General features: G+C 39.7%; 3 protein-coding genes across 13 annotated transcripts; 2 read left to right on the forward strand and 1 right to left on the reverse strand.

Moving 5' to 3' along the window:
* The first annotated feature begins 12,028 nt into the window (after nucleotides 1-12,028).
* Nucleotides 12,029-46,641, forward strand: smim15.L (small integral membrane protein 15 L homeolog). Of its 4 annotated transcripts, none has more exons than XM_018265861.2 (3): nucleotides 12,029-12,201; nucleotides 14,187-14,265; nucleotides 46,259-46,641. In XM_018265861.2, the coding sequence occupies exons 1-3, from the start codon at nucleotides 12,044-12,046 to the stop codon at nucleotides 46,331-46,333; spliced, it is 312 nt and encodes a 103-aa protein (XP_018121350.1). In that variant the 5' UTR covers nucleotides 12,029-12,043; the 3' UTR covers nucleotides 46,334-46,641. The 4 variants fall into 4 exon arrangements, with proteins under 4 accessions (XP_018121350.1, XP_018121359.1, XP_041425158.1 ...); XM_018265870.2 differs by lacking the exon at nucleotides 46,259-46,641 and adding an exon at nucleotides 25,168-25,447; XM_041569224.1 differs by lacking the exon at nucleotides 46,259-46,641 and adding an exon at nucleotides 23,118-23,705.
* ndufaf2.L (NADH:ubiquinone oxidoreductase complex assembly factor 2 L homeolog) lies at nucleotides 24,799-82,359 on the reverse strand. Of its 3 annotated transcripts, XM_041582125.1 has the most exons (5): nucleotides 82,173-82,354; nucleotides 48,254-48,343; nucleotides 41,254-41,294; nucleotides 28,183-28,467; nucleotides 24,799-24,814 (listed from the first exon to the last, which is right to left on the reverse strand). In XM_041582125.1, exons 1-4 carry the CDS (start codon nucleotides 82,285-82,287, stop codon nucleotides 28,213-28,215), a joined length of 501 nt encoding a protein of 166 aa, XP_041438059.1. In that variant the 5' UTR covers nucleotides 82,288-82,354; the 3' UTR covers nucleotides 24,799-24,814; nucleotides 28,183-28,212.
* A 91-nt stretch (nucleotides 82,360-82,450) lies between these two features.
* Nucleotides 82,451-117,480, forward strand: hps5.L (Hermansky-Pudlak syndrome 5 L homeolog). 6 transcript variants are annotated; one of them, XM_018265895.2, is made up of 24 exons: nucleotides 88,909-89,581; nucleotides 90,943-91,094; nucleotides 93,053-93,209; nucleotides 93,289-93,399; nucleotides 94,920-94,984; nucleotides 95,664-95,856; nucleotides 96,616-96,749; nucleotides 96,882-97,097; nucleotides 97,902-97,973; nucleotides 98,541-98,629; nucleotides 99,488-99,666; nucleotides 101,894-102,052; nucleotides 102,572-102,719; nucleotides 103,919-104,042; nucleotides 105,971-106,120; nucleotides 106,366-106,437; nucleotides 107,667-108,181; nucleotides 109,644-109,764; nucleotides 111,184-111,339; nucleotides 112,056-112,175; nucleotides 112,414-112,527; nucleotides 112,850-112,956; nucleotides 113,252-113,558; nucleotides 116,544-117,480. In XM_018265895.2, the coding sequence occupies exons 3-24, from the start codon at nucleotides 93,102-93,104 to the stop codon at nucleotides 116,602-116,604; spliced, it is 3,321 nt and encodes a 1,106-aa protein (XP_018121384.1). In that variant the 5' UTR covers nucleotides 88,909-89,581; nucleotides 90,943-91,094; nucleotides 93,053-93,101; the 3' UTR covers nucleotides 116,605-117,480. The 6 variants fall into 6 exon arrangements, with proteins under 6 accessions (XP_041425154.1, XP_018121384.1, XP_041425142.1 ...); XM_041569208.1 differs by having other exon boundaries at nucleotides 93,056-93,209; XM_041569220.1 differs by lacking the exons at nucleotides 88,909-89,581; nucleotides 90,943-91,094 and adding an exon at nucleotides 82,451-82,673.
* Nucleotides 117,481-139,306: the final 21,826 nt, after the last annotated feature.

The following is a 139,306-nucleotide window of genomic DNA, read 5'->3' on the forward strand; positions in this document are numbered from 1 at the left end:
CTTGGTTTAGCCCTGAAGGACGGGGCTAAATATTTTGGAATACATCTCATACCTGGTTATCTCAACAATTTTAATTTGGCTCATTTACATATTCAATAGAATTTTCATACTTAGGTCTGTCTTTAATAACTCTACAGTTCCTGTCTCCAGTTAGTATCCACCTAGTGCCTGTGTATATGCTAAATAGAATGCAGAGTGTCAGTTAGTACATGGCCCATGGCCCATAGTGTAGTTTTTAATACTGGTTTACAAAAAAAAAAAAAAACATAGCTACATACTATTATAAATAACCTAGAAAAGAATTACCTCCCCTGAAAAGCTTATGGCTGGGTCTGGACAGAAAATTGAAGCAAAGCCCAGATTTTATCCTAAGCACCGTAACGCTATCCAATGGGGGGGGGGTTCAACTTTAAATTAACTTTTACTATTTATAGAATGACCAATGTTAAGTAACTTTTCAATTGGTCTTCATTGTTTATTTTTTTATAGTTTTTTTTTAAATTATTTCCCTTCTTCTTCTTCTTACTCTTTCCAGATATCATTATTACAAAAACAAATGCCCTGTAAGGCTACAAATGTATTGTTATTGCTACTTTTTATTATTCATCTTTCTATTCAGGCCTCTCCTATTCATATTCCAGTCTCTTATTCAAATCAATGCATGGTTGCTAGGGTAATTTGGATATTAGCAACCAGATCGCTGAAATGGAGAGCTGCTGAATAAAAATAATAATAAATAACTCACAAACCACAAATAATAAAAAATGAAAACCAATTGCAAATTGTCTCAGAATATCACTCTCTACCTACATCATACTGAAAGTTAACTCAAAGGCGAACAAACCCTTTAATTATATAAATATACATATATCTATATATATATATATATATCTATATATATATCTATATATCTATATATATATATATATATATATATATATATATATATATATAGATATATATATATATATATATAGATATATATATATAGATATATATATAGATATATATATAGATATATATAGTATATAACGATCTGGTGAGTATCCGCACTCCATGGCCAAATATCCTTTTAGGAATTGGGGTGCACAGTTACAACTTGTATACACACGAATCTTCAAACTGGTACACCCTTGTAAAATCTTTGCCTTTTTATTAGTAATGCAACGTTTCGGACCTTTAGAACTTTCCTCAAGGATATATATATATATATATATATATATATATATATATATATATATATATACTTAGCTTTCTACCAGTTTAGGCTCCATTTTATAGTGATACACCAAAACCAGTCCAGAGCTTAGAGTGGGCACCCTGCTCAGAGCCATTTACTTCATGCCCACCCACTATCTATCCAGTATTCATCAGTGACATAGTACTAAAGCCTCCGCTAAGTGGGAGAATTGTGGGGTTTGGATAAATCAAGTGCCTCCACCCAGGGCTTAAAGGGTAAGTAAACCTTTAAAATAAGTGGATGTAAAATTGACGAGGGGGTTATTCTAAGCACTTTTGCAATGTACATTCATTATTTATTTATTATTAATTCCAAGATATTAAGGGATACATGTGCTGTTAATATGAATGCATTTTGTTACAACAGCACAACCTGCTGGTCAGTTTCCCACCAGTCTGACCACCAAGTAGTCAAGGAAGTTGTCAGGAGAAAGAAAGAGGCTGCTCTGATGTTCTTCTGCTTAGGAAAACAATTAGAAACCTTTCTCAAATCTTTCCTAAGCAGAAGAACATCAGAGCAGCCTCTTTCTTTCTCCTGACAACTTCCTTGACTACTTGGTGGTCAGACTGGTGGGAAACTGACCAGCAGGTGGCACTGTTGTAACAAAATTCATTCATATTAACAGTACATGTATCCCTTAATATCTTGGAATTAATAATAAATAAATAATGAATGTACATTGCAAAAGTGCTTAGAATAGCCCCCTCGTCAATTTTACATCCACTTATTTTAAAGGTTTACTTACCCTTTAAAGCAAATATTGGTGGACATATAACTCCCTCACTGCAGTGCAAGCAGCAGCCATGTTTTTGGTGGCTCCAGATTTAAAGTCACAGGGTTATGCAGTTAGGGAAAGGGCAAATAACACTTCCCTACAACTGCATAAAGCATTGTATAGTGTTCAGGTTGTACTATGCAGAGTAATGTATAACCCCACTAAAATTACCAAGGAACTACATAGCCATGTGTATCAATGCCCTCTTTAACTTTGAATGTTTACGGTGTAGAGCACTATTCCATTCTCTGTCGGATATTTTAATAAGCCCTTTCATATGGAGGAAAACCCACAAGAAATGTGAACTGTGCCTCTTACGTTAGAAAAAAAAATGCAAACATCTGTTAAAGCAGCACATGCAACATCAGTAATAGCGTCTGCCCTTTATTTGATGCATTCCAACTCGCCAGACAAATGGCAAGCTCAGCAGGAGTTAGAGCTGTCTCCTGCCCAGTTTGTCAGCAGTTAATTATTCCTCCCAGTACACCTCTGGTTGGTCCTGTCATTTAGACTGGCTGGGTAATTATACCACAGCTTCAGCATATATGGAGCAGCAAGGAAGATGTATAAGTATAATTAAGGATGCCAGGAGGTGTGGTACATGATAAGTGAATGCAGAATGGGAAACAGGGGGCTGAAGGCCAAGTCTTTTTTTTTTGTAAATTAGCAAGAAGTGTTACTTGGAAGCATACATTATTTGAAATACATTTTATTCTACTTTTTTTTATATTTAAATACTAATACAAGTTACCTCTGGAACCTGCAACTCTGCTTTTTACTATGTTGATCAGAGAAAAGAAGGTATAAGGAGACATTGCTTCATTACACATATATACAGGTATGGGACCTGTTATCCAGAATGCCCGGGACCTGGGATTTTCTGGATAACAGATTATTCTGTAATTTGAATCTTCATGCCTTATGTGTTAGAAAATCATGTAAACATTGAATAAACCCAATTGGCTGATTTTGCTTCCAATAAGGATTAATTATATCTTAGTTGGGATCAAGTACAAGCTACTGTTTTATTATTACAGAGAAATAGGAAATTGTTTTGAAAAATTTTGATTATTTGGATAAAATGGAGCCTATGGGAGATGGCCTTTCCTTAACCTGAATCCTTGGTGAAAGATTCGAACGAATACCGATCCGAATCCTAATTTGCATATGTAAATTAGGGGCAGGAAAGGAAAAAGTGGAAAAAATTATTTTGTGATAAAAAGTCACGTGATTTCTCTAACCACCCCTAATTTACATATGCAAATTAGGATTCGGATTTGGTTCGGCCAGGCACAAGGATTTGGCCGAATCCTGTTGAAAAAGGCTGAATCCTGGATTCGGTGCATCCCTAGTTAATGAACACCAGTTATGGGGAGATTCAAGGTGCTTAAAGGAAAACTATACCCCCAGAACAAATACTTAATCAAAAGATAGTTTATATCAAATTAAGTGACCTATTAAAGAAATCTTACCATGCTAGTATATACACACATATATATATATATATATATATATATATATATATATATATATATATATATATCAGTAAATATTGCTCTTTGACATATTTTCCCTTGAGCCGCTTTTTGTGATGTCTGTGTGCTGCCTCCTGATAACCGAGCTGTCCGTGTCAAAACTGGACAGATGGCAACCCTAGTGCTGCCTCAGACATCACATGACCAGAAATACTGCAGCTCTAACTGCAACAGGAAGAAGTGTGGAAGCAAAAGACACAACTCTTTCCATTCATTGGCTCATGTGACAAGTATTTGTGCCCTTGGTTTGCTTGTGTGCACCAAGAATCGTGCCATCCTAGGGGGCGGCCCTTAGTACTTAAAATGGCAATTTTCTATTTAGGATTACCTAGGGTTGCCACCTGTCTGGTAATGACCCAGACAGCTGGGTTTTTGGAAGGGCTGCCCAGGTCAAAACTGCCTGCCCAGTTAGGAAAACCGGGCATGATTATCTGAGATTAATGTGCCAATCGGCCAATCGCCCAGCTCTGACGATTATGGCCCTCCCCTAGAACATCAACGGCCCACCCCTAGAGATGGATGAATAAATTCGCCTGGCACGAATTCACGCAGAATACATTAAAAAATCTCCTGCAAAAATTCGCCGGCGTCGATTTTACGTTTTTTCGTGAAAACATTAGAATCGCTCGGTTTTGTCTTGAAAATGTTCCAATTGCTCGATTTTTTCAGTGAAAACGTTGGAATTGCTCAATTTTTTTTAGTGAAAACTTTGAATTGCTCGATTTTTCTGTTAAAACGTTTGAATTGCTCGATTTTTTCGTGAAACCGTTTGTATTCGTGAAAACGTTTGAATTTCAAGATTTTTTCACGAACTTTCCGATTTCACAATTTTTCGCGAATGTTTCACCGCTTCGCAAATTGTACTGGAAATTCGCAAATTTTTCAGCAAAGCGAAACTGGAGAAATTCGCCCATCACTACCCACCACGTCATCATCCCGCCCCTCCACGTCATCGGCCCGCCCCCATCCTGAGTTAACGGCAGCAAAAGGTGGCAACCCTAGGATTACCCAATGGCACATGCTGCTAGAAAAGTATATTATTATGAAAATGGTTTATTTAGATGAAGCAGGATTTTAAGCACTATATATTATATTTATAGAGGCCTATATTGTTTGGGGTATAGTTTTCCTTTAACTGCTGTTATAGATATTCCTGCATAGTTTGTCAAGATATGGTTATATATCATTTCAGCCACCACTTCTCTCTCATTTGGCAATTATGAAAGTCTTTTTTTTCCATGGTCTAGAACAGCGCAACAGCTGTGATCTGTGTACAGTGCAGCCAAAATCATTTCTGTTTGAAATAAAATTGCATCTCTACTTAAATACCCGCCGTTTAAATAAAACTCTATAATACATACTTTAACAGGAAAAAAGTGATTCAGTGGTGGTGCAGAAGTGGTTATACGATATAATTAATTGTAATTGGAGGCAATCCCATTGGGTTTATTTCATGTTTAAATTGTTTTTAGTAGACTTCAAGTATGGAGATCCAAATTATGGAACAGACCCATTATTCAAAAAACCCCAGGTACCAAGCATTCTGGATAGTAGGTCCCAAAACTGTAATATTGTATTACAATATTTATGAGGTCAAGTAAAATATTTTGCCTCAAATTATAGCTTGGGTCACTGACTCTTAGAGCAAAAACCAGCTCTGATTCCTGATCCACAACCATTGCTGCACCTAAAACAAAATGGTAAGTTAACTTTTAGTATATGATAAAATGGGTTATTCTAAACTTTTTAACTGGACTTCATTTTTCCTTTTTTTTTTATAGATTTTTAATTATTTGCCTTCTTGTGACTCTTGGCAGCTTTCAAATGCTCTTTAAGGCTACACATTTAGGGGCACATTTACTTAGGGTCGAATATCGAGGGTTAATTAACCCTCGATATTCAACTGTCGAAGTTAAATCCTTCGACTTCGAATATCGAAGGATTTACCGCAATTTGTTTGATCAAACGATCGAAGGAAAAATCGTTTGATCGAACCATTAAATCGTTTAATCCATCGATCGAACAATTTTCCTTTGATCAGAAATTTGTTAGAAAGGCTATGGGGACCTTCCCCATAGGCTAACATTGATGTTCAGTAGGTTTTAGTTGGCGAAGTAGGGGGTCTAAGTTTTTTTTAAAGAGACAGTACTTTCACTATCGAATGGTTGAATAGTCAAACGATTTTTAGTTAGAATCGTTCGGTTCGAAGTCGTAGTCGAAGGTCGAAGTAGCCAATTCGATGGTCGAAGCAGCCAAAAAAAACGTTCAAAGTATTTTTTCTTCTATTCATTCACTCGAGCTAAGTAAATGTGCCACTTATTGTTATTGCTACTTTTTACTACTAATCTTTCTATTTATGCCTCTCCTATTCATATCCAGTCTCATTCAAATCAATGCATGATTGCTAGGGGAATTTGGACATGAACAACTAAATTGCTTAAAGTGAACAACCCCTTTAAAGTCACTACTATTATATACCTGCTTATATCTTATACGATACATACAGCAGTATATACATTTGGGGGGTTATTTATTAAAGGTCAAATTGTAAAATCTTGAAAAATTTAGTTTTTTTTTCACTAGAAAACTCATATTTTTAGAGGAATAAAAACTCAATGTTTTAAAGATTTATTATACCCCGAGGCTGCTAAAAGTCAGAATCTGAAAATACTCCATCTCAAACCTGTCGAGGTCCTGTATAAGTCAATGGCAGAAGTCCCATTTCCAATTTGAAGGTAATAAGGTCTACACTGGGTTTCATACGATAATCTGAAAAATTCGGGCTTTTCTGACGATATCAAGAAAAATGTGAGTGTTTCGGGTGTCAAACTCGATAAATTTGGATTTGTCGTGCTACAATCTGAAAAAGTTGCGCATTTCGAATTGACGCAAGAATTTGTTCTCAATCCGATTTTTTTTTTAGTTAAAATATTAGCAAATACGATAAAATTGTGGATGGGAGTCTGGTTGAGTTTGTTTTTATTAAAACATGAGAAAAAATAGTTTTTTTTATTAAATAAACCCCTCAGTGACCATCACCAGCCTTTGAAAGCCTCGGACTGTGAAATTAGTGTTGTCAGATGCTCTTTTACTGGACAGCAATAACAAGTATGCAAAATGCATCTTCTGTATTTCTTCCAAAATCAATAAAGTTTTCCAAGTATGAAGGTGACTCAAGATCATTGCACTTGATTTTTTAAAATTGTATCTGTTTATTCTCTATGTCTGCATCTGGTTGGACTCAAGGTCACTTAAATGAATTCATATTGGTTGTCTGCAAAGGCTTGCCAAGACAAAGGGCTACAAAGTAGTGTATTCATGGCACTCTGCCCGCAGTTTGTTTCTTTTACCCTTAACATGAACAGTGCTGGGCGTAATTCAAGATTGGCATCCCTTCCACAAGGTCTGGGAGAGGATTTATAAAGCATAAAACCCACTGAAGTGTAAGTAGATAAAAAGTTTTGAATATTTGGAAGTGGTAAGGTGACTTGCCTATTAACGTCTCTTATAATTGTATATGGCTCACTGCCAAGTAAATCTTGCCCCTCTTGCAGTTACTAGAGCAGCTTATAAATTAAATGATGGATTTTTACCATGTTAAAGGAAAACTAAAGTCTAAAATAGAATAAGGCTAGAAATGCTGTATTTTGTATACTAAACATAAACATGTACTTACTGCATCAGAAGCCTAATAAAACAAATGATTTATGTTTTCAAAGTTGGCCACAGGTGGTCACCATCTTGTAACTTTGATAAACATCTTTGCAAGACCAAGACTACGTACATGCTCAGTGTGGTCTGGGCTTCAGTTGGGAGGTTAAGCTTAGGGATTGTCATAAATTATCAAAACAGCACAAGTCAAATAATATCTGCCATAGAAGCCGATACAGCAAGACTGTATAATCAGAATATGCAGACTGTACTGGGTCCTGTGTTGTCATGTGATCTAATGTGGATTTTATATTTTTTGTATTGTTTAATATATACTTTCTTCAACTCTGCAGAACCAGTGGCTGCAGCAAAATAATCCTTCAACGAGAATCCCAGTTTATCTGTTTAAATCTGGCTCCATGATCTTAGTCCCTGCAGCTGGAGTTGGAAACATTAAAGTGGATGTAAAGAAAAATAAAATCCAATACGAATCTTTACACAGTCGCCGACTGCTCTACAGGGAAACAAACAAAGCTGCTTGAGTTCTGGGAAGTAAGGTGGGGGCCTCTCCCTGCTGTTTAAAAGTATGATTGTTTCCCTGCAGAGCAGTTAGGGCCTGTCTGAAATTTCCTATCCACAGCAGTCAGAGCAAGTAAAATGAAGGGAGAATTTCACTGCATACAGTCAGGTTTCTAATAAAAACGGTACACATTTTTTAATTAAAGTATATTGGAGATAGGTTTCTTTTTTATTGAAGAAAATTGAAGAAAGTCCTTTGCCTTTACAACCCTTTAAAGACTACATTAAAGGAGTGGCTCACCTTTATGTTAACTTTCAGTATGTTACAGAAGGTCTAATTCTAGGCAAATTTTCAATTGCCCTTCCTTTTTTCTTTTTTATAGTTTTTGAAACATTTGCCTTCTTCTTCAGCTTTCAAAAGGTTCACTGATCTAAAAACAAATGCTTTGTAGGGCTACAAATGTATTGCTATTTCTACTTTTTATTACACATCTTTCTATTCAGGTCTTTCATATTCATATTTCAGTCTCTTATTCAAATCAATGCATGGTTGATAGGGTAATTTAGAACCTAGCAACCACATTGCTGATATTGCAAAGTAGAGAGCTGCTGAATGAAAAACTAAATCACTGAAAAACCACATATAATAAATGAAAACCAATCGCAAATGGTCTTAGAATATCACTCTCTACTTCATATTAAAAGTTAACTCAGAGGTGAACAAACCCGTTAAGATATTGAGATCCAAACTACTGGGAAAACCCAGTTCCCGAGAATTCTGGATAACAGGGACCTCAATTTTGGGATGGAAGTGGATGTGATTTACTTTACTGACTTTGCAGAATGTTACTGGTTAAATTAAGGAACGTTGGCCTGGAACATAGTATTTGTACCTGGATAGAGAACTGGCTAAAAGATAGACTACAAAGAGTGGTGGTAAAAAATTGGACCAGTGGAGTACCGCAGGGCTCTGTACTAGGTCCCTTGCTTTTCAACTTGTTTATTAATGACCTGGAGGTGGGCATTGAAAGTACTGTTTCTATTTTTGCAGATGATACTAAATTGTGCAGAACTATAGGTTCCATGCAGGATTCTGCCACTTTGCAAAGTGATTTGTCTAAACTGGAAAACTGGGCAGCAAACTGGAAAATGAGGTTCAATGTTGATAAATGCAGGTTATGCACTTTGGCAAAAATAATATGAATGCAAGTTATACACTAAATGGCAGTGTGTTGGGAGTTTTCTTTAAATGAGAAGGATCTTGAGGTTTTTGTAGATAACAAGTTGTCTAATTCTGGGCAGTGTCATTCTGTGGTTACTAAAGCAAATAAAGTTCTGTCTTGCATAAAAAACATAATTATGCCTCTTTATAGGTCCCTGGTAAGGCCTCATCTGGAGTATGCAGTGCAGTTTTGGACTCCAGTCCTTAAGAGGGATATAAATGAGCTGGAGAGAGTGCAGAGACTAAGTGCAACTAAATTGGTTAGAGGGATGGAAGACTTAAATTATGAGGGTAGACTGTCAAGGTTGGGGTTGTTTTCTCTGGAAAAAAGGCGCTTGCGAGGGGACATGATTACACTTTACAAGTACATTAGAGGACATTATTGACAAATGGCAGGGGACCTTTTTACCCATAAAGTGGATCACCGTACCAGAGGCCACCCCTTTAGACTAGAAGAAAAGAACTTTCATTTGAAGCAACGTAGGGGGTTCTTCACAGTCAGGACAGTGAGGTTGTGGAATGCACTGCCGGGTGATGTTGTGATGCTGATTCAGTTAATGCCTTTAAGAATGGCTTTGATGATTTTTTGGACAGACATAATATCAAAGGCTATTGTGATACTAAACTCTATAGTTAGTATAGGTATGGGTATATAGAATATATGTGAAGATATGGAGGGGTATGTGTATGGATGCTGGGTTTTCATTTGGAGGGGTTGAACCCGAGTTAATGTAACTATGTAACAATAGCACTCTCGAAGGATAGGAAGAAAATCTAAAATTCCAACCTGAGTTGATTCAATAAAAAGGCTTAATCATTTTTTATTGTATCCTTTCTTGCCCCAAATGACCATGAATTATTGTGTTCCCGCCCCGCTCTACTTCAACCTCTCTTTATTTACTTCTTCAAAAGGCCATTAAAGTGTCGCAGACCAGTCATTCTTTTTCCAGGAGGACGTATAAATGCTTTTAAGCACCTTTCTCTTCTGTTTCTGATATGAAGCTGCTTCTTCTTAGGGTGATGGCACACTAGGAGATTAGTTGGTCGACAAAAAAATCTGTGCTACAGCGGGCGACTAATCTCCTGAAAATGTTTTTTCCTTGCAATAATATAAATCACTGCCTTGCTTCGGGTTTTTCAAGAAGCCCCAGGTTTCCTCAAGAGGCAAACTTTGGAAAGTGGCTCATATGTTTCCCCACCAGTGATTTACATTATTACTAGTGGGAAACTAGGGATCTTTTGTCAACTGCAGTAGCACAGATTTCTCATGGGCGTGCCAGGGTACTTGCTAGGGCATAGCATTAAGGCCAGACGATGGCGAATTTTGGCCTGCATTGCTCCGCAGGTCGAGAATCCCTATCCTTCACTCCTGCCCTGTCTGCACCTGGAAGCATTGTTTCTGCACGGGTTCCGGCAGATGCTGAAATGCACCCTGTGTCTCTCTATTTTGGTGTTGATGATGTTCTAAAACCAAAAAAGTTATCCCAAAACTCTATATTATATTAAAAAAATATTCTTTTTTCAATACCAATGATTAAGTACCAGGGGGTATGAAACGCGTAAGGGGGAATAGGAATGCCATGTGATCTGTATGCCTATCTTTTTAACATGATTTTTGAATAAAGAACATTATTTTAATATAATATAGAGTTTTGGGATAACTTTTTTGGCTTTGGATATTTATACCCTTTTGAACCTGGGGGCTTTATCCCAATAATCATGGGCCCTTTTCAAGAGGCGCTGTAGAGACTAGCATCCCATTATATATATATATATTTTGATGATGTTCTAGCCAAGTCATACCCGGACAATGGGGATGTGTTTTCCAGTTATATTCTCAGGTATACATGAGTTTCAGCCAAAAGGAACATTTGGCAGATTAAGCCATGAGCTTTACAGCACAATTACAAGTCCATGCTGCCCCTTTGCCATTGACTTGGGAATGAGCAGATTTCATCTCCCTATGTATTTCAAATTGACAGATGTTGTGTTAGTGAAAAAAGTGAATGCCAGCCTTAATCTGGATTGAGATCTTCAAATCCTCTTGATTCTGAAAATAGAAAGACTAAGCTTACTTCTTTCCCCACTAGGTGATCGAATGGTACCAGAATCCCACTGTGCTGAAAAGAGGCAATAAATACATACAGGATGTAAAATGCTGGATCACAGAACAATTCTACTTCTTGCTTACAAAACTAAATAATACAAAAATATAGGGAGATGTTTTGCCAGAATTCCTTATAACTTTCAACCCTCACTAATGGTGTAAGTAAGGGAAGATTGTCAGGAAAGACGATGACACAAAAAATACAGTTGGCAGAATAACTGCAATACTGCAGCACTGATATTGGTTCCTAAATCAGGAATGTTCTGCATATATTAGTTTTAATTACAGGTTTTAATTACATCTCCAGTTGGCAATTTCAGGAATCTTGTAGCTAGGATCCAAATTCCCCTAGCAACCATGCACTGATTTGAATAAGAGACTGGAATATGAATAGGAGAGAGTCAGAATAGAAAGAGGAGTAATAAAAAGTAGCAATAACAATACATTTGTAGGCTCGCTGAGCATTTGTTTTTATGATGGGGTCAGTGACCCCTGTTTGAAAGCTGGAAAGAAAATAATTTTAAAGAACTATAAGAAAATAAATAATGAAGACCAACTGAAAAGTTGTTTAGACTTAGCCAGTCTATGACATACTAAAAGCTAAAGCGACTCCAATAAAAGTGAATGTGATAAAATAGAGAACTGTTTTGGATATATCATATAGATAAGATTTGTGTAGTTCATCTGGGGACACAAAGCCTAGGATGTAGCGCTGTAGCACTGGGCAGTGAAAAAAGCCGCATAGATTTAAACGCACTGCCCCATGAACAGGTGAGCGACGGGTTTTCTGTGGACTCATTGGCACTAAAGGATATTAAGTCCGACCGCCAGCAGGGAGAACCCTCTATGAATAAAACATGAATGGAACGCAAGTGTGGCAACGAAACAGACAATAATAGGCAGGAAAAAGCACGTGACTAAGGTTCCGCCGCTATCTACAGCAATAGCCAATCAAAACGGGCCTCTCTTCTCCTCCAATTAGGAGCTGCGGAATATGGCCAATCAGAAAGCTGCTTTTAGGTTGACACCAGGAAGTGCTTTCCCTGGAGTTTACTTGGCAGGAAATCAGTCGTTGCAGGCTTCTGCCTTCTATTTGCTAAGGAGGAGCAGTTTGGTGTGTCGCTGGGAAGCGTGGCATTCATGTGCCTTGAGGTAAGTGCAGCTTTAAAGGGATTGTTCACCTTCAAACAACTGGTTGGTTTCAGATAAATCACCAGAAATAATCACTTTTTCAATTCACTTTCTATTTTCTGTGTGTGACTGTTTTTCTAGTATTGAAGTGTAAAGCGTCATTTTTCACCTTCTGAAGCAGCTCTGGGAGGAGGGGTCGCCGACCCTGTAAACTGTAATGAATCTCTAAGTTTCATGAAAGGCAGCTGTTAGAATTGATACAATAGTAGAAGTTAATGGAATGGACACCCAGCAGAAGATGTAGCTGAACTATTATTCTGTATCGGCTGGGGGTCCTGAGGCAGAATCCTATACTGTAAACCTTCTTCATCTTCCTTTTAAACTCCCAGCATCTCTCTATGGTCGCAGCAATGTTTATTCGCTGTTCTTACAGCAAAGATCATATACAGTAGAACCCCCATTTAATGTTTTTTCAGGGGACCAGCAAAAATGGTGTAAAATCAGGGAAATGTATTATGTATACTATATGTGATATATAAGTGGGACCACCGAAATGAGGGAAAACGAAATCAGGGGATGTAAAATTGAGGTTTCTCTGTATATGAGAACTATAGCATACATTGGCTGTGAATTTCTGCAGGCTGTGACCGGCAACTGGACACCCTCTATATGATGTTGATGTACAAGTCTAAGCTCCCCCTGATGACCTACAACTGCCGGCAAGATGCTGGGAGTTGTAGTTCAGCTATATGAATGGAGCTGCTGGTTGTTTGCAATTTAAATACAATTGTTATACAGAAGTAGTAATGGAAAGAATGTGAAATTGTTTATTATAAATCTATAACATATGGAAGGTAGGAACCAATAGGGATTCACGTTGAGTCACGTTGAGGCCCAGAAAGCAGAATCCACAGACAGATCTCATCTCATCATCTGGCATTAATATGAGGGCTTTACATCAGCGTTGAGATATTAAAGGGGATGGTTCAAGTTAACTTTTAGTATGTTATAGAATAGCCATTTCTAAGAAACTTTTCAACTGGCCTTCATTATTTATAGTTTTTTAATTATTTGCTCTTCTGACTCTTTCCAACTTTCATATGGGGGTCACTGACCCCATCTAAAAAACAAATGTTCTGTAAGGCTACAAATGTGTTGCTATTACCACTTTTTATTACTTATCCTTCTATTCGGGTCCTCTTCTATTCATATTCCAGGCTCTCATTCATATCGGTGCATGGTTGCTAGCTTAATTTGGACCCTAGCAACCAGATGCCTGAAATTGCTCCTTTAATGCTATTTATTGGCACAGACCAAAGACCCCAAATTTAGAGAAGTCCAGAAACCTTTTGAGACAACAGAAAAATCCATATAGAAGTGTATTAGTGTTGTAATAATATTAAGGAAAACAAATGAATGTGACATTTTGGGCTTTTGCTTTCCCTGTGTGGAAGGGGAGGGAGCAGTTAATATAACCATTTTCTACAAGATGGGCATACTCTATGGGGCAGATTTACCTAGGGTCGAATATCGAGGGTTAATTAATTAATATCGAAATCGAAGGAATAATCGTTCGATTGAACAATTAAATCCTTCGAATCGAACGATATTCCTTCGATCAGAAAATTGTTAGGAAGCCTATGGGGACCTCGGTAGTTTTAGGTGGCGAACTAGGGGGTCGAAGAATTTTTTAAAGAGACAGTACTTCGACTGTCGAATAGTCAAATGATTTTTAGTTCGAAACGTTCGATTTGAAGGTCGAAGGTCGAAGTAGCCCATTCGATGGTCGAAGTAGCCATATTCGACCATTCGAAATTCTAACTATTTTTCCTCTATTCCTTCACTCGAACTAAGTAAATGGGCCCCTTTATGTGGCTAAATGTACTTTATATTATTTTTTATTATTAACTTGTATTTATAAAGCACCAGCATATTCCGCTGTACAATAAATGGGTTATGGGAACCTAAAATAATCACATTAATTCTGTTTACTCCCCTTCTTGCAGCTGTATAAATCAGCATTTGTTGTCAAGCTTACGTCCCCTGCTAAGAAATACTCCAGTCCATCAAAAGCTGACGCACAAGGTAGGTCCATACCCAAACACATGAAGCATTTTTTTAATACCGTCCGTATACATTTGGGGGTAGCAGGGTTACAGTTTTATTTGTTTAGAATTGAAATTAAACTGGATAATTCCAGAGGTTTCTCTCATAGTCGTGCATGGAAGCTGCATGGCAAGTTATATACAAATCCATATTCTTCCCGAAGTCTTTTGGCTGCACTTGATGTAAGGATTCTAAGGACTTCTAAGGTTCTACTACTGGATTGAGTTACAGGTATAGGATCCATTATCCAGAAACATCTGAATCCATTTCCATTATAAGAAAATCATTGAAATTTCTAAATATTAGTTTTTTTTATCTGTACTAATAAAACAATCACTTGTATTTAATCACAACTAAATATATAATTAGTCCATATTGGAGGCAATACTATTTGGTTGAATTAATTGCTTAATTTATTTTTTCTTAGTAGGTATCGGGATCCAAATTACGAAAAGATCCCAGAAACCCCCCCCCCCCAGATCTGGATAACAGGTCCCATACCTGTAATTAAACACCAGTGGTTAAGCCTTTCTGCTTAGCTCCGCTTTCAGCCTTCATTGTTGTCTTTGTACTAAGTTACAGACAGAGCATTGTCATGTATTGTTTTAGTCTACAAGTGCTCAGTTCTGTAATCTTTCTAAAAACAATATAAATGCAGTGGGAGGGGCACTAGTGACCCGCGCCCGCCCACCCGAGCCTGACTTCCGTGTTCCTTTTATAGCCCCACTCATCACAAAAGGGATGGGACGAGTGCGTCTATAAAACTTCAAGGAGCGTGTAAAGTTGGCCCAAACCCGCGGGTATCGGGCCGGCCCGCACATCACTAATGTGAGAGTCAAGTTTCCCTTGACCTGCCCCCTCCCAATAGGGTTTGCCACCTTCTCTGAACAATTTTACCAGCCAGTGGGAGGCGGGAACAAAAGGGGGCTGTCTGTGACGCAACAGGGGGAAAAGCCACGCCAGTGCTGCAAAAGTGGGCGGAGCAACAGACGCGAGGGCCAGAAGCCTAAGAAAAGGTAGGGATGCACCAAATCCACAATTTTGGATTCGGCCGAATACCGAACTGAACCCTAATTTGCAAATTAGGGGTGGGAAGGGGAAACCTTTTTTACTTCCTTGTTTTGTGACAAAAAGTCACGAGATTTCCCTCCCCAACACTAATTTGCATATGCAAATTAAGATTCGGTTTGGCGGGGCAGAAGGATTCAGCCGAATCCTGCTGAAAAAGGCCCGAATCCTGGATTCGGTGCATCCCTAGTTCTAAGCAAATTGGGGGCGGGCCAACTACATTGCTGGTAAATTTGTAATACCGGCCCCCGGCCTTGGCAGTTGTTTTACCGGCTAGGCCGGTAAAATACCGGCCGGGTGGCAACCCTACCTCCCAACCAGAACCTGGTCTGGTCCACTCTGTCTCCTCTATTTATAGACAGGAGCAAGTGTATAAATTTAGGGAATAGAAACCAGCAGTGTGAGGTCATGGGTGGGGAGAGGGGAAGGGAGGACTCAACCCGAACCCATCCAGTACCTGAAGATTTTTTTGTTGTAGCTGGGCTAGCCCACACATCACTAGTGGGCACCCACAGAGGAGGGACAATCCTAACTGTATCAAACAGTCTTTGGACCACCAGTGCAGTTTATGGAGCAGCAGGGGTAGCGCACTGCAATATATAAAAAAAATATTTAAACAATATTTCTGTGAAGCAAGAAGGGAACATTCAGTCCTTGGGAGAGTTTATGACCCCCCTAAAGGTCTAGAGAGATAAGCAAAGCAATGCAGCAAAATGTGCACAAATCTACCACCAAAATGCAGATTTAACATACACATGGTCATTGACCATCACTGTGACCCATGATCATTGCTTATTAACTTGGCCCTGTCTAATGTCATGTGAACAAGTTCATTAGCACTGCTCTGGGTCAGCTCAGTGTATGTAAATATAGATGTGTATGTAGAGACTTCACTCTTCTGTAAACATGCTGCTGTTCCAGCCGTTACTTAATAAATGACTGCTTGTTTGTTGGATAAGCCGGAAACCGTTTACCCTTGGAGTCAGAAACTTTTGGGATTGTCCATGTACTGATTCATGTCTGATAATCCCACATCCCTGTGCCCAGAGCAGTACAGATGTAAGATTACTATTTCTATAGCTGATCACAGCCACTTGGAAATAATTGCATAATAAGCTTCAGGGGGCAGGGACTGATCTAAATCATGAACCATTGCTGTAATGTTCTGTGTAATAAGTTGCTGCTCTAGAAGGAAAGGATTCTGTGTTGATGTGAAACAATCAAACTGCTGGTATAGGACCTATAATCCACAATGTTTGGGACCTTTAAATCTGCACAAAGATTATTTAAACATTAAATAAACCCAAGAGGCTGGTTTTGCCTCCAATAAGGATTCAATACTATATATCTTAGTTTGGATCAAGGATGAGCTTCTGCTGTCTATTGTAACCGAGAAAAGGAAATCCTTTTTAAAAATTAGAATTATTTTGCTTTAAAATGGACTCTATGGGAGATGGCCTTCCTGTTATTTGGAACTTTCTGGATAACGGGTTTCCGGATAATGGGTCCTATACCTGTATAGCATGGGTCCAATTTTCCGTAGCAACAAGGCAGTGGTTTGATTGAGTAACTGAGTCAGATTAATGGGTGCCTGAATAGATGCAGTTGTGTGTGCATAAATTTGTCATACCCCTGGCACAATTTGTATGAAGTGGAGCAGGTTTTAAGAAGATCTTAAACACATTGGGGCTCAATTATAAACATTGGGCGAATTTGCACCTGGGCAGTAACCCATGGCAACCAATCCGATGATAGCTTTCAGTGCTCAACCTGCAGCTGGCTTTAAAAAAAGCTAATCACTGATTGGTTGCTATGGGTTACTGCCCAGGTGCAATTTTGCCCAGTGTTTATAAATAAGCCCCATTGCTTTTATATTTAATGTGACTCAAATTAAACTTGAGGCATGACAGAAGCGCAATAAAGGAAATAATGAAATTGCCCTGTTTAATACTATTGTTTCATACCCTTAGTTCTTAATATTGTATAGCGCCCCCTTGGCATTCATGATGACTTGTAGTCTTTTCTTTTGTGGTAGATGTGAATGAGACTTTTTATTTCTTAAAGGAGAAGGAAAGCTACGGAGGCATATTATTGCCAATAGATTAGCTGCAATAGTGCAAGCTAGAATGCTATATTTATTCTGTAGAATGTTTTACCATACCTGAGTAAAATGCTCTAGAATCTTTGTTTGTTTAGGATAGCAGCTGCAGTATTAGCTTGGTGTGACACCATTTCCTGCTTGAGTCTCTCCCTGCTCACTCATATCTCTGGGCTCAGATTACAGCAGGGAGGTGGAAAAGGGAGGGGGGGGGAAGCAAACTGAGCATGCTCACGCCCGGGGCAAGGAGGTTTAAGCTGAAAACAGGAGTATGATACAGAAGCCCATGTGTACACAATAGAAAGAAAGAAATGCTGTGTTTCTTTTGACCGAGGACTCAGAGCAGCATTACTTTGAGGTAGAGTCCTGCGCGGGTCCATTTTTTGGAACCCGGACCCGCAACCCGCATTCTTACCTGCTTGGACCCGCTATCCGACCCGCAAGTACCTTATCCACGACCCGCAACCCGCTGACCATCAAAAATCAAGAAGTGCTGTCATTTTAAACCATAAGTGACATCATCGGAAGTAGGTGTGATCAGAATAAAAGGCATAAAACAGGACGTGCTGTCATTGTAAACCAGAAGTGACCTCATCGGAAGTAGGCGTTATCAGAAAAAAGAAGACCCGCGGCCCGACCCGCAAAACCGCTGACCCGCGTCTATACCCGCACCCCCAACCCGCAGGGTACCGCAGGTGTTTGTGGGTAACCCGCAGGTACCTGACCCGCTGCATGACTGTACTTTGAGGGTTTACTGGTATATTTAGGTGGACCTTTCTGATAAGTCTTACTTAGTTTTTCCCTTTCCTTCTCCTTTAAACTGTGCCAAGAACAGGCGTCTTTACTAAGTCAGTCATGATGCTTTATCTAGCATGTTGCAGGTTTGAGATTCCCCCACTCCAGAACCTTTTACTTTTTATTCTGCTGCAGCCATTTTTTGGATCATGTTAGAAAGTCCAAGTGCCGCCCTGCTTGCAGCTTCCAATCCCCCCCCCCCCCCGATATTTTCTAATATGCTGCATTTATCTTGCCATCAGTTTTGACTACATTTCTGGTGACGCTGTCACTCACCCACCCCCAAAACATCAGATACATCTCTATGCTTTACAGTCAGGGGAAGCATTTACATAGTGCTATTCTCCCATGGCTACCTTTATATTACAGTAATCACTATAGTCATTATATGGTACTGAGTGTACTGACCTTGTTGTACATCCTAACAGTCACCCCAGAGAAACCTGTCTTTTAGTAGAAGTTGCTCATGGGTTTTCTATTGCACCCTGATCATTTTCCTGACAGTTATGTCTGAAAATCTATCCTGTTCTACCTGACAGAACCCCCTCATTTTCCTCTTCTTAATCAGAGTTTGAACAGCACTGATTGGCATTTTGAAATCGTTCTATATCCTGGATATATATATATATATATATATATATATATATATATATATATATATATATATATATATATATATATATATATATATATATATATATATATATATATATATATATATATATATAATTTTCCCTTATTTATAAAGTTTGAACCACTTATGCTCAAAGATCCTTTGACAAGTTGTTTTGCTTTCTCCATGCTTCAGTAACCAGTAAAGTGCTGCCCTGGATAAAATAAACAAGCTTTTCTCAAGAGAAGAAACTGTTTAAGGTAGAACTACACAGGCGTTTTGACATCCGATACCTTCTGTTCCGTCGCGATGCGAGGAAGCGCAGGCTGAATCTAAGGTAATAGGAATGTTAAGACGTTTTTGCAGAGCGCATCCAACACGACTGTCGGATGAAGACGCAACATGCAGTGTTTGCATCCGACAGTTGTGTTGTGTCTGATACACGGTGCAACAACATCCGATATTCCTATTACTGACTTTAGATTCAGAGCATCCGACGTGACACCTGCGCTTCGTTGCGTCGAAACAGAAGGTAGAGTCCTGCGCAGGTCCATTTTTTGGAACCCGTACCCGCTACCCGACCTGCAAGTACCTTATCCGCATCATGGACCCATGACCCGCTGACCATCAAGAATCAGGAAGTGCTGTCATTGTAAACCGGAAGTGACATCATCGGAAGAGGGCGTGATCAGAAAAAAGGAATACAAATCGCTATTGAGAAGACCCACGGCCGGCAAACCAGCAGAACCCGCTGACCCACGTCTATACCCACACCCGGAACTTCTCCCCGCAACCCACTGGGTACCGCAGGTTTTTGCTGGTACCCGGCCCGCTGCAGGACTCTAACAGGACTCTCCCAGCAGCCTAACAACAGAACAATGCGTAGTACATAGCAGCTATCTGACACCTCTGCTGAAGGATTTGTTTGCATTGCTGTATCTTGGTAGAAAGAGATGTAAGACATGCCCACACATCCTCACCGCAGACAAAATACAAATTCCTGGCACAATAGAGAAATACTATATACTATATACACGGCTCTACACCTGCTCATCCAGCAATGTGGTTTCTGCAATAACCTGCACAAAGTGCCCAACAAGAGGCATTTACACTGGAGAAACTGGACAAAGCCTCAGAAAAAGAACCAATCACCACCGGTTCACAATAAACAATAAAATATTGGACACACCAGTAGGTGAACATTTTAATAGCCCCAACCACAGTCTGATGACAGAAATTTGAAAAAGTCTTCCAAAGGCAATTTCAAAACAGAAAATGAACGCAAAGTGTGGGAATTAAAACTTAAGCAAACCTTCAGGAGTCTGGAGACAGGACTACATTTAGGCCATGGGTTTATGGCAAATTACCAAGACTAGAAACAGATACATTAATTTTTTCTGTGGAGACAACAAACGACTACAGGAATCTGTTATCTACTTCACACCTTGGGTCTAATTTGTGCCTAGTCTGGACTACTTTGCATAACCCAACTCTCTGTAAATCTGTCCCTGCTTGTAATACAAATTATGCTTATGTGTTGTTTCTCCTTTTGTCCCTCACAGTTTTGTTTTTTTTTTTAAAAAAAAAAAAAGCTGTATATATGTCAGTACCAACGTAGCTTCCTTGTAATCAGCTTTGAAGAAGGAACTGCAATGTTCTGAAAGCTTGCAATAAAGGTATCACCTTTACACCAGTTTTGTTATGCTTCATATCAAAAGTTCTTCCCTATAACTTTGCATTGCTAAAGCAGAAAAACCCTGGCTTTTTCCTGCTTGGGTGCTATTCTTGTGTCTACCACAAGGTGGGGCTAGGGAGCATGACCGAGGTCGGGGTATAATACAATGGGAAGAGGCAAAACAATAACTGTCGTAAAGCAGTTCCATCATGAAGTGTTGGCTCCTTCTCAAAGCTCAAGATCAGACACAACACTGCGATGGATGTTTGGTGGGGGGGAAGCGGACCTCACGGATGCGATTGGTAATCCTCCTGCCACTCTCCCCATATAAAAGCACTAATAGGAGGCAGAGAAAGTGCCTGGGGCACAATTGAAACCCCATAGCAACGGCGCGAATTTAACTTCATACCGGTTTTCACACTGAGATGAATTGCAGCATTTGGGGATTTTACAGACTTGACTAAAATATGCAGCCCCCCTTCCCCTGCTTATGGAAAATGATGTATATTGAAAACTCTTCTGATTGGTCTGAGGTCACACGGGGTCAACGTTTTAAAGGGGTTGTTCACATTCCAAACACTTTTTTTTTAGTTGTTTTCAGATTGTTCCCCTTAGAAATAGATTTTTTCAATTACTTTCCATTATTTATTTTTTTTTTTTACTGTTTCTCCAAAATCTAAGATTAAATTTTAATGTCTGTGTCTCCGGTGTTTGAGTCTGGCAGCTCAGTAATTCAGGTGCAGACTCTAAACTGTTACAATTTTGCAACATTTAGTTAATACATTTCTCAGCAGCATCTGTGGGGTATTAGCAACTATTGTATCAATTCTAACAGCTGTCTGTAATGAAACCCAGAGATTCTGCTCAGAAGAACAACAAAATGTATCAATTTAGAACAGTTTACAGGGTCGGCGACCCCCCCTCCCAGAGCTACTTTAGAAGGTGAAAAATGACACTTTACGCTTCAATATTAGAAAAACGGTGAAACGTAAAAAATAGAAATTAATTGGAAAAAGTTATTTTTGGTGATCTATCTAAAACCAACTAGTTGTTTGAAGGTGAACAACCCCTTTAATTATGGCAAATAGAGCCACAGCATGGCAAGTATAATTGCACAAACACTGCCCTTTTATAATATTACCCATCCATAGTGGTCGCTACAGGGTAACAGGGTAACCACACGTGGTGCATTTCCACACAAGCTTCAGCAATAAGCACTGACCTGCAACTCACACACAGTCTGTAATGAGACGGGATCTAACAGACATAAAAGGGGGGCTCAAGCAGCCACTCAATTGAAAGTAATAAGGAATAAATCAGAGCAAAGAAGAGTGCATTATCCCAGAATAGTATTAAAGTAACAGGAACATCAAAAAAATTAAAGTGTTTTAAAGTAATAAATATAATGCAGTGTTGCCCTGCACTGGTAAAACTGATGTGTTTGCTTCAGAAACACTACTATTGTTTATATTAATAAGCTGCTGTGTAGCAATGGGGGCAGCCATTCATAGGAGAAAAGGCTCAGATTACACAGCAGATAGCAGATAAGCTCTGTAGAACATAATGGTGTTATCTGTTATCCACTATTTAACCTGTGCCATATAGACTCTTTTCAATTTCCCTCATTGCTATACAGCAGCTTGTTTATATGAACTATAGTAGTGTTTCTGAAGCAAACACATCAGTTTCACCAGTGCAGGGCAACAATACATGATATTTTCATTACTTTAAAACACTTATTTTTTGGTGTTAACGTTCCTTTAATCCCTTGCATGGGCTCACAATACATTATCCTGCTTGCTCCTTTGCTTCTGTATCTTTATTCCGGTCTCACATGCCAGTGAATGGGTCCAACAGGGAAAGGGGGTGCCCCAGCAGTTACATGCTTTGGGGCCCTGTGCTTATCAGCAGTGATGGTAAATATTGAGTGTAAGGAGCCGGAGACATGCGCAGGAGACACTGCAGCACCATTAAAACAGAATGGCTGCTTCTCATCCATTCACATCCCTTGCTCCTGGGCTTTATGTGTCAGAGGAAGGGGCTCAATTCTGTCTACTGGACTGTACCATGTAAGGATGTGACATGACAAATAAGTCATTAATAAGTCATTAATAAGTCAGTAATGTTTTTTAATAATTTGAGTAAAATTGAGTCTATGGGAGATGACCTTCCCGTAATTTGAAGTGTTCTGGATAACGGCTCGTACCTGTATAACAAAAGCAAAGTCAATAAACCTTCTTCTTCCCGGTGTTTCAGTTGTCGGGGGCACATATGGCCAAGGTAAATAACTCACAGACATACTTTATGATGATAGATCCCCTTTATTGATTGAATTAGGTCCCGAAATTGCTTGTGTAATAGAGGCATGGTTGGAATGTATTCAGCCATCATTAGAGAGAGAGGTTTCTTGGGGTAAATCCATTACCTTTGTGACTCTTGTGCTGGAGATCAAGCCAATCCTGGAGAATACGGCACAGGATTATTCCCTTACATCACACTGTAGCTTTCACCCCATTACTCCCGCTGATTGTTGTACCGTGCTTATTCTTCTTATATTCTTCTTTCTTTTTTCTGCTGAAAAGACTTCCCCGCTTCCCACATCACACGGTGCCATTTCTATGGTAACTGCATGCGAGGCTGGAGGCTGATGGCTCCCCCACAGGCAATGTGAATGGCAAGTAATTAGGCTGATGGCTAGTGGAACACTTCACTTGGACAAAGGCCCCCTAATACCTGAAGCCCAAAGTATCTGATATTAATAATCGCAGCTCACCACTTCCAATTACTCTATAGGTACATTCCAATGTAACCGAGATTTTATTATTATATTTTATTATTATACAGACATAGTGCTGGGTTTGTCGTTCTCCCTTTACACTGGTCCGTTTCAGCCATCTGCCCAAAAAATGACAGAATTATATTTGTGATAATGAGCTACAACAAGCTCTTTGTATTAGTATTATAGTATCACTAAACGCCATTAAATAACACACCTGCCCTGATAAAGCTGCTAAATGGTTATCCTGGCACAGATAATGGCATTGGTTTTAAGGCTGGGCTGAAAATATTCTGTGTTTGAGAAAAACCCCGGTTGGATTCCCAGGTAGAGACATTACTACAGGAGAATGTACAAGGAGATTGAGATATTGTTTGTTTGTGTGTATATATATATATATATATATATGGATATATAAGGGATGCACTGAATCCACTCTTTTGGATTCAGCCAAACCCCCGAATCCTTTGTGAAAGATTCGGCCAAATACCGAATCTCAACCCTAATTTGCATATGCAAATCAGCGAGGGGGAGGGAAAAAGAGAGCCGCGCACTAAAAAATGTTCAACTTCCTTGTTTTGTGATGAAAAGTCGCATGATTTTAAGGATTCGAATCTGAATCCGGCTTATATATAAAGACCATCATAAAAAATTTGATGTTAGTGGTCCACCTTTAAGTCAACTTTTAGTATGTTGTAGAATGGCTAATTCTAAGCAACTTCCATTGATCTTCATGCATTTTTTTTTTTTAATTGTTTTTTAATTATTTGCCGCCTTCTGACACTTTCCAGTTTTCATATAAAAAAAACATGCTCTGTAAGGCTACACATTTAGGGGCCCATTTACTTAGCTCGAGTGAAGGAATAGAATAAAAAAAAAAACTTCGAATGATTTTTTTTGGCTACTTCAACCACATCGAATGGGCTACTACGATCTTCAACTTCGAATCGAACTAAAAATCGTTCGACTATTCGACCATTCGATAGTCGAAGTACTGTCTCTTTAAAAAAAAAAAAAAAAACTTCGACCCCCTAGTTCGCCACCTTAAAGCTACCGAAGTCAATGTTAGCCTATGGGGAAGGTCCCCATAGGCTTTAGAACAATTTTTAGGTCAAAGAAAAATCGTTCGATCGATGGATTAAAATCCTTAGATTCAAAGGATTTAATCGTTCGATCGAACGAATTGCGGTAAATCCTTCGACTTCGATATTTGAAGGATTTCAATGCGGCAGTCGAATTAACCCTCGATATTCGACCCTAAGTAAATCTGCCCCTAATTGTTATTGCTACTTTGTATTACTCATCTTTCTATTAATGGCCTCTCGTGTTCATATTTCAGAAACCATTGCATGGTTGCTAGGGTAATTTGGTCCCTAGCAACCAGATTGCTGAAATTGCAAACAGGTGAGCTGCTGAATAACTAGAAAACCACAAATAATAATAAAACGAAAACCAAATGTAAACTGTCTCAGAATATCACTCTCTACATTATACTAAAAGTTAACTTAAAAGTGAACCGCCTGTTAAATATTGAGCGTATGTGTGGATCCATAAGCTCAGTAAGTGACAGCAGCACAGAGCATGTGCAGTGAATCAGCAGAAAAGAAGATGGGGAGCTACTGGGGCATCTTTGGAGACACAGATCTTTACTGCTAAAGGGCTTTTGGCTGGTGCAGAAAATACACTGGGTTAGTGATAGGAGGTTATTGAGAAGCATAGCTCCCTGGATGTGCAATTAAACATCAGTTCCAGTAATACAATATTCTGCATCAAATGTTCAATACAATTTAACTATAAAAAAAAAACAAAGTCTCCCTGTGCCAAATATGTGAAGAAGTTTGTGTTGTCTTTCCTAGTGATCTCCTGTTGAAGACATGATTGATACACTGAGGGGCTGGGCGCAATACTTGGTGGAATGGGCTGCCAAGGACCCGTATGGTTTTCTTATAACCGTCATCTTGGCCCTCACCCCGCTGTTCCTGGCGAGCGCAGTCCTGTCGTGGAAAATGGCAAAAATGATCGAGGCCAAAGAACGGGAGCAGAAGAAGAAACAGAAACGTCAGGAAAACATCGCTAAGGCCAAGCGGACAAAGAAAGACTGAGAGGGATAATAATAAAGCCTTTTTGTAATGGAAATAAGGACGCTCTTTCTATCCAGCGCTTTTAACACTTGTTTCTTAAATGGATAAAAAAAAAAAAAAAAATACCCGACCAACTAAAAAATCCATGGGGTGCTCTTGATTGTGGGTTAGTTAACTCCTTAACTGCCAAGTTATTTAGCCGCACAAATGCCGAGTTCCACCCATCACCGTTACGAGTTATAGCTACAACAGACTCCTAAGGGCAGAGACACACACGAAGATTCGTGAAGATTATTAGCCCGGCGACAAAACTCCTCTTCTTCGGGGCGACTATTCTCCCCGAACTGCCTCATGCCGGTCAGAATGTTAAATGCCGGCTGGATGGTAATCGATGTGCTTCGTTTTCTGAAGTCGCCCCACAAGGAAATTCGGGCGACTTCAGAAAACGAAGCACTCAGAGTACCATCCCGCCAGCAATTTACATTGTAGCTGGCAGGAGGCATTTCGGGGAGATTAGTTGCCCTGAAGAAGAGGAGATTTGTCGTATGGGACCTGTTATCCAGAATGCTCGGGACCTGGGGCTTTCCAGATAACAGATCTTTCCGTAATTTGGATCTTCATGCCTTAAGTCTACTAGAAAATCATGTAAACATGTAAATAAACCCAATAGGCTGGTTTTGCTTCCAATAAGGATTAATTATATCTTAGTTGGGATCAAGTACAAGCTACTGTTTTATTATTACAGAGAAAAAGGAAATCATTTAAAAAAATTTGATTATAATAGTCTATGGGAGACGGCCTTTCCATAATTTGGAACTTTCTGGATAATAGGTTTCCAGATAACGGAAAGTTGTGTGTCTAGAGTAACCAGTAAAAGCAGCAGTTTGAGTTGTTATTCATTTAATATGCAGTTATTGCTAAAATGTGTCTGATACATGCACGTTCGGCAGGAATATACTAAATATCAGCATTTTTTGATAACTCCAGGTCATGAGAATCAACTGTTATTAAAGTGTGTGTGTTCGCATATAAAATAACATTCCTATTTTTATCTTACGCATTCCTATTGTGAGTTATTTTTTGTTGTACAACAGACCTGCATTTTCTTTTGAAATCCTGTACTATTGGGAGTCTCTTCAGCTTGGTTAAGTGAAGGCCACGCTTGGCTGCCTTGATGCACAGATTTCCAGGCTTTGCTCAGGCCCCACTTTCATGTGCAACGTTTAGTCGTAGTCCACTAGAATTTACACCTTTGTTTCATGGAAATATCTGTTGCATTTCAAGAGGGCAGCGCCATGGCATCAAAGGGATGAAAATCAGGGGGGACCACGGGGTGAGCCACTTCTATACTGCCTGTCCTACTTTAAGAGAACCCCATTTCTCTTTACTAAAGGGATGCACCAAATTAACTTTTTTGGGATTTGCGGCGAATCTTGAACCGAATGCCAACCCTAATTTGTTTATGCTAATTATCATGAGACAGGGAGAAAAAAAAAAATCAGTGTGCAGAAAATTGTGATTTCCTTAAAGGAGAATTCAACCGTATTGCTATTGAAATCAGTGTTTGTCCCTTTTCTATTCTCTGTCCTGGTGGCTCAGACTGTTGATACAATGTAAGACAAGGCAGCTCATTAACAGACCTGTCTCTGCTGGGGAACCAAGACTTTTACAACATTGTTTAAAAAAGTAACAACCAGGAGTTAAGCAAATGTTGCTCTCAATAGCAATTGTTTTTACAAATAACTGAAGCACTGACTTTTTTTTTTTATAAATGTTTATTGGAAAGTGCTTAGAATTATATTTTCTTTATTTTATTCTGCGGTTGACTTGCCCTTTGATATTACCGCAATAAATTGGACTTTTCGTAAAAATGTGATCTGATTTTCCTACTATTTCTGTTATAAATGACTAACAGAGCATTGTTTTGTTTTTACCTGTACTTCCTCTGTATAAACAACCCCCTCCCAGCTAAAGTCTGTGTCAGACTTGGAGATAAAGAGTCACACATTGTATTGAGGGCTTTTCTGTGGATTGGTTAACTTAACCACCTTCTCCTCCTCCCACCATTCAGTAGTGGAAATTTGTGTTTACCCTGTTCGCTGCAAGAAATAATAATAAACCTATATATTTGTTAATTAAAACAACAGGCACAATGTATGTTCAGCACAAGCCCAATTCACTGACACATCCCAGTTAGAGACTTCCCTTCACTCACTAACCTAAGCTCACTGATCCCTCTTGCAGATAGAGGACTGAATACTGGATGAGAAAAGTATTTATCTAAATAAACATGACAGAAAACATTAAGGACAAGATCAACAATAACACATTTTATTTCTCACACACACACACCTAGAAAAGTGTTTTTATGTATTAAAGGGGTGGCTCACCTTTAAGTATGTTATAGAATTCTAAGCAACCTTTCAATTGGCCTTCATGTTTTCATTTTAATCCTTTTTCAATAATTTGCCTTTTTCTTCTGTCTCTTTCCAGCTTTCAAGTGAGGGTCACTGACCCCCATCTAAAAAACAAATGCTCTCTAAGGCAAATGTATCGTTATTGCTTCTTTATATTATCTTTCTATTCAGGCCTCGCCTATTCATATCCCAGTCTCTTATTCAAATCAATGCAGGGTTGCTAGAGTAATTTGGACCCTAGCAACCAGACAGTTGAAATTACAAACTGGAGATCCGCTGAATAAAAAGCTAAATAATAAAAATGAGAACCAAGTGCAAATAGTCTCAGAATATCACTCTCTGCATCATGCTATTATTATTATTATTATTGTTATTTTAAAGGTGAACAACCCCTCTAAATGGATCACTTCTTTTGGTCTGCAGCTGCCGGTGCGGCCCAGGATCCCGGTTGAAAGGTGTTAGCAGTGCTGGATGGCTCCTCCGAGGGCACTTGCTTCCCAAACAGCGTGGCGGAGGCATGTCCTTTAATCTGAGTCTTGCCTGGCTGAGCAACGAGCCCGTCTCTGTGTCCTGCTGCGAGATTTAATGTGTCCCTCTCCAAAGCTTCTTCTGCCTTGGTTTTTATCTCTTCTCTTGATTTTTCATTTTGAAGTATTTCCTGAAAACAATAAGACTCATAAAAATGCAGCCTGACAAAGATTTCCACCCACAAAAACACATATTTATAAACACATTTTCGCTTTACCTTGTTAAAGGAGAGCTAAATCCTACAAATGAATATGGCTACAAATGCTGTATTCTATACACTGTACCAGCAATGAGCTTCAACAGCCCTATAACCGTGATGATGATTCAGGCCTTCAAACTTGTCCACAGGAGCTCACCATCTTTTATCTCTGTTTTCGCCTGTGCTGAGACCGGGCGCCCAAGTTCCAGAAGAGAGTGCGCTGTAGGCGCCTCTACCTGAACCCGCCGGTCAGGGAGTCTGGAGACTAGCAGAGCAGGTTACAAAGGGACTGTGGTTGCCTTGGGCGGGTACAGAAGCCCAAAATATACATGTTTAGCTCTTTCTTTGTTAAAAGAGAAGAAAAGCTACTGAAGCAGTTTATTGCCAATAGATTAGCGACAATAGTGCAAACTATAACACTATATTTATTCTGCAGAATGATTTACTGTACCTGAGTAAACAGCTCTAGAAACTCTCTCTGTTTGTTTAGGATAGCAGCTGCCATATTAACTTGTTGTGACATCACTTCCTGCCTGAGTCTCTCCCTGCTCACTTATAGCTCTGGGCTCAGATTACAGCAGGGAAGGAGCAAACTGAGCATGCTCAAGCCCTGGAGGTTTAAGCTGAAAACAGGAAGTCTGATACAGAAGCCCAAGTGTACACAATAGAAGGAAAGAAATGCTGTGTTTCTTTTGACAGAGGACTCAGAGCAGCATTACTTTGAGGGTTTACTGGTGTATTTATATAGACCTTTCTGATGAGGCTTACTTTGTTTTAGCTTTTCCTCCTTATTTAAGTTTTAGCGTTAAACTCTTTCTCTGTGCAGTTTAGAGAGCATGTGACTTATTGCCTTAGACGTATGGAGAATGCTGAGCAAATGTGTGTAACCAATGTGTCCTGCTCCCCTTCTATAAGGGCCTCTGCAGACAGGACTGGGAAGCACAACAATCTGCCGCCCCTTGTATCTTACGCAGGCAAAATCCTATGTCCGGCCATGGTATCAGTAAGCAAGTGGCTACATGTGTTTAGATGTAATTAGCCAGTGCTCAGAGGGACATTACACTCCCCATAAATCAATGCAGAAAACGATAACGGTGCAGAATAACATAGGGACGCTGCCATGTCTCACGGGTTCTACCAGAAATAAGTGTATACTCTGAACCACTACTAGATTACTGTCAGTTTTCCATTAAACTCCCCTTATTTTGCCAAGCTGAGTGATATTTACTAGTGTTACCATTGCATCCACCCTCCCCATTGGCTGTGCGTTGAAAAAAACAGAACAGCTATAAAGCATTCCTGGGTGTTCCCTAGCAGAGACATACATCTCATCTCCCCCCGCTGATATTTCACAACATCGCTGTATGGTTCAATTAAAGAGAGAAGTAACTGCTGTTCTTGCTGTAATGCTTGCAAATACCATCTCTCTCTCTCTATATATATATATATATATATATATATAGAGATACAGAGAATGATAATATCCAACGTGTCCCTCCAGCTGATTCTCTGACAGCCTTAATGCAGTCATTGTAGTTCAACTTTGGGGTAACCCCATTCCAGCTTTCTAGTTGCTGCAACATTCCCCCTTATGCATGTATCCCTTCTGCCGTGCAGCAGCATTCCAAAACTATTTTTTTTTAAAAAAAAAAATTTGACCTGTTGTCTGGAAACCTGTTATCCAGAAAGCTCCGAACGAAGGAAAGGCCATCACCCATAGACTCCATTTTATCCCAAATAGTCCAGATTTTGTAAAATGATTTCCTTTTTCTCTGTAGTAATAAAACAGTAGCTTGTACTTGATCCCAACTAGGATATAATTAATCCTTATTGGAAGCAAAACCAGCCTATTGGGTTTATTTAATGTTTACATGAATTTCTAGTAGACTTGAATAAATATCCAAATTATGGAAAGATCCCTTATAAGGAAAATCCCAGGTCTCAAGCATTCTGGATAACAGGTTTCATACCTGTAATGCCTTTAGTTGAACTATCATTGCTCCATCTTATTTATGGTCTCCTCAATTTGTTGACCTAATGCACAAGCTCCTTTGTCCCAGAGGGCCCTGTGCCTCATTGCTGCCATGTAGTAATTATCTGTATTAATTACTAATCAGCCTTATATTGTGATATTTCTATTCTATGTGTACTGTATATTGTGAGTGGGTCCCTAAGCTCAGTAAGTGACAGCAGCACAGAGCATGTGCAGTGAATCAGCAGAAAAGAAGATGGGGAGCTACTGGGGCATCTTTGGAGACACAGATCTTTACTGCTAAAGGGCTGTGGTTGATTTAGGCTGGTACAGAAGCCCCAAATACAATGTACAACATTTCTAGCTACTTCTTTAGTTAAGCTTTGGTTCTCCTTTAAGTCTCAAGGTACATTAAAGTGTCAAGAATGAGCTTTCCATCAATGTATTTAGCAATTTCCTTTGCAACACTAGAGCCAGTAGCGTCTGATAATATTTAGGCAGTGCACTATTATATAGAACTGACAATCACGTGGCCTTCTGGGATTTCAAGCGTGAGTTTCTGAGGACCCTGTCTGCCAAACAACACCAGATCTTTCTAAACCTGGCACAGCTGATCCTGATGTCCAAGTAATGAGTTTGGAAAAGCAGCATTTCCTTTGTGTCCCTCCAGCTAAAATCACACACTCGCCAAATCATCAACCCGAGTTTTACTCAAACTCAGCTCCAAAGCAAACACTCTTTCCATCAATTTAATGGTCAACCGGGGTGCAGTTTAGTTTGCTTCTGAATTTCTATGGTTTCCATAAGCAACAAATGTTCAACAAACTCCAATTGCGTGGAACTTACACTTTCTAATAACCCAATCGAAAGAGGCAGATAATAAATCATTAAGGAAACTCAGAATAGTGTAAAATAGCCGTTATATTCATGTATAATACACAAGAGCCATGAATATCCTGGTAATGATATAGTGAATAAAGTACCCCCTCTTGTTAATTATAAGGATATTATAAGTTACGAGGAGTTTCATGACCATATAAAAACACGAGGCGGAAGGCCGAGTGTTTTTATACAGGTCATGGAACTCCGAGGTAACTTCTAATATCTTCATATTTTGCAACAGGGGGACTTTATTTATTATAATACACAAATGTGACAAAAATTACATCACTACTCGATTACTACCGTTTATAAGGATATCAAGCTATTCATGCTTTTTGTGTTTTATATAGTGAATAAAGTACCCCCTATTGTAAAATAATAAGGATATTATAAGTCACATAGGAGTTCCATGACCACTCCGAGGTATCCTCATATTTTCCAACAAGGAGTACTTTATTTCTTAGAATACACAAGTTTTAGTGAGTCATGTGACAAAAATGACATCACTACTCACAGTTTATAACTGATGACATCACTAGTCACCGTTTATAAGGATATCATTTACAATATATTCATGGCTTTTGTGTATTATATCTTTATAAACGATGTTTGCTACAATCAGTTGTAAGTGATTTCGTCTGTATCACATGATTTACTTAAACTTGCATTTATAATATATAATGTACTTGCTATTGTAAAATATGAGGATATTAGGAGTCACCTTGGAGTTCCATGACCTGTATAAAAACACTAAGCTTCTGCTTCATGCCTCCTCAGTGACTTCCAATATCCTTATATTTTACAATAGGGGTCACTTATTCCCTATATAGTTTTATATTCTCCATTGGAAAGCCTTCTATTGGCAGACATATGAACTCATCAGTATTTTTGGAAGTCACCCTGGTTTAATCCTCCCATCACCTGGGTGGAAAAGGGGCGTTTTACAAGTGCAGAGCAACTGTACATTATATTTTAATTACTTTCACACACTTTGGGTTTTTGGCGTTACTGTTCCTTTAATTTGTGTAATATTGAGCAAAGCATTCAGATAATATAATAGAAACTGTAGAATATGCAGAAGACATTAGCCGGATAGTTTTAATTAATTTAATTACAAATAATATTAAATCTGCTTTAGAAGCAAACACAGATAACTTGCTGCGGTCTTTTCATAGAGGGAATGGAATGTATGTGTTGTATTTATCTCTTCAGCCTACTCGATATATAGATTGTACTGGTGGGCTGTTCCATTCTCTAGATAAATGTTGGTGTAGGACTCCCTCTGCTGCTACAAACAACTAGGGGAATATCAGGCTACATATGGAGTTGCTTATAGACGGTGTATTTCAGTACCAGTCAATAAACAGAAGGGGAAAAACAGCCTAGAAAATATCACCTACGGACTGGCCTTAAACGTGACTCTTTTCATATTGTCAGGGTCTCACGAGAAGCATTTGCTGACATACCCGCAGGAAAATGGAGACATATAGCTCGAGTGAAGCAATAGAAGAAAAAATATTTCGAATGGTCGAATATGGCTACTTCGACCATCGAATGGGCTACCATAGGCCCCATAGGCTTCCTAAGCATTTTCTGATCGAAGGAAAATCCTTCGATCGATGGATTAAAATCCTTCGATTCGAAGGATTTAATCGTTCGATCGAACGATTATTCCTTCGATCGTAGGAATGGCGCTAAATCCTTCGACCTCGATATTCGAAGGATTTACATTCGCCAGTCGAATATCGAGGGTTAATTAACCCTCGATATTCGACCCTATGTAAATCTGCCCCATAGTATGCATGTAAACTAGAGGAAACCCTACTTAGCTCATGTGGTTTGTATATAGCTATAAAATAATATTATTTAGATGTTTGGATTAATGGTCAGTATAGCCATTATATATACACCCAGATTAATCGCTAGTCCATTCTTGCAGCAGCTTTCAGTCCTAGGAAAGGAATCTTATTTAAGTCTTCCAATGGACTCACCTGGTCACCTTATATGTCATAATCACTGCTTTTTATTTCACAAAGTATTTTAATAATGGGACCCTAGGAAGCCCGTTATACTGCAGCGTACACTGTTACAAATGCATGATGAACTTTTCCAGGCACTCATTGTTCTACATTTCTTTAGTCTGGTCAATATTTGTAATAGTGCAAATGCTGATTTGTCTGTTCATCGCTTCTTTCCAACCAGTAGATTTGCTACTAGTATTGTCTGTAGTGAGTGGAGCTCATACGCAGTATTTACAGGGGCTGTTCTTCTTCCAACACTTTTTCAGTTTCATTATTTCCAGAGTTAACTAGAAATAAAGACGTTTTTCAATTGCTTTCTATTTGTGACCAGCTTTCTAATATTGAAGTTTAACGTTTCATTTTTCACCTTCTTAAGTCTTCATGCTCTAAATTGGTACATTTAGTTGATACATTATTTCATGCTGAGCAGAATCCCTGAGTTAAAATGGCCATACACGGGCCGATAAAAGCTGTCGACAGACCGAGTCGGCAGCTTATTGGCCCGTGTATGGGGCCCCTCCGACAGGCTTCCCCGATCCAGATCTGGCCGAAAGTTGGTCAGATCTCGATCAAATGGGACTAAAAATCCTGTTGGATCGCGGCCGCATCTGTTCGTTGATGTGGTCCCGCGATCTCACTGCCCGTTACTATTCGTTAGGATCCGATCGTTGGACCCTAGGGCCCACGATTGGATCAGCCCGATATTGCCCACCTCAAGGTGGGCATATCAGGGAGAGATCTGCTCATTTGGCGCATCGCCAAACAAGTGGATCTCTCCATGTATGGCCACCTTTAGAGTCCTGCGCGGAACCAATTTCTAAGACCCAGACCCGACCTGCATATTTACCCACTTTGATCCGCTACACGCCTTATCCACAACCCGCCGACCACTATCAAACAGGAAGTGATAGTGCTGCAAACCAGAAGTGACGTCATCAAAAGTGGGCGGGGACAGAAACAAGTTTTGTAAAACTTTAAAAGGAATAAAATATAGACAGTATTACATAAGATAAGAAATTTAGAAGAGACTCGCAGAGAATATATAAATTTCTTCAAAATATAAATTTCAGGTTATTTTAAATAAATGAGTATTAAAGCCTAAGTAAATAAGTAGGTCAGAAATGTTGTACATTATATTTTGGGTTTCTGTACCAGCCCAAGGCACCCACAGCCCTTTAGCAGTAATCTGTGTCTCCAAAGATGCCCCAGTAGCTCCCCATCTTCTTAATATACGATATATATATGTGAACACTGAGCATGTGCAGTGCCACTAACACTCCTAACAAAATCCAAAATGGGAAACTCCTGTTCAACTCTGAAGGCCTGGATCATTACTGCTATAGAGATACTAAAGCTTTAGGCAGGTTCAATAAGTTGAATATATATGAAATAGGGCATTTATAGCCATATTTTTTAAGGTTTAGTTCACATTTAACACTGCAATAAGACAGTAGTTTGTCTTCCACTGGTACATGATTATATATATATATATATATATATATATATATATATATATATATATATATATATATATATATACATACACACACACACACACATATATATATATATGTATATATATATATACACACATATATATACATATATATATATATATATATATACACACATACACACATATATATATATATATATACATATATACATATATATATATATATATATATATATATATATATATATATACATACATATAGTTTGGATTCACATATTTTTTTCTCTACATGCTCAGCAAAATCAGTATAGTGTATTCTGCATAGTAAAAAATAATTCATAGACTACAATGAACCAGTCCATCCATCTGCCAAATTATCTTGAAAGATGGTAGAACATTTGCTTAGCTAGGCACTGGAGTAACATTGTTTTTACTTAGCAGGCATATATCGCATGCGTTGTTATGGGAATAAATGACTGGTCAATATAAGGTATCTTTAAATTGCTGGTATTTCTAGGCACTAGATGATTGGCTTCACACAGGCAGACCTCCAGCTAATTTGGGTTTGCAGTTTCTAGAGCCCAGAGTTTGACATCCCTGCCTTAAGCACTTTTATACAGCATGCATAATCAGAAATAGATTTATGTTATAGTGGACAGAAGGAAAACACAATGCACTGTGACAAGTAATTATCCCAAATTTCTCTCCATCTTTAGAAGTGACTCTGCATCAGTACAGCTGGGCACAATATCATCTGACACAGACTAGATATTATTTGTACAAGGATACTAATGTGCCAGCAATATTGAACTCGACTGCAGTTTAATTTTTTGGCATTAGCATCAAAGTATCCTGGCATATGCAGGATGAACAGTTGGCTTCTGTTATGTGCTGCACTTTGTTTGATGCAAGGAACTAGATAATACAGTGGATCATTTCCATCCTTAATTACCCTTTTCTTATTATTATGGCTTGATGGGAGCTCAGGAAAGACAGAGTTATTATGAGTGAATATTCTACATGCGTTCTGTACTTGTTTGATGATCACAATTAGCCCGTTCTGCTTTTCAGAAAGGCCAGGGAAACAGAGAAAACATATTAAAAAGTGAGTAGGGAAAATAAAAGCATGTTAACTGAAACCACCAGAAGAGCTGGTAATAAATAATAAGATGGGGGTAAAACTGGTCACATGTGGGAAGATCCTGCAATTGGAACCCAAACAGATCCATTACCAGTTCAGGCAAACAAATCAATGACAATGCCTTCGAATATATCCATTTTGGCTTTCTAGGATTGGAGTCCTACATTAGATTTATTCCGATTTTTGTTGAATGTCTTTGAGGGTGTGGCCAGCTGAAAAGTCCAGTAATGGAATATTACAGACATATTTCCAAAGATTCCAAAGCTACCCTAAACAATATCAGCGGGTATATTGCCCTATAGGAAGCATAAGTCGGCTACATTGGATTGTAAACTTACCATTTAAAGGGGGTGTTCACCTTTAAATTAACTTTTAGTATGATGTAGAAAGTGAGATTCTGAGATCATTTGCAGTTGGTTTTCATTATATATTAATTGTGGTTTTTGAGTTATTTACATTTTTATTCAGCAGCTCTCCACTTTCAGCAACTATGGTTGCTAGGGTGCACATTACCCTAGCAACCATGCATTGATTTGAATAACTGGAATATAAATAGGAGAGGGCCTGAATACATAGAAAGAGTAGTAAAACATTGCAGAGAATGGGCATTATCATTTGAGGCATATAACATGGCTCAGTTGCCCTTACTGTGACAGGGAATAGACTGTTAAAAGACCAGTAAAATCAAAAAATGAAATTGTTTTAAAGTAATAAAAATATAATGCAGTGTTGCCCTGCACTGGTAAAACTGATGTGTTTGTTTCAGAAACACTACTATAGTTCATATAAATAGCAATGGGGGCAGACATTCAAAGTAGAAAAAGGTTTAGGTTACACAGCAGATAAGCTCTGTAGTACATAATGTTATCTGTTATCCATTATTTAACCTGTGCCATATAGCCTTTTTCAATTTCCGCCATTGCTACACAGCAGATTGTTTATATGAACTATAGTAGTGTTTCTGAAGCAAACGCATCAATTTTACCAGTGCAGGGCAACACTACATGATATTTTCATTACTTTAAAACACTTTCAGTTTTTGGTGTTACTGTTGCTTTAAACTGTTTTTTTTTTTTTAATCAGTTTTCATACGTGGAACATTAGAAAGATAACTAGAAAGCATGTAGCTACACTTTTTAAAGTAATTCATTAGAAAATGAATAAAATACAGCTTATAACTATTTATATAATTATGCAGAAGCCAGACAACCATTTTCTAATAGGTGAACCAGCCCAATAAAGATAAGGTTCCATGACCTGTATCAAAGCATTTGCCCTCCAGCCTTAAGGTGGCCGTAGATGTTACAATTGCGATCTTTCCTGGAAAAGAAATTTCCAAAAAAGATTGTTTGTTTCAATACAGAGGTGTAGAGCTGAATTGTCTAATATACAGGTAGAAACGATAGAATTCTACCTGTATCTGACGATTCAGCACTAACAATGGCCGATGTTCTGCTTCACCCGATCAAAATTTTCCGGGCAGCTGATCAATGAGCTGATCGATATCCGAGTCTTCTGCCGATATTAGTCGGCTCGTCTCCCGCCATATACACACCGATTATCGCACATTTCGTACATTATTATCGGTGTGTCTATGGCCACCTTTATGCATTATATGCTCATAAAAATGCTTGTAAACTTATCTTAACATTTCCCAATATGGGGTACATTAAATAGAAAATATACTCCCTTTCTGACAAGAGCTCATTCAGTTGAGCTTATGTAGTAAAGGTACATAGACACTATGTGAAGTTTACACAGACATAAACACAATCTGAACTTTTACACTGACACTTGATTCCACAGATTGAATGGAAACCATGATATTCTGTCTGTTCTCACTGGGACCAGTTCCCCACCCACCTTAGGCTCACAGTGTAATGTAACCCCTCCCTCACCATGTTCCATTGAGAAGTGTTTGTTTCTGGAAGTCCAAGTTCTGCTTTCCAGAGCACCACCCACTATGGAAAGCGAAGGGACTTTGAGTGTCAGAATTATATCACACCTCAATTGGAACCCAACAAATGAGCTCATGTCAAATAGGGAGGCATATTTATTTTTACCAGTTTGGTAATTGCTCATTTATACTTGTAGCACCTTGGTATTCAGTTTGTTATAGACGGAAAGCCTTTTGCAGAGGTTGGCAGTTCGAGCGAATACACACTTTCGGCGACTTGTATAATTTAAGTAATCGTGTTCCTGTGTTTAATTGCTTTCGGAATCGCACTTCAAATTCAGTTGCAGGCTGCAGCTTTTAAACCATTAATATGTATTTTTTTGTGTGCTGTGTGCAGTATGAATCACAAAGGGATTGAGAAATTTTGCAAATTGTCCACATCCTGCATTGAAATGTATCTAGCTCAGCAGCACATAAATATTCTAGCACATGTAAGTGTAAACTCTTACAGCCTTGGGGATCGCAGCTTTTCAACTTAACTCGCCTTTTTACATTTAAAAGGGGGGGAAAAAATCAGCACAATAAGTGCATGACACATTACCATTTTTTAAGAGTACGACTGATCTGGAGCATTTCTTCCAATTATTCTGCAATTTTCCTCCTTTAGGTGGGGATAATAGTTACTTAAACTTTTTCTTCATTATCCTAAGCACATTTTTTTCTTGTGCTTAAAGCAGGTTCTGTCACAACAGTAGTTACGGGGATAATGGGAGACAGCACTGTCACACAAAGAGGATTTCTTTATTTAACATTTCACCTCCTGACGAATTGTGCCGTTTTGCTTATAGAGTTTGTTGTGCAAAAGAAAAGGAACAGGGACAGAGGAGGAAAAAAAACACATTTCTGTTGGAAACCCAAAATCTGCCAAAGGGATTTATACGATTGAAAATAACGGGCGAACGAGAAACGTAATATATCGTATTTAAAAAAAATGAAAAGGCTTTAAAGGGAACCCCGCCCAAAACCACTTTTTTGTATATTTAACGAGAGTGTAAGTTTAAGCCAATATGCATCCAAAGACAAAAAATTTAAAATCACTGGGGGGCGGCCAAATAATTAGACCCCCTCCACACTTAGGCTAATGTCACACTGCACTAAAACACAGCCTGTTAGCGATGCACCGAATCCAGGAATCTGTTCAGAATCGGCCAGAATTCGGCTTTTTTCAGCAGGATTCGGCCGAATCCTTCTGCCTGGCTGAACCAAATTCGAATTTGCATATGTGAATTAGGGACGGGAGGGGTAAGTAAAAAGTTAGGGGCATTTGCCCGGGGTAACACAGGCAGGGGGGAGGAAGGGGAGGGGTCTATGTAGGGATGGGTTTTTAACTTTTGGGTTTGCTGCTCCTTTAAAGGCATGAATGCAGGTGTCAGGAAGCTGTTATGTGGTTACCTTCCCATTATTTTGCTGTAGGGCTGCTGGGGGGAAGGGAGGAGGGTGATATTGCTCCAACTTGCAATACTGCAGTAATGAGTGAGTGAAGTTTATCAGAGCACAAGTCACATGCCTGGCTAGGGTTGCCACCTTGCAAAACATACATATGTGTATAAGCATCAAATGTCGTAAGTGGATCAGCTAGAGTTGCCACCCGGCCGGTATTTTACCGGCCTAGCTGGTAAAACACCTGCCAAGGCCGGGGCCGGTATTGCAAATTTACCGGCAATGCAATTGTCCGTAGTTTGAAATACCCTTTAAAAAAAGCCCCTGGCCTGCCCCCAATTCGAAAATAACTTACCTTTTTTCCAGCGCTGTGCGATGTTGCTCCGCCCCTTTTGTGGCATGCAGTGTAGCTCCGCCCCTTTAGTGGCACCCTGCGTAGCTCCACCCCCTTTTAGCATCACGGACCACCCCCTTTTGGTGCCCGCCCCCCACTGGCCGGTAACATTTTTTAATAAAGGTGGCAACCCTAGGATCAGCTCACCAAATAGAATAGGTGGCCCAGGTGCTCCTGCCCCAGGCCCCCAGCCCAAGGGAGAGGACAAACCACATATAGGAAAACAAAATGTTGGAGCAAGGCACTCAAATAGATCACCCATGGATCAGATAAATTTTAAGTAAAAAAAATAAAATTTTATTTGTATAAACAACTCATGCCTGACGCGCTTCGTGTCCTTAGTCACAAAACGCATCAGGCATGAGTTGTTTATACAAATAAAATGTTATTTTTTACTTAAACTTTATCTGATCCATGGGTGATCTATTTGAGTGCCTTGCTCCAACATTTTGTTTTCCTATATAGGGTTGCCACCTTACCAGCCCATGAAGTGAAGGGTGGGTTATGACACGACCAGAGCTGGGATGCTGGCGGCCAAAGGGGAGGAAGAATTGGGGAAAAAAGTGGTTGAAAGAGGTAATGGGCGGGGGAGTAGAGAGCGGAATTGAGGCGGATAAGAGGCAGGCCGGAGATGGAACAATTACGGTTTGCAAATTTACCGGCAAGTACATAGCCAGTAAACTATCAATACCAGCTCCGGGCCTGGCTGGTATTTTACCGGCTAGGCCAGTGAAAAACCGGCTCGGTGGCAACGCGTCAGGCGTGGAAACGTGTCAGGCATGACTTGGGGACAGATCTGGGATGCTGGCGGCCAAAGGGGAGGAAGAATTGGGGAAAAAAGTGGTTGAAAGAGGTAATGGGCAGGGGAGTAGAGAGCAGAATTGAGGCGGATAAGAGGCAGGCCGGAGATGGAACAATTAAGGTTTGCAAATTTACCGGCAAGTACATAGCCAGTAAACTATCAATACCGACTCTGGGCCTAGCTTGTATTTTACCAGCTAGGCCAGAGAAAAACCGGCTCGGTGGCAACCTTACTTGAGGCAGCTCAGAATCTGGCAGCATGTCTAGCCCCATATCAGATTTCAAAATTAAATATAAAAAAATCAGTTTAGTCTTTTGAAAAAATTTCAATGCACGATGCTGCTGAAGGAGTGCTACTAACTAATGCATTTTATAAAAAACAGGTTTTCTCTTGACAGAATACTTTTAATTAGGTAGGACTAGATACTCAGGAATTAGTGATCAAAATACTAATTGTCAGGATGAGCCAAGAAGCAGAGATTAAATATAGTCTTACTGGTAGAACATGAAAGAAAGAAACAAATAATGAAATGCAAGTTTCCCATTTTGATAAACCACTCTTGATGTACTATCCTGTGATTTCTCTCCTCCTTCCCAGGAAATAACAGTCTTAATTAGAAAATATCACTGGAATGACATCTGAACATTGTTCAGCTTCTAATAAAAGGAATATAATGAAACTGGATATTTGGTATTCACGTTATTCTCCTCACCTCGATTGTCGGAGGATTTTTCCGCTTGCCTCTGATCCAGGCTGCAAGAGAAAAGAAGCCATGATAAGCAGAAAGAAGCCAAAGGAGGAGAGCGAGGGTGGCAGGGAAATGTGCCAAACACAAACACAACTTTTAGAGCTGCGTGCATCTTCAAGCACAAACACAATAATTCTCTGAAGATTTTATAGTTTCCACCTTATACAAATGGTCCATTAATGAATTTTTAACATCTTTAAAAAATGTTTATCCCTGTCTGGGAAATTCCCAGTAGTATCTAAAAACCTTCCCTAATAGCTCCCATTACCTGATTGTTATTTACTAGTGTGCTTTCAGAGACTAACGAACAATATAAATCATATACAAGGAATTAGCCGATCTCCATGCAGAGACTGGAAGCATTCCAATGCTTTGGCTCAGTAGGAACCAGTGCTCATTCTACTGAGCTACAAAAGCAGGGATTCGAAAAGGGATTTATACAGCAGAATGTACAAAAACATTCTAAAGGTACTGGGGCAAAAGCACACAATGTTTTTCAATGACCTACTCCCAACAAAATATATATATATATATATATATATATATATATTTTGTTTGTTATATATATAGTCAGAGAACTCCCCATAGGTTGCTACATTAGGGGCATACAGGTTTGGGACCTGTTATCCAGAATGCTCGGGATCTTGGTTTTTCAGATAAGGGGTCTTATCGTAAATTTGGATCTCCATACCTTAAGGAGGTTATTTATCAACGGTCGAAATTAAAGAGTTTTCTATACTCAAATGAACTCACAACTTTCGAATGGTAAATATTCGAATCAGCGAGTTCAGGGTTAACAACCCAAAAACTCAAAATTAATTGGGTTTGCATCAGGAAAAACCTCAAATCGCTTGAACTGGACGAGTTTTTGGGCAAACCCCTCCAAAAAAACCTCACACATCATGAAGGCTATTAACATCTTTAAATGGTTAAAGGGACCTCTGCCATTGACTCCTACATGACCGTGAAAGGTTTTAGATGGTGTAATTTGGGATTCTAGCTATTTCCAGCTTCGTGGTTATAATAAATCTCGAAAAATCTGTGGGTTTTTGAAAAAAACTGGAATTTTTGTGGAAAACACTGCTCGAACACTAATAAATCTACCCCTACTCTACTAAAATTAATCCCAATTATATTAATTATATCTTAGTTGGGAACAAGTGCAAGGTACTGTTTTATTATTACAGAGAAAAATTGATTAATTATTTTATCAAATTGGAGTCAATGTCAGATGTCCTTCCCATTAATCTGAGCTTTTTGGATAATGGATCCCATACCTGGTACCAAGTTATGTACGGTAAGCTTTAATAAATACAAATGAACAGAATTTAATGGACAACCTCATAAAACACAACTAGAAACAGTCAAAAATTGTTCTGGAAGCCCACTGACTTATTGTTGGTTGAAGTAAAAAATGTTCCAAAATATAGTGTAGTATATTTTGTATATAATCGCCACCCCTCTGTGTGAACACTCTATGATATTCAATAACACGTGAAACCCACTCCTTCATTCAGCAGATCATGGTTACACGTTTTTCTTAATTTCTTAATCCACCACCATGCTTTTGTCCAAATCCCAGTCCGGATTTGATAAAACAAAGCAGAACGGCGCTTTACAATCCTTTCCAGGTTCAATTGCGTATACCTGGTACGCTGTGTTCGGAGTCCAATTACTCAAGCCGGCTTATTTCTTTCCTCACAGAGTGTTTCTTTCCGGGCGCACCCTGGCTGACGTCACTAAGCCCCGCCTGATGCGTTTCGTCACTCTGGAGGTGGCAAATATATACAAAATATACTACACTATATTTTGGAACATTTTTCACTTTTTCTTGTGGTCTTTTCCTGGGCTTCCTTGTGAAGCACTGTTTTACACAGTTTGGATTTGTAAGATTTATACCGGTTAGGGAACGGAATAGAACGGCTACAGGACCGAACTTCTGGAATACTTAAGTTTTCCTTTTTCAGTGTTATTGTTGGTTGAGCTCCATTCCTAACTCTGATGCTCAGATGATATAGAACTGTGGCTTGTTGGGGCAGTACAAGACATGGGTCAAGGGAAGGGGCTCCCTCAGGTGAGGATGGGATTGGTCCCCAAAAGCTTGTGCTTCAACTTCTGCAATAAAATGTGATAAAGGCATTTGGCAGAATAAGTTGGTGTGCTTCTTCCCTACACATAAACCTGGAAGGTATCATTGGCCTGGAAGCTGTCTGGGATATGAATGCACCCTGCAGTGATAAGTAAGTGGTGTGCTGCAAGAAAGAACTGTTGTTAATTACCTAGCAACCAAGCAGCAGTTTGGAAGATAGGATGGAAGGCACAAAGGGCCCGATAAGAGATATTTGCAATAAAAAAATTAGTCTTTCTGGTTTTTGGTTGACAACCAGATCGAATTTTCAGAATGAAAATAGGCAGAACAGGGAGCCTATTACATCATCATTTGTGCCTCCGAAGATACCCCAGTAGCTCCCCATTTTATTTCTGCTGATTCACTGGACAAGCTCTGTGCTGCGGTCACTTACTGAGCTTATACAGTATTAGGACTCATTAGTACTTAAAGGGATACTGTCATGGGAAAAAAACAATTTTTCAAAATGAATCAGTTAATAGTGCTGCTCCAGCAGAATTCTTCACTGAAATCCAGTTCTCAAAAGAGCAAACAGATTTTTTTATATTCAATTTTGAAATCTGACATGGGGCTAGACATTTTGTCAATTTCCCAGCTGCCCATGGTCATGTGACTTGTGCCCGCACTTTAGGAGAGAAATGCTTTCTGGCAGGCTGCTGTTTTTCCTTCTCAATGTAACTGAATGTGTCTCAGTGAGACATGGGTTTTACTATTGAGTGCTGTTAGATCTACCAGTCAGCTGTTATCTTGTGTTAGGGAGCTGCTATCTGGTTACCTTCCCATTGTTCTTTTGTTTGGCTGCTGGGGGGGGGGGAAGGGAGGGGGTGATATCACTCCAACTTGCAGAACAGCAGTAAAGAGTGATTGAAGTTTATCAGAGCACAAGTCACATGACTTGGGGCAGCTGTGAAATTGACATGTCTAGCCCCATGTCAGATTTTAAAATTGAATATAAAAAAATCTGTTTGCTCTTTTGAGAAATGGATTTCAGTGCAGAATTCTGCTGGGTCAGCACTATTAACTGATTAATTTTGAAAAATTTTAGGTTCTATGAAAGACGAATGTTTTCATAATTTCCACAACCCCTGAAATTACAAGTATACCCCCTTGTTCAACCTGAGTTTAATGAACAGAGCATGTGCTGAACATACCTTTTGTCTTTTATTTTAATCAATAAAAAATTTATTGGATTTGATATTTCTTGTGCTAAACAGGGAAACTAAGGGTAAGGGCACACCTGGAGATTCGGAGAGATTTAATCGCCTCTTCTTTGGGGCGACTAATCTCCCCTTGTCTTCCGCCTGCTTCAGAAAAATTCACTAGCGGTTCTTCGATTCGAAGCAGGCGGAAGACAAGGGGAAGCAGTTCGGGAGTCGCCCCAAAGAAGAGGCGATTAGTCGCCGGGTGACTATATCTCCCCGAATCTCCGGGTGTGCCGTTACCCTAAAGCAACTCTATGTTTGGTTCTTGAGTGGTAGTTAATTAGATTACCAGTATACAGCCCCCTCCCTTCACCCACTGTTGCATCTGTAGGCAGGAGGCTTATCTTCACATAGTAATCGAATTACCTGCCTTGCAAGGACCAAACATGGAGTAGCCTCAGTTCTTCGTCATTAAAACAACAGGCATAAAAATAATGTTCAGCACAAGCCCTATTCATTGCACTCATGTTGAACAAAGGGGTATACTGCCCAGAGGACAATGAGCATGTACAGTCACTCAAAACATGGCCTAGACCTAACAAGATCCAAGATGGGGTGCTCCTATTGCAGATTTAAAGGCGTGGTTCACCTGTAAATTAACTTTTAGTATGACGTAGAGAGTAATATACTGAGACAATTTGCAACTGGTTTTCATTTTTTATTCGTGGTTTTTGAGTTATTTCGCTTTTTATTCAGCAGCTCTCCAGTTTGCATTTTTAGCAATCTGGTTCCTAGGGTTCATATTACCCTAGCAACCATGCACTGCTTTGAGAGATTGGAATAGTAATAGGAGAGGACCTAAATAGAAAGATGATTACAAGAAGAGCATTTGTGAAAAGACAGTGACCTCTTTGGGAAAGTTGGAAAGAGTCAGAAGAAGAAGGCAAACAAATCAATAACTAGAAGGGAAAAAAACGAAGACGGATTGAAAAGCTGCTTAGAATTAGCCATTCTATAACATACTAAATGTTACCTTAAAGGTGAACCAGCCCTTTAATGGCACTGAATCGCTTATAGGACTGCTGAACCTCAGGGCTTGGAATGTAAGCACAGTTTATATCATACAACATTTCTAGTCATAGTCTAGGCTTTACTCCAATTTAAGTCTATTTGTGGTGCTGCCTTGTTAGGGCTGTAACCTGCCATACGTAGAAATGCAAATATGCAATGTGCCGTGCCCTGCTATGCTATACAATCATACTTAATTCACGGATAAATTATCATTACTAAATAATGCATATTCTCCCTTCAAGGTAAACCAGAAGCGCACATTCTATTTTCTCATCAGGAAGAGATTTTTTCATTGTGTGAGACAGAAGTTAATTAGTGTCTCTTCTCCCAGTGATATAAGGGAAAGGCTTTATACAATGCTACATGTGCCTAAGATGGGCTTCCGAAGATTACTGGACCTTTCATACCTTTAGACCCCGGGCTCCATTCATCAGTCCTTATTTGCATTTTGATTAGTATGCATGAGATTTCTACTGAACTTTAATACTCCTACCGGCACATAATACACTTTAATGAGCGTAGAAGTGAGCATGCAAATTAAAACTGCCATTAATCACTAAATGTTACAGGAAATAGAAAAGGAATGGATGGGGCAAGGCAGTAAAAGGCACTCTCTAAATCTCCATAGGCACCAGGGATGACGGATATGCTTTCAGGAGCACTGCTAACACAAAGAAGAAGAGGAGGAGGAGGTGGCAAATGAAGTATTCTGTCATAATATACAGTAGGTGACCATTCAGAATGAGAGCTCTGGCGCAATCATTTTCGGAGTGCATCCAAGAGACAGAACATCGGAGGAAAAGATTTGGCAACAGGCAACACAGAGTTTATGGGCAAATCTACATGGAAAGCAATGAAAGTAACTGCGGCTCAGTGAAATTTGCACAATTAAACATTGCGTGTTTTTCTTAGTTGTAATATTGGAGAGCCATCTCAGGTCATTTTGGCTGGTCATGTGCTTTCAGAAAGAGCCAGCACTTTAGGATGGAACTGCTTTCTGACAGGCTGTTGTTTCTCCTACTCAATGTAACTGAATGTGTCACAATGGGACCTGGATTTTACTATTTACTATTGAGTGCTGTTCTTAGATCTACTAGGGAGCGGTTATCTTGTGTCAGGGAGCTGCTGGGGGGGGTTACCTTTACTATTGTTCTGTTGTTAGGCTGCTGGGGGGCAAAGGGAGGGGGGTGATATCACTCCAACTTGCAGTACAGAATGACTGAAGTTTATCAGAGCACAAGTCACACGACTGGGGGCAGCTGGGAAACTGACAATATGTCTAGCCCCATGTCAGATTTCAAAATATAAAAAATCAGTTGGCTCTTTTGAGAGATGGATTTCAGTGCAGAATTCTGCTGGAGCAGCACTATTATTGGATGCGAAAAAAACATGTTTTCCCATGACGGTATCCTTTTATAGGAGTATTCAACCATGTAGAAAAAAAAAGTACCCCCACCCCACATAGACCCCTTTCCCTTCTCCCCCCAGGGAAATGCCCCATACTTTATACTAACCCCTCGTCGCAGATTCTGGCTTCACAACATCCATCCCCCCCCGGGGGGGGCAGTTAGGCTGGGGGGAGGAGGGAGCGGGGTCTACGTGGGGTTGTGGGTATGGGTTTTTTTTTCTACAGGGTTGAATTCTCCTTTAACAAAAACCCCTTCCTTGGCTATCCTAGGTTACAAAACATAGATCATTGAGGCACACAGATTGCACAAGAAGAGAGATATTTTTATCGAGAGAAATTACAATTTACATTTACAAATAACTAGCTTTTTAGCATATACTGTTGCTTATAAGCTACTTAAAGGAACAGTAACACTAAAAAATGAAATTGTTTTAAAGGAACTGTTCAGTGTAAAAATAAAAACTGGGTAAATAGATAGGCTGTGCAAAATAAAAAATGTTTCTAATATAGTTAGTTAGCCAAAAATGTAATGTATAAAGGCTGGAGTAACTGGATGTGTAACATAATAGCCAGAACACTACTTTCTTTTTTGCAGCTCTCAGCTTGGTTTCCACTGATTGGTTACCCTGGTGACCAAAGGTTGCCTCCCATAGACTCCAATTTAACCAAATAATTAAAAAAATGTTAAAAACTATTTCTAATTGGAGCCTATTGTTTTTATTTAATGTTTACATGATTATCTCAGACTTAGAGTACAAAGGTCCAAATTACAGAAGGACCCCTTATCCGGAATACCCCAGGTCCAGAGTATTCTGTATAACAGGTGGGGGTCACTATTGCTCTGTGAGGCTACAATTTTATTGTTATGTTTTATTACTTATGTTTCTATGTAGGCCATCTCCTGTTTGTATTTCTATCTTTCGTTTCAACCATTGCCTGGTTGCTAGGGTAAATAAGACCCAAGCAACCAGATAGCTGCTGAAATACCTGGAGAACTGCTGGACAAAATGTGAAATAACTGAAACTCACAAAAAATAAAAAATGAAGACCAATTGCAAAATGTGCCAGGATCACAATGCCTACATCAGGTTAAAAGTTCATTCAAAGGTGAACAACCCCTTTAAAACTTTATCAGACTTTTTGGCGGTTTATATCCCATTAAAAAATAAACATTGTTCTGTATTTAAGACAAAAAGAAAAAAAGATAATAATTACCCTCCCATTCTGTAGGGATGTGGCCGAGCTGATATTCATGTGTGTTTTTATTCACTGGGTCCACAAATCTTCTTTCTCTAAAAGAGCGACCTTAAAAAAAAAAAAAGAAACGTATGGTATTTAAGTTACTGTGGTTAGGTTAACCATATTTTATATTTTTAGGGGTGTTCTGTAAAGGCATGGGCCACCTACAGCAATGACACATGCTAAATGGCTGCCCATATGGTCTCAATAAATCTGCTACACCCACAAAACTTCCCAGAGCTTGTTGCATGACACAGAGTCATTTCTGGTAAGATACAACTAGATACATAAGGGGCCTGTTTACTAATCCAAAGCCACAGAATGGCTGTGCAATCAATCCCTGTATGTATGTATGTATGTATGTATGTATGTATGTATGTATGCATGTATGTCCAACGCTGTCCATAGACATTCATATATATCCTTATGTCCGACGCACGATTGTTTGTTTCCATGCCGTTGTTGCATTAATAAAAGTTTGATGAAAGATCGGAGTGCTGCTGCAGATGTTTAATTCATGCAAGTAGTTTGTATGTTCTTCAAACCAAGTAATGCAGTAATGAGCAGCGTTATCATTTAAAATATAATTTTATTGGAGTATAGGGAATTTAACGGGGACCAAGCTTATTACTGGCTGGGCACTTGTTGCACTCATATTGCATTAGACATGTTATTTTTTATTAGGGATGCACCGAATCCCCTATTTTGGATTCGGCCGAATCCTCGAATCCTTCATGGAAGATTCGGCCGAATAACGAACCGAATCTGCATATGCAAATATGGGGCAGGAAAGGGAAAAAAATTGGTTTACTTCCTTGTTTTGTGACAAAAAGTCGCGTGAAATCCCGCCCTGCCCACAATTTGCAAATTAGGATTCGGCCGAATCCAAATCCTGCTGAAAAAGGCTGAATCCAGGCCGAATCCCGGACCCAATCTTGAATTCGGTGCATCCCTAATTTTTATATATTTTTTTATAGTAAAACTCAGTGGCCCAGGTGTAGAATTTATATCTTGTAGTTTTTGTGTTATTTACCTTTTTCTTCTGACTCTTTCCAGCTTTCATATGGGGGTCACTGACCCCATCTAAAAAACAAATACTCTGTAAGGCTACCATTTTTTTCTGTTATTGATACTTTTTTTTACTCATCTTTCTATTTAGGCCCTCTCCTATTTATGTTCTTGACTTTTTTTCAAATCAATTCATGGTTGCTAGGGAAGTTTGGACTCTAGCAACCAGATTGCTGAAATTGAATGGAATGGAGGTATGTCTACCATACGTTACCCCTGGAGTTGCCTGTATTTTATAATCTGCTGGGGCAAAGCAAAACCCACAAGCCTGCCCTCACACATCTCTATATATATTTAGAACTCATCCAAAAAATGATTTGGAAGCTAAAATATGCATATTGGTCTGTGAAGTTGAGGATGTTCATCCGAGTGTAATTTCCGTAACCCTTCCAGTGCTGGAGGGAGAAGCAGGCCCGACGTGTTCAAAGGGGAACGCATTTGAAAAAGAACAAAATGGCTCCACTGTGTAATATTTACAATGAAAATTGCATAGTGAATTAGCATGGCTTTGAACTAGAAAGAGCAAGCGAGGCCCTAAAGGACTGAATATTCTCAGATGGATTAGAGAGAAACAAACTTCTTTGTCAGCAAAGGTCACTTGAAGGAAACTGCAAGATCAAAGTCGAGCAGAGACTTCACAGTGCGTCTACTCGGGAGTTAAAGCCACAGGCATGAAACCTCGGCCAGTACAACACATATATTTAGTCACTGGCAACCACTTCATTAAAGGCATAGCTATCTTCAAAATGAACAAAGTATATTTATAGGGCTTTAAATACCATGCATGAAGAGGAGTGACTCAGCTCTGGGAGATGTCTGATACTGCTCTTATTTAAGAATAAAACCTTTTTTTTCTGGAGTGGATGAATGCAAAAAGCTTTTTATCGCCTTTTCTTTGTCTGGAGTCAACTGCTGCATACGGAGAGCCAGTCACCTGACCTGAAACCGCCCAATAAACTGCCAATTAACAGCTTCACTTTACAGTGCACACCACCCATCTCTAAACAATTCCAGCTATAAGCCAACCAGACTGATTTTTCTTAAAGAAGAACTAAAACTTAAAGGGGACCTTTTCAAAAATGAAAAGTTAATATTAGATTCAGCAAACTGAAATAAGGAACTTTCTAAGTACAATCAATTAAAAATTCTGTACCGTTTGGATTAAAACAAGTAGCATAATTCGTTCTATACCAAATTTTGGGTTGCAAACTGAATTTTGCAATATAAATTCTGGTCCCCTGAGAAAAAAGTTTAAGAAATCCCACCGTATGTAATGTCCTTCAGTGTATCAATTTTTAGTTGTGAGTGTTTTTATTTCTATGTGCCCCATAGAGATGTATATCCTGGTATGGGATCCGTTATCCAGAAACACATTAGCCAGAAAGCTCCAAATTAGAAAGGCTGGCTCCCATAGACTCAATTATAATCAAATAATCCAGACTATTAAAATGGATTTCCTTTTTCTCTGTAATAATAAAACAGTTCCTTATTGGAAGCAGAAACAGCCTATTGGTTTTTATTTAATTTTTACATGATTTTCTAGTAGTATGAAAATCCAAATTATGGAAAAGATCCATTATCCGGAAATTCTGGTTGCATACCTGTACTATATACACAACACTAGTCTAAGTTAAGATGAAAAATGTATACTGAACTGGAAGCTACTGTTGAGAAAATTAGATTATGTAAATAAAATCTCGGCCGTGTAAATATCCTTGGGACAGGTATGGGATACAGTATCCAGAAAGCTCCGAATTACGGGAAGGCCATCTCCCATAGAGTTAATTTTAAGCAAATAATTTGAAAAAAGGATTCCCTTTTCTCTGTAACGATAAAACAGTACCTTGTACTTGATGGTACATGGATGAATCCATAGTAATGGCAAAACAATCTTATTGGGTTTATTTAATGATTGGATTCTTTTTAGCAGACTTGAGATAAAAAGGTGAAAAGTCAAGTTTAGAATAAAAAAGCACTCTACTGTGGGCTTACACTGGCCTGGGGCCAAAAAGAAGGATATAGAAGATTTCCATATAGTAATTGCCATATAAAATTGCAGAAATACTTGTTGCCAGTGTAATGTGAACCATAAACTTTACATTACAGGTATGGCATCTGCTATTTGGAAACCCGTTATCCAGAACACTCCAAACTAAAAAAAAAAATGCAGTCTCCCATAGACCATTTTATCCAAATAATCCACATTTTACAAAATGATTTCCTTTTTCTCTGTAATAATGAAACAGTACCTTGTACTTGATCCCAACTAAGATATAATTAATCCTTGGAATCAAAAGCAGCCTATTGCGTGACGATTCAAACTATGGAAAGATCCATCATCTGAAAAAATCCCAGGTGCTGAGCTTTCTGGTAACAAGTCCCATACCTGTACCAGTTTTATAAGATTTTTATTCTTCTATAAGCCCATACCAGGTGTTTGCTCCATCAGTGCATTTCTGCTCATGCCATTAAAGTGAATGCCAACCTCCTGCACCATTGCATGGGGTATTTAAAGGAAAACTATACCCCCAAACAATGTAGGTCACTATAAAAAGATATTGCATAAAACAGCTCATATGTAAAATCCTGCTTCATGTAAATAAACCATTTTCATAATAATATATGTTTCTAGTAGTATGTGCCATTGGGTAATCATAAATAGAAAATTGCTATTTTAAAAAATAAGGGCCGTACCCTGGGATCGTATGATTCACGGTGCACACAAACATACCAACAAACTATAATTCTTAGGTCACATGAGCCAATTAACAGACAGAGTTGTGTCTTTTGCTTCTACACTTCTTCCTGTTACAGTTAGAGCTGCAGTATTTCTGGTCAGGTGATCTCTGAGGCAGCACACAGACCATCATGAAATGGTGGTTCAAGGCAAGAGATGTAAAAGGGACAATATTTACTTAAATATATATACCAGTTTGGTAATATTCTTTAATATGCCACTTCATTTGATATAAACTGTTGCTTAAAGGGCATGTAAAGTCTAAAATAGAATAAGGCTAGAAATGCTGTATTTTGTATGCTAAATATAAACATGAACTTACTGCACCACAAGCCTAATCAAACAAATAATTTATGCTTTCAAAGTTGGCTACAGGGGGTCACCATCTTCTAACTTTGTTAAACATCTTTGCAAGACTAAGACTGTGCACATGCTCAGTGTGGTCTGGGCTGCTTAGGGATCGTCATAAACAAAGCTGCTTGAGTTCTGCATGGCTGGGAAGTAAGGGGGGGCTCCCCCTGCTGTTCATAAGTATGATTGTTTCCCTGCTCAGCAGTTAGGGACCATCTGACAATTCCTATCCACAGCAGTAAATGAATGGAGAATTTCACTGCATACAGTCAGGTTTCTTATAAAAACGGTACACGTTTTTTAATTAAAGTATATTGGAGATAGGTTTCTTTTTCATTAAAGAAAGTAAAAATGGGATTTTATTTTTTTGCCTTTACATGCCCTTTAAGTATTCATTTTGGGGGTATAGTTTTCCTTTAAGTCTAGGACAGGAAGCCTGAGCACTGGGCATGTCTCCTCCACAACAGCTGATGATATCAATAAGATCTCTCATTCTATTTCATCTGCATGCAACTTGGTAACATGGGCTCCTTTCATGATATCTATCGGCAGATATAAAGGGGTGGTTCACCTTTCCCTTATCTATTTTATTTATTATAGTTTTCTAAATTATTTGCATTCTTCTTCTGACCCTTTGCAGCTTTCAAATGGGGGTCACTGACCCCATCTAAAAACAAAGGCTCTGTAAGGCTTCAAATGTATTGTTACATTTTATTACTTATCTTTGTATTCAGACCCTCTCCTCAATCATTGTACGGTTACTAGGGTAATTTGGACCCTAGCAACCAGATTGGATTGCTGAAACTGCAGCTGCTGAATAAAAAGCTAAATAACTCAAAAACCACAAATAATAAAAATGATTCACTCTCTACATCATACTAAAATTAATTTAAAGGCGAGCAACCACTTTAATGGAAATAAGCATGCACGGTATGCTCCCCATAGTACTCCAGTTAGTTTCAGAGCAAATGTTTCATTATATTTCTGCAATGGATAGCCGGGAGGACATTATTTTGCCGTACTTTGCACAATACCCAGTGTACCACCAGGCCAGTAATCTGATATTTCTTTGATTTATAATGTTTAAGAGGCAGCAGATGGCACTGTTCCTAGGAGCCTATTATTGTATATGAAGATCTTCATACATTAGAAACAATGGCACAGCAATCACCGTTGCTCTATTTTGAGTCGATTTGGAGAGATTAGTGAACAGATTTGCTGCAGACTCTCTGGACACATAAAATGAGAAAGTTTGGAGAAGAAATGTTTGTGTTCTTCCCTTCCCTGGTGAGCAATTACAAGAATCTTTATTTCATTAGAGAGGAAATTTACTAGAAAATGACTTCACGGAAAAGTCAAGTCTGTATTTTGGGGTATTCTGAGTTCTTGCGGTTGCAGCTATAAAGCAGATTATCCGTTCTCTCTCCAGAGCATTTGCTATTTTAGAGGCCAATAATAAGTCTGTTTAGCAAAAACATGAAATCTAGGAGAGCCTCATGGAGTCCAGTGTATCAGTACCAAGGTACAAAAGCGCTACCTCATGGTAAGGGAATGGCAACTCCTTCCCAGCAATACATTTAAAGAAAAAAATGTCAACTTTAGGTTAATATTGTTAACATTCTATTGATAGCAACATATGTACATCTAGTGTATTGCAATAATCATAGGGGTTGGTGGGAGTTTAGAGGCACATTTATCTAGGGTCGAGTTTTTTTTAAACTGCCCTAAAGTCCCATAAATTCGACTAGTCGAAACTTATTAATAAAATCCAATTTGTAAAACTCGAACCGGTTCGATTTGAATTATAAAAACTCGATTTGAATTTAAAAAACTCGATTACAGTTTTTTCTCCATAAAAAACTCGAATGTCAGGAAGGCTGAAAACATCACCAAATTGATCCCTGGACCTCTCCCACTGACTTATACAGTAATTCAGGAGGTTTTAGGTGGCAAATAGTCACATTTAAGTTCTTAAAGGGCCAGAGTACGATAAATCTCGAAATTCGAACTCTAATCGAGTTTGGATAAATCATAATTCAAATGTATGGAGTTTTAAAAAAAAAAAAAATTCGAATTTTGACTTCAACCCTAAATAAATCTGCCCCTTAAAGGAGAACTAAACCCTAATAATAATAAATATGGCTAAAAATGCCTTATTTTATATACTGAACTTATTGCACCAGCCTAAAGTTTCAGCTTGTCAATAGCAGCAATGATCCAGGACTTCAAACTTGTCACAGGGGGTCACCATCTTGGAAAGTGTCTGTGACACTCACATGCTCAGTGGGCTCTGAGCAGCTGTTGAGAAGCTAAGCTTAGGGGTCGTCACAAATTATCAAGCAGAAAATTAGATTGGCCTGTAATAGAAGCTGATGCTACAGGGCTGATTATTAAATTCTGATGCGAATTGCACTGGTTTCTGTGCTGCCATGTAGTAATTATCTGTATGAATTATATTGTGACATTTCTATTCTATGTGTACTGTATATTGTGAGTGGGTCCCTAAGATCAGTAAGTGACAGCAGCACAGAGCATGTGCAGTGAATCAGCAGAAAAGAAGATGGGGAGCTACTGGGGAATCTTTGGAGACACAGATCTTTGCTGCTAAAGGACTGTGGCTGCCTTGGGCTGGTACAGAAGCACAAAACATAATGTACAACATTTCTAGCGACTTCTTTAGTTAAGCTTTAGTTCTCCTTTAAAGTACCACAGCTACGGGCAGTAATATAAATGACTGTTAGGGGTGCTGGAGAGTTTACCTACTGAGACAAGCAATATGGCAGCCCCCATAGCACATCGTAAGTCAGAGATTTTTAGCCTGGGATCAGGAGCCAAAATAGGCTGCTATGCTTTTTACAGTGGGTCTCCATGATCCCCAACAAGGTACATACATGGTTCAAAGACACTTTTTTTGCTCGTAAAACTGCTTTGCAACTTAATTTGGCTTGTCCAAGAAAAGTACCCACATACATGAATATCTGTGTCATGGAAATAAGATGCAATATTTTTAGTTTCCTATTGAGCCCTCATGAACATGCAAACTTGCTCTACTTGGGTCCGTCCCATTCAAGCAGAAAGAAAATTCACTGCTAATATGTCTGAAAGTCAGTACTGTAACTATAAAAGACAAGAGAGCCCCATCAGAGCCCCAGCAGCTTAAAAAAGTTTTATTGAAAAATATTACATCTTATTGGGTTGCATAAAAAATAAAAAAAAAGCCTTAGACTTCTCATGCCCCTTCTGGGGCTCATGATTAAGTGCCCAGAAGGGGCATGAAACGCGTCAGTTTTTTTTTTTGCAAGATGTAATATTGTTTACAATACAAAAATTGTATGTAATACTTTTTCCGGTTTGTGCCAGCCTTTATTCTATTTTGCATTATCGTGCGAAAGTCTGTACTGCCTGGATTTTCATGCAACTCTGGAATGATCAGTTCTGTATCTACATGTGACTTCATAGCTATGAAACACGTGATCCAAAGAGTCACCAGACTCCAGTGTTATAATACTCTTATGAATGAAAGAGAGGTAGAAAAGGCCAGGGGGGAAATTTACTAACCTACGAAAATTCGCCACAACAACGCTAATTTACTAAAATGCGAAGTTGCGTCCAGGGTACCGAATGCTGGCGAATTTTCCACTAGTGTTACTTCGCAATCAAAGCGAAGATGCGCTAGCGTTCAATTATGCCTAGCGAAACTTTGGGTAATTTGCATACGGCGGGAAATTATAAAGTTGAATGGACGTACATGTTTCAGCAAATACATTACATTACACAAGTCCAGGGAACCTTAATAAATAAAATAGAGTTGTTATAATGCCCTACACATGAGCCCACTGTATATTTTATGTTCCATATGTTAGAAAATGTATGGGGGAACCCGGTTACCCAAAAAATGTTTTTAAGACTTTTGCAGCCTGTCACTCTTAAAAAAGGAAAAGACACCAGCGCTTTTTGGGACTTAGAAACTTTTTCCACTAAAAATATGATGTAAGTAACAGAAGAATGAGGAAGATCTATGCACTCCAATGCACTTCCCCTGGTCTGAGCTGGTGAAAGAGGTAACGTTCAGTAAAATCCGCATCTTAGTGAATTTGCGGAGTTACGTCCATTCTCCAGAGCGAAAATTCGCCTGGCGATAAAGTGCGAATGAGTGCTAGCATCTGTCTCTTTCGCTAGCGAAGTTACACCTGTGCCCGTTCGTAAATCTGCGAAGTGCCTAAAAACTGCAACGCTGGCGAATCGTCCCTTCACCCTTTAGTAAATTTGACCCCAGGTGTTGAGGGAATATCCGAGCAAACAAAAATAAACTGGATTTATTTTGCAAAATTGGTTTCAAATGCTAAACCTTGTACATTGTTTTCAGGCTAAGACTTTTTTTCTGTGATAATGTCTCTTTTCATTACTCATCTTTTTATTCAGGTCTCTCCTATTCATTTTCCAGTCTCTTATTCAAATCAATGCATGGTTGCTAGGGGAATTTGGACCCTAGTTACCAGATTGCTTAATATGCACATTGAAGAGCTGCTGAATGAAAAGCTAAATAACTCAAAAACCTCAAATAATAAAAAATAAAAACCAATTGCAAATTGTCTCAGAATATCACTCTCCACATCATATTAAAAGTTAACTCAAAGGTGAACAACCCCTTTAAGTGACAGGGTTCAGTTGCTTCTGACCTGTGGTACATAATTTAATCTGATTTTGCCTGAGGCAACAACTGGATGTTAGCTCCATGGGAAATAACATTGCCGTATTTTGGAAGTCTCTACATAACAGGGTTTTTCCAATTAAAGTTACCATAGCCAAATACTTAGGGTTTATAGTGAGGTCCAATCGCTGCATATGTCAGTGTTACAGAAGCCAAAGCCAACTGAACTGGGTTCCATTAGGAGAGGACAGGCTTGAATATGAGACGTATACTTCCGTTCTTTTTTCCTGGTAATATATATTACATTAAATAATTAACCAGTACTGCAGAGGCCAAAAATACATTGCTCTGCAGCACAAGAACTAAAATCATTAATTAAATGTATGCCAAAAGCTTTCAGTATCGGAGCCTCACCTTAGCAAACCTTTCCGATTCCAACACAATCATCCTTAAAGAACCCGAATACAGAATACGTATGCGTTTATCAGTATAGAAAGACTAATTCTAGTGAATGAATATCTCCCTTGCTTAAAATAAAAAGCTTTATACATCAGAGAATTCAGCCTTATCAACTTGAAAATGTTGTCAAATTAGAGAGAATATACATTTTTGTAGCTTTTATATATACGGTTATGGAATATTTTATCTGGAAACCTGTTTTCCGAATTACAGAAAGGCCATGTCCCATAGACTCCATTTTACCTAGTAAGCCAAATTCTTAAAAAAATATTTCCTTTTTCTCTGTAATAATAATACAGCACCTTGTACTTGATCTAAACTAAGATATAATTGATTCTTATTGGAGGCAAAATAATCTTATTGGGTTGAATTAAAGATTTATGGTATAAAGACCAAATTATAGAAAGATCCGTTATCCGGAAAACCCCAGGTCCCGAGCATTCTGGATAACAGGTCCCATACCTGTACTTTATTTAAATGTTTTTTAAAAGTTATTCACAAATGTAATTGCAATGGACACTGCCTCTTGAAACAATGTGTCAGTCTCACACACTTCTTCACAAGCCTGTTAAAGGAAAACTATACCCCCAGAATGAATACTTGAGCAACAGATATTTTATATCAAATGAAGTGACATATTAAAGAATCTTGTCATACCAATATCTCTCTCTCTCTCTCTCTCTCCATCTCTCTCCATCTCTATATATATATATCTCTATATATAGATATAGATATAGATATATATATATATATATATATATATATATAGTCTGTGTGCTGCCTCAGAGATCACCTGACCAGAAATACTGCAGCTCTAACTGTAACAGGAAGAAGTGTAGAAGCAAAAGACACAACTCTGTCTGTTAATTGGCTCATGTGACCTAACAAGTATGGTTTGTTGATTTGTTTGTGTGCACAGTGAATCGTACGATCCCAGGGGGCGGGGCCTTGTTTTTTACAATGGCAATTTTCTATTTATGATTACTCAATGGCACATACTACAAAAAAAGTATATTATTATGAAAATGGTTTATTTACATGAAGCAGGGTTTTACATATATGAGTTGTTTTATGCAATATCTTTTTATAGAGACCTACATTGTTTGAGGGGTATAGTTTTCCTTTAATCAGATGGCATCAGCTACATTGCTTCAAAAGTAAGAACCACCAGTGCAGGGAACAGAAGGGGACAGAGAGATACTGATTTCATTAGTAGTTATATTTGCAAAGTTATATTTACAAATGTTAATTATTGTATAACGAAAACTAATCAGTATAACATTTTCTTTCGTTTTTAGGTTTTCATCCTCATTAATTTATACATTGTATATCCAGTCTTTTTATAACTTTCTTTTTATTGAGATTTTACAATTTTTTTCCCATAATATACAAATTAAAAAAAAAAATTAAAAACAAAACAGTAAAGAAAAACGAGTTCAAGTGTTCAGGAATTACACATTGGCATTTGTAGTAACATCGGCTTGGTCCGGTTATTGTGCAATATACCTGGAATAACATCCATATACAGTTCCAAGTTTACATATAAAAAGAAAACGACATTAACCAATTGGCACATAGTGATCGTTTCTAGCGGTGGCAGCTTGAGCAACTCTTCTGCTTTGTGAACATCCAGTATTTCAAGGGTAACGGCCATTACAGCACAAATGAAAATAAAATGTAATCTTTCCTAATAAGTCCTCCATACAGGATAAGCACACCCTCATTTAGAATGTATACGAGTGTCTATATAATCGATGTTGTGTATAAACATGAATGATACATGACAGTGACACCAGGAGAAGGCTACCAACACTTTATACACAGACAGACCTATTATAGCAAACTGAAATCTCTCTCTTGCTTAGAATGAAAGCTTGAAGCTAAACTGTCATCAGATAATAACTCCCTTCTTCCAATTCCCATTTATGTTACATACAGTCTTCTAAGGGGAACTGTCACTATGAAAAAACAAACAAAACAAGAAGACTAAGCTGCAAATAATGGATTAGTCAAACCAGTTCCACGGACTTCATTTCTTTAATTTTCTCTTACTAATTTTTGGATATTTATGTCTTTGTATCTGTGGCAAACAGTTCAACCATGCTGTGAGCAATAAACTGATTTCCCAAAGCGTGATTTTTTTTCAAAAGTTATTTTAAATCTAATCTCAGGTATGGTATCCGTTATCCGGAAACCTGTTATCCAGAATGCTCCGAATTACAGGAAAGCCATTTTCCATAGACTCCATTTTATCCAAATTTTTATAAATGATTTCCTTTTGTCGTTAATAATAAAGCAGTAGCTTGTACTTGATCCAAACTGAGATATAATTAATCCTTATTGGAAGCAAAAGTAGGCCATTAGGTTTATTTAATGTTTAAATGATTTTCTAGTAAACTTATGGGGGCAAATTTACTAAAGGGCGAAGTGATTAACGCCGATTTACTAATGGACGCTGGCGTAACTTCACTAGTGAAGGAGATATACTCTAGCAGTACTTCGCTCCGGTGATTTTGCGCTCTGGCGAATGGACGTAACTATGCAAATTCACTAAGATGCGGATTTTACTGATCGTTACCTCTTGCGCCAGACTTGTCTTCATCACCTCAGACCAGGCGAAGTGCAATAGAGTAGATAGAAGTTCCTAAAAACAATAGTTGAAAGTTTTTCTAAGTCCCAAAAAACGCTGGTGTCTTTTCCTTTATCAGGGTGATAGGCTGAAAAAGAGCGTAAATTTTTTGGGGGTAACCGGCTTCCCCCTTACATTTCCTAACATATGGAACATAAACTATACACTGGGCTCATATGTAGGGCAATATAACAACTTTATTTTTTGGCAACTTCACCAGCATTCGCCGCCACGGATGCAACTTTGGATTTTAGTGAATTAGTGTTGCGCTGTGAGCGAAGCCATTACTGGCAAATTTTCGGAGGTTAGTAAATTTGCCCCATAGTATGAAGATCCAAATTACAGAAAGATCCGTTATCCGAAAAACCCCAGATCCAGAGCATTCTGGATAACAGGTCCCATACCTGTATCTAATAAGGGGCTTAGAGTTTTTTTAATTCGAATGACCTTGAAAAAATGGAATATCTAAAACTTGAACGAATATTACCGACCAGAAAACTCGAATCGAGTTTTTTCTCAGAGAAAAACTTGAACATCAGGAAGGCTATTAGCATCTTCAAATGGGTCATTGGACCGCTCTCATTGACTTCTGCATGAACCAGGCAGGTTTTAGGTGGTGAATAGTCGAATTCGAATAGTTCCCAGGGTCCAGCTATGATAAATCTGGAATTCAAATTTGAGTTTGGATTTTTCCCACCTCGAATTTTGACCAAAAATCCAACTTGAAATTAGATTTTCCAATTCAAACCTTAATAAATCTGCCCCCAAGTGTGGCAATAGGGGAAAGTAATAGGCAGAGACTAAAGCAGGAAGGTCCTAAATACACAAGTATCCAGGCAAGTAAACGTGGCTTGACATAGGACTGAGCCAGTATTCATGTATTCTTTTACATGAAAATATTTTAGGAATTTATCAATTGTATAAACTAAGGTATTTTAAGAAGATGTATCTTTATATATACAGAAACGTTCCCCTTGTCAGCCTGTCATTGACACATACACAAATCCAGTTGACGAGTACAAAAAATAAATAAAAAATTCTTGACATATCCTATTCTTAACAGCGAGTCGCTTAGTAACTGTCTCCACCTCTACTGGTAAAACTACATTTACATTTCCACCTCTGAAAATATGCAGAAATATAGGAAAGTATGAGTACTTACATGAGACATAGGGCTACAACTGCGCCGGATGTTAAAAGGGCAAGTTCACCAAAAAATTGTAGACACCAATATTCTAAGACAATGTAACATTAGATCAGTTTTTTGGTTGCCTAGGGCAGTGACCCCTGACAACCAAATAGCATTTTTAATTGCAGGCTTGAAATTGAGTGGGAAGGCAAACAAATGACAAAAACCTGAACCAACCGAATAATTCCTAAATGATGTCCATCTATAATATACTTTAAAGGTCAATTCATCATTTAAATAAATGTAAGATTTTTCTCAATAAAGTGAATATTACTGGCAAAAGAAACTGCAGTGTAAGTAAATCTATAATATAAATACTGGTGGTTATGAAAGAATAGGTGATAGGTGTTAAGACAGAGTAACAAGAGGAAGGTGATCAATAAGGTGTATTTTCTCTAACGGATTGTCAAACAAAAGGGAGTTTTTCCTGTGTCACATCATAACTTCATTTTCTTTTAGTTATTTTTTTTTATTAATACACAAGAGCCATGAATATCCTGTAAATTACTGTATATTCTTATAAACGGTGCTTAGCGATGTCATCGTTCATAATGGGAGCTTAGTGATGTCATTTCTGTCACATGACTCACTGAAACTTGTGTATTATAATAAATAAAGTTCGCCCTATTGCAAAATACAAGGATATAAAACGTCACCTTGGAATTCCATGAACCGTATAAAAACAGTCAGCCTTCGGCTTCGTCCTTTTATATGGTCATGGAACTCCTCTGTAATTTATAATATCCTTATAAAAATTAAAACTCAAATTTTTACGTGGGGTGGGGGGTATGGGTTTTCTTGTAAAAGGGTTGAATTCTCCTTTAAAGGGGTTTTTCACCTTGGAGATAACTTTTAGGGGCACATTTACCTAGGGTCGAATATCGAGGGTTAATTAACCCTCGATATTCGACTGCGATTTGAAATCCTTCGACTTCGATTATCGAAAGATTTAGCACAATCGAAGGAATAATCATTCGATCGATTAAATCCTTTGAATCAAACGATTCGAAGGATTTTAGTCCATCGATCGAAGGATTATCCTTCGATCAGAAAAACCTTGTAAAGCCTATGGGGACCTTCCCCATAGGCTAACATTGGCCTCGGTAGGTTTTAGGTGGCGAACTAGTGGGTCGAAGGTTTTTTTAAAGAGACAGTACTTAGATTATCAAATGCTCGAATATTCGAACGATTTTTAGTTCGAATCGTTTGATTCGAAGTCGAAGGTTGTAGTCGAAGTAGCCAATTCGATGGTCGAAGTAGCCAAAAAAAACATTCGAAATGCTAACTATTTTTCCTCTATTCCTTCACTCGAGTTTAGTGAATGGGCGTAGAGAGTGATATTCGGGGATAATTTGCAATTTGTTTTAATTTTTTATTATTGAAGGTTTTTGAGTTATTTAGCTTTTTATTCAGCAGCTCTTCAATTTGCATTTTAAGCAATCTGGTAACTAGGGCCCAAATTACCCTAGCAACCATGCATTGATTGAATAAGAGACTGGAATATGAATAGGAGAGAGTCTATATAGAAGACTCAGCAAGAAAAAGAAGCAATAACAAAATATTTGTAGCCTTACAGAGCATTTGTTTTTTTTAGAAGTGGACAGCGACGCCCATTTGAAAGCTGCAAAGAATCTGAAGAAAAAGACATAACTATAAAACTATAAAAAATAAATAATGAAAACCAATTGAAAAGTTGCTTAGAATTGGTTGTTCTATAACATAATAAAAGTTACTGTAAAGGTGAACCACCCCTTTAAGGAGCATGCCATATACTAGCAGCATAGGGAGGTGACAGCGAATTGTACTTTTTATTAGAGAACATATTGTTAAGTGAAGTCAGAGGCAGCCCTGCTCAAACTGGAAAAAGGGAAAGTGACAGCTAATGCATGAAGTGCAAATTCAGAATGAGAATAAAGATAGAGCTGTAGCAAGCTTCAATTAATTAACATAACCCAGTGCGACAGTAACTCTGAGATGTACCAGACTGATTTAAATAGGTGACTTTACAATGTCATGAAAAAAAAAAAAAAGGCTAGGCGTTTGCTTAGAACATGAAACAATGGAATATGTAGCATCTCCTTAGCCGGGACCCTACAGAGCTTCCCAAAGCAGCGCTTGTCCCTCGCTTCTGTCTGTCAGGAGATTTATGGGTTACGGTTGGCGCGTAGATGTCAAACCTTTGCCACTTGGATGCCAGGTGTTGGCAGTACAATGAAAGATGGTAAGGTGACAAACAGATGTGAACTGTTGTGTAGTTACATTTCTATTGCAATATCAGTGTGTAGGGGTGCTCTCCTGTACCCCAAGTCTATGCAAGGGCTCACTGCTGCTTACCTTACACTGAATATGAATAGGTTACACTGCTCCTATAACCCACTGCACCTATACCTATAAAAGTGCACAGTGCCCTTGTTATATTGGTTTCATTGAAGAATATAAGTCCCTGTCTAAAAAAACCAATCATCAGTCTTATACAAGGGCTCCTGTTTATCACTTGCATGATATTGGATAATATTATAATAGTGGGTTACTTGCATAAAGGTCAGCACTGCCCCAAATTGCTCCTGTAACTTGCATCACAAGGTGTGTTGCTTGTGTACCTACATTATTGTGTTAGTCTACTAATCTTCAGCTGCCTTAAAGGAGCAGTTCAGTGTAAAAATAAAAACTGGGTAAATAGATAGGCTGTGCAAAATAAAAAAATGTTTCTAATATAGTAAGTTAGGCAAAAATGTAATGTATAAAGACTAGAGTGACTGGACGTGTAACATAATAGCCAGAACACTACTTCCTGCTTTTCAGCTCTCTAACTCTGAGTTAGTCGTGACTATAAGAGGTCAGATTCAAAAGCAACAGTTATGACCCATGTGGCCCCTCTCAAGTCTCTGGTTGGTTACTGCCTGGTAACCAATCAGTAGAAACCAAGCAGGAAGTAATGTTCTGGCCATTATGTTAGACATCCAGTCACTCCATCCTTTATACATTACATTTTTGTATGATCCTGTATTTGGTGCATTCCTATTGTGTAACATACATTATTTACAATACATTACAATACTACTTTATATTTTACATAATAACATGGCATTCGTTCCATTCACATAAACACCTTCTGATCCCTTTGATAGCAGGAAACATAGATATTAATATTTATCACAAATAATCAACCTGCACTTGCCTTTCCCAGGCCTTTAGCTTCTGTCCAACTCCCATTGCCTCCTTTAGATTTGCTAAAGGGCGAAGTGACTAAAGCTGGCTCCTCATTCAGGCACTTCATCGATTTAGTAACGGGTGCAGGCGTAACTTCGCTAGCGACTAAGACAGACGCTAGCGATCATTCCCACTCTATCGCCAGGCAAATTTTCGCTCTGGCGAATGGATGTTACTTCGCAAATTCACTAAGATGCGGATTTTACTGAACGTTACTTCTTTCACCACCTCAGCCCAGGGATTGGAGTGCATATATCTTCCTCATTCTTCTGTTACTTACATCATATTTTTAGTGGAAAAATTTTCTAAGTCCCAAAAACTGAGTTTTCAGCGTGATAGGCTGCAAAACTCCTTAAAAATGTTTTTTGGGTAACTGGGTTCCCCCCTACATTTTCGAACATAAACTATACAGTGGGCTCATGTGTAGGGCATTATAACAACTCTATTTTATTTATTTATTAAGGTTCCCTGGGCTTGTGTAATGTAATGTATTTGCTGCAACATACACGTCCATTAAACGTTATAATCTCCCGCCGTATGCAAACTAGCCCGAGTGAAGACCTCTAACGAAGTTGCGCTAGGCATATTTGAATGCTAGCGCATCTTCGCTTTGATTGCCGATGTAACGCTAGCGAAAATTCGCCAGCATTAGGCGCCCTGGATGCAACTTAGCAATTAGCGTTGTCTGAGCAAATTTTCGACTGGCAAAGTGTATCGATGTGTGTAAAGCCGTCATGGCACATTTTCGCTGGTTAGGGAATTTGCTCGAAAGTGTTCGGCTGTAAGGCTGTACATGGAACAAATCTAATACAAGCAGCCAGATATTTTTGAGGGCTAGGACAGTCACCCCCTTTCTTACAACTCCAACCCAAAGACATCTCTGCATGCAAGTAAAATTAACAGACACACAAATACGTTTTTCATTCCTGTAAAGCCACCTACTGGACAAACTAGGAACATACAAATATAATCAAGGAACAGATGAGCAAGGGTCTTGTTGAAATATGTTGCTATTATTTTTATTATTATACATAAATCCTTATAAAATGCCAGCATATTTCGCCAATAGGAGAAGGCTGTATATAGCAAACCAAAGGAAAAGAGGGGGTTTTTTTTTTAACTAAAGGAGGGCTAAGTGAAAAGACTGCAAGGTAACATGTTTTTGCCCATAACACCCTTTCCCAGAATTCCAACATAATTGCACCCAATGTAAGTCAGATACAAGGGTTTACAATTGGTAATTGTCCCCAAATGAATAGTGCATGTGCCAGTGAGGAAAGGGGTCAGTCAGTAAAGGAGTGCTATTATTCAGATGGAGCTTGAGGCCTTAGAAATAACTCATTAACAACATATTATCACGGTGAGATCACACTCTGCACGGATCTTTCCGTACTTTGGATCTTCATACCCTTACGTCTACTATAAAATCATTTAAACATTAAATAAACCCAATAGGCTGGTTTTGCTTCCAATAAGGATTAACTATATCTTAGTTTGGATCAGGTACGAGGTACTGTTTTATTATTACATTTATAAAAATTTAGATTATTTGGATAAAATTTGAGTCTAAGGGAGGTGCACAGAAACCACGCGCACACTCAGGCCCTTCTTAAATTAACGCTGGTGCCCAAGACCTAAGGGAGACGGCACTCCCAATGGACCAATGCAAGGAAAAAAGGCCTGGCACACGAGGCAAATTAAACCGGGGTCACACCTGACGAAGGGGGAACGCCCTCCGAAACGTTGTTTGACGCAATAAACATACCAGGGGTAGGCCCCCGGTTTAATTTGCCTCGTGTGCCAGGCCTTTTTTCCTTACATTAGTCTAAGGGAGGTGGCCATTCCATAATTAGGAGCTTTCTGGATAGCTGGTTTCCGGATAACAGATCCCATACCTGGAATTTATATAATAAGATCAAACCATTAATCCTTACTGGAGGCAAACAAAATCCTATTGGGTTTATTTAACGTTTGAATGATTTTTTAGTACACTAAAGGTATGGAGATCCAAACTACAGAAAGATCAGTTATCTGGAAACCTCTAGGTCCCAAGCATTCTGGATAACAGGTCCTATACTTGTATTTATTATGCCTGTTTCCAGGCACTGACTCTTAAAGGGGTGGTTCACCTTTGAGTTAACTTTTAGTATGTTATAGAATGGCTATTTCTAAGCAAATTTCATTTGGCATTCATTTTTCTTTTTTAAAGTTTTTTGAATTATTTGCCTTGCTCTTTCCAGCTTTAAAATGGGGTCACCGACCCCATCTAAAAACAAATGTTCTGTAAGGCTACAGATGTATTTTTATTGCTACTTTTTATTAGTGAACTTTCTATTCAGGCCTCTCCTATTCATATTCCAGTCTCTTATTCATAACAATGCATGGTTGCTAGGGCCAGGGCAGCCATCACGGGGGCACAGGGGGTACTGTTGTACCGGGTCCAGGCCTAACTGAAAAGTTGATTTAACTTACATTTATAAGTTGTATTTTTTTCTATGAGGTTTTGGGGTGGGGTATGAGAAAATATATCAATATATCAGGAGCTGTTGCCCTTTTTCCATTTGTTTTTCCATCTGTATACATACAATTTTGAGCTAAATTGTTACAATTACTAAAAATAAAAAATTGCCACATGTATTTTAGGCTCTAAACTATAAGAGATGAAATTGTATAGATACTCGGTATATAAACGGCTGGAGTGTGGCCCGTGTTACAATGGACAGGCCTTTGCCTCAGAGATGTAACACAGGACCTATTTAGATGTCACATTTTCAGTTAAAATCAATTAAAAGAAAACTGATTTCTGCTTTGACTGCCTCCATTCCAGCGATTTTTTGACCAACCCAAGCCCTTATTAAAAATAATTTGCAACTATAAGGCCGGGGAAAGAAATCTGCTAGCCTCACGGTTTTTGTCATATTTTCGCTCTGCCCTAAGGCTGCTATTGTTGATGGCCTTTATGGAAATCTAAATTCAATCAGCAGCTGCAAATTTCATGAGACGTCCATCTTCATGCGAGATTTCTAACCGAGTGTCAAAACAATCCATGGATTTCTTCCTCGACGAAACACGCATTGAATTGTAAATTTCATGCAATTTCCTCACGTTTGAATTTCAGCTGCGGGAAAATAGTGCGGAGCTCGACACCCTGTCTATCAAGTCGAGGCGAGCCATTTTTCCTCGTTATCCACGGAATACTTTTGAAAAGGGTTACTCTGTGACAATCCCCTAAATTAGAGCCTGGCTTGTTCCTCCCCCTCGTGTATCATGTACCGCAAAGAAGCAAGACGTTGTGTTGATTACGGGTGACGTTTAATTACCAGCTAAACAAACGTGGAACAGAGGGAATGGGTTTATAAAATGTACTAAATACAATCAGCAGATGACTGAAATTCACTATATACAAAGACTGTGCAACACCTCCATCTATCTTGGATGATTTCTGGTTGCAGCTCAGCATATGAATAACCCCAAATTTGATAGTTACTGTAAGTCTCTGTTTCTTAAAGGGCAACTAATTATAGTAAAATCGTTTCCACCACTGGAGGTGTGGCCTAATCGAGCCCTCACTCCGACTGCAGGAAATAATACTATTTGGGTCAGTAAATGCTCCTAACAAGTACTATGATGCCTGCACCAGGAGGGAGCTCTCAGTTTGGGTGGCCATGTTGAGATTCTAAGCATTCAAATAAAGAGGAGCATCCCAGCTCACTCATAAAGAGCATGCACGTGATGCAGGATTGCAGTTGGAATCCCCCAATCTTAAAATAGTGATTTACCTTTAAATTAACTTTTAGTATGATATCGACAGTGATATTTTGAGACAATTTGCAATGGGTTTTCATTTTTTATTATTTGTGGCTTTTGAGTTATTTCGCTTTTTATTCAGCAGCTTTCCAGTTTGCAATTGCAACTGGTAGCTAGGGTCGAAATTACCCTAGCAGCCATGCACTGATTTGAATAAGAGACTGGAATATGAATAGGAGAGGCCTGAATAGAAAGAGTAATAAAAAAAAGCAATAACAATACATTTGCAGCATTATAGAGCATTTCTTTTGAAGATGGAATCTGTGACCCCCCCAACTGAAATCTGGAGTCAGAAGAAAAAGGCAAATAACTTAAAAACTATAAGAACGAAAATATGAAGTCTAATTGAAAAGTCACCATTCTATAACATACTAAACTTTAACTTAAAGGTGAACCACCCTTTTAAGTCACAAACATGCTCTAATGAGCGAGCCAGGGGACTTTCCGGGGTTGTGCACCAGAAGCTCACTGCCAGTGCGGCTAGCATAGTTTCTGCTAGGAGTATTTTCTGGCCCAAATATTATTGCTTCAAATCAACTGGAGTGCAGGTCCTGCAGAATTGCCTACAAAATAAAATATAGAAGACTTCTTGCACATCTTTGTTTGGCCACCTGCTGCCCGCTATATGTTTCAATGCACCTAGTTGTGACTTTGCATCAATGCAATCTTGCAAATAAATCAAGTATTTTTGATTTCCATGCAACTCTGTAGGGCAGAACTGGAGCACTTTTCTTGTTATTGATCTGACCTAACCAATATCACTGCATCATCCTTAAAGGGGAAGGAAACCTAGTCGACGCAAACCCCCTACCCCCCTTCCAGTTTGTTGCCCACCCTCCCTCCTCCCCCCTGGCCTACCTGTCCCACTGGGCAAATGCCCCTAACTTGTTACTTACCCTTCTGCGCAGGTCCAGTCCAGGGAGTTCACCGACGACATCTTCTTCCACGCAATCTTATTCCTGCTGTGAACGGCGTTTTGGCGCATGCGCAGTAGGATCATTTCGCCGGTACGGATCTACTGAGCATGCGCTAAAAGTCACACGCATGCGCAGTAGATCGTACCGGTGAAATGATCCTACTGCGCATGCGCCGTTCACAGCAGGAAGAAGATCGCGTGGAAGAAGATGTCGTCGGTGAAGTCCCTGGACTGGACCTGCGCAGAAGGGTAAGTAACAAGTTAGGGGCATTTGCCCAGCAGGACAGGTAGGCCAGGGGGGAGGAGGGAGGGTGGGCAACAAACGGGTTTGCGCCGACTAGGTTTCCTTCCCCTTTAAGGCCTCTATGATAATAGGTCCATTTATTCCGTGTGATGAGATCAGATCCATCTTCCATAGTTAGAAAAAGTTGTAACTACTGATTTGTACTGGATATATTGGCAACATTTTACCATGAGGGGAGGGAGACTGTAGTGACTGGAGCAAACCCACACAGATAGGGGTAAAACAACAAACTCCTTGCAGATATATCTAGTATAGGTAAATCTTGCAGATAGTTCCCCAGCTGGAGTTGAACCGTCATTGCAAGGTAGTAATACCTTCCACTAAGCCACCGTGCTTCTCTAGCCACAAAGTCTTGACTCCAAGACAGAAATCCATGGCTTCAAATCTGAATCACTATGAAATATTTCATAACACTTTCATACTTTAGCTTCCCGAAAATTTGGATCGTACAAATTTTTCAGATTTTCCACACAAAAACCCAGAAAACTTTGGATTATTGCATGAAACCCAGTGCAGAACAAGATATCTTCTAGACTTCTCCCATTGACTTATATGCAACCTCGGCAATTCTGAGTTGCCAGATTTTCGGATTCCCAAAAATCAAGGTTTTTTTAGCCACTAAAAATTCTGATTTTAAAGTAACAAAAAATTTTTTTTCAGGGTTTTTGGCATTTGGACTCTAATAAATAACCCCCTAAATGTTTAGAAGGGAAGTCCTCTATATAATACTCTGTGCCATATATTCTGCATATAAAAAAACGGCTACTTCTATATTTTCCCTATAAGCAAACGTTCTCTGCACCCATCTCCATGGAACAGAATTCCTCTAGCCAAGAACTTTCTCTAATTAAGCACTGTTTAGGCAAAAGTATCTTTGTCTCTGCAAATCTGCTGACTATCCTACATGTCAATCCAAGCGCGAGAAGGTAAAATATCTGATGAAGGTCACCCCACAGAATTTTTCCACTGCGGCACCGTCCTCTCGCTCAGCCAAAAACCTGCCAATATTCACAAGTATTGCATTCCTACGTGGCTGAGATCAGATGCGGGAGAGGTTGCAGGGCACACAGTGATGCAGAAGGTCAGGAGAAGATGGCTTGGCCTACGCCACTAAGGAAAACCATTGCTCGCAAGCAATAAAACTTAATTGAGACTGACATAATGATTGATTATATCCAAGGTTAAAAAAAAGTATTTAAAGTATATGCTAGTATCTTGTCTGCCTATTATATCACTATCAATCACCAAGCTGTGCTCTTGATAAAATTACTAGTAGACAAACTTATTGTCCCTTTGCTAGTACACCTGCTAATACACCATGTGATAAATTTAAAGGGTCCCTTATTCAAAGTATTTCCACTGTAGACAAATCTTTGAGCTATAAAGATGCTTTGTGTGCCTAAGGCTTTAGAAATAGTCAACAGTATCCCAAGTGCTTCTCATACAGATGAGCATCCATACAGTTCCGCAGTATCCCATACCCAATCAGCCGTTTACTGCAGTCATTGGATATGTAAAACTAAATAGACACACCATACATAAGATCAGGGGGATAATCAAAGGCATTATTCTCTGCACTTCAGCAGGTGATATATCCTATACATGGTTGTACTAATATACTGTAATAAAGTTGTACTACTCTTGTATAGTATATATGTGCAACAGTGAAGGATGTCCCCATTATCAAATTAAGCTTTGTTGGCCTGAGTCTTATTTCTTGTTGGCTGTATGAGGGGCGGTATGGAAACTTATTCTTCAACCATTCCATATAAACCACTCTAGAGGGACACATGAGCAATGCAGTACTTTTTTCTGTACTGCATGTGCGCTCAGCTTGAATTGGCCCAAGTATACTTGGGAGCCCTAAAAAGCATGATGCTAGTGTGTTCTGACAAAATGCACCGTGGTGAGTTTATAAAGAAGGGGAGTGCCAGTGTTACATATGGTATCCCAAAACAAAGTGCAAGGTCCCGGCTTTGGCTACCACTTCTGCTTATAACAATCGACTTTCGTTTCGGGAGGAGCCCTCTGCTACCCAGATGCCGCCAGTTCTTATAGTGAGAGTACCAGGAAGAGAGTTCTGGGCAGGCAAGGGAACTAAACTCTTACAGAAAGAATGGGGAACAAGGAGCATGTTCATGGGACTGGCTGAGTCAACAATTGGGAGACAAGAGCATAGTGAAGGTCACAAGCTGGGTCAAAACCAACAGTATCACAGTACAGAACAGGATCCAAGAGAATGGTCAGTAAACAGGCAAAGGTCAGGACAGGCAGCAGACTAGAAACGATCAGGGACAGGCAAGTTCAGGAACAGCTTAGACAGACTTGAAATAGCACCAGAAATAGACCTAATTTGCGCAAGGAACTATTGGCTGTGGGCCCTTTAAATATTTGAATTTCACTCTGAACGAGATGATGTCAGACACAGCGCTTGCATTAAAAACCAGAAGTGGTGAGAGCGAGGAAGCAGACCACCAGGTATTCTCACAGCCTGTCCATGATAGGAAGTTTGCAATTAAGGCCATACATGGGCTGGTCTTCTCTCCCATGGGCAGAACGGACAGAGCAGGTACAGGAAGGGACACACACACAGAATTGGCACTTTTCTATCACCCTAATTATTATATAAAGAAGCTGCACTCTCTCTTCGCTTTCGCATCTGCTCATGCTCCTTGCCCACATGGTATTTTACCGGCCTGGCGGGTTAAAATGATGGCTGATCCCAATGTTATTAATAGAGAAAAAAGATATAGGAAGGCCGGTATTTTTTTCCAGAAAAGGAGGTAACCCTAGGATGGTGCATCAGCAGATACAATTTTCAAACCTGGCCAGTCCCCAAACTGACCAATATCTACAGTACTTCTACAGGTCCATCACTGTACATGTAAAGATAATTGAAAAAAACTGTACAATGTCTAACAAATTGACCCCAACTAGCGGTTTTATATTTCCTTCTCCTTTCATTTAAATAGTATTTGTCTTTCTGTAAATCCCATTTCTATGTCTTTATATATCTAATTTGTATGTGACATATTAAGAGAAGCCAGTGTGCACGTTCCAAGATACTCCATTGTATTGTCTATAACTGGCAGCACAATGTCTTGAAAAGACATGCCAACATGGAACACTTCCCATTTTAATGACAAAAATTATATGTGGGAGGAAAAACCAAATAAGATAAATAAACATTACATGAAAACACGGTGGGGGGGCGGGGGTAAGAACAGAGATGCTTTTAGTCACAGTTTTCATTAAAGGAAAAACTGTCTGCCACTAAAATAAATGGAATGCCTGTTTAATTTGGTTAAATAGGAATTTTCTTGTCCCTCCCTGCTGTTATGCTAATAAGTATGAATGATGTGGATCTCTCCTGACACAGTAGAATGCCTAGCATTGTATTCTGCACAATGAGAAGGGCTGTTACATTCCATTTTGCTATACACAGAAGCTGGTGGGCTTGCTTGCAGCTCCAATTTAGGACTCACCATTTTGCTTTTATACCATTTATCTCATTTTATAGATAAGCTTCTAGGGTAAGGAATCTCTCCCAGCTTGCTGCTTTCCTACTTATTTATATCTTTATCTGTAAATGTAAATACACTTAAAACAAAAGCATTTATTATAAAATGCATTGCTTTATTTCCTATTTCTATCTATGTGACACAAATGAGGAAAGCAATTTGGCAGGGTCACCTAAGATGTATCATCTACACCAGGGGGCCCCAACCTTTTTTTACCTGTGAGCCAAATTCAAATGTGAAAAGAGCTGGGGAGCAACACAAGCATGGAAAAGTCTCTTGGGGTGCCAAATAAGGGCTGTGATTGGCTATTGGCTACCCCTTATGTGGACGGACAGTCTACAAGATGCTCTACTTGGCACTATACTTTGTTTTATGCAATTAAAACTTGCCTTCAAGCCTAGAATTTAAAAATAAGCACTTGCTTTGAGGACACAGAGCAAAATCCAAGAGGTTGGAGAGCAACATGTTGCTCGCGAGCTACTAGTTGGGGATCACTGATCTACGCCATGAATATGCCAAGGCCCATAACATTTATTATATTTGAAGCATCACCTTGGCGATCCATACAAGTAACTTTGTTCTAATGCAGTTAAGCTTGTCACAATGGTTAATTTTTTATACAATTCTGCTAGTTTCCAGCTAAACTGTATGATTACTGATCCATGTCAGAGCCACCCTAAAAAGTGATTTGGCCAAAGAGTGTTCTTCATTGTGCCAAAACTTGCCAAAGGAAAATCTAGGAGCAAATTGATGGCCTGATCTGAAGTATGTATGAGGTCAACAGCCAACCTGGAAGTAGTTGGGATTGCACTTCTGCACAGTGGGTTTATACCTTGCCTCCAAAGATAAATCTATAGTCCTTTTTTTTAATTTTTTTTATAGAAAACCTGCTGCCCAAAATGGCAAAGAACACAGTATTATTGTGGAAAATAAACGGTCAAATAAAACTGCAGGTGCATATATTATAGGCAAGCAAGAATATTATTCAGGTATGGGATCCGTTATCTGGAAACCCGTTATCCAGAAAGCTCTGAATTATGGAAGGGTCATCTCCAATAGACAGCAAAGAAAGGAGGAATCGGCACACAGGAACAAATTGCAATGTGGGGTAAACCCCTAAGTGTTTATTGTGTCATAAGATGCACAACGTTTCAGGGGCACGCCCCTTCGTCACCTGACGAAGGGGCGTGCCCCCGAAACGTTGTGCATCTTATGACACAATAAACACTTAGGGGTTTACCCAACATTGCAATTTGTTCCTGTGTGCCGATTCCTCCTTTCTTTGCTTTACATTGGAAATCGAGGGAGTGCCGTCTCCCCAGAGGATTGTGCACCAGGCAATCGAATAAGGAAGGCCAGCGTGTGCGCTCACACTGTTTTCTACGAATCATCTCCAATAGACTTCATTTTATCCAAATAATCCAAATTTTTAAAAATTATTTCCTTTTTCTCTGTAATAATAAAACAGTACCTTGTACTTGTTCCAAACTACGATATAAATCCGGATTGAAGGCAAAATCAGCCTATTGGGTTTATTTTAAGTTTACAAGATTTTCTAGAAGATTTAAGGTATGAAGATAAAAATTACAGAAAGATCTGTTATCTGGAAAACACCAGGCCCCGAGCATTCTGGATAACAGGTCCCATACTTGTACCAGGCTGCCATATTTTTAGTAAAAGTAATTATATTTATAAATAGTTGTACAGCATGATTTTAGAAAAATGACGCAAGAGACAGCCTCCCAAACAAAGAGACAAATACACTAGAAGTGACAGGACACAGTCAAATCCGACAGCTCCTCCATAACACAAACACTGCTCAGTCATTAATGCAAGCACTGTGTGTGTATGTTATATTCTGTTTTATTCCTTATGTAGCACAAAATCTGCTGTGTTGGACTTAGAATACTGATGGGTATGGGTGTTTTTCCTTGCATGCCCAATATAACAGAAGTTGCATTTAAAGAGTGAATTTTTTGCTTCTGTGCTATAATCAGTTACACATTAATGACTTGTTATAGAAATGTACAATGGCAGAAGACGACGTTAGATGGTCCCAAAAAAAAGACAATACATTTTGTCATCAGTCAAGTCAAAAAAACAACAAAGGTCCACAAACCTCAGACGCATCCACAGTCATTTAAACAGCAGTTGAAAAAACAGACATTTCCATCAAATTCAATCTTTTGTCAAGTATAACATGGCTAACATCTAGGAGGAAGCCCGATTCCCCCATCTATTGTATTAAGACAATTAATCATTAGCCTTACATTTTCTGCCTTGCTAAAAAGACATCTGCCCCATTTTTGTAAACTATCAGCCTGTTGAAACACTTTAGGAAGAGAATGCCACACATTTACAGCTGTCATTGTAAAACCTCGTTTGCACCTTAAAGGATAGGTAAACCTGGAAAAAAAAAGATAAATGTAAATTTGCTCAGGGTGCTTTATAGAGCAGTTTTGCCATTTATATTATTTTTTTTTTTAAGTTTCAGTTTATTACATTGTTAGTTTTTTATTCTGACAATATAATGCATTCTATGTCAGTGGCGCCACCTGCTGGTCAGTTCCAGCCGGCAAGAGATACGTTCAGAAGGAAAACAGAGAAGAGTTCCGGTGTTACTCTGTTTAGGAAAGAGATGAGAAAGGTCGTTTGAGGATTCTGATTTTGAGAAGAGAATCAAAACAGTTCTCTGTTTTCCTTCTGAACATATCTCTCTCCTGTTGAGAGATCCTCATCCTTTTTCATCCTACACATCTCATCACAAACCCCTCAATAGAATGTGATTTCATATTAGGAACTACTGCAAATAATATTTACATATTTACTACTGTATATCTATAAGATGCTAAATCTATTTTTTTCGTTGTTACACTTGTCCTCTGTTAAGCCATTGAGCACCTGTTGTACGTTTTATAGGTCTTTTGTGATTTTGTGCAGCCAGGTTGGTTGGTGATATTTCAATAGGACATTGCCCCATATTTTTAGGGGTTGTTCACCTTTGAGTTACTTTTTAGAATGATGTAGAGAGTGATATTCTGAGACAATTTGCAATTGGTTTTCATTTACAATAGAACCCCCATTTTACATCCCCTGGTTTTAAGTTTCCCCTCATTTTACATTGTTGTTTTGTGGTCCCACCTATATATTATGCATAATAAATTTTCCTGGATTTTATATCATTTTTTTGTGGTCACGTCATGGAACTCCAAGGTGCCTTCTAATATCCTCATATATTGCAACTGGGGGTACTTTATTTATTAAAATACACAAATTTCAGTGAGTCATGTGACAGAAATGACATCAGAAGTCACCGTTTATAACTGATGACATCAGAACTCACCGTTTATAAGGATATAATTTACAAGAGTATTCCCTAGTCGAGGTACACAAAAATAGCTCGATATCTGAATTTTTTTTAATTCGAAAATTCACCTCAACCTTTGATAAATCTGCCCCTTACTGTATGTCTATCAAGTTCAAATTTTTGCTCAGATAAGTTCTAGAGTATGTGATTGGCAACAAACAAATGCTGAGAGGATCAGCAAGAGACATGATATGTGTGGGGCAAGTACAGAAACAATGTGAAAAGGCCAAAAACCTTAACAGCCCGTACCCACATGTAGTATGATTGCACACATGCAGAGAAGGGATGTTCTCTTCCCAAAATAACCAATACCCTAATACATTACTAGGGCACTGTTTCTTAATCTTGGGTTGGGTACCAGTTGCTGCTAAAAAAAGACAAAGAAAGACCAGGAGAGGTCGCAGAAGACAGGCCCCAAACGAAACCACGAACGGGGAGATACTACCGCAGGTAAACACGGTTATTAATTTATCTTCATACAAACTTGAGACTAATGAATTATCTGTACTGGATAAGGGACTTAATTTTGTTCCCACATATACCGCTGCACCTTTTTCTTTTGCAGTTGATTTATTCAAATTTGTGAGATCACTCAAACTTAAGGCCCATTTTTTTGGTAAGGAATATGACCAGAAGGATATTTTTTCTAAGCAATTAAAGAGCAAATTGGGTTCAAAAAGTACCTTTATTCCTCCAGGTAGCTACCCCACTATTGATACCTTCGAGGCAATGGTAATGGTTGATGTCAGTAGGCATAATGCTAATATGAATAAAAAACAGTACGGTTTGCGTCAAAATATTTCTCATGCTGAACGCATGGCATTGAGATCATTGCAAAATAACTCTTGACATCTTCATTACAAAGGCCGACAAGGGTGGTGGTACTGTGATCATGAATAAAACTGATTACGATACTGAAGCAACCCGCCAAAAAATCGAATGCATGTTTAAGTACCTGACTGAGTCGGATTTACCATCACATAAAGTTACATTTATTTGTCAACTATTGGAGATGGTTCTGGTCAAAAACTATTTTCGTTTTCAGGATGAATATTTTTTACAACTGCAAGGCTGTGCCATGGGTGCCAACATGGCACCAGCCTATGCCAACATCTTTATGGATAATTTTGAGAAAACCTTCATTTTTTCCAATTGCTCCTATAACCATTTCATCCAGGATTACATGAGATATGTCGATGATACGTTTTTCATTTGGCGTGGTGACATTAATGCTTTACATGAATTTGTGGCTTATCTTAATAGTGTTCATGCTACCATTAAGTTTACATTCGAGGCTCATCCATCTGAACTACATTTTCTAGATGTGTTGATACAAGTTAGTGAATCCTCATTGGTCACCTCGGTGTATAGCAAACCCACCGATAGAAATAATTTACTGAGACCAACGAGCTTTCACCCTCCTGGGTTATTTAAGGGCCTCCCACGTAGCCAGTTATTGCGTGTGAAACGCATCACATCTACACCCGATCTGTATCAGTCGGAATCCCATAAAATGATAAATAAATTTGTAGAGAGAGGTTACGACAAATCCATCCTTTTATCCACTCAGAAAGAGGTGGAAATTATCCCTAGGGAAACAACTTTAATTAAGAAGGCTAAAGAGAAAAATGCTAAATCCCAGAGAATTCCGTTTGTAACCTCTTTTGACACAAATTCCAAATTCTATCGCAATGTAATATTGAAGCATTGGAAAATCTTGGGTACTGACCAAAAATTTGGGCAATTGTTTAAAACTCCACCCCTCTTCTCATATCGAAGAGGGCATAATGTGGGTGAACTAATTAAACGTAAGGCTTGTCCAATGAAAGGGAGACGTAATCTTTTGGGCACTCAAAGCATTGGCACTTTCCCTTGCAGGAATTGCAGTCACTGCAACGCCATTATCCCAGGGAGTTACGTCACACACCCGCATTTGGGCACTAAACACACTATTCAAAGTTTTTTTACGTGACACTAAAGATGTTGTCTATTGCATTAAGTGCCCATGCGGGCTATTATATATTGGTCAAACCAGCCGGGCCATGAAATTGAGGCTTAATGAGCACAAATCAAGCATCCGCACTTACCGTCCCTTACCCCCCATTTCGCAGACCCTCTCCAAAAAGTCTGATGAAAGATCGGACAAAGCAAAATCTGAAACTCTGTTGGCAACACATTTTTTTACACAAGGTCATCAATTGTCGCAATTGAGATGGCAGATTTTGGAGAAAGTTAACTTTAAATTAGGAATGGATAGGAAAAAACAATTATTGCAAAGGGAATGTTTCTGGATCTGAGTTCTACAAACACGTCACCCTAAGGGGTTAAACGAAGAGTTTAATATGGCCTGCTTTTTGTAATTGCAATAACAATTTTTCCTTTTTCTATTTTAGATAATCAGTTGCTGGAGCTGTAGCAGGGACAGAACCCCTCCTCATTTAGGGTAAGATAGTGATCTAGCTTTCCCAATATTGTCTCTGTTACTTGTAAAATGTGTCTATTTCAATGTTGCCTTCTGTCCTTGATACTTTTTTGGTTGCTATACTTCCTTTCCTGGATTTTGGATACTTTGTATAATTTTTTACCTTTTTTCCTGGATGTGTATAATAAAGAAACCCTTTCCTTCTATATCAAAGCTATTTTTTTATAGGATGTTCCTTTTCCTATTGGATTTTTCTAATGGACTTTTCCTTGGATTTTTCTAAAGGATAATTTTCCATATGGACTTTTTCTATTGGACTTTTTCATAACGATTTTTTTAAATCAATTTTTTACCCTATTGACATTCACTTGTTTCAACAATGAATTTATACACAACCGTATTTATGAAAATGTTTCCACTTATTATGATATTTTATCTTATTATATGTATTTATTGGCTATTGCACTTTCGTTTAGATTAATTGTATTCTAACGAATTATTATCTAATTAATTATTGTTAACCACGCCCTCACTATTGGTCACGTTGTCTTTTAACACTATAAATTGGTATGTGCATAATGTGTCTGTATGCTTGATAAAGGGGGTTACCCCGAAACGTTGCATGCTGCTATTCATCGAATAAAACAGCAAGGGTTTACCCTGCTAGTACTACCTGTGTGCCAGTGAATTTCCTTTTACCAGTTGCTGCTATACCACAATTCCCAATATGCTTCAATCTTGATTATAAGCAACACAAATATAACTGTAATAAAATACAATACAGCACTGATATTTAACTTCAAGTTAATCTTTAGTTTATTATAGAATGACCAACTTTTCATTTGGTCTTCATTATATTTTTATATTATATATTTTTTATTATATTTGTTTCTTAGTTTTTTTAATTATTTGCCTTTTTCTTTCCAGCTTTTAGATGGGGTTCACTGACCCCATCTAAAAACAGATGCTATGTAAAGCTACACATTTATTGTTGTTGCTACTTTTTATTACTTATCTTTATATTCAGGTCCTCTCCTATTCATATTCCAGTCTCTTATTCAAATCAATACATGGTTGTTGGGGTCATTTGGACCCTAGCAACCAGATTGCTGAAATTGAAAACTAGAGAGCTGCCGAATAAAAAGCTAAATAACTCAAAAACCACAAATAAAATGAAAACCAATTGCAAATTGTCTCTTATTACTCTGAACAACTCCGTTAAATTACTTATTAACATGTATTTATATAGAGCCAACATATTGCATACTTATTTTGTTATATGACCTCTGCTACAAACTGCAAAATCAAACTTTTTTCTAAATGCACAGAAAATGGAAGGCTCATTCTTACAGACATCATCTCTTAATGGTAACAATAATATTGTACTGTAAGCAAGTCATCCCATTTCTGAGCAGAAGAGATCCAATGCTGCCCCCTTCTGGACACAAATGGGCAAATACATTAAAATCAGAGGACAAAAAAAACAAATAGCATATAGGCATATTTCTGTTTGTGTCTGGCCAATGGTTTTAACCGGACAAACATTAAGATTATTTTTAACCAGGTTTAAAGGAACAGACCACCTTCACAATGAAATACAGTTATGTTTATATTGTTTTCGGTATGCAGCGCACAAAACACAATCTGACAAAAACCCTCACCTGGAATTGTGGGTGGAGTTGTTCATATGATACATTGCATTTACAATCACAAGGCACAGAATTAGGATAATTTGCTTCAAATCCTCATGCATTAAAGAGATTGGGCTGTTAGGAACTCTGCTGTACTTGCACCATGTACCGATATGACAGTTGCAGAATAAGGTGCAGCCAGTGCAAACGGTTGGTGCCAATGCACTTTTTCCAGCTGTTCATCTACAACTCCCAGCAGCTTTGGACATTTTCACAAATCCAAGGTCTCAATGGGACTGCAGTAGCCATCCCTTTTTTTTAGGGATACACCGAATCCAGGATTCGGTTCGGGATTTGGCCTTTTTTCAGCAGGATTCGGCCAAATCCTTCTGCCTAGCTGAACCGAATCTGCATATGCAAATTAGGGGCGGGAGGGAAATCACATGACTTTTTGTCACAAAACAAAGAAGTAAAAAATGTTTTCCCCTTCCCACCCCTAATTTGCATATGTAAATTAGGATTCTGATCGGTATTCGGCCGAATCTTACGCGAAGGATTCTTACCGAATCTAAAATAGAGGATTCGGTGCATCCCTACTTTTTTTTCGTTTTTTTAAAAAATCTAACAGTTGCTTGATACAAGGGCTTCACTTTAAAATCAGGGCTTGGTGGAATATTGACACAAGGGGAACATAGTATTCACGTCTAACAAATTAACACTCCCCACTTTGCTCCTTATAATGCGGGTACCACAGTTGCCTTCATCATTACCTAACATCACTGTCAATGCAAAATTGCTAATATGAAATAAGCCCAGGGGGCGGCCCTTATTTTTTAAAATGGCAATTTTCTATTTATGATTACCCAATGGCGCATTCTACTAGAAAAGTATATTATTATGAAAATGGTTTATTTACATGAAGCAGGGTTTTACACATGAGCTGTTTTAAGCAATTTTTTATAGAGACCTACATTGTTTGGGGGGGGGGTATAGTTTTCCTTTAATGTAAGACTACAATACCCAGCATGCAATGTGGAAGAAGTTGTGAGTTACCAGATTTTGGGATCTGTACCCCATTCTCCCTTCCCATTCTAACATTTTCCAGTGACTCAATTTTGGGGCAAAAATCTGCTGGCCACCAAAACGTCTAGTGGTTTACCAATATTTGAGATTGTATGTGTATTACGCCTTATGGGTCCCCTATACCCCCCTCTGTAGTTACACCCCTGATGATGGGCCAATCTGTCCCATTTTGCTTCATGGAAACAATTGCAAAACAGTGAAAATTTGAAAAAAGCGTATTTTCACACATATTCATGTTTCTTTAGACTTTTGTTTCACTGCACATATTGTGCTATTTTTGGGCTACTTTTGAAGTGCCTCTCGGCTAGTTTGGGGCTGCTTTTGTATCTAAGTTGGGCTGGTTTTGAAAATGGCACCTTACAACCCTGTTCAGTTCTATTAACAAGTTAGGAGGCTCACAGTAACCCTCAAAGCTAAACAAGTAAACAGGCTTGTGTGTGTGTCTGAAGATGCTGGGAGTTGTAGGACAATATCAGTGGAATACGTTATGGTGAGATGCAGACGCGACAAAAGCTTCAGAAGCAACAAACGCAGCCGCACTGACTGTTACCTGTCCATGTTTTCTGCTGAGGGACAAAATAGTATTTATTGCCAAACTGGTCTGTGCCCATGTGGTGCCGGACTGTGCCCAAAGTTCTCTGCAGCAAACAACGTAGTTTCTCCATCTTGGTGCCCTACACACTCAACTAAAGAGAAATCTGTCAGGTTAGCTGGGACAATAAGCCACTCCCCCCGTGCAGCCATTGGCTGTTCAATATCACTTCCTTGTATACGCTACTTCCGATCATTCTGGGTTCCGGAAGTACGTGTGTGACGCTTGCCGTACAACTTGTGTGAGACGCTGGAGCCTGGAGTGGGAGCTTAAAATTATAATATATAATTATTCTTATAACAATAACGCAGCTAGTGTACCGCGAGCCCCTGTTATAGCCAAAAACGGACAGAAATATTGTTGTTGGTAGGGCTGCCGGCCGCTCGACTATAGCTCAAGGAGCATGCTGGGAAATGTAGTTCTGGAGTGAGGGAAGGCAAAATAATGTCAGGATAACAGGTACATAGTGATGACTGACTTGTATGAGCAGTTCTTAGAGGGGTCGTGTAGCTTTAGGTTAACTTTAGTATGATGTAGAGAGTGATATTCTGAGACAATTTGCACTTTCTTTTCATTTTTTATTACTGAATGTTTTTGAGTTATTTAGCTTTTTATTCAGCAGCTCTTCAATTTGCATCTTAAGCAATCTGGTAACTAGGGTCCAAATTACCCTAGCAACCATGCTTTGATTTGAATAAGAGACTGGAATATGAATAGGAGAGGCCTGAATAGAAGGATCAGCAATAAAAAGTAACAATAACAATGCATGTGTGGCCTTTCAGAGCAATTGTTTTTTAGAAGGGGTCAGTGACCCCCATTTGAAAGCTGTAAAGAGTCAGAAAAAAAAGGCAAATAACTAAAACTATAAAAAATAAATAATGAATTAACCATTCTATATCACAATAAAAGTTACCTTAAAGGTAAACCAACCCCTTTAATGGCTGCGCACTATATGACTATATATAGACTATATGAAGTTTACATGACCTCATTTAAAAGTTTGTGCGTGAGATTAATTTAAATGAAAATGAAAATTTGGCGAAAAAGAATCTCCTAGATGACTTCATTTAAGTGATTAATTGTTTCTTGATTAAATTAGAAAGTATTATTTTTAATCTTTGTACAAAAACATTAAAAAATTCATGTATTCAGCGTTATCAAATTTCATATATATATATATATATATATATATATATATATATATATAATGTAATGTGTCTGTGGCAAAAGGAATTTTGAATCTAGGGGATTGGACCCAAATCTTGGTCCCAGCGCTAATGTAGAGTAAGTCCCCATATGTGAAAATAGGGATGCACCAAATCCAGGATTCGGTTCGGTATTTGGCCAGGAATCGGTCCTTTTCAGGAGGATTCGGCCGAATCCTTGTGACTGGCTGATCTGAATCCTTAAAATCATGCGACTTTTCATCACAAAACAAGGAAGTAAAAATGTTTCCCCCTCGCCAATTTGCATATGCAAATTAGGGTTCAAATTCAGTTTGGTATTCGGCCGAATCTTCCACAAAGATTCAGGGGTTTGGCTAAATCCTAAATAGTGGATTTGGTGCATTCCTACGTGAAATATCTTCCTACAAAAGAATATAGTCATTAAAGGGGTGGTTCACCTTTAAGTTAACTTTTAGTATGTTATAGAATGGCCAATTCTAAGCAGCTTTTCTATTTGTCTTCATTATTTTTTTTTTTTATAGTTTTTTAATTATTTGCCTTTTTCTTCTGACTCTTTCCAGCTTTCAGAAGGGGGTCACTGACCCCATCTAAAAACAAATGCTCTGTAAGGCTATAAATGTATTGTTATTGCTGTTTTTTATTACTCGCCTTTCTATTCAGGCCCTTTCCTATTAATATTCAAGTCTCTTATTCAAATCAATGCATGGTTGCTAGGGTAATTTGTACCCTAGCAACCAGATTGCCGAATATTGCAAACTGTAAACTCCTGAATAAAAAGCCAAAATACTCAAAAACCACAAATAATAAAAAATGAAAACCAATTGCAAATTATCTTAGAATATCACTTCCTACGTCATACTAAAAGTTAACTTATAGGTGAACAACCCGTTTAAAACAAGGCACATACCTGACTATAAACCACTTTTGGGGTTCCAAAACGGATTCCTACATTTAACGTGGATCCCCTGTGGAAAAGGAGACACTATATTGAACCTTTGCAGGATGATACAGAAGTGGGTGAGGAAATGGCACAAATAAGAGACCTAAAGGCTCATTGACTGAACTGTTGCTGTGTGAGAAGTGACAAATACAACCTTTCGATTTCTACATTTTTAGCCCACAGTGTAAAGTTCTATTTCCCACACAGACTTTCCAGCAAACCAAGGAATTAGGGCAGGGCTATATTTTTATATAGGAACCTGTGGGCCGGTGCTTAGGTTGGTTTTTGGGTGCTTATATTAAAAGCAAACCCTCTGCCAGCCTTTACACACAGCTTAAAAAGATTCTGTCATAATTTTTTTGGGCCTTTGATCCCTGTTTTAGCTTGCAATAAAGACTTTTTTCCTCTTCAAGTGGAGTGCCGTCCATTCCTTTGGCACAGTTTGAGTTAAGCGGTGGGGACGCTGCGGACAGAGCACCCCTGAAGAGGAGCTGGAGCTGCTATAGGAGGGGAGGCTGAGCGGTCTCTTAGGAGAGACAGATAATTTTTATGATGTCGTTTTTATTTCTAAATTACACTTTTTATACTTCAAATAATTCACTCTACAATATAAGATGTAATTCCTCAACCAGCAAGTGTATTCTTTTTTTAGTTGTCATATTGGTGTGTAGGCGCCATCTCGGGTCATTTTGTCTATTCATGTGCTTTCAGAGAGCCAGCACTTCAGGATGGCACTGCTTTCTGGCAGGCTGTTGTTTCTCCTACTCAATGTAACTGAATGTGTCGCAGTGGGACCTGGATTTTAATATTGAGTGCTGTTCTTAGATCTACCAGGGAGCTTTTATCTTGTGTTAGGGAGCTGTTATCTGGTTACCTTCCCATTGTTCTGTTGTTAGGCTGTTGGGGGAAAGGGGGGGTTATATCACTCCAATTTGCAGTATAGAGTGACTGAAGTTTATCAGAGCACAAGTCACGTGACTAGGGGCAGCTAGGAAACAGACAATATGTCTAGCCCCATGTCAGATTTTAAAATTAAATATAAAAAAAACAGTTTGCTTTTTTGATAAATGGATTTCAGAGCAGAATTCTGCTCGAGCAGCGCTATTGTAGCGATCTTACCTGGTGGTCTAGTGGGGGGCGGCGGGGACGCTCGCCGTGCTTTCTCAGGGTGCTTGGCATTGGTTCTAGATTCTGGGTGCCAACCGTTACAATTATTAACTGATGCATTTTGAAAATTAAACATTTTTCCCATGACAGTATTCCTTTCATTTGGTGGTGGAGGGAAGGGAAATTGTGCTTGTGTACCAACTGGGGAGGGGGTGGATGGAAGACATAAATACAGCCTTAAATGCAATAGATCAATGGCATAAAAGTATGTAAGGGACACTTGCACTATATTTTATATTAAAAGGAAATCTACTGTCTGCACTGGCTCCTTGGGTTACACCAAATATGCCAGAGAGAAATATATTTATACACTCACGCTGCTCTGAACTGTATCAAGTGTAAAATTGGGTTTTCTGACCTTATGACTACGGGGTCTCTTTTTACTGATGCAGAAGCATCGATATCTATCATGTAAGGAGCTTTGTCAGCTTGCTGTTTTACTATCAGGAAAATTCGTTTTATTTGCACAGCCATGAAACATTCACATATTATATAGTGAATAATATGCAGCGTATTTTACCGTGTTAGCCATTGAAAAAAATGTAAAGTTTGGTGATACCTTTTATTGACATAAGTAAAAAATTGGAAGCGTTCGGAGCACACAGACCCCTTCGTCAGGCAAAATTTGTGCTCTGAAAGCGTATTCCCCTATTGTAAAATATCAGGATATTATACGTCAGCAAGGAGTTCCATGACCATATACAATTTTTGATCCTCAGAGGTGACCTTGTTACATAGATCTGCTTTCCTTTTATCAGTTAAAACTGCTTCTGAGGCACAATTTCAATTGCTGTTGAATTCTGGGAGTTCACAAATACACTCACAGTATTACCAAACAGAAAACGAATGTGGGAAAACCAAGAATAGGCCATTAACTATTCAGTGCTCTGTACTTCTTTTGTAGAGTGATCTTAGAAGACAGTACTGGTTCCTACTATAAATTTACTAAAGGGCGAAGTGACTAACGCTGGCGATTTACAAACGGGCACTGGCGTTTCTTCGCTAGTGAAGGAGATAGAGTCTAGCGCTACTTCACTTTCGAATGCCAGGCGAATGGACGTAACTTTGCAAATTCACTAAGATGCGGATTTTACTGAACGTTACCTCTTGCGCCAGACTTGACTTTGCCACCTCAGACCAGGTGAAGTGCAATAGAGTAGATAGGAGTTCCTCAAAAAAAATTTGAAAAATTTTCTAAGTCCCAAAAAATGTTGACGTCTTTTCCTTTTTTTCAGGGTCATAGGCTGCAAAAGAGTGTAAATTTTTTTTTGGGGTAAGCCGCTTCACCCCTACATTTCCTAACATATGGCACATAAACTATACACTGGGCTCATGTGTAGGGCAATATAACTACTCTATTTTATTTTTTTCTTTTATTAAGGTTCCCTGGGCTTGTGTAGTGTAATGTATTTGCTGCAACATATACGTCCATTGAACTTCAGTTTCCCACCGTTTGCAATTTAGCCAACGCTAGCGCAACTTCGCTTGGCGCAGTAACGATCAGTAGCGTTCCTAGAGGGGGCGGGCCCTGGTGCGTGATGCGCAGCCGGGCCCCGCCCCCCTCCGCTCGCACCCCCTGCTCCCCCGGTAGTTCCACCACTGGTAACGATAGCACAACTTCGCCAGCGTTCAGCGCCCTGGACGCAACTTCAGATTTTAGTGAATTAGCATTGTCCTGGCGAAGTGTTGTGATGTGTTGCGATGTGAGCAAAGCCGTCGCTGGCGAATTTTCGGAGGTTAGTAAATTTGCCCCTATGATGCTAGCTGTCTGTGGGTGGGGGAAGCAGTGGCAAAAGCGGGATATGGGGTTAACAATTTTTTGGTATCCTATATATTCATGGAACTGTGGCTGAAAGACAAGATACACAAATGTTTTCCTGCATCTGTGAAATTGTTATTAATTAACCAAACGATGAGCCTCCAAGGGGTCCTAGAACTAAAAAAATATTCTAGCAGCCACTGAAATAATGAGGTGGACAAAGCTGCCCAATTTTCAATTCTTTTCAATATCAAATATAACAATATTTTCTGTGTTATATTAAATGCGATAATCAACCAGTTCAGCATTCTCTGTAGACCTGACTAGAGCATTATGCTTCATGTAATAAACACCATGAATTCTATATGAATTCTATATCTGAAACTTTGAATGATTCGCATAGTGGAAATATTTGCCCTGTGCATGATTCTATATATAAAACTGGGCAAGATTGGTGTATTCAAAGGGGTTGTTCAACTTCCAACACTTTTTTTCAGTTAGTTAGATTCAGATAGTTCACCAGAAATAAAGACCTTTTCCTATTTTCTATGTGTGACTGTTTTTCTAATATTGAAGCATAAAGTGCGATCTTTCATATTCTAAAGGTGGCCATACACGGAGAGATCCGCTCGTTTAGCGATGTCGCCAAACGAGCGGATCTCTCCCCGATACGCCCACCTTGAGGTGGGCAATATCGGGCTGATCCGATCTTGGGCCCCAGGGCCCAACGATGGGATCCTAACAAATGGTAACGGTAAATGGTAACATCAACGAACAGATGCTCTTACTGACGAGCGGTTGTAGCTGCGTTCCGTTTTTTCTGCGTTCAGCCGCAGGGGAGCGCAGGAATAGACGCATTAAATTTTTTCCAATGGGGCTGTACTCACACAGGCGCGTGTAGGCGACAAACGCAGGAAAAATGCAGCATGTTGCGTCAGCCCCATTGGAAAAAATGTAATGCGTCTATTCCTGCACTCCCCTACGGCTGAACGCAGAAAAACGTAACGCAGGGGAGCGCAGGTAAAAACGCTCGTCAGTAAGAGCCCTTAGGGTTGAGACACACGGGCAGATTCAGGGAGATTTAGTCGCCTGGCGACTAATCGCCTCTTCTGGGCGACAATCTGTGTGTCTGCCTTCATGTGTCTTCCCGTCCGCAATACTGAAAAGTCGCCTGCGATAAAGCACACGTGCCTCTTCATTTTCCAAAGTCGCCTGAAGTTTCCTCGTGAGGCAACTTCGGAAAATGAAGCGCCGTGTGTGCTTTAGCGCAGGCGACTTTTCATTATAGCGGACGGGAAGACACGCGAAGGCAGTTCGGGGAGATTGTTGCCCCCAGAAGAAGCGGCGATTAGTCGCCAGGCGACTAAATCTCCCCGAATCTGCCTGTGTGTCTCAACCCTTATATTGTATCAACAGTCTGAGCCACCAGGGCAGAGACTAGAAAGGGAAAACACTGCTTTCAAGCAATACATATACAAATAATTTAAAAACCATAGAACAATTGTAATAAATGTATATTGTAAAGTTGCTTAGAATTATGTATTAGGTAAAACATATTTTTGGGGGTTTAATGTATTGTAAAAAAAAAAAAAAAATACAGCAGGGCATATACAAAGTGTGCTATACAAATAAAAATATACCTTCAGTTATGGATACTAGAGGTTATTTGTGTCTGTGGCTTTTTGGGACTTTTTCCCTGCCCTTCTGGGTTTAAGAATTCCCCTAACCAGCAGCATGTGACTGCATAAAAGCACCGACACTTCACAATGCTCAGCCCAGCAGCCAATCTCAAGTCCCCTTTCATTGCCTCTAACACTAACAGCCAGTCAGACAGCTCCTCTTATCTCTGCCCTGCACACCAATTAGCTGGACTTTTAAATCCCTGCAGTGCCTGTGAGTAACTCAGTTCCAGGAAGAGACTGCTGAGTCTTGTTTAAGACAGCGAGCAGAGGGAAACTATAGTACCTAGTTGGTAGTGATATATACGATAAATAAATGGTGAGTAGATAGTAGTGGATTGTATAGCAAGTAGTGAAGAGAAGAGAGTGTGTCACACAGTACAAAGGAGAATCTATTGCTAGGTCTGTATAGTGTGTACTAGGGTGAAGTGCCTGCTGGGATCTACTGCTTCTGTCCTGTGACTATCTGGACTAGGGAAAAGCGATTGACAGCTCCTGTTGGTATCACAACGTGAGCAAAGAAGAAATAAAAGTGCTGAGTCCTGTTGGTGCTCCATATACAATACTGGGGAGACAGCTGAGGATTGGTGACTTAGTACTGGGAAGAAGAGACAGAACCCTGCTGGTGCCACAAAGTGAGTACTGGGAGACTATTTTAGATTGCAAGCTCAGTGGAGCCAATTCTGTTTATTGGTATATCCTGTGGCCACTAACATAACTGAAATGGAACTGAATGTATACTTTATGCAGAGGAATTGTCACTATGAAACCAAATGACATTAACAGATACTTTTGCTTTCACTTTGTGCGGCTGCTGCTGTCCTAAACATGATTTTGTTCATCTGAAAACAATGTTGCTAAGCAAACACCTTGCAATTAAAAAAACAATTTAAGCCATTTATAAGTATAGGAAGTTATGCTAAAGCGACAAAGCCAGTAACGTATAAAGGTGTAGTGCAGGGACCCAGTAACCTGTGGCCATTAGTTGTTGAACCGGCATGGCTGAGGCTGATGTATTGCTTGTTTTGGAGGTGACATTATTCATATACAGCCATAGAAAAGCCCCATCTGTTTCCAACCACAAGGCTTGCAGTTCTATAACAAACGTACAGTTGCATCAATGTTCAAAATATCCTCTCCGGGCCAAAAACAAATTAACATGGGCAGCAATAAAGCGAGTTCTGCAGCAGCTGAGGTGAGCCCTGTGCTGATGACCTCAAACATGGTACTCTGCCAAATCAACTTTTTTAGCTAATTATTTATGGTGCAGTTGCAGAGGTTCATTTGTTAATGGAGTGTTTTAAAGGGCCACACTCACCCTAAAGTAAGCAAATTGTATGAAAAGTCTGTACTTGTGGCAGTTGTACAACGAGGAGGATGACGTTAATCTGCTCTCTGCCTCAGTGACATTTGTTTATCCCCAATTAAAGGGTAGAGTCAGCCCCTGCTGTGTGTGATCTCAAGTCCCAAGACTTTACTTAATGTGAGACATTAAAAGGATTGTCTGCCGCTGTGTTATGCAATGTCTCCCTCAGCCACTCCCCAAAATTAACTGCTAATGTGCTGCAGAACCCTGCATGTATTAACCACGGACCAGACTTGATTTCAATTAATTGCCTTTGGAAGGTATCCCATAAAACCTGATGTTTGTTTTTATTACAAAGAAATCCCCTGTGCAAACCTAATTCCTCATTCCTTCCGAGAGCTGGCTGCAGTTTTATCCTGGCAACTGTGCTTTTATTGTTGCCAGCTAACTTGGTTCATGCCAGGGAGCAGAGAATAAAAGACAGTGGGCCCCAGGCAGGTGGCAAATAATGGCTTGTGTGAGCACATCATGCAAAAAGCACTGAGGGTTCCAAGAGTTAAATCTCTCTGTGACTTCTATGTGAAATCACAGGGAGAAGTGAAATCAGGTTCTGTCCCACTGCTCTCGCACACACAGAGGGGAGGGTGGGCAAACGGAAGGAAATCTTATGACTTTCACATTGCCATTCAGAAAGCCTCTCCTGATCACTGTCGAACAGTCTGAAGACTTCCTTGCCAGCCACACTCATAGACAAGGAGGGAATTAAAGGATTTTGGTCATTGAAGCTTAATTACTTCCAACCATTTGCTTGCCTGGCATTGGTGTGAAACCATCGTAACCAGGTAGGTGGGACTTGCAGCCCTCCAGCCATAGTTACCTTACTACACTGAGTACCCCATCAGCTGTTGAGGAGTGCTGGGAGTTGTAGCTGAGGGGTGTAGGTCTGCTTTCTTTACTCAGTAGTCTTATTGTAGTACAGATATAGGATCTGTTATCCAGAAAGCTCTGAATTAAGGCATGTCTCCCATGATATAGTATTTTGTTCTCCTATGAACCCACTTTGTAACCCCCGGTGAGGGAGTCAAATGCGCGGATCTGTAAGCTAACAGCAAGCTTTAGACATACAGCAAGAAGGGTCAGGTTTTTATTTAGAGAGGGAACTCATACGAACAATCAATTTTTTATTTTATTATTTCAGTAATACTAGGGCTCTAGTTCTCTTCAATTGTGAATTTCACCAAAAGAGACAGAAAGAAGACACATGCCTGAATTTGCTGCTGGAGAAATTAATGTTGTGCCATATGTCCAAATCATTACTAGTTACTGGCAGGGCTGGTTGTAAGGTAGGAGTAGAGGACTTGTTCGGAGCTTCTAGCATCCGGAAGGTCTCCTGTAGGAAGATGCACAAAAAAATAACAAAAAGCTGCAGGGAATGCTGGGAGTTGTAGTAGAATATCCACTACAGAACCATGGGCTATACATCCCTGATTTGTTGTTTTGTTTCAGCCTTCCGACATTGTCAGGGTCCTCCATGCTCACTGGCTTTAGGGTTTGGTAAATTATTTCCCTCAGTAGGAACCTCCTCAGTGATAATGGTGCTGTTAAGATGCTAAATCATCTCAGTGCCTGGGGTCACCTTCGGTATCCGGTTCCATTTCGTCAATCTAAAGTTGCCTCTGATCTATGGGAATAACCCATTAAAGAGCTCATGGGATTTGTATAGTAGCCTGTCCCTCCCCCCTGTATCAGAGGATCAGTAACAAGCTTCCTTTCTCATTCCCCACACAGAACTGTGGCAATATCTCTATTTGCTTCTTGGATTTGACCATAAAATATACCAGGGCTTTCTAGTCATTTGCAGAACATGTACAAACATATTAATAGAAGGGTGCAGCCTCTCTAGTATCATATCCTCATTTTTTTTTCCATTTTCTCATGGCCCCACATGTCAGAGAGGGAAGGCTCATAATTACTGTGTTTGTTTTGCTCTCGCTATAACATTCCTGCCTTTAGGAGAGTCTGACCCCAGAGCTGATGTGTCTTAAGTTTTAAGGGCTGAAGGGTCCTTCATTTCAATTGTTGGGTAATTCCGCACAGAAAGCCTTCTGTATCTGGAAACATATTTTTATATGTATTCAATTGGTGGAAACTACTATATAACTTCCCTTTTTTGTTGTTCAAAATTGTGGTCCAAGACATTATCTTTTCTGTGGGTTTTCGGTCTGCATACATTCCAACTAAAACCCTGCTTGTTCCTCTCCCAACTCTTCCAACTTATTGTGGATCTTCATCTGAGGTTCTGTCTGTGCTTTTGAGCTGACTATCTTTTTTTCTAGGTATGTTTTACTGGGCTGTAAGTGCCTTTGGTAATGCCTTTCCCTCTCTGTGGGAATGTCTTGGAAGAGCACAAAGCCAATCTCAGAAGTCTTATCTCCACAGGGATAACTAATCCGTGACCAGTCAGAGCATTAGAACCTTTATGTGGCTCCAGTAGCCAGTCATTAGCGTCTTTGGTAGGCTGCAGTAGCTGGTCATTAGAATCTTTGTGGGGCTCCAGTAGCCAGTCATTAAAAACGTTGTGTTCCCTGAGCAACCAATCATTACAAATTTTACATGCCTCTAGCAGCCAGTCATTAGAAGCTTCACGTGGCTCCAGTATCCAGTCATTAGAACCTTCATGTGGCTCCAGTAGTCAGTCATTAGAGTGTTGACAATTCCAAATTCTTTCATAGGAACCACAGCAAAATATATACAAAATGATGGGCTCTATGTGTTAATGGCTGTTTGTTCCTTCCTTCAGCAGGTCATAAAATGCACAATTACCTTTAAACGGTCCAAACTGCAGCCCTATGGCCTCCGCCGCATTGGTACCAGAATCCCACAGCCACGTGCTGGCTGAATTTGACTCCCTTGATCCTTTGCTTTCGGCTCTTCGTTTGGATTCTAATCGTTTGAAGGTAAGTTTTTCTCTCTTTTATTTGTAAATAGCAGCATAATTTTTATACACTTCATTTATTTTGTGTGTTTTATTTTCAGTGTACTTGCCTGTCCGTGTCTCGAAAATGGCTGGCGCTAGGAAGTTCTGGTGGAGGCCTAAACCTCATACAAAGGGATGGGTGGAAGCAACGTCTCTTTCTTACTCACAAGGTATTATAGTCAACTGCAACTCATCCTTTCCAACAAGGTGATGCACTGGTATAGCAGCCAGATGACTTGTGTACCACATTCCAACACATAGCAAACATCACAGTGCCACTTATTACACAAAGAAACCTTGCTCAGTAAAGGGGTATTTTATTTTCACTGTAACGCTTCTTTAAACACTGTGTAAGACTGGGTTATTTATTAAAATCCAAATGTTAAATTCTTGGGAAAATTCAAGTTTTTCTCTCTTGAAAACATTTTTAGAGGAAAAAAAACTAATTTTTCGAGATTTATTATACCTCAATGCTGCAAAAAGCCTGAATCGGGAAATAGGGCATCTCAGACCTGTCGAGGTCCTGTATAAGTCAATGGGAGAAGCACCTATATCAATATAAAGTTTTCATGGTCTGCGCTGGCTTTAACCCGAAAATCTGACTTTTTTTTTTATAAGGCAAAAATTTGATTAAAACGGGAAAAAAGCCTGAAAGCCTTTGTTTGTTTTTTAATTAATAAATAAGCTAAAATCTGGCATAGGGAGTTTGGTTGAGGTTTTGTTTTTTTTTTAATTAGTTTTTTTAATAAAATATGAGATAAATTCAGATTTTAGTAAATAACACCCTGGGTGTTTGCTGTTTTGATTTTAGGCTTAGCATTAGGTTTAGGTGTTATTAAATTAGGGTTATAATATAGGGGATACTTATCTCCTAATTTAGCATCTTGGCAAAACCCTCACTCCAAAATGCATTTGTGTTTGTGGATTAAGAGCTGCCAGCACTAATCTTTCAGGCAGCTGTCAGTATGGCTAGTCCGTATCACTAGAAAACTCAAGTTTTTAGAGGAAAAAAAAAACTAACATTTTTGGAGATTTATTGTACCTCAATGCTACAAAAAGCCTGAATTGTAAAATCTGCCATCTCAGACCCGTCGAGGTCCTGTATCCGTCAAGTTTTTGCGGCCTGCGCTGGGTTTAGCCCGGAAATCTGACTTTTTTCAAGCAAAATCTTGAAAAATCCGATTCATTTGGGGAAAAAAGCCTAAAAAATTTGAGCAATCGGGTTTTCGCTAAAATCAAGTTTTTTTTTTATTAATAAATAAGCTAAAATCTGGAATGGGGAGTTGGGTCAAGGTTTTTTTTAAATAAAATATGAGATAAATTTGGATTTTAGTAAATATCCCCCTGGGTGTTTGGATTTTAGGGTTAGCATTACACTTAAGTGTTTTAAAGTTAGGGTTATAATATAGGGGATAATTACCTTCTAATTTAGCATCTTGGCCAAACCCTAACTCCAAAATGCATGTGTTTGTGGACCAATAGATGCCAGTTCTAATGTTTCAGGCAGCTGTCAATATGAATGGACTTGGGTGTTTATGTCCTGGCTAGTGTGAGATCAGTATGATCAGGGGATCAATGTGACTTGTAAGGTTGGTTAAAGGAAACGTGTGCTTCTGAAATGTACCTGTAGCTTTAAGTTCTTTTATTTTGTCATTTTTGGAGCTTATGTTTTTCTTTCTTTGAAATTTAGGAAGGTGCCATTTCTCGTGTTTCTTGCTGCAGTCATGATGAAGACTATGTAGCTGTGGCAACCAGGTAAATCATCTGATTTCCGACACTGCTCAGAGGTTCGGCTATGTAACAGGGACATGATTTATACTGTTCTGAGGGTGTGACCAACTGCAAATTACCTTTTTACCTTTATGTGTATAGTAATATCTGAAGGGAAGGACCTACAATATTTTAAAGCTTTGGCCATTGCTTTATTTACAGACATTCTGATCATAGAAGCATGGGCTCAGGGATACAGCACCCACACATTTTAAAACACCTGATGTACAGCATAAGCACAATCAAAAGGGGTGCAGTACTGACCTTTTAACAGAGAGCCGCCTGTAATGGAATTGTCAGGCATTTATTATTGCATAAGGACACCCGTACCCGTTTCCTAAAGAAATGGCCGTTCCTATATTACCTCCTCCTCGTAACAGAGAAAATTTATATTTGTGCTGAAAATGGCCAAGGACCTGTTAAAGGTCACAGCAACCAGTAAGCTGTTAGATTTTGAACAGGTGATCAAAAATATTGCCTGCTCATTGGTTACTATAGGTAATTAGAACCTTAGCAATTTTTGCACCTTTTATTACGTAACCTCCCCCTAGACCTTTATTTTGTTTGTTCAAGCCTTCACTACAGCCTCTGGTAATGTTAATCAAGAATAATATAGAGGTATTCTTTGACAAGGAAATGTTTATTTATTTTGGTGTTTTGGCAGCCAGGGTATGGTGGTGGTCTGGGAACTGAATCAAGAGCGTCGCGGGAAACCAGAGAGGATCTATGTATCATCAGAGCACAGGGGAAGGAAGGTGACTGCCCTCTGCTGGGACACAGCTGTGCTACGTGTCTTTGTAGGGGATCATCTAGGCAAAGTGACAGCGATCAAACTAAACTCATCTAAACAAGGAAAGGTAAAATAAACTTGTTTTTGTGTCCCCTACATATCTGAAACTCACATTTCTAGTTCCCTTTACTCCCTTCTAATCAGGTCAGTAACTGATCTCAGCTGTGGCGTAACTAGATATTACTGCAAATTATTTTTCAGGCATGTCTAAAGGTTGACCTGTTTTAATAATATTTATTGAAATTAAATATGAATTAGGGCCTCATGGGGCCCCTATACCTCCTGGTCCCCTCTGCAGCCGCAGGGTCTGCTTCCTCTGTAGTTACACCCCTGGATCTCAGATTGTGATGAGATGTGGCTGAATTAGGGCTAGATGGGCAGTTTTTGGGCCCTGAGCATGAGCAAGAAACCAGAAAAACTTGGCAGGGCAACCCCATGAATGCATCAAAACAAAAAAGTGCCACCATCAGATTCCTGTGCCACAGGCAAGGTTTCCACAGAGCCCATTCTGTAATATATATATAATGTAACTATAATCTCCATCTGTGTTTGTTGGAACACCTCTGGTCCACCTCGGACCTTGCTTGCCTGCTAACCTGTAGTCATATTTAGCCCCTTCTCAGGTTTGTTTTGTTCAGGGGTGTAACAATAGGGTTAGGAGCAACTGCTTGGGGCAGAGGGGTGTAAAGGAGCCAGTGCAGGACATTTTTGTTCAGTTTTCATTTAAATTAAGTAATTTGAGTGTAAGCTGTATATAATACTTCTAAAAGTTTTTGTTTTGGGGTTCAGTAACATCTTGTTATGCCACTGATTTTGTTTTGGACAGGCAGCCCCTGCTTTCGTCATGTTTCCTGTTCAGATCATCACCACTGTCGACTCCCGCGTGGTACAACTGGACTATCTGGACGGCAAATTGCTCATATCCTCCCGAACACGTTCCTATTTATGTGATACTGAGAGGTAATGCTTTATGCTTATACTTTGCAATTGCATATACTGACTGCTTGGGTGGCTGGCAGGGTACATTATGAGTTGCATGGCTTCAGTTTATTTATAAGAGCAGGTTACAGTTGACTTCCTCTCTTTACCTAGGGAAAAATTTTGGAAAATTGGCAACAAGGAGAGGGATGGTGATTATGGAGCCTGCTTTTTTCCCGCTGGAAGGAACTTGGTTGGCCAGCAGCCATTAATTTACTGCGCTCGACCTGGGTCCCGGATGTGGGAAGTGAACTTTGAAGGAGAGGTGCAAAGTACTCATCAGTTCAAGCAACTCCTGTCCTCTCCACCTCTTCCCGTTATTCGTTTACGGTAAAAAACTATAAACCCAGCCTGCCGAGGCTTATTAACATCTGCAGTAAGCCGTAATGATGAGGATAAAAGTGATGTCTGACATATTGTACTACCCATATCATTACATGTCACATGAGCCATCACATTCTGCTTTTATCACTCTTGGCTCATCATGTGACACTTAACATGGTGTTAATGTGCAGTTTATCTTATGCATTATAGCCCTTTAAGTTGTTGGGGGAACAACAGGTCCCAGCATTTCTCTGCAAATAAAAGCTGGGGCTCATTGGCTGTCTTGGCGATCAGACTAAAAGGCAATGTTTATGGGTTTAAAGCATGGCTTGAAGTGTTGTCCTGCTAGTTATTTCCTACCTGACGAATTCCTGTAAATAAAGATTGCAGAAGATTGCATGCATGTTTGTACAGGTATGGGATCCATTATCTGGAAACCTGTTATCCAGAAATCCATTATCCAGAAAGCTCAGAATTAAGGAAAGGCCATCTCCCACAGACTCCATTTTATCCAAATAATTCACATTTTAACAAATTATTTCCATTTTCACTGTAATAATAAAACCGTACCTTGTACTTGATCCCAACTAAGATATAATTAATCCTTATTGGAAGCAAAACCAGCCTATTGTGGGTATTTAATTATTACATGATTTACTAGTAGACTTAAGGTATGAAGATCCAAATTACAGAAAGATCCGTTATCTGGAAAACCTTAGGTCCTGAGCATTCTGGATAATAGGTCCCATACCTGTATTATATTTGCTACAGCATGTAATGAAATGTATTTTTTTCCTTCTGTATCTTTAGATTAGACCTTCAGTATGATTCCACCCCTGGACCCCCACAGTCTTTAGCATTCACTAAACTCTTGTACTTAAGGTGAGACCTCTTGGTGCCATTTGTATTAATTTCCCAGGTCCATGGTTATCAGTTGAAGAGGGGGGGACATTTGTCTCGAAAAGTATAATTCTTCCAAACAGTTAATCCTGGCACTTCTAAAATACTAAATAATAGAATAAATAATAATAATAATATATTATTTATTATATTTATTAAATTATTAAGTATAATGAAATAATAAAAACTACCAACCATTGAATTGAATTGAATTTTGTTTTTTTGTGTTTTTGTTTATAATGGTTTCACCCTTAATTTAAATGATTTTCAAACGTTGCCATTGCAACCACATTACTTATATATCTTTAACATAACTGGCCAAAAATGTAATTTCAAACCTAAGCCTAGTTAAGGATTTGCTTCTGCCCTTGTGTTTTTTATTTTTGTTTTTTAAATTTTTGTAGCACAGTGCCAGAGCTAGGGAAGTGGAGCTTGTGGCAATTGAGAAAGACGGACTGCTCTGATTCTAGAGTGCCAGGCAAATGGCTTATATGTCTTTATATTTGTATATCCCACAAATCAAAACAATATTTGTTTTCTCTTCCTTAGTGAACACAGCGTGCTGACGTGGACAGACCGGACAATTTACATCTTTATTCCCCAGAATGTGCAGGTTCTACTGTGGAGTGAAGTAAGAGGTCAGAATTATTTCTGTTTTCCAAATTTAATTTACTATCAACTTACTTTAGCTCCTAAATATCCAGTAATTATTAATTTAAATATGTAACCTTGAAGGGCACAATGAGAGTCTGACATGGCTACCATGCATTAGAAAATGAAATGTAATGAATATTTTACATTGTTCTCTGCCACAGAAGAATTTTGCTTCATGCTGAGGAAAAACATTCTTGAACTATACAATAGGCATTTCCCGAAGCATTTATATGTACTGGGTGAAATACATTGGGGTTATTTATTTGCCTGTGTACTCTCTTAACTGCCATCCTTTTGAATTTATGAGTGATCAATTTGTATTTTATTCCATTTCTATTCAGGGTTTCATGAAAACAGTAATTTTGTCAATCTTACTGTGGATTTGCTTTTTAGTGCAGCAAAACATCATGCAGAGAAAGGCTAAGGGGTAGATTTATCAAAGAGTGAAGTTAGAGATCTCCACAGTCCGCAGAGTGAAATACCGCCTCTCTCCATTCATTTCTATGGGATTTTTAAAGACATATTTATCAAATGGTGAACTTTAACGATCACCCTTTGATAAATACGCCTTTAAAAATCCCATAGAAATGAATGGAGAGAGGCGGTATTTCTCTGTGGACTGTGGAGAACTTCTACTCCATAGAGTTGCATGGTCATTTTAAAATTTTGATCCTTGAGTTTGCATAACATGATACACAATGATGTAATATTATTAGAAAAGACTGAGGGATAGCACTTTGAGGCATTCAGGCGACAACCATCTGTGTGCAGAGCTCATTTGTGTTTGGCAAATAATAATTGTGACTGTTTCCCTGAGCAAATACATATGTTACTTCTTGTAGACATCCAAGACCTATCCATTTATAAGAATGAGCTGTTCTGTCTGCACCATGATGGCAAGGTCTCGCACTTCTCCTTGCTTCCAGTGGAGCGATGTGTTGAACGTCTTATCAAAAGAAGCTGCTGGGATCTGGCTGCCAGGGTTTGCCACTTGTTCCAGAACATCATTGTTTTAAGTAAAGTGAGTAGGAGTTTTTGAAAGTACAGTGTATTGGGTTTGAGAGTTCTTTCATCCAGTGGGAGGTGCGGAGCAGAACACTTAACCTGCTGCTATTTCAGTCTAAATAAGCAATATGTTTGTGAAAATTCTCATTCATCCAGGTCATGGTATATCTGTAGAGATAAATCAAATTAGCTGCTGTGTTTTTTTTGAAGATGTTTCACTAGTCATCCAACTGGCTTTCTCATGAGAAAAAACATAGCAAGTCCAGTTGATTTGACTTATTCTACAGATATCTAAATAAGCCCTTTGTTCTGCACTTTTAACACTCCTGCGCTTGCATCCAGGGCAGTAACATAACTATCAGTGCGGGGGGCATGGGTGCAGGCAAAGAAAACACCTTTCCCCCCCGACGCAGGCCTCTGTGCAATAGCACTCCCTGTAGTTCTGCCATTAAAGGAGAAGGAAAGCTATGAAGGCATTTTATTGCCAATAGATTAGCTGCAATAGTGCAAGCTAGAATGCTATATTTATTCTGTAGAATGTTTTACCATACCTGAGTAAAAAGCTCTAGAAACTCTCTGTTTGTTTAGGATAGGAGCTGCAGTATTAACATGGTGTGACATCACTTCCTGCCTGAGTCTCTCCCTGCTCACTTATAGCTCTGGGCTCAGATTACAGCAGAGAAGGGGGGGGGGAAGAGGAGCAAACTGAGCATGCTCACGCCCAGGGCAATGAGGTTTAAGCTGAAGGCAGGAAGTCTGATACAGAAGCCCATGAGTACACAATAGAAGGAAAGAAATGCTGTGTTTCTTTTGACAGGGGACTCAGAGCAGCATTACTTTGGGGGTTTTCTGGTATATTTAGATGGACCTTTCTGATAAGGCTTACTTAGTTTTAACCTTTCCTTCTCCTTTAATCCGGGGCAATTGGCGAATTCCCTATTTGACTATAAGCTCCACTAAGGCATGTAAATGATGTAGAATATGTTTGTGCTATAGAAATAATAATCGCTCTATGACCTCTGTGAAGCTAAACTGGTATATATGTAAAACAAGACAAATCTCTTGCACTACAGACAAATAGTCCCAGGTGGCATGCATCACTATTCAGTATATTCCAAACATTCCTGCTGAAACAAATTTAGTCTCAGTCATGTCCATGCAGCGGTGCAATAAATGTAAATGAGCCATTCTGGTGAATGCTAATTGATCCTTTCATGGCTCTTGAAAGGACTCTTTGTGCATCTACTCCTATGTAGCCGTGTATAAGTATCTAGAATCCCTGCCATAAACGAAGACTGGATCTCTGCTTTTACCAGAAAGCAACTGAAGCAATGACATGAGCACCAGGAAATGTGGCTCAGCATGCACAAAACTGCACTGCTTTATTTAATAAGGCGAAGGAAAGGTTAAAACTCAATAAGCTTTATCAGAAAGGTCTATATAAATACACCAGTAAACCCTCAAAGTAAAGTTGCTCTGAGTCCTCTGTCAAAAGAAACACTGCATTTTTCTGTCTTTCTATTATGAACACATCAGCTTCTGTATCAGATTTCCTATTTTCAGCTTCAGGACTTGAGCTTGAACATGCTCAGTTATCTCCTCTCCCCTCCTTGCTGTAATCTGAGCCCAGAGCTATAAGTGAGCAGGGAGAGACTCGGGTAGGAAGTGATGTCACAGCAAGCTAATATGGCAGCTGCTATCCTAAACAAATTGATACAATGTCTAGAGCTGTTTACTCAGGTAGGAAACAGCATTCTAAAGAATAAAAATGACGTTCTAGCTTGCACTGTTGTGGCTAATCTATTGGCAATAAACTGCCTTGGTAGCTTTCCTTCTCCTTTAATATTAGGAATTGTTTTCAGGTACAAGTACATTTATAAGGCTTTTTTTGAGGAATCATGAAGCGGCGTGCAAACTGCAATGTACAGGGCTCCTCTGTGCATCTTATCCATATGGTATATGAACTCTGTGTGCTGCCACACAGTTTTTATAGTAAAATGTTGTGGCTTATTTAATTATAACAGATGTTAATAGTAATACAAACTCAGTGTTCCAGGTTCACTACTAACATAAATCGAATGAACCTGTTGTTAATGCCAGTCAGTAAATAAGCTGCTGTATTTTTCCTTCAGGGTTGGTTCAGCAACCGAACTCAGGCCTACTTTAGTATTTGTAATAAAATGACCAAGTGCTTAGGTTGGTCCATGCTCCGTGTATCCTGATTTCTTTGTTTTGCTGTTAAGGGAAGGAAAGTCTTGCCCATGGACAAACTAGAACACTTGAAGGCCCAGCTGGACATTGTAACACAGCAAGAATCCATTGCTCAGCTTGAAGATTTGATGTCCAAGCTTGAACCTCTGGATTCAGCCTGCAGCAGCAGACGGAGCAGTATCTCCTCACATGTGAGTTCACTTTGGCTAGGATTTATATATAGTTTTTGCCAATGACCTGTTGAGGACACGGTAGGACAATGAAGCCGAAGCTTGATCCTCCCGGAAGAAGAATGCTGGCAAAAACTGTAGCCAAGATCATTTTAAACGTTATCTAATGCAAAGTCTCATGCCAGCCAAATTTTCTTTTCTATGGAGTTAAAGATTTTTAGACGCTGTAAGGATGTTGTGGTCAGCAGAGACCAAACATTATAGCTCAGTAGGCTTTGCTGGATCTCCATCAGGATCTGCAACTTTTCTAGCTTGACCCCAAGACTCAGGTTCTTTTGAAATAAAACGATGTTCCATTTTATAGAAAGTCTGTTTTCTGTGGACTGTTTAGGGATCATTTATTGCTTTCTATGGCTTGGATTTATTTATTATTGCTTTCTATAGCTTGTATTTTGTATTGGTAATCTAATCGTGTTAGTGGCTATGCTTTCATTTGACTTTACGCCAAGGGAAATAAAGTCAAAGTAAATTCCATTGTAGGAAAGTTTCAATGTGTTGGACTGTGGAATCTATCGGGTTATCAGCCGCAGAGGTAGCCAATCCGATGAAGACTGTGAGTCCTTACACAGCCAAACATTGTCTGAGGACGACCGATTACGAGAACAAGAGGAAGAGCAAGGAGATCTTGGTAAGTTTTGGTTCTTCTATTAAAGGGGTAGTTCACCCTTAATTTGAACTTATAGTATAATGAGGCAGTGATATTCTGAGATGTATTTGTTCTTCATTTGTATGTTGTTGTTTTTTTAAATTATTCAACTTTTTGTTCAGCAGCTCTCCAGCTTGGAGTTTTAGCAGCTATATTGTTGCTAGGGTCCAATTGACACTAGCTACCAGGCAGTGTTTTGAATGAGAGACAGAAAAAAAGAAAACCATAAGGTCTGAAAGATTATAAATAAAAATTAACTATAAGATTGTAGCCTTTCAGAGCAACAGTTTTTGGTTTCTGGGGTCAGTGACCCTCGTTTAGGAAAATAATATTTGAACATATTATACTAGATTGTAACCGGAAATGAGCATTCGGGTGGGACAAAAACAATTAAGTTTGGTCATTCATGTAATGTTTGTTAATTCACGTGATACAAATGTAATGTTTCACTTTTCAAAGCTGCTGCCTATTAACAAGAGCAAGGTGTCCTTTTATTTGCTTTTTTGAAGATAAATAGATTGCCAGAACAGCCAGTCTGCTTTTGTGGTTTCCAGGGACAATGAACCTGACAACCAGAAAACATTTGGAATTGGTGCTTTTGTGACATCAATATTTAAAGTTGAATTTCCCCTTTATGAAATTTGTACTTCCCATTGACTTTTATATTGTAAGTCTATTTAGGTGTAAAAATGGGGCTTAATTGTGGTGTAAAACACTTTTATAAATAGGTGTGCAAGAGTTTTTTTTTTTTTTTTTGTGCAAGAGTTTTTACTTTTGGAAATAATTTGGCTTCTTTTACCTGCTGCAACTTTGTGAATATTCCCATTGGGGTGTGAACAGGATGCAGTTATTCTAGTTCTCCAACACCATGAGTGTCACAGCAGAAAGCGATTGGTACTGTCAGTGTGATTGCTAGCATTTGTACTGCTGCCAATAATAATAATATAATGATAATAAAATAATCCCCAAACCATAATGAGTATTCCAGTAATCACTCCTGCGTGTTTCCTGATCACGTTTGCTTGTTGCATCATGAAAGATCCCAACATGAACTGGAGCTTACTGCAACCATTAGGAATCGTAGGGTGGGGATTATTTATCTCGGTTCTTTATCCATAACACACCATGTCCATGCTTTTTTTGTTTTATATTGTCATTTGTACTTTATCTTCACTTGTCAGACAATGTATCTCATGCGTCCATGACGGCTGACAGTGATCGAAATGAGACTTTGCTTCCATTTAACATCCAATTGCCATTTCGTTCCACCTCTCCACGTGTGTCCCTGCAGGCAATGAAAGACAGGTAACTTCTCTGAAAGGACTGGTCAATGTCGCCTGCCTTGTGTTCTCTAGAGCTCAGCTATCTCTCTGCGTTGCTTGTTCAACAACTGGAAACTTTGTACAGTGCAAGCCAAAGCAATTTTTATGGCGTGGGCCTTTGTTTTAAATATCAGCAGAGTGTGTTTATATACACAAGATGCACCATGTGTGAATAGCGCATTATGATGAATGCATAGGGGGCTGGTTTATTAATGTTTGCTTTTTTTGCTTGTTAAGAATAGAAATGAGAGCAGGCTGATGTCCTGCAATTGCCTACTAAATTATTTAGACATACATAAAAATCAATAGGCCAATCCCTGTATTAAAACACAGACTGAAATAATGAAACTATTCGGGTAACCAGTTTCCCATCTCTTTTACTTTTTAGCTCTCATTAATCTTGCATTAAAGGGGATCTTTTCAAATTTAACATGAAACCAAAATTTTTTTTTTTTTCAGTAACACACCTATACCCATTATAAAAATATTTAAAAATCTTAGCTGTCAGTCATATATTGTCTGCCCCACCTTTATGCCTTGGGTATAGAGAAGGGGCAGGCAATTACCTTCACTTTCCATTCTGCATTTCTTCACTGCGCTCCTTACATTCCCCTTCTCTCCTCACCATCTAATTGTGTTGCCAGTGCATGGGCATCAGGTCCCCCATTCTGGCACATAAACAAGATTTTGGCTTGATACAAAGCTTGCACTTATGTGCATTTTAGAGGGTAACCGATGGGGGGTTATTTATCCAACTCCGAATATCCGAACCTCAAATAATTCGAAGTTTTCGGACCAAAAAAAAAACACTACGAATTTTTCGAGATTTATTAAAGTCCAATGGTCTAAAACTGTAGAATCCGGCTCTTGAGGTCCTGTATAAGTCAATGGGGAAGGTCCCAGTGTCTGCGCTGATGTCTGTACCGCTATTCAGTGATTTCGGGTGGTTCAGTGCAAAAAAAACTCAGAAAACTCCAAAACTAATCGTAGTTTTTGCAGAAAACTCCGAACAATTCAGAGTTTTCAGGGAAAGCTCCGAAGTTTTCTGAGTTTTTCCTGACCCTATTTTTTTGGGCTTTTTTCTTCATAAATAAGGTCCATTTGGGAATTCAGAGTTGCTCGGAGTTGCATATAAGAAATACTGAGATAAATTCGGACCTTGATAAATAACCCCCTAAGTGTAGTGTGTCAGTGCATTAGAATGCTGGCAGGGCTAGATCAACCTCTTACCAAATCAGAGAACTTGAATATTCAAAATGCCAACTGCAATATGAACAGCAACAACACATGTGAAATGATCATTGGAATAGCTATAATTTACTGGGCCATTCAAATTTTTTAGGGCCACCTAATTGTTTGTTTTCAAACTAGGGATGCACTAAATCCCTGATTTGGTTCAGAATTTGGCAGAATCAGAGACATTTTTATCAGGATTTGGCAGAATCCAAGTGCATGGCCAAACCAAATCCGAAGACAAGCTTTTTGGGTGCATAAGATGAGTTCAGATTTGTTTCTTTATTCGACCAAATCCGTACCCCTGCATTTGGGGAAATGAAAAAGCAGGGTTTGGTGCATCTACTGTCCCTCTTAACTTTGGGCATCTTGGCAGACTCTGGGTCCGATGCCCCTAATTTACAACACAGAATTCCCGTCTGTAGTAACAAATTTTTGTTTTTTCCAATTTTCATTGCATTTTACATGCAGCTTGCATTGTTGTTGTTTTAAACGCATACACAACATGTCTTGATGATTACCTTGATTTTAAAGCATGATTCTATTCACCCATCATTGTGTCTCACCAACTAAAAGTCATACATTATATTGCTGGTATAGTGCAAGCCTATGTGTCAGATTATAGAGAAATATTTGAAAGCCACTTGATATAAGAAAGTGCTTCTCTTCTGGTCACAGTGTCACTAGCTTTGTGAGAAAAACCACTGAGAAAATTGGAACCCTTCACATGAATCCTGATATCAGAATGCGGCAAGAGGTGAAGGAAGATGACCGACTCCTTGATGTGCCTGTCAATGACATGTCCCAACCAGAGGAGGAAAAGAACGAGTGAGTCCATTTAATTATTTTAGGGAGTCATGACTTGACATAACACATATATATTGTGAGATCATAAGACTGATTTCTTAAAGATTCAGTTATGGATTGTGTTATCTAGATAATCCTAAATGATCTCTCCAGTGCTCGTGAGGAGCATTTCTCGGCCACCAAAAAAAGTTATTAGGCTAAAGTACTTTTTATCTAATACAGTTTTACATGTAAAAAGAAGAATTCATTAATGTTCCTTTTTGCAGGGTAGACTCCCATCCGCCGTCCTGTGAGGAAGTCAGCCTGGGAGAGTTAAAACTGTCAACAGCCGCAGCTATGTAAGTGAGGTCTTATTGGGCTTTCTATCGAGGAACAGTCGTTGGTGAAGCATGATGAGATTCTTACATTGCCTTACATCAATAGGGTGATAACGACGTGACATTTCAAATCCTATTTAACTGTGTATCCATCCATGGAATAGCAAATAAAGTTACATAGGAAAGGGTCCAATACAATGCGACTCCAAGCCTTTATTAAAGGGGGAACTCCACAAAAACATAACTTAAGCTTTTTGAAAAGTAAACATAATTTCAAGCCAACTTTGCAATATACATCAATTAAAAATATGCAGACTTTTCATGATTTTTAATGGTTTCTGACAGTTCCCTAAGCCTAGCCCCCTGCTCTCCTCCTGATCTGTCTGACTACTTTGCTGAGCTGGCTGACTACTGTTACTTTGTATTAGCAGCCAACTGTCCTCAGCCTGCATCCTCTATACCCCACAATTCCCTGCACATGTGATTTCAATAAGGAAAGGAGCATCACAATGCAATGCATTGTGGGTTATATAGTTCCTGCATGCTGTCTGTAAGCTGTGGAGAAGTTGTTACAATTTGTAACATCAGTGTTTAGTTCATTCTTCCCTGTCAGGAACAAACAGAACTGTTAAACAGCTGGATTTCAGCATGAAAAGACATTTATTCATACTTTTTGAAGAAACGGGTAACTTTTATGGGTATATTAGGAGTTTCTGTGTTATGTGGGCCTCTTTATCAAATTTTGGAACCTGTTATCCAGAATGCTCGGGAGCTGGGGTTTTCTACATAAGGAATCTTTTCATAATTTGGATCTTCATACCTTTAAATCTACTAAAAAAAATGTCAACACAAATTAAACCCATTAGGGTTGTTTTGCCTCCAATATGGATTTATGCACCTTAGTTAAATGCACCTTCGTTACCATCAAGTATAGATACTGTTTTATTATTACTGAGAAAAAAGGAAATCATTTTTAAAAATATGACTTATTTGATTAAAATGGACTCTGCGGAAGGATTTACTGTAATTTGGAACTTTCTGTATAGCCGGTTTCCAGACAACAGATCCAATTTCTGTATATGATAATGTCCAAAATAATCTCATTATAATGTTGAATATGGAATTGTGATAATAAAGAACAGTTACCAAATCGATATCGATGACGTTCCCTATGTGTCTTCCATTTAAAAATGAGGTACAGCACATTCCCAGACGTTTATAGTAACTGCTCTTTTTCTTTCTGAATTCAGATCAAAAATCCAAGATCCTGAGGTTTTGTTTGACCCAGAGGCCATGGTAATAATCTTAAACACGTGGCTCCCGTACCTGGAAAAAGCTTTTAGTCCCCAGGCTGACCCCTCTGACCAAGATTCAGATGGTGAAGTGCCAACTACAAGCTCATCCTGTAATAATGAGGACGGAGAAGAAGGAGATTTCAGGCCAGAATTGGGGATGACAAAGGACGAGGGAAGAGCGCAGACTGACTTGACTAAAACGGAGCACCCTGTTATATTTCACGTGACTGCTCCATTTCCCATAGAGGAGTCTCTTCGTCGGGACCTGTCCAGCCTTGCCATGCTCTGTCTGGAATTCAAAGTTTTCACAGATGGAAAGGATCCATTGCCCTCAGATCTCGGTTCTTCTGCCTGCCACTTTATACAGAGTTACTTTTTCCTTTTAGACCTTAAGAGACTAAAACGTTGTATAGCTCTCCAGTACACTGACTGCCCAACAGTCTGGGATACCTACGTGCAAGGGCTGCAAGGTGGGTAGTGAAACTTGTATATATTTCCTGAAGTATGTCCTATAGCACACTCAGAAAACCCATTACTGTCCCAAAACCTATATTTCTATGCCACATACTTTAGCCATTCCTCATCTCTGAAAAATGAAAAGTATAAAACCATACAAGGTTTATATTCATTTTGCACGTGACACACATACACTTCAGTGCACAGGTATCTGCATTAGTGATGAGCGAATTTATTCGCCAGCCATGAATTCGGGGCGAAATTCCAAATTGCATCGTGTGTGAATTTTTTCGTGAAAATTCACAGCGGGAAAATTTGCTGAGAAAAAAATGCCCATAAGAAAAAACGCCCATTGACTTTAGGCATTTGGACAAAAAAAATCGCCAAAGAAAAAATTCCCATTGACTTTTAATGCATTTGGATCAAAAAAGTCACCACAAGAAAAAACGCCCATTGACTTTAATGCATTTGGACAAACAATACCCATTTACTTTTTGGAGCGTGAAAAATTGTACGTGTAACAATCTGTTGCGCGTAAAACGGCCAATTATTTCAATGCGTTTCACTCATCACTAATCTGTGTACCATATTAAGCAATGCATTAAAATGCTCTCAGTATTTATTCATGTCTGGTGATTAATATTAAAGGGGTTGTTTACCTTTAAATTGACTTTTGGTTTGATTTAGAGAGTGATATTCTGAGACAATTTGCAATTGGTTTTCATTTTTGATTATTTGTAGTTTGAGTTATTTGAGTTATTCTGGTTTTCATTTTTAATAAAATGTGGCTTTTGAGTTATTTGGCTTTTTATTCAGCAGCTCTCCAGTTTGCAATTTCAGCAATTTGGTTGCTAGGGTACAAATTACCCTAGCGACCATGCATTGATTTAAATAAGAGACTAGAATATGAATAGGAGAGGCCTGAATAAAAAGATGAGGAATAAAAAGTAGCAATAACAATACATTTGTAGCCCAACAAAGTAATTTTTAGATGGGGTCAGTGATCCCCATTTGAAAGCTGGAAAGAGAAGAAAAAGGAAAATTATTTAAAAAAGAAAAAAAAAAAATTGCTTAGAATCAGCCATTCGATAACATATTAAAAGTTAACTTAAAGGTGACCCACCACTTATAAGGAACACACTGCCTTTCTATGATTACATTGCTCTGTAGTAGTTAAATATTAAATCTTCCTATACTTCTGAGGTCACACTTTGAATTTTGTAACCCTTGAAACATCTCAACTTCATGTAATTAAAGCTTTACAAAGATCTGCTCTTACTACTTTCGGAACATAATATGTATATTTTATTTAAATCTATTTCTGTATCGAAAGGACTCGCTGGTGGAACCTTTTAGTCCTTCAGTATAGTCTGTGGAAGGCCCTGGCTGGTAGACATTGAGGCACTGCTGATCAATTAAGAACATTTCCAGATAATTATGTAATTTATGTTGACTTTTTCACCTATTTTCTATTAGATCTGACGAGTTCTACTCCAGTGGCTGGAGCAATAGCCAGTGAGGCTCTGGTGAGCGTGATCAAGTTATTAAGTGATGAAGAGCCGTGGGATAGTCCTCTGCTGCTCGCTCATGCCTGCAGGTATTTCTGGTGTTAAACATTTACTACTTTGTAAGCACATGATTAAAGGTATATTTGGAGATCAAGTTACTCTGAAAGTATACAATTTTTATTTTACATTAAAAATGATCCATTTAAAACCTGGTCGGCCAGGAACCAAACATATAACAACATAAATAAATAAAAGATTATTTTCAAATGATTCTGCAATTTACCGATTTTCATGGTTTCACGATTCACCCGGCACGATTTTGGTGTAAATTCACCAAGCAACTGCTTTATTAAGTCTTATAGAGGCGAAACACGTCGCAGTATCTAGGTGGTGTGTCACTCCCAAGGTTGGAACTACATTTTTGGTGAATTTACCCCAAAATCGGCAAGCTGCAACTGTGAAAATCAGTAAATTGCTGGGATTCGGTGTGAGCAAGTTCAGAGTTTTGCACTCCGCAGTTGAACGCACCGGCTGAGACACATCAGGCGTCATTTAGTATTTTCGGAAAGGGGTATCTGTAAAGTGGAGACATTATGAAAAGGCTATCGGATCCAACGCTAAGTGACCTGTCACTAAGTGATTGTGCCCAAATGTACCCTTGAGGAAGGACCGAAACGCAGGATCTGGTGAAATCAGTCCATTATTGGGGGGCACATATAGCTGAAAAGAGAGGGGGTGTGGTGGGCACCCCATTTAACCCCTTTGTAACCTTCTCTACATATATCTCCAAATAATAAGCCTGGCAACCCATTTGGGGAAATTACCTTTCTTGATTACCAAATTGGAGAACTATAACTTACACCATAATACTCCCAAGTTGAAGAACTATAATTCACACCAACTTTGCTCTTATAATTGTTGTCGTAAGACTGGGGGAATCACTCAATACAACCTAGGAGATTTTGGAAAATTCCTATTACTGTGATTTTTAAATAATTGACCTAACTGAATCATTTGGAAATAATCTTTTATGTATTTATATTGTTATATGTTTGGTTCCTGGCCGGCCAGGTTTTAAATGGATAATTTATAATGTAAAATAAAACTTGTATACTTTGAGTAACTTGGTCTCCAAATACACCTTTAATCATTTTCTTACTGTTTTGTTATCCTCAAAGGGTCATGGCACACAGGCAGATTCAGGGAGATTAGTTGCAGGCGACAAATCTCCTCTACTTTGGGGCGACTAATCTCCCTGAACTGCCTTCCCGCTGGCTAAAATGTAAATCGACGACAGGATGGCACTCTGAGCGATTCGTTTTCCAAAGTCACGTGAAGTTGCCTGACCAGTAAAGAGATTCTCCTTCGTGCCACATTACCTCAATCAATATTTACTACTTTGTGTGATGGATGTTTAATGGACTGGCAGAGGAAAGAGGAGCATTGGTTCCATATTGTCATTTCTAATTTTTTCATTTTTTTTCATTTTTTCTATCATTTTTACTTAGGATGTATGAGAAGTTTGGGGAAACCGCAGTCCGGTCTTTGATAAGGTTCTACCCTTCCATTCTGCCCCTGGATGTCATGCAGCTCTGCCGTGGAAATCAAAGGCACTTCCTTGCTTATCTGGACAGCCTTATTAAATCAAAACCAGTGGATCAAAGGTTTGTATTCAGATGGTTTTCCAGAGAAGGGTTTTTAAATTATTTGCAAAAAAACTGATGTCTTTCTGAATATTTTCTCTTCCCTTTCTCAGAACCTGCTCACAAATCTAGGTGTGCATCACAAACTCTACCTACTAAGGTGTCACCTAAAACTCTTCCCCATAATTATAAACAAGCCTCAGTGGTGCCACCAGAAACCATTTCTGTATTCTGTATGTATAAGTCAGTGATCCCCAACCAGTAGCTCGTGAGCAACATGTTGCAGGAGTTTATTTTTGAATTCCAGGCTTGGAGGCAAGTTTTGGTTGTATAAAACCAGGTGTTCTGCCAAACAGAGCCTCAATGTAGGTTGACAATCCACATAGGGCCTACCAAATGGCCAATCACAGCACTTCTTTGGCAACCCAAGAACATTTTTTTATTCTAGTGTTGCTCCCCAACTCCTTTTACTTCTGAATGTTGCTCATCGGTTCAAAAGGTTGGGTATCGCTAGTCCATGGAATAACATGGAATAACAATGAAAGCATCATACAGGACAGGGATTATGTCAAATCTGGCTCCATTTATTGTGACGTTGCCCAGAATTCTAGGGTGGCATTGAGCTGATCATAATAGGTGGTGACTGGCAACCCCTGTTGCCTGTTTTGCATTCTTTTGTGGCATATTTACTTTTGTAATTGACACCAGCCAAACTGCAAGTATTCTCTGTGCTCTAGGTCATCTCTGCTACAGTCGCTTGTTCAGCCAGAATCTCTCAAAATGGATTGGCTTTTGCTGGCTGTTTCCCATGATGCTCCACAAACCAGCAACACTTTGGATCCGGAAGGAAATCCCAAGTAGGACATCTGTATTTCTGTTGTATTATATCAAGACCTTGTTCATCACATAGACAGATCTGAATAATGGAGTGTTTAAAATAAAGATCTGAATAATGGAGTGTTTAAAATAAAGACAAAGATATGAAAAACATATTGATATGGCATTTATACAATATAAAATAAATAGAATGTATTACTAAGGGTGCAACCTGCTGGTTCTTTCTCATTAGTCTGATGCACTTTGCTTCTCCTCCAGGCCAAATTCTCATCTGTTTACCTGGGGTTATGGACCTTTAATTGATCTGTTAATAAAACTTCCGGCAGATTACGAAACAAAACAGAAGATGTCCACAGTCTGTAGGACCTTTGGGTAAAGTACAATATGTTCATATCAATTCCGATTCTGTATATAATCTGTTAAAATCACAGACGCACACACAGACGCACACACAGACGCACACACAGACGCACACACAGACGCACACACAGACGCACACACAGACGCACACACAGACGCACACACAGACGCACACACACGTTCTGTACTGTGGTGCCCAATATGGTGTAGCATTTGTAGCCTAATTCTTTGTTGAGCTTTAGTTCTTATTTCAGGCCGGTGTTCCTGTCTCAACATATTAACACATGGTTGCATTCTGAGTTCTGTTTATTTAATACAGTATTTACTCTTGTAGATACTGGCGGGGATATGTGTCTTTGTGTTTGGAGCTGGACAGAAGGACAGAAGCCCTGACAAACATTGTGTTCCTTGATGATCTGAGTCTTATCGATGAAGTCAGTGGTAAGTGACCTGACCTGCCATTAATACATTGATGATTGGGGTCTTTGGTTTAATGAATACGTTTTTAATGAGGATGGTGAATTAGCATATGGAATGGTGCATTGTGTATAATTGTGATGTGCACAACAGCGCACAGGTACTTTTATGCTGGAATTCTGGGGAAAAGCATTGTGGATAAAAACAAACCTGGAGATTTGCATCTGAAAATTGCATTTTCGCAATTGTACATGAGGCTGTTTATGTGAATATTTATTATATTCTAGTCTGTTACTGAACTATGATTTGCCTCCCTTAGGTGTCATACCAGAGACCATGGATGAATGGAAATTAATTCTTCAGCTAGCAAAAAGCCACGATTCTTATCCTCATTCTCACGATCACCACCAGCATCAAAATGGCACAGAGAATGGGAGTTCAGTAAGTAACGGGCACACGGACTGGCCTAACTGCATCACAGTGGAGAATGTGGCCCTCCTTCTGATGAAGGTGATAGGGACCGAGCGTGCCTGGCCATATCTGCAGGAATGGGGTGCGACTGAGAGCTTCTCTGACAGATACACCAAGGTTTGCGATATCATGAAAGTGGCTGAGAAAAGACAGAGGCAAGTCTGTGCTACTCCCATTTTCTTCCATCTCCTGTCTTGTCTTCTGTTTGATCCCTGACATTTTATACGTACTGGCAACAATTCCCTCTGATACTTCCCAACCCTAGGCTTCTCAAAACTGCAATAGGGGCCCCAGTGTAATGGGCACTTGTGGGGCAATTTGAGTGTTGGTGCTTTCTTGGATAAGCCTGAAGCTATAGGAGAGTGACTGTGTGTGTGTGTCCAGGCTCCCTCTTATTCATATACTGTAGACTTCACTCTGCGCTGGGAAAAACCTGGCAACTTATTGGCCCCTGTATGGTGCCTTCAGATTGGCCTGCCTGACTGCTATGTGTCTGCTACATCAGTCAGGCAGGTTTGAAAATTCAGTAGGATGAGGACCTCCTCAGGTGGCCAATCAAATAATGGAAATATCTGCTAATTCTTGCAGCCTCACCCCCTGAAAACCATGGGGCCCCCAGCTACTGCCTGGTTTGCTGTCAATCCTCTACTGCTCCCAAAAATGGGCATATGGATGGAGCACACTTATTATTTTGGCACACACTGGGGCTCATTTATTAATGCAGCGCATAAGTGGACGCAAAAGAGTTGTCTGCACCATCACGAGCACGATCGCTAATATATTTGCGTGATATTGCGCATAACACGGAGCTTTTGCAAAGGTTTTGTTTATGCACAAGATTGGCCATTTATGTCGCAAACTATGCTGTGTTTGTGAGGGGCGTGGCTGGGGGCGTGGCTGCATTGCGCTTGCGCTGCGGTCGTTGCAGATATGCATCTGTATATGCGCAAAACTGCACCCGGGCAATAGCACCACAACTGCCTCTTCGTGTAATAGTAACACTCTTCAAAATGCGCATTCCTGCCCAGCTGCGCTAATATATTCAGTATATTTTTGTGTTTCATGTTGCTTGAAAGAGAATTTTATATATGTGCGCAGGGCCATACTGCTAAACTGGGTTCTGGCAAATACACCAAATGGGGCTGCTGTTGTTCGGGATGTTTGTTAACTCAAAGTTGAACAACCCCTGTAAAGTGCAGATTAACCACGCCTTCCCCCAACATGTTTATATTAACCAAGGTTCCTTTGAGTACCAGGTAGGCTAAACACCTGTGCAACCAAACAAATATTAGCACAGACACAAACGCAGATGCTGCACATCGAGCGCAATATGCGCGATCTGTAACGCAACTAATTAAAGCAGCACATTCGTACATGCGCACAACTATTCCTTACCTTTGCGGTATCTGTGCGCACAATTTATTATAAGCATTGCGACAGCTGATATGCAGTTTCACGCGTTACATCCTGTCTGCGTCTACATTAGCGTACAAATCTGACTTTTAAGGTATCGTGCACTACTTTATTAAATACTCGCATTCACTGGGCAAATATCAGGCCTCTGTGCTCTTTTTTTGCGCTGCGTTAATAAATGAGCCCCACTGTCTCACCCTTTTCCCCAGATGCTACATTTTCATTTTCCTCTTGTTATTGCCAGAAATTCACTGTAGCTCGCTCATATATCAGGTAAATCTCATACTGAAAACCTAATAAAATTCTAAGGAATGACTGATGCAAGGCCTTCTTATAGATTTACTTACAGTATTTATAGTGTTCCTTGCAAGACTTAGAGTTAGTTAAAAAGTTACATTTATATACTGGGATGGAAATGGCCAGTCAAAAAAGGGCCATAGTTGCTGGGACACAGCCCCCAGTTCCAAGGGCACATAAGGAAAAAAGCAAAAAGAGTATCTCATAACTCATTATTGCCATAAAAAGCTACTTCTATTCAAAGTCATATTAAAATAATAATAAACATACAGACCCCATGGTATTCGACCTTACGCGTTTCATGCCCTCTGGTACTTAATCATAGGCTTTAATGGTACCAAATTGACCAACAGAGTTTAAAACCAAATATGTCCCTCCCATATAATTTTAGAACCAGAAATTGTTCAGAGCAAGATTATACATACATATTACTGTGGTTCTGTTCCTTAAGCTGCATGTAATCAGTATATATAATAACGTAAATACAAAAAACGAAGACAAAATTGTAAAATCCATTATCATTGCCCTATGATTAAATACCAGAGGGTATGAAATGCGTAAGACAGAATACCATGGGGTCTGTATGTTTGTTATTTTTTAATATGACTTTTTGAATAAAAGTAGTTTTTTATGGAAATGACTTATGGGATACTTTTTTTTTTTTTATTTTGTTTTTTTTTAGACTTGAAGGCACATTTATCTAAGGTCGAATTTCGAGTGAGTTTTTTTTTTTTTTTTTTTTTTTTAAACTCCCATGAATTCAACCAATCAAAATTTATGAATAAAATCTAATTTTCTCAGCTCGGACGTATTGAATCGATCCGAAAACTTGAATTGAATTCGATTTGAATTAGAAAAACTCAAATTGAATTCAAGAAATGTCCGGAAGGCTGCAAACCACCAAATTGATCCCTGGACATTTCCCATTGACTTATACAGTCATTTGGCAGGTTTAGGGCTCTTAAAGATGAGCGTTTTTAGCTGCGTTCTGGTTTCATTCGTTCAGCCGCAGGGGAGCGCAGGAGTAGACTCACACAGACGCATGTAAGTGCCGAACGCAAGTTGGGACACAGCATGTTGCATTTTTCCTGCGTTCGGCGCTTACATGCGTCTGTGTGAGTACAGCCCCATTGAAAAGAATTCAGTGTGTCTACTCCTGCTCTCCCCTGTGGCTGAACTCATGAAACTGGAACGCACTAAAAACACTCGTCTGTAAGAGCCCTTAAGGTGGCGAATAGTCGAATTCGAGTTCTTAAATGTCCAGAGTATGATAAATCTCGAAATTCGAATTAAAAATCTAGTTTGGATAATTGACAATCTGAATTTGAGCATTTTGAACATTCGAGAATTTGAATTTTCACTTCGACCCTTAATAAATCTGCCCCTTAGAATTAAATTCCAGCTAACTAACATCTGTATTTTTCCCACAGAGCACTGATCCAGTCTATGTTGGAGAGATGTGAGACGTTCCTGTGGTCACAGCAAGCATAATGGCACCTGCTCCTTCAGGACAACGGATAAAGCCTGATTGGAAGCAACCAATAAACCAGAGGAGTTCTGCTGTTGGTACCACTGTGTCAAGCTATTCCGCAACTAAAAACAGCTGGGATTGTGAACCATATTCCTATCTGTGAATTCCTCAGCTGAAGAAAACCCAAACATTAACTTCCCAAGGCAGGATCTTTGCAATCACAGTGCCCCACTCGTTGGCTCCGCAGTCTAATAGTAACATATACCCAGTTGCCATTGCTGCTGCCTGAACAATATGCAGTGACAGACGTGAGAAGATTATCAGTGTTCTGGAGCTGTATATCAATAAGTATAATATGCACATTGTGCTTCTTATGATTATAACTAGAGCATGAGTGTATTGTAAATACTGTGCCTTACATTTCTACAGGCCACATAGAATATACTATGGCCCTGCTAACTTTATCCTATGTGAGAACTATTCTGCCCACCTCTGTTCCCAAAGGAGCGCATTATGAACCCACTCTCCTGGGCACAAGTGCATTAATGAGTGACCCTGTAAAGCATTGCATTATGGGCATTGGAGCACAGTGATGTCCGAACAAATATGATTTGCGGCATCCAGAACAAGGTATTATGGAAAATAAACGTTTCCCTTTAAAGGGGTGCTTCTCCTTTACAATAACTTTTAGTATGGTGTAGAACATCCTGTTCGTAGCAACTCAGAAATTGGTCTTCATTATTTATTTTTTATAGTTTTCAAATGGTTTGTCTTCCACTTTTAAATGGGGAGGGGGTCACCGACCCCAGCAGTGTAAAAAAAAAACAACTGCTCCGTGAGCTTACAATTTTATTATTTTTATTACTTACCTTTTCTATTTTGTCCCATCCCTCTTCCTATTTCAGGCTTTCATTTAAACCGATACTTAGGTAAAAGAGACCCTAAAATGCCAAACTAGAGGGCCGCGGATCAAAGTTAAATAACTAAAAATAAAACCATGAAAACAAATTGCAACTTCTTTCAGAATGTTAATGTCTCTACATCATATTAAAAGTTAACTTAAAGGTGAACAACCCATTGATCCCTCAGACCTGTCTGTTACTTGAGCCATAAGAACAAATGTGTCTCGGCCTGCATGTGATATCTGCAGTGTTTCATGGAGTATAATACTTAATTCAATCATCTCTTGCTGTAAGGGATGGATATTCGTCGTTCTATCAGCTGTCCTTGAGGCATTGCCTTAATTTCCTTATAATATGATTTCAGAATGGAACATAAATGAACAGAAGAGAAGAAAAAGGTGTAGCCCCCACACTCGATCCATAACCAGGGCTGGATTTTTTTATATAGGAACCCAAGGGACTGATTGCAGCTTATACAGAAACCCTTGAGCCAGGCCCGGACTGGCAATCTGTGGGCTCTGGCAAATGCCAGAGGGGCGGCTGTAAGTTGCCATAGACAGTCACTATTTAGTGGGCTGGTGGAGGACTATTTGGGCCTCTGTGTACTTGGAATGCCAGGGCCTATTTTGACGACCAGACCTGCCCTGAGCGCCTCCCTGATCCAAGCTGCACCAGTACAATAGTTTGAGACCAGTGGTTATTCAGCAACAGCTGGGCGACTGCAGCTTGGGGAACCCTCCAACTAGGCCTTAAACAGGAATCCCCAACCTTTTGAACCCTGTGAGCAACATTCAGAAGTAAAAGGAGTTGGGGAGCAACACAAGCATGAAAAATGTTCTTGGGGTGCCAAATAAGGGCTGTGATTGGTCATTTAGTAGCCCTTATATGGCTTGTCTACCTACATTGAGTCTCTGTTTGGCAGTGCACCTGGTTTTTATGAAACCAAAACTTGCCTCCAAGCCTGGAATTTAAAAATAAGCTCCTGCTTTGAGGCCACTGGGAGCAACATCCAATGGGTTGGAGAACGACATGTTGCTCACGAGCTACTGGTTGGGGATCACTGCATTAAAGGATCAGTAAAATCAGTATTTCTATTAAAAAATGTGTTGGCGTAGAATGAAAAAACAAACCACAGATATATTAAACTTTTAAATCCATCATGCGGCGCTCTATTTCTCCTTACTGGCTATCTCCTATAAGGAAGGCAAGGAGGAGAAATCGAGTGCCGCATGATGGATCGCAAGTGGAGTTTCGGTAAATTATTTCTTAGTAAAGACTTTGCAATTTAAAAGTTTAATATGTCTGTGTTTTTTTCGTTCTACAAAAAAAATTTATGTTACTGGTCCTTTTACATTTGCTGAACTGCCAACACTCTCTTCATATAGTTAAGATCACCCCCCACACCCCGTGCCTCTATCTCCTCCCTCCCACAGTATATCAAGCATATGGTGGCCCTACTTGTTTGCCCATGGGAGCTGCTATATAGAAAATATGAAACAATTGAACAAGGGGACTGTATAGTTTATTTACAGAAGCAACTTTTTTTTTTTTTTTTTTTTTTTAGATGTATAATGAAGCATTAATAACATGTTGCACTTGAAATGTATAATAAACATATAAATATTCCCTATTGTCTTTTCTTACAAAAGGATTGTATGCATTTTTGTCCCAATAGTGGAAGGATACTGAGAGGCATCACTTTCTGTATTAGACTATTTAAAGGGATACTGTCATGGGAAAAAAATGTTTTTTTCAAAACGCATGAGTTAATAGTGCTGCTCCAGCAGAATTCTGCACTAAAATCCATTTCTCAAAAGAGCAAACAGATTTTTTTTTATATTTAATTTTGAAATCTGACATGGGGCTAGACATATTGTCAGTTTCCCAGGTGCCCCCAGTCAAGTGACTTGTGCTCTGATAAACTTCAGTCACTCTTTACTGCTGTAGATGTGGACCGTTTCAGAGCTCACCCGACTGCTGTGTCTTCCCCGCTGCTGCCCTCGTGAGACGCCGGCTACTCCATGCCGGTATGGTACTTGCGCAACTTGTTCTCTCGCATGTCGGGCGCTAGTTGGTAGAATAAAGCTGTGACACAATCTTCATAAAAAGTAATTGGCTTTATTATGGCTCACACTTCGTGGATTGTAACAAGCCAAAAGCAGACTCTGAGGAAGTGCCGGGATAACGGCAAGAAACGCGTCATACAGCACAGCATACCCACCGCTTGTTACAATCCACGAAGTGTGAAGCTGTAATAACTGATAAAAACCACAGAAATATGTTCAAACTTTCATAACTTGCCAAATTTTGTAAAACATGGTAATTAGGGGGTGTGGCCAGAAAATGGGCATGGTCAAAAAATTGGGTGTGGCAACTTTTTTGTCCCTCTTTTTATTTCCAAAATGTTGAGAGGTATGTCACCCCTCCTCCCCTCCCCTCCCCAGCAGCCTAACAACAGAGCAATTTGAAGGTAACGAGATAGCAGCTCCCTAACACAAAATAATAGCTGCCTGGTAGATCTGAGAACAGCACTCAATAGTAAAATCCAGGTCCCACTGAGACACATTCAGTTACATTGAGTAGGAGAAACAACAGCCTGCCAGAAAGCAGTTCCACCCTAAAGTGCTGGCTCTTTCTGAAAGCACATGACCAGGCAAAATGACCTGAGATGCACCTACACACCAATATTACAACTAAAAAAAATACACTTGCTGGTTCAGGAATGAAATTTTATATTATAGAGTGAATTATTTGCAGTGTAAACAGTGTAATTTAGAAATAAAAACGACATCATAAAAATCATGACAGAATCCCTTTAAGCTATTCCAGTACTCCGAGCAAGTGACGTAACTAGCAGTCACTGCCCCCCACAAAAACCATTTGGAGGGGCCTGGCGCACACAGCAACCCTTTGCCCCCCCCATTTCACACACTGTCCCCCAGACCCCCCCCCAAGACTACAGGGTCTTTAGTTCCACAACTGTAGATACTCACTGCGTGCTGTAAAGTCCTAACTAATTGTGGATTTTGTCCCTGGGTGACTGGGTTCTGTGCTCAGTTTTAGGTAGGGATACGCTGAATCCATAATATTCGGATTTGGCTGAATACTCCACAAAAGAGTTAAATCGGAGCCCTAATATGCATTTTCACATTTGATTTAAAAAATTGCATGTGAATGAATTTGTCACTTTTCGTTGTTCGGAGATTTAAAGTCACGTGACATCAAGGATCTGGATTTGGCAGAGCCAGGCACTCACAGTTTGCCTGAATTTAAATTCTACAAAATTACTGGGGGTTTTGCCTAATCCTGAGCCAAATCCTGGATTTGGTGCATCCCTACCTCCCGGCGAAGACTTTCATGTTAATTCCCTGCGGCCTTGGACAAATCACAAAGCACTTAAATGAGAGGATGAGAAAATAGCTGGATTATAGTGCAAGCACTTTATTGCATTAATGCCTGAATCATGTCGTGAGCAGCAATAAAACATATAATCCTGCCATTTGAAGTACTGGTGCCTGGCTGGAGGTATTGAGAGACTACAGAACCTTAGAGCACGTGTATGTCTGCAAGTGCAGTGAAAAATGTGACACTTCAAATTCAATCAGCATCTTCCCCCCCCCTCCCACAATGCAGCATTTTCCCCCAGAATTCATGCTTCATTGCTGTGGCAAAGGGAGGGACCCTCCAGACCAGGCCAGACGGTAGCTCCAAGGTTCCCCTGTGTCCCCCAGCAAAGCTCAATTCGGAGAACCCACATACATAAGTGGGTCTATGTGCTGGGACTGCTGGGAAAGTGCGGGGAGAGCAACTACACTTGTCTGGGCTATAAATTGTATGTCTGCTGGGATATTGAGTGATTGAGATCTCTATTCTTTTAAATTATTGTAATTATTAATTAAAATAAATTAATTAAAACCATTGGGCAGTATCACAGCACAAGATGATCCACTGGCAGATAAAGTTAGATGTGAAATGATAATGCACACCATAATAGAAACTACTGGTATAGTAATCACAAAGGAACACTAGGTGGCGCCATGAGAGATGCCTCACATTATACTGCTCAATTACCATTGGCATCAGGGATGTGTTTCAACCAAAATGTAACTTTTCTCCCCAGAAACGTAGCGTGATTGCATCCAGAGAAGAATGTTTGTGCCGGACTCCAGAGGAGGAACATGCAGTGCTGTTTTATGCCAGTTCAAGGCAGGTGCAACTGTGTTACCTGGATGTCTCTATAAATGGCTTCTTCAGCTCCAGTCTTTGGTAAAGAATTCCTAAAAGAAATGCATGTTCTGGATCCTGTGTATATCAACAATGATATGTAAAAGGGCAGCCAAGTTTGGGAGTTTTACTTTGAAAGCAGCAAGTAAGTTGCAGGTAAAACCTAGTCCCTTTGTAAAATGTATAATGAAGCAATAGAATTCTTAATGAATCAGATGAAAATTGAGCATAGGACTGGCCAGATATGGGATGACTTTGACGTAGTTGGCCAGCTTAAATATATTACAATATATGGACAAACAATCCCTGTTTTGTTTAAAGGGTAAGGCATTTTTCAGTAGCAGTATGCACAAAATGTCTCTGTCTTAAATATATTGATAATGGGTAATGGGACTCTTATATTTGTCTATATCAATAATGATATGTAACCAACATGCGCAGAGAAGTGGTCGCTCTCAGCATTTACTGATTTATGTGTGGCCTTTTCCGAAGGAAAAACAGGATACTTTAGGGCCCGTCTAATTTATTTAAATTATACCAAAAACTTTCCATTAATATGATAATTCACATTGGGAGAGTTTGGAGGAATTTGTCCTAGATTTAGGAGACGGGGGTGCCAGAGTGGGGGTTGCAGCTGGGGTGATGGGGCTGTGGGGGGCCCTGATGTGGAAGCCTGGTGGGCCCTGGCCCTCAGTCAACTGCTCGTTAAATGCCGGCCCAGTTGCTGACCATAGTAACATAGTAAGTTAGGTTGAAAAAAGACACACGTCCATCAAGGTCAACCTTTTAAAGGAGAACTAAAGCTTAACTTAAGAAGTAGCTACAAATGTTTTACATTATGTTTTGGGCTTCTGTACCAGCTTGGGTTGCCACCTGGCTGGTATTTTACTGGCCTGGCCGGTAATGATGGTTGGTCCCAATGTTATTAATAGGGAAAAAAGATAAATATATAGGAAGGCTGGTATTTTTTTCTGGAAAAGGTGGCAACCCTAGTACCAGCCCAAGGCAACCACAGCCCTTTAGCTGTAAAGATCTGTGTCTCCAAAGATGCCCCAGTAGCTCCCCATCTTCTTTTCTGCTGATTCACTGCACATGCTCTGTGCTGCTGTCACTTACTGAGCTTAGGGACCCACTCACAATATACAGTACACATAGAATAGAAATGTCACAATATAAGACTGATTAGTAATTAATACAGATAATTACTACATGGCAGCACAGAAACCAGTGCAATTAGCATCAGAATTTAATAATCAGCCTTTTAACATCAGCTTATATTACAGACAAACCTAATTTTCTGCTGGATAATTAGTGACGACCCCTAAGCTTAGCTTCTCAACAGCTGCTCAGAGCCCACTGAGCATGTGAGTGTCACAGATACTTTCCAAGATGGTGACCCCCTGTGACAAGTCTGAAGTCCTGGATCATTGCTGCTATTGACAAGCTCAAACTTTAGGCCGGTGCAATAAGTTCTGTATATAAAATATGGCATTTTTAGCCATATTCATTTTTAGGCTTTAGTTCTCCTTTAAAGCTGGCCATAGACGCAAAGATCCTCGATTCGTACGATTTCGGAACGTGTGCGGAGAGTCCCGACATTTTTCGTCCGGCGGAGATCGGTCGTTTGGTCGATCGGACAGGTTAGAAAATTTCTGTCGGCTGCTGATAATATCTCTGCGTGTATTGCCGATCGTATGATTTTCAGTGGGAGACTGTCACTGAATGGTTAGTGGCAGGTCGGGAGATGGGAAAGTCCGATTGTACATTACATAGTTAAATTGGGTTGAAAAAAGACAAAGTCCATCAAGTTCAACCCCTCCAAATGAAAACCCAGCATCCCTACACACACCCCTCCCTACTTTTAATTAAAATTCTATATACCCATACCTATATTAACTATAGAGTTTAGTATCACAATAGCCTTTAATATTATGTCTGTCCAAAAAATCATCCAAGCCATTCTTAAAGGCATTAACTGAATCAGCCATCACAACATCACCCGGCAGTGCATTCCACAACCTCACTGTCCTGACTGTGAAGAACCCTCTACGTTGCTTCAAATGAAAGTTCTTTTCTTCTAGTCTAAAGGGGTGGCCTCTGGTACGGTGATCCACTTTATGGGTAAAAAGGTCCCCTGCCATTTGTCTATAATGTCCTCTAATGTACTTGTAAAGTGTAATCATGTCCCCTCGCAAGCGCCTTTTTTCCAGAGAAAACAACCCCAACCTTGACAGTCTACCCTCATAATTTAAGTCTTCCGTCCCTCTAACCAATTTAGTTGCACTTAGTCTCTGCACTCTCTCCAGCTCATTTATATCCCTCTTAAGGACTGGAGTCCAAAACTGAACTGCATACTCCAGATGAGGCCTTACCAGGGACCTATAAAGAGGCATAATTATGTTTTCATCCCTTGAGTTAATGCCCTTTTTTATGCAAGACAGAACTTTATTTGCTTTAGTAGCCACAGAATGACACTGCCCAGAATTAGACAACGTGTTATCTACAAAGACCCCTAGATCCTTTTCATTTAAGGAAACTCCCAACACATTGCCATTTAGTGTATAACTTGCATTTATATTATTTTTGCCAAAGTGCATAACCTTGCATTTATCAACATTGAACCTCATTTTCCAGTTTGCTGCCCAGTTTTCCAGTTTAGACAGATCACTTTGCAAAGTGGCAACATCCTGCATGGAACCTATAGTTCTGCACAATTTAGTATCATCTGCAAAAATAGAAACAGTACTTTCAATGCCCACCTCCAGGTCATTAATAAACAAGTTGAAAAGCAAGGGACCTAGTACAGAGCCCTGCGGTACTCCACTAACAACACTGGTCCAATTAGAAAATGTTCCATTTACCACCACTCTTTGTAGTCTATCTTTTAGCCAGTTCGCTATCCAGGTACAAATACTATGTTCCAGGCCAACATTCCTTAATTTAACCAGTAACCTTTTGTGTGGCACTGTATCAAATGCTTTAGCAAAGTCTAAGTAAATCACATCCACTGCCATCCCAGAATCGAGGTCTCTACTTACATTCTCGTAAAAAGAAATTAAGTTAGTCTGGCAAGATCTATTACGCATAAAACCATGCTGGCACAAACTCATAGTATTATGATTTGCTATGAAGTCCAGTATCTTATCCTTTATTAACCCTTCGAAAAGCTTTCCTAATACTGACGTCAGACTAACTGGCCTATAGTTTTGAGGCTGAGAACGGGATCCTTTTTTGAATAGAGGCACCACATTAGCAATTCGCCAGTCTCTTGGCACAATACCAGATCTCAATGAATCCTGAAAAATTAAGTAAAGAGGTTTGGCAATCACAGAGCTAAGCTCGCTAATTACCCTGGGATGAATACCATCTGGCCCTGGACCTTTGTTAATCTTAACCTGTTCAAGTCTCTTTTGAATTTCTTCTTGTGTGAACCATGCATCATTAGTTGTATTACTAGAATTGGGAGTGTTAAGAAGGAAACCTTCACTTACTGGTTCTTCATTTGTGTAAACAGATGAAAAATACGAGTTCAGAATCTGCGCTTTTATTTTGTTTTCATCAACCAGCTGATCCCCCTCTGATAGTAAGGGTCCCACCCCTTCCTGCTTCATTTTTTTACTATTGACATATTTAAAAAATAATTTGGGATTTTTTTTACTGCTTGCTGCAATATCCTTTTCTATAGCAATTTTAGCTTGCCTTATAGCTTCTTTGCATGATTTATTGGCCTCCTTGTACCTTATAAATGTTTCGGCTGTACCAGCTAACTTGAAAGCCTTAAAAGCACGTCTTTTCTTACCCACCTCAACACCAACGCTTCTATTGAACCAAAAAGGTTTTGCTTTGCAACGACGTTCCTTGCTTACAAGTGGAATATACTGACAAGTATATTTATTAAGCAGCATTTTAAAGACTTCCCATTTTTGTTCTGTGTTTAACCCTGTGAAAAGCATTTCCCACTTAATATGTTGCAGAGATGCCCTTATACTGTCAAAGTTTGCACGTCTGAAATTTAGTGTTTTAGTTACTCCCTTATAGAATTGCTTCTGCAACAGAATCTCAAAGGAGACCATGTTATGATCACTATTCCCTAAAATTGATTCGTACGATTGGATCTTTGCGTCTGTGGCCAGCTTAAATCTTTATTTAACCTGCCTAACTGCCAGTTGATCCAGAGGAAGGCAAAAAAAAACCCATCTGAAGCCTCTCCAATTTGCCTCAGAGGGGAAAAAATTAGTGATGGGCGAATTTATTCGCCAGGCGCGAATTCGCGGCGAATTTGCGCGATTCGCGTCCAGCGAATAAATTCGCGAAACGCCCGCAAAAATTCGCCGAAAAAATTTGCCGGCGTCAAAAAAAATTTTCCGAAAAACGGACGCCGGCGTCATAAACGGGTGCCAGCGTCAAAAACGGGCGCCGGCGTAGAAAAAACGGGCGCCGGCGTCAAAAACGAGACGCCGGCGCCGTTTCGCGAATTTTTCGCCATTTCGCGCGAAATTCGCGAATTTTTCGGCGAAGCGAAACGGCGCAAATTCGCCCATCACTGGAAAAAATTCCTTCCTGACTCCAAAATGGCAATCGGACCAGTCCCTGGATCAACTTGTACTATGAGCTATTTCCCATAACCCTGTATTCCCTCACTTGCTAAAAAGACCTTCTGGATCATATGAGGGTCCCCACCCAGTGACATCATATTTATTCTTGGCAAGTGCATTTACTTTGTAACGAGTAGGAGCTTTAGTCACACGTTTATGGAAACTAATTGATAAGACAGTGTAGCAATATCAAGCTAAACCTCATATGGTGGCTGTTAGGGTAAGGGCACACTGGGTGATTCGGGGAGATTTAGTCACCTGGCGACAAATCGCAGCGACTTTGCGGCAACCAATCTCCCTGAACGCCTTCCCTCACTCTGCGCTGGCTAAAATGAAAAATTGCCGGCGCTAATCACACGCGGCGATTCAAGCGATTTCGGAAAACGAAAGACCGGTGATTTTTCATTTTAGCCAGGCGCAGAGTGAGGGAAGGCGCTCATGTGCCACCAGGAAATTCATATAGAAAATATCTTGTTCTCTGCTTTGAAGCCTGTTTTATATTGTGGCAGTCCAACTGGATGAAAGGGGGTAATGTAGTAAAAGGTGAAAAGTTTGCTCCAAGTCTAGTAATGCACAGCAGCCAATCAGCAGGTAGCGTTTACTGGTTACACCTATGAAATTGGTGATTGGCGGCTATGGGGTAATACACTGAGACAAACGTGGCAACTTCATGACAATTCCCCAAAAAGGGAATGAAAATACAAAACGATATGTATTAAAATACCCTACAGAAAGTGCTTGTGCTTATCTATACTAGCATGCAATTAAAGGGGCGGTTCACCTTTAAGTTAACTTTTAGTATGTTATAGAATGGCTAATTCTAAGCAACTTTTCAATTGATCTTCACTATTTTTTCTTATAGTTTTTTAATTATTTGCCTTTATCTTCTGATTCTTATCAGCATTCAAATGGGGGTCACTGACCCCATTTAAAAATAAATGCTTTACAAGGCTACACATGTATTGTTATTGCTACTTTTTATCAATCTTCTTTCTATTCAGGCCTCTCCTATTCATATTCCAGTCTCTTATTCAAATCAATGCATGGTTGCTAGGGTAATTTGGAACCTAGCAACCAGGTTGCTGAAATTGCAAACTGGAGAGCTGATGAACTAAAAGCGAAATAACTCAAAATCAATAATAATATTAAATAAAAACCAATTGCAAGTTGTCTCAGAATATCACTCTCTACATCATAAAAATCAAAATTTAAAGATGAGCTGCTGAGCCCCATAAACTTAGTACTTCCTCTGAATGCCATTGCCCCAGTGCTATAAATGTGTGGATAGTCATACATTAATTGTATTGTAGACTTTGGCAAATGTTTTATTGTCATAAAGGGCCATTGCTCTGTGGCCTTTAACCACTTCTAAATAAAGAAAGGAATGTTTTCTGCTTCTCATCTGTTAATTCGTTATGATGTTGCCAAATGCGTGTGTGACATCATAAAATTCACATTAAGGGGCCAATTCATGAAGCTCGAGTGAAGGATTCGAATTGAAAAAACTTCTAATTTCGAAGTGTTTTTTGGGCTACTTCGACCATCGAATGGGCTACTTTGACCTTCGACTACGACTTCGACTACGAATCGAACGATTCTAACTAAAAATCGTTCGACTATTCGACCATTTGATAATCTAAGTACTGTCTCTTTAAAAAAAACTCCGACCCCCTACTTCGGCAGCTAAAAGCTACCGAAGTCAATGTTAGCCTATGGGGAAGGTCCCCATAGGCTTGCCTATGTTTTTTTGATCGAAGGATATTCCTTCGATCGTTGGATTAAAATCCTTCGAATCGTTCGATTCGAAGGATTTAATCGTTCGATCGAAGGAATAATCCTTCGATCGTTCGATCGTAGGATTTGCGCTAAATCCTTCGACTTCGATATTCGAAGTCGAAGGATTTTAGTTCCTAGTCGAATATCGAGGGTTAATTAACCCTCGATATTCGACCCTTCATACATCTGCCCCTAAAAGGTTCAAACTAGTTTTCTAATAAGGGCTGATACAACTCTTTTAGCTGAGATCTAATAATGTTTATTTGTGCCGAGATCTACCAAAGACTTGTGCAGGGAATCCAATGGCAGTTCCATGGATTCCAGTTCCAGTAATCTAACTTGTTGACTTGTTTGGGATTTGTTAACATACAGATCAGCAAAAACAGGAAGATAATCAGGTTTCTGATTGGTGAAAGACATCATTGCCTAAGTGTCAGGCCATATAAAGTGTCAGCGCAAGTCCAATTAGTTCAGCCATACAGTGAAATCCTGGGAGTGTTACATGCAATGTGTAATATTTAAACAGAGCAAACATACCACAAGCATCATAAATATAGTAATGTCATAGCTTAGTATACTTGCGAACTGTACCCTTTTTTTATGCAAGATTGAGAAAGATGACGTACCTTCAAAGACGCAGTGTTATTAAATAATCAATATATTATGCAATTGGATTTCATTGTTGGTATCATAGAAATATTCAGTTTATGGTGCCTGGTTAATAATAATTTTGGTTTTATTGATAATGTCAACTGCACCCAGGGCTCTAATCAAGGGTGACTGTCCTGGGCCTTGCACATAGTAGAGACTGTGACTATGGGATATCAGGAATAGTAGGGAGAGATGGTGCCTATAGTAACAGTGGGATAATAGTCTCTGGGAAGGGAGTGTGATTGTGGGATAGCAGGTATAGTAGGGGGAGATGGTGCCTATAGTAACAGTGGATAATAGTCTCTGGGAAGGGAGTGTGATTGTGGGATAGCAGGTATAGTAGGGAGAGATGGTGCCTATAGTAACAGTGGATAATAGTCTCTGGGAAGGGAGTGTGACTGTGGGATAGCAGGTATAGTAGGGAGAGATGGTGCCTATAGTAACAGTGGATAATAGTCTCTGGGAAGGGAGTGTGATTGTGGGATAGCAGGTATAGTAGGGGGAGATGGTGCCTATAGTAACAGTGGATAATAGTCTCTGGGAAGGGAGTGTGACTGTGGGATAGCAGGTATAATAGGGACAGATGGTGACTATAGTAAGAGTGGGATAATAGTCTCTGGGAAGGGAGTGTGATTGTGGGATAGCAGGTATAGTAGGGGGAGATGGTGCCTATAGTAACAGTGGATAATAGTCTCTGGGAAGGGAGTGTGATTGTGGGATAGCAGGTATAGTAGGGAGAGATGGTGCCTATAGTAACAGTGGATAATAGTCTCTGGGAAGGGAGTGTGATTGTGGGATAGCAGGTATAGTAGGGGGAGATGGTGCCTATAGTAACAGTGGATAATAGTCTCTGGGAAGGGAGTGTGATTGTGGGATAGCAGGTATAGTAGGGGGAGATGGTGCCTATAGTAACAGTGGATAATAGTCTCTGGGAAGGGAGTGTGACTGTGGGATAGCAGGTATAATAGGGACAGATGGTGACTATAGTAAGAGTGGGATAATAGTCTCTGGGAAGGGAGTGTGATTGTGGGATAGCAGGTATAGTAGGGGGAGATGGTGCCTATAGTAACAGTGGATAATAGTCTCTGGGAAGGGAGTGTGATTGTGGGATAGCAGGTATAGTAGGGGGAGATGGTGCCTATAGTAACAGTGGATAATAGTCTCTGGGAAGGGAGTGTGACTGTGGGATAGCAGGTATAGTAGGGAGAGATGGTGCCTATAGTAACAGTGGGATAATAGTCTGTGGGAAGGGAGTGTGACTGTGGGATAGCAGGTATAGTAGGGAGAGATGGTGTCTATAGTAACAGTGGGATAATAGTCTCTGGGAAGGGAGTGTGACTGTGGGATAGCAGGTATAGTAGGGAGAGATGGTGCCTATAGTAACAGTGGATAATAGTCTCTGGGAAGGGAGTGTGACTGTGGGATAGCAGGTATAGTAGGGAGAGATGGTGTCTATAGTAACAGTGGGATAATAGTCTCTGGGAAGGGAGTGTGACTGTGGGATAGCAGGTATAGTAGGGAGAGATGGTGCCTATAGTAACAGTGGATAATAGTCTCTGGGAAGGGAGTGTGACTGTGGGATAGCAGGTATAGTAGGGAGAGATGGTGTCTATAGTAACAGTGGGATAATAGTCTCTGGGAAGGGAGTGTGACTGTGGGATAGCAGGTATAGTAGGGAGAGGTGGTGCTTATAGTAACAGTGGGATAATAGTCTCTGGGAAGGGAGTGTGACTGTGGGATAGCAGGTATAGTAGGGAGAGATGGTGCTTATAAAGGGGGCCTGAACAAACTAGGGTAATTTGGCTCTTATTGGCTCGTATCCCAATGGCTTTTGGTCATAATTAGTACAGAATATATGTGGTGTGTTATTGAGGTTAGTTGCACAAGTACAGGCTGCAGTTATACTGTAGTCCCAACTGTGTGCAGGGTCCAGGGGAAAAGGAACAAATTAACGGGTTCACATTGCTAGCATTATTCCCTGTGTGCCGGTGAATTTGTTCCTTTTCCCATGTGGTTGTGAGTTGGCCGATACCACTTTCACTCTGCACCAGGGATTAACTTCTTCGGAGCACCAGGGTGTTCGACTGTAAGTTTCTTTCTACCACAGGGTCCAGGGGAGTTGTCCCTGTTTAGATCCTGTGAAAGACAACACTGATTTTTACAGAAGGTATGTTAGTAGGGGCTGGGGAGGGATGAGCAGTCTGCGGCCCCTCGTCTGTACCCACCTGCGGCATCACAGCAATTTACCAGGGACTGTATTCTCCATCTGTTGCACATCAGCCATCTGAGAATCACTACTGATCACTAATTGTACAGCTCTATAAATATTAATTCACACTTGTTTCCAATCATTTGATTTTCACCACTTTTCATGTGACTTCCATGGGAATATCCATTGTGACTTTGTCAGAGCGGAATTGGTCCCATAGCTAATTAGCAACATGTGCTCCGTTTATTGAATTCCCCAATTACACGCCAGAGTGATTACTGAGACTTACACTTAGATTTAGCCGTCCAAGGGCAGCAAGGCAGTCATTTATTGTAATGATTTCTATAGCACCCGACCCACAATCCCACGGAGTAACTGGCACCGTCAAGATCTAAGAGCTTTATGGCAGGTCATGTTACACTACCTGAAATTAATGCCTGGTGTAAATTTCCATCACACGCATGGCTAATCTGCTGCTGATATTTTCCCTGACTAAATTCCAAAGGCAGCCTATTTATGGATACCAAGTTACCATAGAAAGAATCATCATTCCCACAGGTCCTAAAAGGCGCAGATGTTGATACAAAGCCATTAATAACACAAGTACATACAAATACACTATAACATCAGACCGGGTACAAAGTAGGGATGCGCTGAATCCAGGATTTGGTTTGGGATTTGGCCTTTTTCAGCGGGATTCACATTGTGCCGATACAGAATCCTAATTTCCATATGTAAATGAGGGTCAGGAAGGAAAATCAGTAAAAGTAAAAAACATTTTTCCACTTTTTCCGTTCCCGCCCCTAATTTCAGTAGCGTAACTAGAGGGGCCCGCCCCCCTCCGTACCGCCCGCATTTTCAGTGGCGCGCGGGCTGCCGGGGGGCCCTGAGGGGGTGCTGGCCCTGGACCGCTTGCACCCCCTGCCCCCCGGTAGTTCCGCCACTGCCTAATTTGCATTCACAAATTGGGATTCGGTTCAGTATTGTGCTAGGGATGCCACCTTTAGCTGAGTGGCAGACTGGGCAGGGGTGGTTCGAGGATGAAATCGGGGGTGGTCTGGTGATGTCAGGGGTGGGTCCGATGACATAGCGATCACAGATTGGCTGATCACTGGCCATTCACTTTAAAGCCCTTACGGAACTCCTCATTTGTAAATCCAGACAGGCAGTTTTCACCCAAACAGCCCTTTTAGGAAATCAGCTTTCCTGGTGAAAAACGGACAGGTGCAACCCTATGTTCAGCTAAATCCCAAATAGTGGATTTGGTGCATCCCTAGTACAAAGTGCCAAAAATGCAGGCTCAAATCACCATGTTTTTTGTACTTTTTCAACCAGTGGTGGGCCGAGTCGGCTGGGCTCCCAAGGCAACCCAGCCGACTATGGGGCAAATTTACTAAAGGGTGAAGTGGCTAACACTAGCGAAATTTCGCCACCTTGACCTCATTTTGCCATTTTGCCAACGGGTGCGGGTATAAATTCACTAGCAAAGTGGACCTACTCTAGCGCTACTTCGCACCCTTACGCCAGACGAAGTTGCGCTGTGGAGAAAGGACGTAACTACGCTAATTCACTAACTTGCGGATTATCGTGAACGTTACCTCCTGCGCCAGACTTTACTTCGCCACCTCAGACGAGGCAAAGTGCAAGAGTAGATAGGGATGGTTCAAAAACAGTTGAAACTTTTTCTAAGTCCCAAAAAAACGCTGGCGTCTTTTACTTTTTATAGGGTGATTGCAATTGAGAAGACCCGCGGCCCGACACGCGACCTGAAAACCCGCAGAAGCGCCCACCCGACTCTATACCCGCACCTGAAACTTCTTTTCTTTTTTTTGCAGGTAACCCGCGGGTACCCGACCCGCTGCAGGACTCTAGCAGCCAGTCACCAGGGGAGAGAAAAAGCTGTCTCTGGTAACTTTAAGAGCCGAATTTCTGTTTTATAAAACCAGGGTCGGACTGGCCCAGCCGGGCCAGACCCCCTCACCCAATATTCTGGTTTTACAACAAAAAAAAAAATTTTGCAATGCACGGTGCGTGGCATCTGTCAAACATGCACATGCTTTACAGTAGGGGGTGGATGGGCCAGAGGGGGGCCCTGGACCGCAGTCCCCGTGGGCCCCGGGCCCCCCAGTCCAGGGCCAGAACTAGGGGTAGGCAGAGTAGGCACGTGGCTAGGGCGCAAAGCTGGAGGGGTGCCAGGCACGCACCTTCTCTGCCTCTACTACCCCCTAGTCCAGTCCCCGCTCTGGCAGATGTGTGCGATCTCACGCTCTAGTGCAGTGGTCCCCAACCTTTTTTACCCGTGAGCCACATTCATATGTAAAAAGAGTTGGGGAGCAACACAAGCATGAAAAAGTCCCTTGGGGTGCCAAATAATGGCTGTGATTGGCTATTTGGTAGCCCCTATGTGGATTGGCAGCCTACAGGAGGCTCTACTTGGCACTATACTTAATTTTTATGCAATTAAAACTTTCTTCCAATCTTGGAATGTAAAAATAAGCACCTGCTTTGAGGACAATGTGAGCAACATCCAAGAGTTTGGAGAGCAACATGTTGCTCACGAGCTACTGGTTGGGGATCACTGCTCTAGTGCGAATCTTTGTTTTGCGCATGCGCACTTGTCTTTTTCGCACATGCACACTCGCGTATTGGGCACTTTGCCTGGCCCTGGGGGAATGAGAAAAAACAGAAATGCACGTTGGGAAAATACAACTAAACATTCTGAAGAACACATATTATTGTGTGTGTGGTTTCATTGGTGTATTAACGCTCAACCGTTTTTAAAAAGTCAGTGTAAAAACTGCTCACCCTGAGGCTATGGGCACACAGGCAAAAGGCTCAGTGCAGCTGCTCTATTGATTTGATCAGCCTGTGTGCGGTCACACTGTAGCGCGAGCTCAAGCTGAGGTTAGCCCAAATACGAGAAAGGAGGAATCTCTGGGCTGACCTCAGCTTTGTTTCAATTATTTTTTTGTAGACTTAAGGGCTAAAATATTGAAAATAAAGTCAATAAACTGCCATGAATTAAAATGAGAATTCAGATTAGAACCGGTAACTCCAGACATTTTAATCTGAAATCGTTTGGTTTGAGAGAAAACGCCGGATACGACTGTTCTAATTGTACTGCTTGGCAACCATTCTTTCTGGTTCCTTTGAATACAGCTTGTGATAAATCATTAGTTGTGGTTGGCATGGAGACAGGATGACCAATTGTTACGCTGTTCTTGCTTTCATGGCTTTGTTTTAGTTTGCCTTGCAAATAATCTATTCAGTGCTAGGCTAGGCAGCTCGGAAGACTTTTTATCTCAGGGCTACAGTTGTGAGTAGGTGCCCTATAGAGCAGGTTTCTGATGGGCGCTGCTAGCTTTGTTATAATGGCTGATTCGCTAGGAAACTATATAGGCAGAGGGTGTGTCTTTCCTGGTTCCTAGGATATTGCTGTAGTGAATCCATAGTGCTTGTTGCATCCATAGGGCCAGCTCAACACAATATAGGGCCTAAGGAGAATATTAAGATGCATAATCACAATTGTAAGTTGACTGTAGAGAGCAGACTCAGAGCATAACATTAACCACAGACATGCCAGTAAGATCACTATAGAAAGGGGATTCTAAGCATAACATTAACAACAGACATGCCAGAAACATTCAGGGCACTACATTGACCCCAAACATTCCAGTATAATAATTGTAGAGAAATGCACTTACTGCATACATGCCAGGTAGAGCACTGGTAGTGTTGTTAGCACAATCTCCTCCAGAAATAACAAGTTAGTAAATATATAACCTATATTGCTGCAACCGATGCCTAGTGCAGCTGTGCAGGTAATCAAATGTCCCATTTCTTTGGGTAAAGTGGTATAAATTGTTCCAAAATGCAACAGACATGGGTCATTTCTGCACAGTAGCTGCCTGCTAGGGATGAACGAAGAGATACCATATGAGAAGTCCTACATACAAGTGGGTGCCTGTGTGGTGGAAACCAACCCATGGTCCTGATCCATAGTACAGGCTTCCGGTCACTGATCTCCAAGATCAAGTAAAGGAATGGAAGTCATGAAACCAAAGAATGGAGGCCTCCAACCCCTCTGCTCAGCTTTGCATTTTTGGAAACGCGATGGGGAAACTGCATGTCTGGTGCAATTGGGGTAGAGCTGTGAAACAGTTTTACAAGAAAAATAGGGATGAAAGCTTTACTTATTCTTTGATTATCCATGCAAAGTATAGTACCTTTGTGAGATAACTATAGTGCAGATAAGTCTGCCCAACTGGGTGCATGCTCTTTAAGATAGTCCCATGAGCCAGTGCAATTCTGAAACATTGCAACATTGAAAACAACTCTGTATAAATACAATGTATACGTTCTGTACCCACATGCAAACAGCACCACCAAGATCAACAGCCTTAGATTAGAAAAGCAAATATTGATGTGTCGCTATATTAGAAGGCCTGGCAAAAGCTAAGCATTCTAAAACCATTCTGCTCTTCAGGACAAAGAAACCTTCAGACAACTTCACTACTACAGATGTCAAACTTACAGGTCTATAATTGCCAGTTTGAGAGTGGAAATGTTTCTTATCATATTGAAATTGTATTGCTTTCCTCCAATCCAAACGTACCATGTAAGATGAGACGGAGTGTGAGGAAATCTGAGATAGTGACCTGGCTAAAACTGAACTAAATTTTATAGGGATCACTTATGAACAGAACCACAAATGCAGGAGCTCTCACATTGACACAAAGGGGCAAATTCACTAACCTTTGGAAACTCGCCAGCGACGGCTTCACTCACATCGCCACACTTCGCCAGGTGAAAATTCGCCAGGACAACGATAATTCAGTAAAATGTGAAATTGCGTCCAGGGCGCACGATGGCGAAGTTTCACTAGCGTTAATTCGGCAAACAAAGCGAAGTTGTGCTAGTGTTGGCTAATTTGCAGCAAATACATTACATTACACAAGTCCAGGGAACCGTAATAAAAGAAACTAGAGTTGTTATATTGCCCTACACATGAGCCCAGTGTATAGTTTATGTGCCATATGTTAGGAAATGTAGGGGGGAAGCCGGTTACCCCAGATAAAATTTACACTCTTTTTCAGCCTATCACCCTGAAAAACTGTAAAGTCGCCATGTGTATTTTGGGGCTTTTTCAACTTTTTCAAAATTTTCTACAATTTTTTGAGGAACTCCTATCTTCTCTATTGCACTTTGCCTGGTCTGAGGTGGGGAAGGCAAGTCTGGCGCAAGAGGTGACGTTCAGTAAAATCCGCATGTTAGTGAATTTGCGTAGTCACGTCTATTCAACAGAGCGCAAATACGCCAGGCGTTAGGGAGCAAAGTACTGCTAGAGTCTATACAAAGTACCGCTAGAGTCTATCTCCTTCCCTAGCGAATTTACGCCAGCGCCCGTTAGTAAATCGGCGAAGTTCTGAATAGACGTCACACTGGCGAATTTTGCCCAGCGTTAGTCACTTCGCCCTTTAGTAAATTTGCCCCAATTTGTCCAAATTACCACTGCGTCCATTCAGCCGGTTCTGACGAGTTGTTGCTGGGGAACCCTGGAGCTATCAACACCCTGGGCCTGAGAGTAGTTTCAGGGTTCCCACAGTTGATTGTATCACTAGGCGCACTCAGCAAATCAGATGCAAACACCATTTTGAACACTCCACAAGTGATGCAACCCCATTCTGAAAATGCTTTGGGCAACTGCAAGTTTTAATGCAACAGGCACAATTGTGGTAGGCGAAATTTGGAGCAGGGCAACAATTATGCTGGAATTATCAAGGAAAATGCTGCATTATAGGTAAAAAGAAACATGGTGGTTTGATTCCAAACAGCACACTGCATTTGCGTTTTTAAATGACCTCTTTTTAGGTGTTTTATATCAGTCTCCGGAGTCATGTTCACGTTAAGGATGTCATGCCTATCCTATTAATGAAGTCACTTTCATGTTTCAGGATGGACAGCAGGAAGCTGGAACACAACCAGTATAACTGATATAACTGATATAAAAGTTCAGGTCAGTAGTAGTGATGTGCGGGCCGGGCCAATACCCGCAGTAACCCGAGGGTCGGGCAGGTTCAGGCTGACCTCACACTCTTCTTCGTGAATGGCGGGCAGGTGCGGTTTGAGCTCTTCTCCTGCTCTTCCTGCCAACCACAGTCACATGCCGGCTTCCGACTTCCGCATTTGTATTTTATTGACAATGCTCCTGCTCGCCCTGCCCCTTTTGTGACATCATCGGCGGGGCAGATTGGCGCGGGTCTATAAAAGCAACCTGGAATTCGGATGCGGGCAGGCGCGGGCTAAGGTAGGACAGGATAGGGTCGGGGAAATCCCTTCCCGCACATCACTAGGGCAACAACCGGTGTAGGCAGAATATCAGGAACTGGCCAACATGGTGCCATCTTAGAAGGGCGGTTCACCTTTACTTTAACTTTTAGTACGCTATAGAATGGGCAATTCAAGGCAACTTTTCAATTGGTTCTCATTATTTATGTTTATAGTTTTTTTAAAATTATTTGCCTTTTTCTTCTTGTGACTTTCCAGCTTTCAAATGGGGGTCACTGACGCCATCTAAAGACAAATGCTCTGTAAGGCTACAAATGTATTGTTATTGCTACTTTTTCTTACTCATCTTTCTATTCAGGCCTCTCCTATTCATATTTCAGTCAGCTAATTCAAAGCTATATATGCTTACTAGGGTCTCTTGGAACAGATTGCTGAAATCGCAAACTGGAGAGCTGCTGAATAAAAAGCTAAATAACTCAAAAACCACAAATAATAAAAAATTGAAACCAATTGCAAATTGTCTCAGAATATCACTCTCTACATCATACTAAAAGTTAGTTTAAAAATGCACGATCCCTTTAAACCTGCTTACAGGCAATTTGATAGGACTCTTCTCTGGCTGAGCCTAAAATTGCCACTAAGACATCAAAGAACTTGTTTGAAGGGATAGTAATAAAAATAATGCCTGAATTCTAATTCTGGTTCAACCTATACATATATTTTATACAGTATACAGAGCTTGAAACTAAATCTCCACTTATTAATCATGGGCAGTGAACTGAGTGGGTAACAAAGCAGAATGAAATGACTGCACCCAAAATATACACAGCAGAAAAGTGTCAGTATCTGCTGTCCAACTATTTGTATAAATAACACAAGAAATTTCTTTTTGCAACATGAATGGGAAAAACCCAGAATGTGTAACGAGTGATTTTATCTCTAATGATTGTTTTACTCTGAAACCTGTGTGCAGTATAATGTTTTCCATTTGAATGCAGAGAGTGGCCCTTCTTGCATAACAGGATCCTTAGTCATTTTTTAGTGACTCCACTCAGAGCTCCCCACCCTCGTATTGTAAACCCATCAGATTAAACAGAAACTATGTAATTGCACTGACTGCCCCAGGTCATTTTAACTGAAACATCAGCTTTTCATTGCCACTTTCATGTGCTTTAACTAAGAGGTGGTACAGGTCATTAGATGGATTTATTGCTGGTATCTAGAGTGACAGGGCCAACGTGTTTTAAGAAACATAATACTACTACCAACTAAAGTGCAGTGTTTGCCTACAGAATGTTTACATCAAAACCACCTTAACTGGTAGTCAGGCCTTGGGCAATAGCAGATTGTTGTTGTACTGGTCTGTAACGCCCAGAATTTCTCATTGCCTTTGCCATTGATACTGGGTATTGGGAAATGTAATTCACTACACAACCGAAGCTTACGTTTGGCAAAAGTGTTTGTCACTTTTCTCTATTGTTGTTATTTTACCCAACTAAAACTATTTAGGTCCATTATCTGGGTAATAGCAGGTATAGTAGGGAGAGATGATGCCGATAGTAACAGTGGATAATAGTCTCTGGGAAGGGAGTGTGACTGTGGGATAGCAGGTATAGTAGGGAGAGATGGTGTCTATAGTAACAGTGGATAATAGTCTCTGGGGAGGGAGTGTGACTGTGGGATAGCAGGTATAGTAGGGAGAGATGGTGTCTATAGTAACAGTGGGATAATAGTCCCTGGGAAGGGAGTGTGACTGTGGGATAGCAGGTATAGTAGGGAGAGATGGTGCCTATAGTAACAGTGGGATAATAGTCTCTGGGAAGGGAGTGTGACTGTGGGATAGCAGGTATAGTAGGGAGAGATGGTGCCTATAGTAACAGTGGGATAATAGTCTCTGGGAAGGGACTGTGGGATAGCAGGTATAGTAGGGAGAGATGGTGCCTATAGTAACAGTGGGATAATAGTCTCTGGGAAGGGACTGTGACTGTGGGATAGCAGGTATAGTAGGGAGAGATGGTGTCTATAGTAACAGTGGGATAATAGTCTCTGGGAAGGGAGTGTGACTGTGGGATAGCAG

This window comes from Xenopus laevis, chromosome 1L (genome assembly GCF_017654675.1).
Source record: "Xenopus laevis strain J_2021 chromosome 1L, Xenopus_laevis_v10.1, whole genome shotgun sequence".
Classification (NCBI taxonomy): Eukaryota; Metazoa; Chordata; class Amphibia; order Anura; family Pipidae; genus Xenopus; species Xenopus laevis.

Excerpts from the sequence above, each read along its gene's own strand:
- smim15.L (XM_018265861.2), top strand. The coding sequence starts at position 12,044 with ATGGCCAATCAGAAAGCTGCTTTTAGGTTGACACCAGGAAGTGCTTTC. Across the intron at positions 12,202-14,186 it reads TGGCATTCATGTGCCTTGAG|CTGTATAAATCAGCATTTGT; the intron begins GTAAGTGCAGCT and ends CCCTTCTTGCAG. Across the intron at positions 14,266-46,258 it reads ATCAAAAGCTGACGCACAAG|GCACCAGGGATGACGGATAT; the intron begins GTAGGTCCATAC and ends AAATCTCCATAG.
- ndufaf2.L (XM_041582125.1), bottom strand. The coding sequence starts at position 82,287 with ATGGAGAAACTACGTTGTTTGCTGCAGAGAACTTTGGGCACAGTCCGG. Across the intron at positions 41,295-48,253 it reads CATCCCTACAGAATGGGAGG|CCTGGATCAGAGGCAAGCGG; the intron begins GTAATTATTATC and ends TTTCTCTTGCAG. Across the intron at positions 28,468-41,253 it reads AAAATCCTCCGACAATCGAG|GAAATACTTCAAAATGAAAA; the intron begins GTGAGGAGAATA and ends TATTGTTTTCAG.
- hps5.L (XM_041569220.1), top strand. The coding sequence starts at position 93,102 with ATGGCCTCCGCCGCATTGGTACCAGAATCCCACAGCCACGTGCTGGCT. Across the intron at positions 102,720-103,918 it reads GGAAGAGCAAGGAGATCTTG|ACAATGTATCTCATGCGTCC; the intron begins GTAAGTTTTGGT and ends TTCACTTGTCAG. Across the intron at positions 104,043-105,970 it reads CTGCAGGCAATGAAAGACAG|TGTCACTAGCTTTGTGAGAA; the intron begins GTAACTTCTCTG and ends TTCTGGTCACAG.